Source organism: Crassostrea angulata, chromosome 5, assembly GCF_025612915.1.
Source record: "Crassostrea angulata isolate pt1a10 chromosome 5, ASM2561291v2, whole genome shotgun sequence".
Lineage (NCBI taxonomy): Eukaryota > Metazoa > Mollusca > Bivalvia > Ostreida > Ostreidae > Magallana > Magallana angulata.
In genome coordinates, this window is record NC_069115.1 from 10,080,626 (window position 1) to 10,224,804 (window position 144,179).

Consider the following 144,179-nt stretch of genomic DNA (forward strand, 5'->3'; position numbering starts at 1 on the left):
TAGTTTGAATAACCTTTTAAGTTTTATTTTCGCAATTTACAAATGAGAATTCCTTTTTTTCACTACTAATTACGTAAAATATTTCAGTTTTACTTCCTGGCGCCGATTCTAAAGTAGGACTTCCTTGTGATTATGTCATGTGAATATAACATTTGATTTTTTTTTGTAAATAAGTAAGTATGCGATAATTCGTTGTTTCCATCAAATATATGTACATCATGCATATTTCCTATCAAGATAAATGAGTGAGATTTTTTTATCCCTTTGTCGTTGATGAAATGAGCGTTATGCCTGAAACCTGACGACCCCTGTGCATAAAGTTATATGCGCTGTATCAAATTGTTTTTACATTTAAAAAATGATGAATTAGGTCACTGATGTCCACTTTGTACATATAATTATATTTTTAGTTATATATCCAAAAATAACATTGCAATCCTGTCCATCATAAAATTATTTTTTTACAAAAAAATGAAAGTAGACGCTTATACTAATTTAATACAAACTATATATCTTTCATTTTGTGTATCGATTATATTCATATATAGACCAAAAGTCATGATTATTCACAATTATTACAAATGAACCACAGTATTTCATATTACCTATGATAACTTTTTGAAGTTTCATAGGTTCCAAAGCAATGATCATAACTACAGTGTTTATTTCCTTAAACATTGAGTATACAGGTGCTAGGTACACATGTACCTACGTATCAACTGGGATGCATGAGAAATCAAAGTCGTTAAATGTTCCAGAGAGTTATTGTTGAGCTATCAGACACATCACTAATAGCACATTCAAAATATCTGTAAACTACAAATGAGGCAGGCACATGAACTCAATTATTTAGTCGGACTGGACTGATAGAAACTGAAGAGTACAAAAAACAAAATATACCTATTTTTCATCAGTTTCCAAACCCTGTTTATTGATAAAAATGTGTACATTGTACGTTATTTGTTTGGATTTTTCAAAAACAATCACCATTGTTTTTTTTTATTTACGTGATGAGTTTGAGATGGAAAGGGTGAGAATGTTTAGGATATTGACTTGCTTACAGTATATGTACGTGCATTCTATATGAGAGGATTAATGTGCATTGTTCATATATTTCAGAATCGATATCTATTACCAACACAATATTTCAAAGACTGTTTTATATCAAGCAAAGAAAAATATCAAGCAACAAAAACACAAGCAATATCTGTTGAATCATACATAGAAGCGATTCTAAAAAATGTCTTGAGAGAAGGAATATATCTTTAGTACATTAATTTGTCTATTGATATATCATTCCTTAAATATACAACAGGTTACTAATTATACGTGTAAAAATAAAGATGACATACTCTGAGTATTTTCAATTAATTTGCATGATTTTAGGGTTACTCTCTCTCTCTCTTTCTTTCATTCTTTCTTTCTCTCTCTCTTTCTTTCTCTCTCTCTCAGATATTTATTTTGGCATTGTATTTTCTTCTTCTATTTTGTTTTGCTGCGTTCGTCTGTTATCGATTTATAGCCAACAAAAACTTTGGCAATATTAATATATTCTATAATTATGAATTATCGGTATTGGAATATTTTTTTATTGTCGTCGAAAATGTTTAAAATGCCTTAGGAAATAGTGTGTGTCGAAAACCATTGCTTTCATCACTAATATTCACCAACAAAGGGCATCAATAATAAACTTGTTTAGCGATTAGCTGAGCATATATTGCTAATGTATAAGTAACTTGCATTTTGATAGATGTTGAAGAAGATTTTTTTTTCAAAAGTATTATTATTTATTATAGTTTTGCAATTTTTTGTTGGAGTGGTTCATTTCTTAATACGAGATACGTATATCTTGAACAGTTTAAGTTAAAATGAATATATTGATGCTTGTCTGTAGGTACATGTATAAAGCGTACGTATGTAGTTTGTTTAAGCTTTAACCCTATGTACAAGATATCCGCATAAGTTCCTGAAATGAAATACATAAAACGTAATTGATTTGTTTCCGTGTGAAATTTATTTGATATTTTTAAAAAAAAGCACTCAGAAAAAATAGTATACAATTATATTGAATGATCAAATCTACAAGATTTCAAACTAACAAATTCCTTCACAAGTTTTAATTACTCAGAATTCCAATTCATGATTCGAATCATGCGTATAACAAACAAAATTAAAAAAAAAAACAAACAAACAAACATATACTGGTACTGTACCAGTTATCGGCTAAGACCAGTTATCGGCTAAACTGGGGGTTCGGGTCTATAGCACGCGTATATCCGAGATTTTTTAATTCAGTCATCCGTTTTTAATGAAGGAAAGTAAGTTTGCTGGATAACTTTTTTCAATATGTTATAAACATGAGCTTTAACGATCATTGTTTACCGCTGATTTACATCTTTGCATTTTTAGCTGTGGGGGAAGTGACGTAATAAGTTAAAAATAGAATATGACCTCTTTGTTATACGTAATTATATCCCTTCTTTGATTTGACATATAATATCAATACATATAACATTAAAAAAAAAAAATCACTAAATTCTGAGGGATTCATGGTGCAGTTGAACGCCTGATTGCACAATTATGTATTGAACAGCATACGTTTTTATGTATTACATTATGATGATAAACGCTCAATTTTATGAGTTTTGTTTAAGTATAGTAACCCCTACGACGTATAGGCTGACTCCACAAGGGACATAATTCAATTTAAACCTTGCAGAATATAAAATCAACATGGAGAGGGATTTTACTGTGTTATTATCACGAAGCCGATAACTGGTACAGTAGATCGTAAAAACTCGGCAAATTCGGAGCGTGCGAAATAGCACAAGAACAAAATGTTTGAGTTCTAAATGATGATATAATCTAACAGACTGATAAATAAGGAGTTCACTATTTAAAACATGTCAAGTTTTATTCAAATATATCAAGAAATAAGGAAACACGAAAAGAAAACGTAAAATTATAGCCGATAACTGGTACAGTGCCAGTAAACAAAAATGCCATTATTTAATTAGTATACTTCTTTATAAGTTATCAAATGGTTACTTTGATAAAATCAATGTAATCATTGCATTAACTTTTTTCTATTTCAAAGAGCCGTAGTTTGTAGTACATGCATTCGTGTTTTACCGTCTTTTTTTAAATACCTTTTTATAGTTTTGTTATCACTTATTATTTGCATAATTAGATATGCCACACATCCGCAAGGCAAAAATCAGTGTTTATAAACTTAGTTAATTTTTCTATTCTGTTTTTGTTAAATCCGTCATACTTTGCTATTTTATGTTTTTATTCCTAAATACGTAAGGTTTTTTTAACTGGCGCCGGTTGTAAAGTAGAGTTCTCTTTGGGAGTGTTTCCTGTTTTGTTAAATACTGTTAGTGATAGTTACTTATTACATCAATCATGTTTGTGTGATCGAATATATTTGGTTTATTTATGTTTCATGATGATAAATGAGTGCGATGTCAATATAACTTTTATATTGATACGTAAGCGATGTGAGTGAAAACTAACGAGCGACATTCATATACAAATACCACTTACACGATATGAAATTTCAAAAGGAGTTCATTTTTTTTTTCTATTCAAAAGTTACCCTGACAAAGGAAATGATAATATCATTTAGCATTTGGTTTAATTTTGTTTCCTTCTTTTTACACTGATTCCCACTTACGCACATAGATTACTCAATATTGATATTGATAATGGCGGTAGAGGACATACTCAAAATAAGTGTTCTATCAGATCAGGGTTATATCTAGCATTTCCTTTCACAGTTCAGCATAATCGTCAAAAACTAATTCAATGCTGTAATATTTTTATCTAAAACATACAGTATAACAGGTATAAAATGTAAATAATGTTGTCCTGTAATCGTGATCATCTGAGTCAGTCTTGGAAGAGATGTAGTTATGTTGAGATTGAATACGATTATAACAATTACACTACAATAAAAACCTGCGAATAAAGACCGCGCTGCCTTACTTAATAGATTACCGGTGCACCGCTTCAAACGCTGACGTCGATATTTTTTAGTTAACACTTGAAATTGTCAAAAACTAGCTTTATAATCGTTTAAAAGTTTGTTATAGCCAAACTAATTATTGGGTTAATAACAGAGTAATTAGCAAATTAGAACACACGTTTTATTTGGAACATTTTATCAAAAAAGTAATTTTATTTGCGATTTTCAGTTTTCATGATGATTTCAACTTTTCGTTACTGGCGATGGGCCGCGTGTCGAGTTAACGATTTATTATGCTTTCAATTAAACACTTTGATTTCATACACTATGTGGTATCATAACAGTTGTTAATGCAAACTATTGTCCTATTTGTTGCACAAGTTTTAATTCTTTTGTCGTCGATAAACCGAATTATACCACTTGTGTACGCAATTTTGTAACAAATCTCGTAGTTAGACAAATCTTCAAAAAGTTATAAAACAAACTAGTTTGTTAACGTCTCTGTTTGAATCAATTTTAATTATTAAATGCTTATACTTCTTAAATCTATACAAGTCTCTCAGTTTTGATAAGGGGGGCGCACATTATTCACTTAATTTGATATTACATCACACATCAGATAATATCACTGTTGTTAGGACCTACGATCGTGACTGATCATAAAACCTTCCATTTCGCCAGCGGGGGGTTTTTTCATTGACAAAAATAAACGACAATATTTGTTTAGTTTTGACACTCCTACCCATATCATTGATATTACAAAGATATGATTATCAATGATAACATGACTGACTTTCGTTAATTGCTAAACAGCTGCCTAGTTTGAATATTAGTTGTTAGAACAGGCACGCTAATAAAGGAAATGATGATATTACAAATGATAACTAACATTTTATGTTTGTTTTGTTTCCCTCTCATCACATATTAGATTTCCACTATTAAACACGAAACACTCAATATTGAAACATGCTAAATTATTATATACTGCATATTATAGTGCAATAAAGAAGACTCAAATATATATTCAAAGCGGTGTCTATATATTATTCTCACACAGCGACATACGAATTAATGCTGAATATGAGTATGACTTTGACTTTGTATTCTAATCATATTTAACGGGAACAATTTAACTTCAGCATTTCCTTTAGTGTTAAGTTGTGTCATCGTCTAAAATGAATACCAAATTAGTATCACTTGTTAAACTTACTTTTCTCTCTCTCTGTACACGATATGGTGTTTGAGATAAATATTGATAAAACAATATAGCACCGTCGAAATTAAACGACTATGTTCCTGTTGGCGCTTTTAACTTTTTGGCGTTATAGAGTGAACTTAATCTTTCTTACTAAGCTTACATTTAGATATATCAACATTACTATAATCTGCATTTTGTGTGTCAAGAGCTCACACAACAAATCATAGTAATATACACGAAAAAAATTGATGTAATATGTGTTTGTAATTTCCTTTTTGTGATAATTAAGAATTGAGGTTAGCGTCAAACAAATGGTCAGATATCAATTGTTTATTTTGAAAATCAAAATAAAGTATATAAGGTGGATTACAAATGAAAAAAAGATCCAAGCTATGTATGATCACATGTCATCTATATGTGTGTGAAATAGCGTATATTTATGTTATTTATATTATATAAACACCTGTTGGATTTCAATTTTAAATGTGTTTGACGTGCTTTATAAGACTTCAACCAATAAGTAGTTCTTATTATCGTTCCTGGTCTTTGTAAGATATCAATAAGTATCAAACATTTTAGAATTAATTATATTTTAACAAAAATATAAAGATATCGTATACTTTACACTTACAAAAAAAGGGTTTAGAAAATAAAGCTCGGATGAAAAACCGACTGTTAAACATTGAAGAACTAGTGGCATGCAGTTTTTATTTTTTTTATTCTTTATGACATGATAAGCAAGACAGGTTTTTCTAGCTGATGATTTTTTGGCTTTTTATTAAAGAATTATATGTCATTGCTTACTGCTACATGACTTCATGCCTACTTCTGATTAATAGTGTTTATGATTATGTTTCGAAAGATTGATGTTTAACTTATGAAAAGGAAATTATACCATAATAGTAACAAGAGGCCCATGGGCCACATCGCTCACCTGAACAACAGTTCCTTGTAGCATTCTATTAGGTAGCATATGCTATTTCTATTTTTAACTTTAAACCTATTTTTAGGGGCCCAGTATAGGTTAAGTGTTTATGGTTGGCAATAACAATATAGAATCTACACTATTTGAGAATCCTTGCATAGTAATCTCACAAACTATAGCATTATAGTTCTCGATAAGAAAATTTCAAAACATTTTCCATATCCATTTCTATGTTAAACTTTGAACCCCTTCTGAGACCCCAGTATTGGATTGAGGGCCACGACTTATTATAATTAAGAATCTACACTATTTGAGGATGCTCACGTAGTAATCACATATACTGGCATTGTAGTTCTTGAGAAGACGTTTTTTAAACACATTCCTTATATACTTCGACGTTAAACTTTAGACCCCTTCTCAGGCTCCAGTGTTAATTTAGAATTTTCATTATTTAATGATCCTTGCATAGTAATCTCACTAACTGTAACATTGTTGTTCTCGAGAAGACGATTTTGAAATATGTTTTTATATATTTCTATGTTAAACTTTGAACCTCTCTTGATGTCCCAGTAATAGTTACCGATTTTAACAATTTATAATCTACAATAGCCAAGGATGTATGCATATCAATTTCCCAAACTGTTGCATTTTAGTTCCTAAGAAGAAGATCTTTTCAATATGATAAATTTTGAACCCCGCCTGGGGCCCCAGTTTTGGTCGGGGGGGGGGGGGGGCACGATTTCTTCAATTTAAAATCTTCAATATACATACAAGCTTTGTAAAGATTGCCATTTCGGGTGCAGTAGTTTTTGAAGGAAGATTTTAAAACAGTTTTCCTATTTATTTCTATGTTAAACTTTGAACCCCACCAGGGGCCCCTGTTTTGGTCGGGGGTCACGATTTTTACAATTTAAAATTTTCACTATATATACAAGCTTTTTGAAAATATTGGCACGTCTGGTGCAGTGGTTCTTAAGAAAAAGATTTTTAAACATTTTCCTATATTTATTTCTATGTTAAACTTTTGAACCCCACCTCGGGCCCCAGTTTTGATTTGGGGTTCATGATTTTTTGAATTTAGAATCTTTACTATATATATATAAAAGCTTTTAAATAAATATTGGCATTTCTGTTGCAGTGGTTCTTCATAAGAAGACCAACACTATATACTCACTGTTTTGCAATTATCTCCCTTTATAAAAAGGTTATGCCCTTTCTTTTAACAACTTAGAATTCCATTACCATAATGATGCTGTGTACAAGTTTGGTTAAATTTGGCCCAGTAGTATTAGAGAAGAAATCAAAATGTGAAAAATTTTCAGACGGATGGACGGACGCCGGACAACAGTCGATCAAATTGCTCACTTGAACCTTTGGTTCAGGTGAGCTAAAAACGAGGAATATTGTGATGAATAAAATACTAGCATATATGTTCGTGTTGACTGAATATCTGTAAAATTTGAAGAACTGTTTCTGAATGAGTTGATTATAATATATTTTATTTTATACATTTGCCTTCATAAATTAAACATTACATAATGACCGATAGAGCTATAATTATATTGTTTAAATTCAAAAGATGTTCAAAATGATTAGCGCGGTAATATAACTCACAAAAGAAATTAGCTATAATAATTTTCTTTTGAGCAATATCCATGTATTTTTCGTACATCAGTTTATCTCAGATGACTTGCATAATTTAAATGATTACGTTTATCCACTTTTATGTGGAAGTATTCCAGTAAATCTTTATTAAAATGATGTTTTTGTTCAAATGATCGTTCCTTTTTGCCTTTCAGGTATAAATAAATAATTCTTTAGTGCTATTATTTATGACTCATCATGTAATCAGAAAATGGGAGGAAGTCTGATATTTGGAAAATTAAATTTTCGAAACCTTGAAAATAATCAGTAGGTTATTTTATGTTTTGGTAAGAAAGATGGAGCTTATTTTAAAACCGTCTTATTTAAAATCGCGGCTTATTGTCAAAACAAAAATCCTGTAAGCGACGAGATCATAATCACGGCTTATTCTAAAAACAATAAATTGTAATCGATTTGGAACTTTGTTTTTGTTCTAAAAATGGGATACACAGGTTAACATCTGTAGGAGCTAAACGAAAAGTTGTAAAGTGTTTTTAATTATATATTATTCTCATGTATTTGAAAAGTTATCCACCCTCACTACTGTTCCTCGCTTATAGCATTTTTTTACTATTACGTATTAAGCCACCTGTTGACTCATCGCGTGGTCAATGTTTGTTTATCAATTTCAATTTCCTGTCTCATAAGAATTTACTGTCTGGTCGGCCTTCACAGTTTATTTAAGTGTTTATTTATTTGAGCTTCATAATGTTTATTTTACAATACCTAAATACCGGTAATTGGAATGTTTATCCATTAAATAATTTCCTTTGTTGGTTGTTTTTGGTTTAATTAAATACATGGACGTACGTTATTACTTTTAAGCAATTTTTACATATTCTTAACGCATGCACATTGATGGCATAATTTGTTTTCGGGATGCGTATTATGCATAGAAACAGCCTATTGTTTTTCAAACATTTTCCCCCAACTGTGTGAGTGCGTAATATACACAGGTGCGTACTACATCTGTGATTATATTAATAAGTCCGGCTAATTTTCAAGGTTTAAGGGTATTCGATACTATTTAAACATGAACAAAATAAACAGTGTTCGTTTCAAGGTTGAATGATATACAGAAGTTAGCACAAGTAGAGTTCGACTTAATTGTTATACAATATTACTATTATATTAGATTTGACAACGACTTTAACTTGCTTTACTATCTTCTGTATTATTTGCCAAACATATATAATAAACAGTATTAAAAAAAACGGTTACGAATGAGAGTAAAACATATAAGATGAAAACAAATATTAGAAAATTTATATTTTTTTCAGGAGGATATGAAAATAGTCAGGATTTAAAAAAATGAATGACCCGAATTTAATGAGTACGTGTTTGTATGTATATAAATATGTCTCTTGATAATCAATTTTTCTAAAAACCAAAAGTTTCATGTTGATTAAATTATTGCATATAATGAACAGCGATCGAATTTTCGTAATGTGAAATTTACCATTGTAAGTAGGGCCACTTGGACGTCTGAGGTTAGACCGTGCGATTCTGTGAAGTTCGTCTTCTCAAAGGTAGCAGATGTGTCCATCGATCTAGAAATAACTCACTAAACAATGCTAATCATTTATTATAGCTCATTTTAAATGCGACACTTGTAAACAATGCATATTGCGTGCAAATATATCAAATCACGTTTTTAAATGGTTAGTTTTGTCTCAAACGATCGACTGATATTAATTATGCCTGCATATGCTATTCAATTCTTTAGAGAGTATGAATTACATATAATTTGTGTGGACATAGAGTTAACATTTTAATTTTATTTCTTAACTTCATCATACATTTGCAATTCAAATTGAGTGCAGATCACTTGATATTGAATCAAATTAACAATATTGCATCGGACGTTTAATTCAAGCGTCGAACACTTGAAATTTAGATTAGACTCTCAATGTAAGTGGCATGCATGTCGTTTAACATGAATAACATTCAAGTTTTAGTTCCGCATTCAGCAAAAGCGAATTCCTGTTTTAACTACTAAATACGTAATGATGCCCTACTTCCTGGCGCCACTTATAAAAGCAGGATTCTCTCTGTGAAAGTGTCGTGTGAACATAACATTTAAATTTTTGTAAAATACCAAGTATGCGACAGTTCCTAATTATATCACTCAATGTTCCTTAATCAAATATATGTATGTAGTGCATATTATCTATCAAGATAAATGAGTGCAATGTTATTATCCCTTTCTCATGAACTTTATGACTGAAACCTGACGACTGATATGCCTAAAGAAATAAGCCATATTTCATTTATAAAAATCTTCTGTACATTGATAAATTAGGCCCGTTCTCTCATCTGTATATATAAAAAATGACACTTCGAGTTATATATCCGAAAATCACATTTCAAATCATGTCTTTAATTCATAATTTGTTTGTCTAAAAAATATCTCGTTTATCTCATATTGTGCTGACTTTATTGGTTTTTATTTAATGATCCTATTTTGTATTTATTTGTTTGCAACTTTTGTTTTGAAGAGGCAGCGAACATAGCTGATGTTTGAAAATTTTACTGCTCGCCTGAGCTCTTATGTATATTAAACGACCTGTCTATAAAACGACGCTACATGCTGTTAAATCGGTAATTACAAGATGGGACATTTTGCATATAATTGAATCATTGCGTTGTTTTTTTAAATTTGATATCCGTTTTCTTTAATATTATGGAATAGATATTTCAGCGTGTTTATTTTGAATGAAAACTTCAGTAGAAAACTAAAAAATAAATGAATCAAATCAACAGAAAATAATAAAAATTTGGATTTGGAGTAAATTTTGTAAATTTAAGAAGAAACATTTCTATATTGTATGCACAAGTGATATGATTATATTACTTTCTGCCCTACGCTAAATTCCTAGTGCGCATATATATTTCTTTCGGTAGAAAATTAACTCCCACCGAAGTATATATTTGTATAATTGTCTCTATAAATATTTTAATTTAGATGATATGGGGATAGCTCTTGTCTTTTCTATGACTTTTTTTGTATGTGTGTGTTTTTCCCACAGTTCTATATAGCACCTGAAAGACACTTACAGACTTAAAAACATATTTCTACTATATTTTTTTATCATAAAACTAATTGACAGTCTATAGAATATTCGTGTTTTAGCGCACCTGAGCTGAAACCTCAAGTGAGCTTTTTTAATCGCATTTTGTCTGTCGTCCGTCTGTCTGTAATTTTTTCATATTTTCAGCATCTTCCCCTGAACTACTAGGCCAATTTCAACCAAACTTTGCATAGAGCACCCTCAGGCAAAGTGGGTTCAAAGTTGCGAAAAATAAGGACCACCCCTCTTTTCAAAGAGAGATAATTAGGAATTTTTAAATTATGCGGAAGCATCATAAGGCAGTGTAGATTCAAAATTGTGAAAATCATGACCTCCAGGCGTTGGATGGGGCCACAATGGGGGAGGGGTCAAATTTTTACATAGGAATATATTGAGGAAATCTTTAAAAATCTCTCAGAAACTAATCAACAAGAAAAGCTGAAATCTCTGTGAAAGCATCCTCAGGTGGGACAATTTTGTTCAATTCATGATCTCAGAGGGTAGGATATGGTCATAACGTAAATTTACATAGGAATATATAGAGCAAAATCTTTAAAAATCTTTCAAAAACGTTTTGCCCCGAAAATCTGTAACTTTTAGTCAAATTTGTTCAATTCAAAATTTCGAGGAATAGGGTGAGGCCACATTGGATATCCAATTTTTCAAAGGAAAACATTTAAATAATTCACAAAAACTGCAATATTATAATATATGCAATCATTTTGACATATTGCTGATTCTTTAAGATTGTTAAGACTTTGGCCCCTGAAGAATTCTTAGGACTCACAAGGGGTTCAAAGTTTGGCGTAGGTTTATGTCCCATATATAAACAGTTGTTTAGGATTTCTTGAGAACTGCAATGTTCCACGTGTGATATGACTATAAAATCATCCTGTTAAAATAAGGGACTCGACAATAAACATAGGTATATCCAGATGGAAGAATGGGTTTTTATTTATACATGATCTGCATGTATTATACTACATTGTCCAGAATGTTTGTATCATGACTCCTTTAAGATGATTTTATCATAAATAGTGTGCCTCAGGTGAGCGATGTGGCCTCTTGTTAAAGTTTTATGTAAAAATGGATTCTTTAAGTGATATGTTAAACAACGAATACAAAATGCTGTTTCTAATGACATTACGCGCAGGAAGATCACGTTTGAATATAGTAGTCGTTTATATTAATTAAACACAACATATACTATCTTTTATTATGCGTTTGAATTATACTCAATTAAAGACCTAACATCATTATTATTTACAATTAATACAAATGAACCACGCTATTCGATATCATTTGTGATGCCTTTGTGAAGTTGTATAGGTTCAAAAACAATGATCATTGCTACATTGTTTATTTCCTTTAACCTTGAGTGCACACGTGCCAGGTACTCATGTACCTGGCACGGACAAACGTACCAACTGGGATGCGTGGGAACTCAAAGTCGCCAAATGTACTAGAGAGTTATTGTAAAGCTATCAGACATATCACTAATAACTCTTTCAGAATATTTGTCGACTACAAATAAGGCAGTCACGTAAACTCACGTATTATGGTCAGATTGGACTGATAACAATTCAAGAGTACAAAATACAGATATAACTTTTTTTATTTGTTTATTTATAAAAATGATAAGATTATTAGTTTTGATTAAAAAAAAAACATTCGTTGTTTTTATTTAAGTGATAGGTTTGGGATGGGGAGGGGGAGAAATTTTGTGATATTTACATGCTTACAGTAATGTTCGTGCATTTTATATGAAAGGACTGATGTGCAGTGTTCAAATTAAAAAAACAAAATATTCATTAACAACACAATCTTTTCAAGATTGTATTTTTTCAAACATAAATAAAATAACAGGCAACGAAAACAAAAGCAATGTCTGTTGAATCACACTTTGAAGCAATCATAGCTTTAAAATTGTTCCCTCGAGTAGGAATATATCCTTAGTACAGTGTAATTTTGTCTTTTGATATATTATTCCTATAATATGCAACATGTTACTTATTATACGGGTGAAGAAAAAGATAACATACTCTAAGTATTTTCAATAAATTTGCATTATTTTTAAGGTCACTCTGTCACTCTGTCAGTCTGCCCCTCTGTCTCTCTGTCTCTCTCTCAAATAAAAATTTGACTAATTTGCGTTGAACAAGCCACAACTGTCCAAAGTTTAAACTTCAACCTCAATGTTGTACTGGATCCAGATAGTTTCGGTATCTATCTTTAATGCACCACTCTTAATTAGATTTTGTGCACAATACTTTAAGATTATTATAGCAACATGCATATTAATAAAAGTGAAAATTTATAAGATATAAAATATTCAAACTAAAGTTTTACATATCTCCATTGTTTCTCCTTTCTCCAAATTCTCCAAAACCAAAAGATATTTATTTTGGTATTGTTTTCGTCCTTCTTTTTTTGCTGCAATCGTCTGTTATCGATTAATAGCAAATAACATCAATGTATTCTATGATTATGAACTGTCACAATTGAAATATTTTTTTAATCGTCGTTAAAAATGGTTAAGATGATTTGGGAAATGCTGTATGTCGAAAACCATTGTTTCCATTACCAATATTCACCAATAAGAGGCTTCAATAATAAATTTGCTTTGTTGATCATATATTGTTAAATATGTATAATTCTCTTGTATTTTGATAGATGTTGAAGAAGTTACAATTTTTTTTTCAGAAACATTATTATTTATTATACAGTAAAACACGGTTATAGCGAACACGCTTATAATGAATTGACGCTTACAGCGAAGTGATTTTCATTCCCTGTGACTTTATTTCATGTTGTAAACTTGACGGATATAACGAATTACGCTTATAACGAAGTACAATTGCCCGTCCCTGGGACTTCGTTATAAGCGTGTTTTACTGTATTTTGCAATTTTTGTTGGAGTGGTTCTTTTCTTAATAGTGAGCGTAGCTCGCCGGCACGCAACGCCGGCGAGCGAAGTGAGCTTGAAAAACAAGTGCGCGCGGGGAAAAAAACGAACTTAACCTACAGATTCATCAAAAATATATTTGTCTACGTCCGATAGTGCTCTCGAATGTTTTCTCCCGTGGTGCTATGCCAAAAATGGCTTTCATTTAACTCGTAACTAACGGTGCCTTGATGTTTAAAGACACGTTTAGAGTAGCGCACAGTCTTTTGTGAGACCCAAGAGTTGTGTTACATGCTTCCATTCCTACGTATACTGAGTCGAGATAGGTAAACAAATGAATATAGATTTGAACGTGTGACGTCATGGTGATATCGCGCTAGATTTCCCGCTATGAATTTAGATGTGGATCACACATCTGTAATGTGTCTACTATAGCTAATTCAGTATAAATTTAAGTATCTGCCTTAGATGATTTGTTGGTTTTTTAAGTGTTTTTTTTTATATTGATAAAGAGATTATATAGTGATATTTACAAGTTAAACTTATACTAATTTTGCCTGCATGAACGGTAAGTATAAGTAGGGAGGAAATTTTAAAAAAAAAGTTATTTTTAACGAAATAATTAGGAACAAAGAGAAAATACTAACAGTTTAAAAATATATGCAGATATTGCATATTGTGAAACCATTAAATTGGAAAATGGAAAATTACACACCTACAAATGGAGATCAGGGGCATAGATACAACCTTTGCCAAAATAAACAAATTTCAGTAAAAAGAAACAAACAAACTTATGAACCAGGAAAAAGAGTAAAAGTCAGATAACAACATGGTACAAAAGAGAAATAATACCTTGTACACTTTACACGTTTGACCAAATTCAACACAAAATACATTTTACAGACTGATCAAATTTTTCCAAATGTAAAGTAAAAAAGAAAATTACTGTTTTAGGGGAAGCAAGTCAATGTATTTTGTAAGAATTTTTTAAACTGAGATATATCATATCATTATCTCTCTCTCTCTCTCTCCCTCTCTCTCTCTCTCTCTCTCGGAAAAAAGAAGAAACAAGAAAAAAAATATTTGATGTAAGTTACTAACTATCAAAATATCACTAAGTTGACAATGGTGCAAGGTATGTGAAATTCTTACTGTGCTCTCCACAACGGTAGCACCTTAAAACATATTATATCGTGAAAAGTTCAAGGTAAAATGTACAACTCGCGACTTATCTGTTGGTATAAAGCGTACATATGTAGTTTCACTAAACTTTGGCCCTCTGTTCGTGATATCCGCATAAGTTCCTGTAATGAAATACATAAAACGTAATTGATTTGTTTCCGTGTGAAATATATTTGATATTTGAAAAGGCTCTCAGAAAATATATTATACAATAAGATTGAATGATCAAATGTACAGTGCAGGATGACAAACAAACAATTTCCTTACATTACTCAGAATTCCAATTCATGACAATAATGCGTACATCAAGCAAAATGATAATAAAAAAACAGACAAACAATCAAACAAATAAAAAGTTCATAAGTATTGTAATTTTTTTAGCTATCAAATGATTATTTTAATAAAATTAATGTAACCATTACATTAACTTTCTTTTTTTCAATACTAAAAAGCTTTAGTTTTTTTCGTGTTTTTCAAGTGTTTTTTTTTTTAAATACCTTTTTTGTAGCTATAGTTTTGTTATCACTTATTAATTGCATAATAAGATATGCCATGTATCCACAGTGAAAACTTAATAAACTAAGGTAAGAATTTATATTCTATTTTTTCTTTAAATTCATCATAGTTTGCTTTTTTATGTTTTTATTGCTAAATACGTACTTTTTTTCTGGTGCCGGTTCTAAAGTAGGGTTCTCTTTGGGATTGTGTCCTGTTTTGTTAAATACTGTCAGTGATAGTTACTAAATGCATCAATTATATATTTGTATAATGACTGTTTTTGATTGATTTTTAATTTTTTTCATGATGATAAATGAGTGCGACGTCAGAAGAGCGTTTACATTGATTACATGAGCGATATAGCTTTTACATTGATTACGTGAGCGATAAAGCTTTTACATCGATTACGGGAGCGATATAGCTTTGACATTGATTATGTGAGCGATATAGCTTTTACATTGATTACGTGAGCGATATAGCTTTTACATTGATTACGTGAGCGATATAGCTTTTACATTGATTACGTGAGCGATATAGCTTTTAGGTTGATTACGTGAGCAATATAACTTAATATTGATTACGTGAGCGATATAGCCTTTATATTGATTACGTGAGCGATATAGCTTTTACATTGATTACGTGAGCGATATAGCTTTTACATTGATTACGTAAGCTATACGATTGAAAACTAACGAACGACACTCGTATACATATAAACCACATACACCTTATCAAATCAAACGGAACTTATTTTTATTTTATAATAAATTTTGCCACCTAATTATATAATATATCATTCTCAGTTAATTCTATTGATGACATTTTTCATGAGTTTTAATTGTTTATCATGTTCTTTCTGAACAAATTTATTTAACTTTTTATCTAAAATAGTCTCCGGTTTTGTCGGTTGTTATTGAATAATATTTTGTTACTTTAACATATCTGCAGGGTTGCTTTTTTAAAAGACAGAGAAAACAACTAATGTTTTGAAAAAGAAAATGCGACAAATAATACCATATTTCATAAAACAAGTAGGTCACATAAACTTTTCGTTCTGAATTACAAGGAACGTACAACAAACCTTTATAAAAAAAATATTAACTCTTGTTGGAATCTTAAAACTATCCGTCTGTGCTTTATGTTTTATAAATATCTCCAAATGATTTAGGATACTGTACACTGAGCCATAGCTCTTAGTGTTTACCCAATAGTTTTTTTTTACTATACGTGAAATGACAAACTTCTTAAGTCAAAGCTTTCTGATCCATTTCACTTCTCACAAATCCATGATCAATTATGCAGAATGTGATGGGATTTTAGAAACCCCACTCTATCTTTGGTTTCTTTGAATTTTAAATGACCAAATAAGAAACTTTACTTCAAAAAAGATGTTAATTGCCCATCGATCAATGTTGAGCCATTGAGAAATAATTTGAGACAGACTGGTAAGTAATTGACTGATATTTATATGTACATATACTTCTATGGTTTATAGTCCGAGTGAACCCGTCTTTTCTACTTATCCAATTACATGTACTGTAAAGAACTTGTTTATGACGCGGACAATTTGTTGTAGTTTTTCTGTTTAAGATACACTTTTTTTTTTGGCTGGGCAGAAAATTCCACAATGAGTACCCTAATAGATGGTGCAAATGTAAATCTGCATAATTTTTATGTTCGGTCAATGGTTAATGTAGAGCAGAGAAGATAAGAAACTCTTGACTAGGGAAGACATGGGAAGAATGAAATAAAAGCTTTGATGTAAAGTTTACCACTTTGGAAATGTATTTGTCCTTTGAATGATAAGAATGATCTTACTATATCACCTGTACATTCTTCTCTTTAAGTTGAATTAAAAAACCGGTTTTTTTAAATGACACATAAAAACAAGCGAAAGCATGAAACTCGTATGGATAGATTAGCCTAACAAAAAGTGTCGTTTAGTGACACTGCGCGTATGATGATGACGCCTGAAAATTGAAGACTCTGAAAATTAATTGTATTAAATTATTTAGGTTAAAAAATTATCCAAATCTGAATTATAGCAATATACACTCATTCCTCAAATGAACAATATAATCCTGATAAATATAATCGACCATGTATGTATTTTTATAATTTTCGTACGTTTTAAATATGCATACATTAATGGTCTATTTTTTGTAACTGACACATACAGATATACATCAGTTATCATATAACTATCAGGCACACCAATCATTACATCCTTTTAAAAAAATTGGTGATATTGAATGTATATTAACGACAGATTAGAGTCAGCTCGCTAGACAACATACAATCATAGTAAATGATTATGTATTCTGCGGTTTCAATATAAATTCAACCATCTCCTTATTTAGATGCAATGCATTTTTAATATTGTTTTTACTTAAAGAATAAAAATAAATGCTATTTTTTTTTTACATTTTCCTGCTTTTTTTAAGGATATTTATAAAAAAAAATTGAAAAAATAAGACATTCTCTATTAAGCATTTAATTGGCGTTTTGGTGTATGTGGTGTCATAAAAGAGATAAATGGTTACATTTACGTACTGTTGTATTGAAGAAGTGTTGTATGCAGTATTTTATTTTCAAATTCAAAGCGATATTTCATTACTCCAAAAAGAAACACAATTATCTTTCGCTTAGCTTTATTCCAATAAATAATTAACACAGAAACAGTGAAGAAAACATGTGTTAAACTGCATCATTCTTTTAAAAGTTAAATAATCGTCTCAAGAGTAAAAATTAATTGATGTTTTTGTGTAAAAAGATAATGCTTAAGCATTGAACAGTTGGTACAAAGAAATAGATGATATACTCCTAAAAGCCGAGGTTTTCCAGCAGTCTGTTTCCCTCAGGTAAATTCAGGTGAGTAATGGATCCTACTCGATAAAGGTGTGAAGCCCCGACTCTGTAGTATAATACTGTGGTTCATCAATATTCGTTGATTACCAATTTTTGAGGATTTCGTTGTTAAGTTGATCCATGAAATTAAATGTTCATTGAAACGCAATTTCTATTAACATTTTGTATTGAAATGGTCATTGGCCACGAATTTACGCATCCTTGAAACTGTGATTTTCAATTTTATCCACAAAAATTGATACCCTTGAATATCAATGAAACCACAGTAGATGTTGAAGATGGTACGGATTTTTTTATCTATATTATAATATTAGATTGGATCTAATCTTATGTAGAGTGAATGATCAAAGTGAAATTGTAAAATTCGATTTTTATTTGTAGGCAAATGTAATGCAAATATGTCATAAAGACTTCTTCTTAATTGGTTAATAATATTTCTAGTTTATTTTTACGTGGTTTTATTATTCCGTTGATGATATCTGTATTTTATGTCAGAAAATTATCGTTAAAGTCAACGTATGAAGTATATCAAAAATTAAACATTTGTAGAGTTACTTGAAATAGATAATACAAGTATATTTTGCAATTAGGCTGAACAAGCAAATGTTACATATTAGTTATTTATTTTTATTATGCATGGGAAGTTATACCAATCAAATCTGGTTCTGAAAATCTAAAAGCAGGGACATTCTGTAAGCGGTTTTTTTAGTGTTCGCTTTCAAGTGCTTTAATTTTTTTTCTTAAAGAACTTGATATCTAGGAACATACATGCACTCGTTGTTATCTCTATACATCCCAAAAACACATTGCATGTGTCATTGCTACAGTCACAATATCCCTGACATTTGTCTCCGTATGTAGGATAAGGACATTTTGTAGAACAATTGAGTCCGGTGTACCCCGGCATACATTCTATAAAATAATGTACTTAACTTCACTGTAAGTACAGACCCTGAAACGTACTACTACACCAAAAAAAGCGTGCGACTTTCGTGCGAGAAACGTTTCGTGTAAACCGTTTAGCGTTTCGTGTGAATCGTGAAGCGTTTCGTGTAAACCGTTTAGCGTTTCGGGCAAAGCGTGCAGCGTTTCGGGCAAAGCGTGTTAATCGTTTCGGGCAAAGCGTGAGAGAACCGTGTGAAACGTTCATCAGATTTCAATCGGAACTCTCTGAAAATTTAATTCTTTCAAAATAGCGCTCGTGTTAAACATTACTTTAAACTGATTGGAAAAACTCCTTTGAGATACTCTTGTGAAAAAAAATTATAAGAAATGATATACTTATCTTTTTACAAAATTGAATTAATTTTTAACAAACAAAAGAAAAGTACGCGTATTGAAAGAAGACTAGTCACTGAGACTATTCGGCTGTGTACAAGCAGTACAAATAACCTCGGACATCGGGTAAGACCTGCACCTGGCTGAACCTGTCAATCAAACTCTGTGTATTCGTTTTCATTGGATGGTCACGCGTCTCTTTTTTTGTCAATAGCCAATAGAAATTTAATGACTTCAAGGTAGTCGGATTCAGTATTTGTTGATGCACACAATGTCAATGATCGATTATTTAACATTAATTTGAACAAAATTAAATGTAAACATAGAAAGAAAATATACTGTTCATTTCTATGAAATGCGGGAAGTAAATCCTTTTGAATCCCTATTAAAAATATTTCTACAAGTTATTATTTTAATTATTTAAATACTGATAACGGAAAACAACAAGTAATTAACACACTGAAATTTTCCTAAAATGTACACATGCAATGAATTATTATGGGAATCTACATGCATGGTACTTAATTCAAATATATTATGATAGATATATTGTACGCCGTTATGCGGCGTGCCGGTTATGTATACGAATATTGAGACAAAAATCTAAATCATTTTTTATTTTTTGTTCTTTCCGAAATCCGAAATAGAAATGACAATTTTCTTTCTTGTTTAATCCATTGATTTTTCTCTGTGATATTATATACGGAACATTTATTTACGCGAATGATTCGACATAAAAAAAAATAGTCGGTTGTTTAATAGCATTTTACTATCTTATGTGACTAATTAGATTTTACATAACTTTCAAAATTATCAATGTAAATAATTACAGGTTTATTTACAGTAAGTATTTTTACATCGTATTCTCTGAAACCAATAAAAATATTAATGTGAGAGAAAAAAACAAATCCCGCCCAATACTGAAAAACCGATATCAGTTTGTAATCATACGGATTTTATTTTTGGTATTGAATATTGTGTTACGGTAACTTTTTTCTCTGAAATATTTATTATTTACGACACTAATAAGAATCATGGATATTTCTTTTGAGCAATAAATATATTTATAGAAGTAATATTTTTGGCGAATTCTGTGCATAAATAATTTTTTGCTTTAAATATAAGTACCAAATTAATTTAATCAATCAATTCAAAACTTATGTACATATATGTTTCTAATATCAGTATTTCTATTATTTCGTGTTTTCTGAAAATTAATTCTTACTACTAGAGTCATGGTAAAAATCCGAGAGGACCCGAATCGATCAGGATAAAAGCGTGTCCAAAGCGTGTGAAAAGCGAGCAAATCGTTTCGTGCGAGAATCGTTTCGTGTAAACCGTTCAGCGTTTTGTGTAAACCGTTCAGCGTTTCGTGTAAATCGTTTAGCGTTTCGGGCAAAGCGTGCAGTGTTTCGTGTAAACCGTTCAGCGTTTCGTGTGAACCGTTTAGCGAGCGTGCAGCGAGCATGTGGTGTAGTAGTATGTTTCAGGGTCTGTATATACATTATATCTCAACAACTGTACCAAATATAACGTTTTAGACATTCAATAATTCTAATTTATCTTTTCAATGATTTTAACGAACTCTTGCACGTGTTGGTCATTGAACTCCTAAAATAACCGAAACAACATCCGCCAATGTTCCTGTAAATAGACAAAAAGGGTAAAAACCTTCAGGTATATTAATAATAAAAAAGCAAAATTGATATTGTGCCAACTGCTTCCTTTTTAAATTTCCTATTGATTAATTCCTTACTCTGTACAAGTTCCTCGCGATTCGGCAGTCATGCTTAAGGTGATTAATGCTATTGTTGATATTACCGAGATAGAGATGAATCTTTGTTGCAATTCAATTCCAAACATGGTACATGTATCACGTTTTCTATAATAGACTTATCTGAAATTACTAAAACAGGAAAAAAACCGTTAATAATGCTTCTGTATTGAGATTCCACTGGCTCTTCTTAAAAAGTAAAAATAATTTGAAATTAAACAAAGTCATTTTGGTTAATTTATGCACTAAGATATTTCTAAATTTATCAAACTGTACATAGCTGTTAGATTATTTGATAAATTAATAAAATATCATACACGATTGACATTCCTATTTTTATCTTAGTGTAAATTTGAAATCTAAAAGTTATAATTTTTAAAAATTCAATATGATAGCACTGTAATGTATCATCAGTCATTACTAAGGTTTCCAGTCTTCACAAAAGGTTGACTTATTTAGATTAAACTTAAAATAATTCATCAATATTCACTCAGCTTTCAGTTTGTTCTTTAAAAAAACTGTAAAAAAACTATATACTACTTTAAAAAAGTACATGAATATCAGGAATATTTTTCAAACAATCATTATTTCGGGTATTCTAAAACATGTTATAAAAAGTTTGTCATTCAAAACGAGAGAAAAGCATATTGGAGATTTTTTTTCAACTTAAAGAGCCCATTTAAATCAAGCCCTGTTGTTAAATTAGAAATAACAACAACAACAAAACAAACATACTAAGACAATGAATAGCATTCTTACCAAGAACGATATTCTAAAAACTGAGCTACTGAGATAACTGAAATAACTCTATAAAACGTTCAAAACACTAAATAAAAGTATGTACCACTTGATTTCCCGTGTACTGCTCAGTCTAAACCTAATGCCGATTTTTACAATTGAATATATATAGCTGATGGTTTAGACTTCCTTTTTCCATTTCGACCGTTCAAACGATAGGTACTTGTTTGTTTGTTTGTTTTGTTTTGATTTGTCTTTTTTAAGAAGGGGGGGGGGGAGTATGGGTTTTTTTGGGGGGTTTTCCCCCTTTTTAATGGGGGTTGAGTTTTTTCAAATATAAATGGCAATACATAAATAGAAAAAGTTGTAAAGAGTCCACGACGCATACAGAAAATTATCATTGCATTTACAAAAAAAAAATATTAATGAATAAATGTCATTTTTTACAGACACAATAGGACAAATTTTAAAAAATTAACAAAATATGAAATAGAAAGATCATAAGTACTCTGTTGAAGAACTATGGTGAACGTATGCTCAACCACACATAACCGTTCTGTTCATATGTTTGTTATGTTCAAATCTATAGGTGGGATTATTGCACTAGCAATGACCGAATATGATTTTTCACTAGCACTGACCAGTTAGGATTATTGCACTATCACGGACCAGGTAGGATTATTTCATTAGCACTGATCAGGTAGGATTATTGCATTAGCATTGATCAGGTGGGATTATTGCACTATCACTGACCAGGAAGGATTATTGCATTAGCACTGACCAGGTAGGATTATTGCACTAGCACTGTGCAGGTTGGATTATTGCACTAGCACTGACCAGGAAGGATTATTGCATTAGCATTTATCAGGTCAGATTATTGCACTAGCACTGGCCATGTAGGACTATTTCACTAGCACTGACCAGGTAAAATTATTTCACTAGCTCTGACCAGGTAGGATTATTGCACTAGCACTGACCAGGTAGGATCAATAGAAGATGTAAAAATAAAACTGCGCTTTGTAGATAAATAGATAAGAATTTGAATAAGTATTTTTTTCGATATCTGCGTCGTACATGTATATATGTATCTTTAAAATTCTAATATAATGAAGTCGATCTAGTCACAGAGTTTTGTCGTTATATTTACTAGGATCGGTGATCAATATAGCTCTATAGCACTTTAAATTCAGTGGTAAAAAAAAGTTTAAGGATAATTTTACAAATGTACTTAAATCGCACTCACTTACCATTCAATGTTGAATTCTGTCTTTTTACATGTATGTTCTTTATCTGCACTTTTTACATATATAGATCTCCAAATAAAACTTTAAGAGTTGACCAAAAGGTACAGGATCTATCAATTAAAGCTAATGAATACACGGTTAATAAAAAAAACTGTAACATAACTCGCAAAATAAAATAGAACTAATCAAATATAATTATACTAGCAATGTTTTCCTTCGATCTAAAAAAGAAAAAAACAAACATGTAAGCTAATTAAAGAAATAAATTTAAAAACTGGCAACCTACCTTGCATCGGTCAATAATAAAAAAAAACCAAGATTAAGGTTCCTCTCCAGTTATAACCCAAGGCATTAATTTGTTTGATGTGTTGTTTGCCAACGCAGACAAGGAAAGAAAATCACATAATGATATTTCTTTTTAAAGTGATATCAACATATGATTACGTTTATATGCATTTGCTATATAAACGTGTAATGTCATAAATCATGTACCTGTGTTAATAACTATGGATGTTATGAAACATGAAATCATGTGATTTATCGATTCACAACAACGATTTCTGCCTAACATTTCGGTTAAGTGGAAGCTAAACGTACATCTAAAGATGAACTGAATCTTAATAATTTTGATTTTTCAGTAATTGCTTCAGCAGACATCTACATAACGGTAGGAAAGGTCTAACATTGCTGCTTCACATATATACTGTCGGCATTGTATGCAGTGAAGGTTCTTTCTGGTGTAAAGACCAGTTATGGAATAACACAATTTAAAAATGCGACTTTTTAATTCTACATTCAACGACAATCCGCACATGGTACATACGAATGAAAAGCAGTTATTTTTAATCATATCCCTGTCAATATGTATAAGCATATCTAGATTTCGTATAGGAAACTTATTTTAAAAACATTTTAACTGTAAAAATAAATATAAGCATTGTATAAACATAATCCTACCTGTATGTAAGAAAAGAGTAAGTTGTCTAAAATTGTTTATTGCTGAACATAATGAAAACAAAAGAACAAAACAATTATATAGTAAGCAGTGTGCAGGATTTTCACACTTGAAGTCTCATGTTTTTAAATAGTCAAATATAGACCATAACACGTACAATTTTAATATGTCCCACTTTAGAGTTAAGATACTTAATTTTGCCGTCATAAGCCTTTTTCAGTTTGTTTTTTCTTTGCAACTTCACTCAGGTGAAAAAATGCACTCTTGGTGCAAGCACAAGAACACAAAACACTGTAAGTACACATCTACTTATATCACAGTACTTACATGTACCGACACCAGAAGGTCGCTATACATCCAGTGGATATATTATATAACGACTGGTTACAGTTACATTTCTGCTGACATTCTACTTCGTAATAAGGAAAAGGACATTTACTTGTACAGTTTCTTCCGATGTAACCTGCCATGCATTCTGCAAAACAATAAAAATATACCAATATGGCTGCTTGTTTATAAAACGTACACAACAAGTAGCAATTTAGGGTAGGTCTGATTACTAAATATATTTTCCGTTTTTCTACTGCATATTGCCGTCCTCTCTAAAACTGTCTTATTTCTTTTAATTATTCCATGAATAAAGTACAGCGTGAACGGTTTGCGTAAATTTGAACAGCTCATACAAACATGCAGTCATTCAGTTCACACAATATGTGATTAATAAGCACATACAACCAGTTTTTGTTCCTTAGTGATTTCAGGATCGCTACTTTTTTGGTTTTCAGTAAATGAATTGAGTTAAATCAGACTAGACTTACGTTCGCATATATTGTTTCTATAATTCCACATGTAGCCAGGACAACACTCAAACGGATATCTGCAAAAGTTCAATGTAAATTAAATATGTAAACAAAAAGAACACGATAAAACACTCCGTCTCCTTGTCTCTTATTAAATAGTCGTTGAACAGGGGTAATTGAATGCCTAGTGTACATAAAAAGATGTATACGTTACGAAGATTAAATAAAGAATTTACATGCATCCTATGAGGTTTTTAAAATGCTCTACCATCTTTTGCTAAAGCATCATTATACACTGTTTAAAGTTTTTATTGTTTTCACCAATACTCGTTCAAACATACTTATAGATAATAATCAAAGTACTGAAGTACTGTCGGGAATGGATTTTATTGAGTATTATCAATTTTCAAATCAACGATATGTTATGCAAATTTTTATAATATGAATTCTCAAACTTTTCCGACAAGAATTTCGAGAAAACCTCATATGAGTCATGTTGTGTAATATTTAAAGAAAGAAATAATTCCATCAAACTGTGTGTCAGTAATCGAAATGTTTCTAAAAATTGTACACGTCTGGATCCAAGCAATATTGAACTCTAGTCTCGTTCAACCGACTACCAAGAAAGACTCTCTGCTTGTCGGAGATTTACGGAGACAGCCGAATGTCTGGTTGAACGAGACTATATTGAACTCTAGCGTAGGAATACATGCAACTACAAAAAAAATTTGAATTGTTCGTACTATATAAAATCTGACTATGTTCAAGGTATTTATAGATATTTTTCTTTTGCAAAACAATGGTACAGTATACAGTACTCCGAATTTATCTATTATTTTCAAGATCTACGTCTTGTCAGCGCTGATGATTTGTCCAGACACTGTTCACTTTCGGTTTGCCAGAGTAACTGCATAGGAGTGTTGATTAAAATCAAGTCCCATAAATGCCTGAACTTTGACAAAAGTGCATTTGTTTTTGTTGTTTTCTTTGAAAACGCCATTTCTATTGCTTCAGGCCCAAATTATGATGCAGTATTTGACTAAAGTCAAAGCTTGGTACACAATATATTTTGACGTGATTGAATACATGGAAAAGGGGAAATATAGGTTCTTTCAAAATATGTCTCTATATTTCTTAAGAAGTTACAAAACTTTAAATGTAGCGTAAATCTAAGATTCATAATAAAAATAACAAACTGTCAATTATAATATTAAGTAAAATCAAAATCTTGACTTAAGTAAAAAAAAAATCATTTTATTTTTGTTCGAAAATCAAACGATAAGAAAGATACCCATATAATAATACTAAAAAAATTGTACAAGAAGTCCCGAGAATCCCCGGATATATAACTCGTCAGATTTTTAACTGGTTTAATCTTAACCTTGGTTTAATTGAGAAATTATTTTTCTCTTGTAACTTTTTCTAGTATAAAGGTAAAGTGTGTTAAAGGAAGATATATCTAAATATAAGCTTCATGTGCATGTTGAAATACATAGTCTTTTTAACGAAGTGGCAGGTGTGTTTATGAAAAAAGAAAAAAAAACCCAAATGGTATGGAAACGGTACCCTTGGTGAGATAATAAGTTATAAATGTATTCTAAAGAATCGACATTTTTTTCTATAAATGACGGTAAGAGTTCTAACCTACAATTAGAACTGCTGACTTAGTTACATTTGTAAGATGAAATCTACTCAGGTATCTAGTTGACAGCATATGCAGTCTTTTATACATTCTAAATATGCATTTTATTTATCTATCATATTTACATATCCAATATCAAACATTTATTCTTTTTTAGATTAGTTTGAAAACTAGATAATGAATAGAGAAGCAGTTTAGAATAGTTTGCCTCGAACAATTAAATTTACAGTTTAGGAATAGGCACCATTATCATAATATGCACTTAAAAAAAAACTTAAAAGCACCGTTGCTCATTATATCCATCAGCGGCGTTCCAATGTCTATTACGAATCAAGACGTACAGGAAGCTGTTTAGCTACGTACATGTTTAACAATTTATTTAGCTAAGTTGACAACTTTAAACTGACTGGGGATGATTTAAATGATATTACATTGTTCGTGTCACTGTAGAGGTCTCCTTACAAATGCTACACATAAAAGTAGATCTGGATTGCCTCAAACGTTTTTATTAAATAAAAAGAATATTTGTTTTAATCTTTTTGAGACAAAAACAACATTAATAGCAAATGTCAGGTTAAAGACTTATATGGTTATCAAACAAGAGGCCCGTGGGGCCACATCGCTCACCTGAGCAACAATGGGCGTTCAAAAGATATTGTGCCATATGGTCCCTCGGTAGAAAAACAAAAAATAAATATTGTAAAGTATTCGAATTTTACACTGTTTTTTGTATACATGTAATCTTTGACATTGTACCTTCATGAAATACTATTTTTTTACCAGAATAAGAAAATTCTACGCAAGATATAAAACTAAACATTTGGTAGAGGTATACTGTTAAGTTGTTAACTTCCAAATCCCTATTTTTTCGTTCTGCCCCCCCCCCCCCCACTTTGTAAAGCGATCAAAATATATGAGTGCATATAGGTACATTTTTTTCATCAACTACTCAGTACTTACTAGTTATTGTTTAAAAAAAAATAGTTATTGTTTTTTATTCTAAAAACCCTACATGTATAGATGTGAAGAAGAAAATTGTACCTCAATGTGCTCAATTTCTCAAATTAAAAACATTCAAAATTTGTATTTGTCTTCTCCATTATAATTAAATGACTGTTATTCACTTCGCGTACAAACCAGGATAATTTTCCGCTGTGATATTCTTAGGAATAGCGATAATTACTTTATCCCCGCAACAGAAATGTGTCAGAAATATGGGTTTTAAAGATGTCGTTTTTATTTACTCGTGTCTGAAAAACTATCAAAATTGATGTAGATTTCACATTATTTATTGTATAAAGAGAGGGAGAGTAGATATATACAGAATACTGTGGAATCATTAAATTTCGTGGGGGCCAATTTTCGTGGATGACTTAAATTTTACAGATTCGTGAGGACGTAATTTTGTGTTTTCATATATATCTACAAAAGGGAATATGACTTTATTATCCTAATTCATCAATTCGTGAAGGATGTTATTTCGTGGATGAGAGGTACCCAAGAATTCCACGAAAAATGAGCCACCACGAAATCTAATGATTTCACAGTATCATTCTTTTATTTTGTTGGTACAAGTATTTAACATACTCTAATTCATAGAGATTTTCTAATGTTCAACCAAAATTTCAGCGTCAATTGTAGAATTATAAGCAAGATACAGAGCTCACAGTTCGCCTAGGTTTGATTCATATTTTGTTCACACGAGTTTATTACATTCAGCTTATGATTTTTAACTTGGTATTTCCTATTCAGCATTTAAAATTGAAAAAAAGAATGGCCTAAAATTTTATATTCTTTTATTCACTCAATACCAGTTCACTGGTATTTGAGGTTTAAAATCAGTTTATACAAATGTACACAAACACAGTGAAGGATCACATGTACAGTAGGAATAATAATGACGAAAAAATGTTAAGTTTACAATACAATAAGATGTTAAAGTTGGTTTCTGAACGAACAGACTTTGAAAATTTTCTCAATAAATATTGACAATTTTTTTTACTTTTTTAATCTTTAGTTTTTAAGATCTGTGTACAAACATAGAATTGTGAGCAAATCTCTGTATCTTGCTTATAATTTGAAGCTTAACACTCAAATATGGTTAGTAAATAGAAATTGAAAACAATTAAACACAAGAAACATTCACTATAACAAATAAAGAACACAATTTATTTTTTCGAAATGAATCATATAGATACATGTATATACCTACATATTTCCGTCAGCAATGTCAAACTTTATTTAAATTGAATAAACTCGAGAAAATGCCGAGCATCGCAACAAAACCTATTGCATTAATCTACCATTACGCAAAAGATAATGCCGATCGAATTACCGGTAGAATGAATTGTATTTCATTATTTTTTGATACATCAGATTTTGCTTAATTTGCGCAGGTAAACAGTTAAATGTTTGATTTACCAAAGTCTCTGTTTGATTTGATACGTAAAAATCACGAAATAATACAGACGATTGTTCCCAGGTTACAAGCAGAAATAATGAAAACGAAACGAAAATCGGAACAAGCTAACACCAACGTCATGTGTGAAAACTGTCAACGCATTGAAATATTTAGCCTCAATTTACTTCACAAAATCGGCAACGATATATTTTGCATGTTTCAAAAATTTCCATTCATACGCGAACTGTTGCACAACAAGCAAATTCATCATAGTCAGATCGACCCTTTTTCTTATAATGTCATGGCTGCTTTAAACAAAGATCCTCGTTTTAGATGTATGGAATACGAGTCTAGGTAAAATGGGTATGCAAACCCGGGCCGTGGCAAAATAAAAGCCAAGGCAGATCGACAATCGTCAATTCCAAATACGCATTATTTTGCAGCAATATTTACAGCGAATACAAATATACTAGTCCATCAAATATCCTGATATTTTAATGAGATTGGCAGATTAATATCTGCCAATCTTTGTTTTGCCCAGACCAAGTCTTGCCTACCCATTTTACCGGATGCCGGATTACCGGATGCCGAACCCGAAGCTATTAAACTGATTGAAACACCCATTTCCTTTATTATTATTTTCGTAATAACTCAAATTTGACACAGAATTAGCACTTAATTTTTGCAATTTATATTTTCCTTCCCATAAGGATAATTTATGCTAAACTACGTTGAATTGGAATCAGTAGTTCTTGAGAATAAGATTTTTAAAAATGCACCCCCTTTTTCTACAGTTTCAAGGTTTTCTCCGCTTTGAATACAAATCGGACTTTTATTTTTGCAATTTATATTCGCCCTCACATAAAGATGCTTTGTGCCAAATTTGGTTGAAATTGGATAAGCGGTTTTAGAGAAGAAGTTCAAAATGTAAACAGTTTACAGACGGACAGACAGACGGACGGACGGACAGACGGACGACGGACAAAATGTGATCAGAATAGCTCACTTGAGCTTTCAGCTCAGGTGAGCTAAAAACAAAACAAGGAAATATATAATAAACAGAAATAAACAAAACAAAGACAAAACTGAACAAAATGACACAAGCAACCCTCACCCTACACATCGAGGAATGTCTTCAAATGAGTGCCGTATTCCAAATGCCAGTATCTGTACGACGATGAGTCTGAAGCTTGTATTGTGGATCTTTTCACACATGGCCTCTGACGTTATTTAGACACATTTAACTTTTTTCCCCCCGAATTGTTCATTTTAAAATTTTGTACTACAGAGTATTGAATCAGAGAATAAAACATTTCTCTAAGCCATTTTCTCACAAGTCATATATTTTGAACTTAGTTCGCATGTCTTTTGTTTCCTTCTCATTGTTTTTGCATTTCCTGATATGAAGCGTGCATGTTTTTCAAGCGATGTAATAAAGGATATCATTTTAAGGAAATGCGTTAGAAATAACATAACTTTTGATTTGAGGAAGTACACTGGCAAAAGACATTCACGCGCACGTCATTATGGAAGATGCACTTAAGTTATAAATCCAATTTTCTCAAACATAGGTTTCTGACAGCGCTGCTTTACAATGAAATGTTCATCCATATGCATGAAAAATAGGACAATAATTTTCAAGGAGTTAATACTTTCATACTAAACTCTTGCAAATTCTGCATTTACTAGCTTGCTGTACTTCAAATAATAGAAGTCAACTATAGAGAAAAAAACTATACCACGGTCATTAACGAGGATCTATAGATTTAAAACATTAATAAGATTACTGTCAGTGTGTATTCTGTTGTTAATGATAACCACATTTGAGAATGTGTGTAAATCTTCTAAGAACTCTTCCAATCCTACTCCCAGTCGACATTTTTAATATAGCTTAATTTTATATTTTTTGGAAATAGACACTTTTAAGGTGCTTCAGCCCATATATATCTTGATCGTATAAGGGCCTTCAGTGTTATTGTTTATTTCCCTTTATGTAGTTTTGTTCATTCATTGGAATTATTTTAATACGGACAAGGAAATGAAGAGCAAAAGATAAAATCACAAGTAATCCAGCGTTCGACATCGATCCAGATGTATAATTATTTCCTTATTCTATGCGCGAACTTGTCCGTTATGATAAATGACAGCTATACGATGTACCCCTCTCCGACAGTGTTGTAAGGCAATAGATTACATGATATCAATGTTTTGAGATTGATTACAAACAATCGACTCACAAAGAAGTTCTATCAACCAAAATCATTATGCATAAATTCACTAAATTGTGAATAAACAAGTTTTATTAAATGCGTTTTCGCGTTAATTATACCTGCACTTTGTAAAGAAAGTTCGGGTATATTGTTGTTACCCTGTTCCGTCCGTCCGCCCGTCTGTCCGTCTGTCACGTTTTACTTTCTCAAACTGCTCTTACATCTTATTAACCAGCAAACTGAAATCTTGGAGTTTGATTTGGGGTGTCATGTTGTTTTGTAAAAAGGTTTCAAAAATTCTCTGGTAGTCCTGGGGGTCAAATAATTTGTAAACAAACCTTCTTCCTCGAACTCCTCCTACATTTTCAACAGTAGACAAATCACCTCTTGGAATATGTTTTAGGGTATCCTATAGATGCGCAATAAGGTTTCGGAATATTTAATTTTGTCCTTTAATGGCTGAAAAATGACGTTTTTTTTTTTTGTTTTTTTTTGTTTTTGTTTTTTTTTTTTTTTTTTTTTTTTTTTTTGTTTTTTTTTTTTTACAAAAAACTGGTTTCAAGAACGTCCTTTTATTTTGGCAGAAGCCAAATGATCTTCTAGAATATCAATGGTAGTGTCATATTGAAGTGTACGAAAGCCGAGAAGGATCATTCGAGATTCGAGATTCAAAATACGAGATTCGAAATACTAGATTCGAGATTCGAAATTCGAGATTCAATATCTGAATTAACCAATCAAATCATGGATCTGAAACCTGTATCCTAGCAACATCAAACTGTTCTAAATAAAGATAATTCGTACATGCTCTTTCCTACAAATAAATGTCTTAATAGCTCTTAATAAATGCTATGTTCACTTCTCCCTACCTAACTAAATAATTATGTGTATTTACTTTTACACAGAATATCTAAGTAGACTGGTAATAATGCAGTGTGCTTCGCGGATCTAAGTGATTTTGTTTGCCCTGGTGCATTTCCACCTGATGCGTTTGAACCCTGGGGGTATTTCACCACCAGTAATAGTTTAAAACCCGGGTTTATTCAAACCTTTTGTGTAAAAATGCGGTTATGGTAGAGAACTTTATAAGCGTAGCTAATTTTTTCTGTAGGGGGTCCTAGGCCAATTTTAAATAATTTTACTATGTAAATGTAATAAGCTCTAATTTTCCCGAGGTTCCCCTGACCCCCTCCTTTCTAGATCCCCGCATGAAGATTAGTACATGTATCTTAATAATCTAAATATAAATAATCTGTCCTGTTTCACTAATAAATATAAGCATTACTTATCGTTTTTATGTATGCATACAGTGATACACTAGTTCTATGATTACAAACAAATCATTGAGATATAATCACATCATACGGAATTATTAATAAATACAATTTTTTTCCCTTTTCCTCAGTAAACAACTTATTATGAGTCTTACTTTTGGAATTGTTTTCAATATAGAAGGATACCTACTCTCTACAATTAAAGGTAGGGATGATAGGGTGCCAATTTGTTCACATTGCCGATTTCTTGTGCAGAGAACAGTAAAACTTTTTAAAAATTTTATTGTGCATGAATATTTCAAAATTAATTGTTGTACATGTATTTTGTTATAATTCATTCATTGATATATCAACAAGAAAGAATAAAAGCATATGTTTCACAGCCAAGTTAAGTTTCTCTTTAGTTTCCTTAACCCCCCCCCCCCCCCCGCACCAAAAATTGACAATAATTACAGTCATACAAATGTTTACTTTTTTTTGTAAGTAAATCTCTAAAGATGTAAATAAGCACTGCAAACAAAGATGTGTGTATTTAATATACTACTACATTACACTTAGCCAGATAAAATGTAATCAGGATGAAGCTACAAGGGGTGAGTGGTGCAAATTTAGCAATTTATCTCCATACACACAGAACACCAAATAAAGAAACTGTGAGTGGTGTGTGGAATGCATAAAAGATGGCGGCAAATTATCTCAAATAATCAGTGCAAAAACCAACAAATAGACTGTTATTTGTTACATATCCTGCAAAAACATTGATAAAAAATGTTATCGTCCCATAACATAGCCGATTAAGTTAATGTGTACACATGGTCAACGTACATGTAATTCTAATATACAAGAAGGCTGACGTATCAGGCGGGGATCCAGAAAATTAAATTTCAAAAATGATCGGTTGAATTACATTAAATGCTTTGAAAATTGTTTTAAACTATCGCACGGGTCAAAATGCATGATAGAAGCTATGTACAGTGTAATTGGAAACTTTCATTTTATATCAATATGTAGTATTACCTATTATATAACAAATGAGAGTATAGCACAACTGCCACAAGCAATATATGTCCTTTACCGGCACCACCTCCCTCTCCATAAAAAAATGAAACAGTTGTCGTTTTATTTGCTAAAATGTGTGTGGTTCAAGATTTTTCTAAAGGACATACCCGATTAGAATTGAAAAAGAGTCGTACATGTACGTTTAAAACTAATTTTGTCAATTTTTTTAGATTCATTTGGTTATATTTTGGTCCATTTGGGTAAATAAATGCACCAGCGCAGCTCTTATTTATATATAATCAGGCCATAAATTCAAAATATTTTCAAAAATTAATAGCTTTAAATCCAGTGGATGAAAAAAAGGAAAGCAAGTCGAACTCGATGAGTGCTAATACCTGTGTTGAATGAATGGTACAGTAGGATATGCGCAAAAAATCCCGTCTACTCTTTCCTACCCTATATTTATTGGAATATTAAATCCGATTACTAGTATAAGAGTCAAATTTAAAATCAAGTACGGATATGTACCTGTTTATCAAAAGTAAAACTACTCATCATTTATCTACAGTGCATCGTTATGGAGCTACACAGAAAGTTTTATAATAATTTGCCGAGCCAAATAAAAAAAACCTGGAAAACGAAGAGAAAACAAAGTGGGGACAGAATAACTGGCAAACTAATTAGGACTATATAGCCCCCCCCCCTCTTGAAATGTATATACTGAAAACAGATTATTGGAGTACAACATCCGCACACAATTTAAAGAAAATTTCATGTTTTTTTTTTATCATTTTCGCTAGCTAATGTAAGACATCACAAATACCCTAAACCCCCTCACGGAAAAGGAAATGCTAGGTGATGAGAGAGAGAGAGAGAGAGAGAGAGAGAGAGAGAGAGAGAGAGAGAGAGAGAAAGAGAACGAGTCAATGTAAATCACAGGTGCGCTAACACCGTTAAAATTAAAGCTTGCCAGTTGGTCTGCCCTACCCTAGCTACCTCCTCTCTTTTCTCCTTTTAGAGGCTTAATTATTGTCTATATATGCTTGTAACAAATCAAACCAATTTCAAATTCTAAATCAAAACTGAATTTGACACTACAAAACTCTCTCTGTGTCTGTCTGTCTGTCTGTCTGTCTGTCTGTCTGTCTGTCTGTCTGTCTGTCTGTCTGTCTCTCTCTCTCTCTCTCTCTCTCATATCGACAATGGCATTGCCATACCCTACAATACACTATTTTATCTGGATTTTTGTCTTTGAGGTTGTAAATCATTATATCTTCTATGGTTTAAAACTTTATCATAACCTATATTTTGACATGTCGATTATTTCATTGAGTTTCGTTTCATAGCTAAAACATTTAGATTAAACAGATCTTTCTTCGCGAGCCGATTTTTACACAGTTGGGGCGAATACACTTCGGGTTAAAATTGTTCGGGGGGAAATACATACAGGGCAAACAAAACCACTTAGATTCGCAAAGCCAACAGTGTTATTTCTAATTTAATTGTTTATACTGTGTGGGGTTAATTCATCAATGTTAATTTAACCATTTTATATCCACTGTATAAGAGCTATTAAGACATTTATTTGTAGGGAAGAGCATGTACGAATGATCTTTATTTAGAACAGTTTGATGTTGCTAGGATACAGGTTTCAGATCCATGATTTGATTGGTTAATTTAGATATTGAATTTCGAATCTCGAATCTCGAATCTCGAATCTCGAATGATCCTTCTCGGCTTTCGTAGAAGTGTGATCAGGTTCCAGAATTTATTTTTATTCAAGGATTAGTGGGCAACAAAAAAAAACGTTGTTTTTTAGCAAAAAAAGTATGGTTCCAAGAACCCCTCTTACAACTTTTGGAGTAGCTATGTCATCTTTTGGAATAAAATTGGAAATGTCCTATAGATGAGCAATACGGTTTTAAAAATTTAAATTTCATCCAGGGAGTCAAATAGTAGCAAAAAATTGACGTTTATCACTAAAAAAAACATAGATCCCAGAACTCCTCTTATGATTAAATGGATATACACATCATATCTTGGGATATGATAGGGACTGTTCTATACATGTAGATGTGTAGTAAGGTTTTAAAAATTAAAATTTCATCCAGGGAGTCAAATAGTAGCAAAAAATTGACGTTTATCACTAAAAAAAAACATAGATCCTAGAACTCCTCTTATGTATAAATGGATAAACACATCATATCTTGGGATATGATAGGGACTGTTCTATAGTGCATTGCGGTTTTGAAAAATTTGATATAACCCTAAAGCACATTACCTACATATTGTTTGATGCCCTTTACCTTAAAGGATGAAGAAAATATATGGTTAAGGGGTGGGGATCTCAACCGTTTTCGAGATATTTGTGCACTTCCTGTTCGAGGAGGGTCACGACCATCCCCCGGGGCTCACGACGTACATACCGTTTGATGCTCCTCGACACAAGGAACAAGAATATATATGGTTTAAGGGTGGGGATCTCAACTGTTTGGAAGATATTAAGGGACTTGCTGTTCGAGGGGGATTAGGACCACCCACAGGGCCCATGACCTACATACCATTTGATGCCCCTTGATATAAGGAACAAGAATATATATGGTTTAGGGGTCATGACTATAACCATTTCCAATTCCTGAGGGATGGGGATGACCCGAGGGGTCAGATCTAATAAACCTTATATATTGCCAGTAACAATCAATATATGATTATGAAAACCCTATATTAATTATTTTTGGTCCGTTTTCAATAGAGTCAACGATTCTTCCCATAAGGTTCAATGTTAGACCCCACACCCTTTTGACCCACCTCCTCCACCGAAAAGTGGTTGTCTAACCCCAAAAGAGAAAAATCAAACTAGTGTGCACAACTAGATATGCAGGCCTATTGAATCCTAGGGTTTTGTACAATTCTGTTCAGCCATTTCTGAGAAACAAGTTCAAAGCGGGAAAGAAGAAAAAGATTAATGATACGTGTAATAAGAACCGTACAAAACAATAAGTCTCCAAATTTCATTTGGGAGACTTAATAATAAAGATTAAGTAGAAATAGGATCGTCAAACATCAATAATTTTAAGATAATTAACAATTTTTGATTCTAAGGGGGTCAGGATGACCCCTTAGGGTCATGACTTATATACCATAATGATCTGATGCACCATGACCAGAGGAGGAATAATATCTTTGTTTAAGGTGAGAATGTATGGTTTTTATGATATTTGATAATTTCAGGAAGAGCACTTGGGATCATGACCTACATACCATCTGAAATTGCTAGAACAAAGAAACGATAATATATGTACATGATATATGATACAATTTAAGAACCCAGATATAGATCTATCCTCTATGTTTTGTAATACTTCCTATGTATATATACATGTATTAGTTTGTGTTTTGTTCTTTACTATTCATGTTCATGACTGTAGTATGGCCTACTTATTTTCAATTACATCAAAAAATTGTCAAAGATATGACTTGGAACCCCCACCCCCAAACAAACTCAAATTTAAACTGTCGCCCCCCCCCTACCCCCTGGACATTTGTTTTGGATCCGAGCATGTATTCCTCCTCAAACTATATATAGATTAAATGAAATCTAAAAAAAAACCTTGCATTTATTTATGCTTTAAATGAAAATAACCTTACATTTACACTATATTTTTGAATGATCTATTAAAATCAAAATATAATTTGGGGTCTAAAAAGTTATAAACTGGTAAAAAATGTTATTCTTAAAAAAACAACAGATTACACCTTGCATAATTGACAAATCATCTATTGAGATATGATCAGATGTAATATTTCTACTTTGGGATCAATAACTAATATTCATCAACAGGTTAAAATTAATAACAATAAATGATTCAAATTATAAATATTTATACTCCACATCCACACACACCCCAATCAAACCTGATTCTAAAGATTCAGTCTTCTTACATTCTTACATGTGTACAGTAGTAAATTTTAAATCATTTCTGGATTGCATTTTCTCTTCTAATGCACATAAACGTTTTTGAAATTGCTTCATTTAATTTTTGAGATTTATAAACAAAATGTTATTTGCGTGTGTACCGGTATTCCCCTACTTGGGACAATTGTTAAACAAAGCAGTGTCATCGGCTAGGAATTACACACATGGATCAAACACTAACATATGAATAAGATAAAATACATTATTATTTCTAGTTCTAGAATGTCAGGGTCAGGGCATAACCTATATACAGTTTGATGTGCAATGACACAAAAAGCAAGTTAGAATAAAATTATGTGGTTTAGGGATGGGGATCTCAAACATTATCAAAATATACAGTGCATCATCATTTCCTATTTCATAAGGGGGGGGGGGGGGGTTAAAGACAACACCTGGGGGTCATGTTCTTTACAACATTTGATGCATTATAATGACATAAGAAGATATTTTGTATTTTCCTATTTCATGGAGTTAGAACAACCCAATAGGGTCATGGCGTACATTGAATTTGATGCATTGTAATAAATTAAGAAAAAAAGACCCCTACCTTCCGATTATAACTCATATAAAAATGATAAGTACGTACAATTACTTCTACATGAAATACACAAATTTAATACGAAATTGTTACAGGGTCAATATGGGGTCAACTTAATACTGTAAGTCTGACAAATGAAAAAATAACTTTTGCAATTAAAATGACAAACTTTACAAATGCGATAGGATAGGTGACGATGATAAACGTATCTAAATATTAAAAGATGATGATACAGTATGCTAGCAAAGGGAGATCACTTATTTAGAAAGTGAAAGTAATACTTATGTACATACCGGTGTCTCATAATATTGTGCTACTATAATATATGTACTCACTATACATGTATTATGCTTACCTCTGTTGGTCAACATCATAATGATAATCCAATTAGAGCACAATATGAATCCCTTAATCTGATCACCACAAAAGAAAGTGTTTATGCATGTTAACTAATCCTTTTTTGCATTTGAAAAACACATAAATGTATGTACATCTAATCGAAGAGCTCGGTAAAACTAGTACCAGTAATTGAGACCTGTAGACCTGTGTTGTGTACATATCTTCAGACAACGATCAGTTATTTGTAACATGCATGTATTTTTGTGACCTATTCTTCAAAACCTTTTCTGCATATGAAAAACACATACATGTATGTATACCACCTGAAACCCATATAATCGAAGAGCTGGGTAAAACTAGTATCTGCAATTGAGACCTGAAGACCTTTGTTAAATTATTGTGTACATAACTCCAGACAAAGATCAGTTTTGTCAGTAGATCAGTTATTTGTAACATGTATATATTTTTATAACCTATTCTTCAAAACCCCTTGCACTATTTTATGAGGAAAAAAACAGCTTTAAGGTGGTGCAGGACACCTGCATATTGTGATGTATACTTCCTATTGAAATAAACAATAACGTATAAATATAATATTTCCCCCCAAAATAATGTTACCTTACGGGTTAGAACAGTTACATGTCTGTAAGGGCATTGGAGTCTGGGGTGTAATTTTGGTCATTTTACTATTGATTTGAATGAATTTCCATTGGGGGGGGGGGGGGGTCTGGACCCATCACTCCCACCCCTTTTCTAAATCCGTGCACACGATTATTACATGTAGGCACACAGAAGCAAATCTAAAGCCGGTGTAATGAAGAATAATGACCCCCGTAGAATAATGACCGGGGTCATTTTTCTACGTAGAATAATGACTGGGGGTCATTTTTCTACGTAGAAAAATGACCGGCGGTCATTATTCTACGTAGACAAATGACCCCTTTGCCTGAAGAATAAGTGTCATTTTCATAAAAATGAGCACACTCCACATGAAGAAAAGTGACCCCTGTAGAATAATGACCCCCTTGTAGATTAAAGTTTTTCAGTATATTTTTTTTATTATTTGTGAAATAGTCTTTACACTATCGTAATTTTTACTGCTGCAGTTTACAGAAAGTAACAGAAATTATAATTCATATTCAAATAAACTTAAAGTGAAAGAAGGGGTATATATCTTAGAAAATAAAAATCCTTCCGTTATTGAGGTATTGCATCGGGGTATGGTTGTCATCTTAACAATTACATTTACATATATCTATGGTGTTCCAATAGGGCCACTTCGATCTAAGTTGCAAACGCGATAGTGCGAAGGCGAAGGAGCAAAAGTAGGAAGATGCGACGACAAAGCGAGAAGATGTGATGCCTAAAGTGCGAAGGCGAAGGATACTACTATCGCTCCTTCCCAACTTTGCACTCTGGCCTTCGCATCTTCGCACTTTCGCCTTCGCCTTTTTTGATTGCATTCAGCAAGTCTCGGTCGATTACACAGAATTTAATACAGGCATCGTACTCGCCAAGGTTTTCCGATTAATCCATGCTATTATTGGTACGCAAGCGCTAGACCATCGCGCTTACTATGAATGTTTATAAATATTTTAATGTGTACATGTAATATATATGTTTACCAGTGCTGGCTATGCCTAATCATTATCTACACCACACAAAATGTTATGTCCGCCATAATGTGTACATATGCACTTCTAGATTCATGTCACTTACCAGCCGTCTGTTTACCGTGGACCAAACACAGTAACATTCTAATTTCATTATGCGACACTCCTTGCTCATGCATGGATCTAGAGGGGGAGAGGGGGTCCGCCCCCGGAAAATTCAATATTAATAATTGTACGCAGTAAAACGGAAGAGGGAGTCCGGACCCTATCCCCCTGGATAATTTATTTTATTAATTTTATAAAAAAAAAAAGAAAAAATCCAAAATATGCCTCGGAACCCTTTAAACGATGGAGAGCTCCGCAATTATATAACATAGGTAATCACAGATTACAAAGCTCACCGAGACGAGGCATCACCGTTATGAGGCATCACCTTTATTAGACCACCTTTATCATATTATATGAAAACCATACTTTATGATCTTGGATATTCATGGATTCTGTTTTGACACAATATCGTGTATCATCTGTTAAAAAATCGTATGATAATTATATGTCCATATGTTAATCAATACAATAATATAAAATTAAAATTGCACCACCGATCCTATCATACTTACAATATATATCATATAAAACCATAAAATACCGTAAAAAATTGTGAGATATGAAATTGCAACGTATGATTTGACATTGTATTGTGATATACATTATAATTGTATTTGATCAAATAATAGAATATCATAAAACATAATACAATATAATATTATATGAAACAATATCATATTGCAATAATACATCATAACATTGAAACATATGATATTATATTGTATACATGTAATTAAGCATTGAATCATTATTTTTTTTAAAGATGTGGTCTCATAACTGCAACGATTTGTGCATTCAAATTGTATAACGCGACTTAGCGCGTTATGAAAGTTTGTTTGCACTCATCGTTGCAATTATAAGACCTAATCTTTCAAATAATAATGAATAAATGCTTATATTTGCGTTTTTTCAACATGTATTTCCTTCCCGCAAATATGATTTGTTTTTTAAAAGCTCCGTCTTATTCAAAGAGTTATGCGAAATTAACGGAATGGCCACTGAGCAGCCGAAATAGGTTGACAAAAATAGTGCACAGCGTTTTAAATTCTCATGACACAATTTTATTTTTCTTTCTGTAATTTAATGAATTTGCTCTCGGTAAACTAAGAAATTAATCAATTGAATTCATTTAACAGTCAAAATAAATTTGCATCAATGAAATATTTATCAGCGTAAGTATAATAACAGGTCGTTATCCGATTTAAAGTCGCGAGAAGAGTCAGTTCCTGTTCTTCGAGAAACACTGAAGGAATACTAAATGTATTCATACGCACCAGATTTGATGATTGCGTCTTCTGTGTTGTGTGTGAATATCACTCAAACACACCAATGCGATTTAATAGAGGGAAAGAAAGTGAATGTAAATATTATAGTATTATATTGTATTGTATGATACTTTATATACATAATATGATATTGTATTATATAGTACAATATAATTTGATACAACATTGTATCATATCAAATGATACAATATCATGGGATAAAGTGAAATATTATATAATACAATCATATTACACACATTGTATCATATGATACAATAATATATATAAAAATACCATGAAATACAATTTCATGTGATATAATAATATATCATATAAACCAATATCATATAATACAATATCGTATGATACGATATTTTATAATATTGTATCATAAAAATCAATACTATACATAACAACATCACGATACAATATCATATCATAAAAAAAAAATTGATACAATATTTTATCGTATCATATAACGTTTTACAATATAACATATGGTATTATATTGCATCTTATTAAATAATTGTGTTCAAATCATACAGTACTATGTCATTGGAATCATGTTACATCATTTAACAACAACTACATCTATCTATCAAGCAGGTTTAAGTGAGGTAGGAGATTTCTCTAGCATCCTTGATAATGGAGATCAGGCTCTGCATCTAAAGCAACCTCTACTTTTCATTTATAATATAGTTAAATCAACTATGCAAGCTATCATCTATATAACATGTGTCCTGATAAAAAAAACTAAACCTCATCAAGAATCATAAACCTATGGCTCTGATTCAGCATTCAAGCCTGTCAGGTGCATCATTATCATAATATCACAAGACGCACCATCCATACAAGTTTAATGAAGTTAGGACCAGTAGTAACTAAGATATAATCATTAGAGGGCACCTGCAACAAAAACTTAAACCAGCTCCAAAAACCTTATTCTCCTCCAGCATCCGAAACCTATAGCTCAGATTCAGCACTCAAGCCTAGCTGGTGAATCAGTATCATAAGACGCACCATCCATGCAAGTTTGGTGAAGTACGGACCAGCAGTAACTTAGATACTGCTTTTAAAGGGCACCTGCAACTAAAAACTTTAACCTGCTCCAAAAACCTTAACCTCCTCCAGCATCTGAAAGTTAGGATCCGGATTCAGTAGGTCCAGATGCATCATTCATGTAATTTTTGTGAAGAGAGGACATGTTATAGCTTAGATACAGGAGCTGCAACTAAAACTTTAACCAGCTCAGGACGCCGACGCCGAGGGTATAGCATATGCTCCCATTGACTTCGTCTTGGTGAGCTAAAAAGGCGAAAGCGCAATTTAAGTTTCGAAGGCGAGAGTGCGAAGTTGCAAAGGCGAAGAAGCAATAGTAGTATCACTTCTTCGCCTTCGCAACTTAGCACTTTCGTCTTCGCATCTTCGCGCTTCTCCGTCGCATCTTCTATATTTTTCATATTGTTCATGATTTATACTTGCATTGAGGATTTCGGCAATACAAACTGCTGGGTATACATACAAGTTCATCATCCAGAATTAATGATGAAACCAAAATTATGAAAAGTTTACTCCACTGTTAGGCATTATAACCAAGCTGAAGTTAGTAGGCACTGACACCAGCCATTACGCCAGTAGATGTTAACGGCCAAATAGGAAAATCGTCAAAGTATTGAGAGTACTCGTACAGAAAAAATATTTTACTTTATCCTCGGCATACTTTAGTTTAGTCAATATCAAGATGATTAATGCTTCAATAGTTTATATGAGCATTGGTAACTTTGGATACAATAAAGATCGTGTGATCAAAATCACGCGCGATATAAACCCCTTACATATGGGCCCTAACCTCTTATCAACGCTTTTAGAAACAATCTTTTCTTATTATAATCGATCAGTGTTTATTATCTATTTAGATTTACTATAGTCAGGTACTCTTCACAAATTTGCTTTAAAAGAATAAAGTCTATTCATGATCACAAAACAACAGTTCAACACATGTTTAGAATATCGATGTTCATGTATTACGTAGAAGAAAACACAACTAACGCAGAATGATTTTTTTTTAAATCACTTTCTCCAAGAAATGTGAATAAGAAGCATTCATATTCCTACGTTACCTGCCCTCTTAGTCTTTTTCCATAAAGATATATACATGTATCATTCTTCTATTGACAATTCATTCACCAATGAATATTTCTTATATCATTACAACAATTATTCTTTCATGATTATTGTTCGTTAATTATCACACAATATCCTCATTGTGTATGAATTTTTCTTTATTTGCGTCATTTCCCGCCGTATGTCGACGAGAGAAGTAACGTAACTGTTAACAATCAATTTGTGGCAATGTCAGAGTGTTTGCGTGTGCTTGCTACGGATATGAAAAACTATATACAGCGATTTATTTACAAGTTCGGTGTTTATAACTTCAAAATCAGTTGAACAGAGTGAAAAATTAAGTAATTTCACAGTCATTTCCAACCAATTTCTTTTCATGTTTACGGGTGGGGGGGGGGGGGTATTTTTTATGGGGGTCATTTTTCCTCATGTTTAACATGAAGAAAAATAACTCCTGGGTAAGGGGGGGGGGTCATTATTCTACGTATAAAAATGACTCCCGGTCATTATTCTACGGGGGTCATTATTCTTCATTACACCGGCAATCGCCGCGGAGAGCGGACATAATTTAATTTTGTTTGTAACAATTATATATACCAGTATACCTTCTATAACATGAAAAGTTAAAATTATTGATTTACTTTAAATTCACATGCAAAAAATTCAACCCCAAATTGCACATAACGTGCGGCTCATGTGTTATAATCATATGGGAAGGGATCTCATCCTTTAGTTATGAAAATTAAAATTTTTAGATGTATTACTGGAACTTGCATGTGGCCTTCATTTTTAATTAAACTGGTACAAAACAGTGTAATTTAGGGGCAAACACTTAGTGCGGGTTTTACTGTCTAATGACAGCATCTAGTTATTAAATGTTCACAGCATGTTTGGTTTTTAAAAGTATGAAACAGGAAAACGATATATAAAACGATATATAAACAAAATATCACATTGCTCAGAATTTCATTTGTTGAAAGCTGTAGGTACACAGTCATTTGAGATTAAACATATTTATATATGCTTTGTTACGTTTTCTTTCAAAAATATAGACTCATAATAAAATGGCATAAATGTAGTGCAGTGTCTCTTCAAAGTAGACTAATCAATAGACAAATGTGTCAAGTATTTTGATATTGCACATATTACACTATTATATAACATTGGGGGTATATTTGAAAAATGGATTCTTTCAGAAAAATCTATTCTTGATAACATATTTTTATTTTCATTCAAAAATCTCCAATGTTTTTGACCCCTTTCATATACCAATTTTTGATAAATACATATTTACATGCAGTTTTTATATTAAAGCTGTACCACACAGGAATATTGAAAACATTCTTGGTATTTAATGAGCTTTTGATCATTTTCTTAGTATAGCAGAGCCAAGAATTAATTTCTTTCAACAACCATGCATGAGAGAAAATCATCAACAAAATCAAGAAGTTTTTTTGCAAAGTCATTACCATTTATTGGTATAAAAAAACTCCACCCATGGTTTGTAGCCTTGAGTTAATTTCTGAATCCATGAATATTTAATAGATGCCATAAACTTAGAAATGTTAACCATTTTTAAACACCATTTTAGGTAATCAAGAGTAACAATTTCTCTCTTACGTTATCACAATTTGATTTTCAAATAAATTCGAACAGGCTCTCACTAAGAGATAAAATGACATCTTGTTTTGGATTTGGAAGTGAAATAAACAAGTGGTTAAGTTTTGGACTAATCACATTTTTTACAACTGTGATGCGACCAATTGGAGTTAAAATTATTCTCCTCCATTGTTGAAATAGAGAAAAAAACTGTTGGTAATTGTTTGTTGAAATCTATTGACGTCATTTTATCTAAATCAACAGAAAACTCTATTCCAAGTAAATTAAAAGAAGTGGAGCACCAAGCAAGTTTCCAACGTGGATGGTGAAAAACTTCATTAGAAATTTTTTTAGAACCTATCCATACAATTTTTGTTTAAGAGCTGTTTAGTTTCAAACCTTAAATGTGTGAACAAAATGTCTAAAGTATCAAGAGCAGCGAAACGTGACAATCGTGAACCATCTAAGATGAGTGAAGTGTCATCTTTATACTGAGAAATGTTATGGTCATTGCCACTGACAATTATACCTCTAATATCAAAGTTTTGTTTTATGAGAATAGCTAAAATTTCTGCACATACATGTATCAAGAATAAGTAAGGAGCTCCTGGGTCCCCCTGTCTACATCCTCTTTGGATTTTGAACTGTTTTGACAGGAAGCCACATTATAAAACATAAGCCTTAAAATCTTTGTTGAGAATTGTTATCCAATTTATAATACTATTTCCAAATCCAAAGTATTCTAGAGCGTTGTATATAAAGGACCATGAAACAGAATCGAAGGCTTTTTCAAAGTCAATAAGAACTTAGAGACCTGGTATGTTTTCATTTTCAGTGAACGACATTAAATCAAAAACAATTCTAGTATTTACTCCAATATATCTTCTTTTAAGAAAGCCTGTTTGTGTATTAGATATAATATAATCTAGTGTAGACTTAATTCGATAACTAATACATCCTGATATAAGGTTATAGAGAACATTCAGAAGAGTGATGGGTCTCCAGTTTTTCAAATATTGTCTTGGTTTGTCACCTTTTGGTAAACGTGATATAATTCCAAATCTCTGGGAAATAGGAAGCTCCTTTTTAAAAAAAATCAAGTTGATTGCATTTAAGATGAAAAGATTTAGATCCTTCCAAAAGAATTTTAAGAACTCAACAATAAAACCATCACTACTTGGTGATTTGTTATTCTTTATATTTTTTAGAACCTCAAGAACTTCTTTTTCAGAGATTTCAGCTTCTAACGAGCTAGATATACATGTATCTGCTTCTAACTTAAGAATTTCTACTTTAAGAATTTCTTCAAGGTTAATATTTATCTGATTCAGCACATTTTCATAGATTTTCTGACAAGATTCAATATGTTCGATTGCTTGTGTATAATTTCCCTTTCTTCAAGTTCTACTTTTATGATAGTTTTGTTCAGAGAAGTAGAGACTCTAAATTAAGAAAATATTTTGTTGGTTTTTCTCCCTGCTCGATCCATCTTGCTCGAGATATTATGAATGGCCTTGAAGTTTATGTTTTCTTAAAATTTCAAGACTTTTTTGTTGTTCTATTACTTCAAAATTAATATGTTCTTGAGATTCTAAGTATGTTATTTCCCTTACTAGGGAGATTTTAATCTTACCCTTTCCTTTTCCTTTTCCTTGAGCTGAATATGAAATGGAAAGACTACGAAAGCCGACAAGGATCATTCGAGAATCGAGATTCAAAATACGATGTTCGAAATACGAGATTCAAGATTCGAAATTCAATATTCAATATCTAAATTAGCCAATCAAATCAAGGATCTGAAAATATATATCCTAGCGACCACAAACTGTTCTAAATAAAGATCATTAGTACATGCTCTTATATACAAATTATATAAATGTTATGTTCACTTCTCCATAGCTTACTAAATAATTATTTGTATTTATTTTTCCTCAGAATATTTAAGTAGACTAGTAAAAATGCAGTGTGCTTCGCGGATCTAAGTGATTTTGTTTAACCTGGCGCATTTCTACCTGATGCGTTTGAACCCTGGGGTATTTCACCACCAATAATAGTTTAAACCCCGGGTTTATTCACCCCTTTTGTGTAAAATGCGGTTATGGTAGAGAACTTCATAAGCGGAGCTAATTTTTTCTGTAGGGGGGTCCTAGGTCAATTTTGAATAATTTTCTATGTATATTTAATAAGCTCCAATTTTCCCGAGGAGGGGGTCCAGATCCCCTGACCCCCTCCTTTCTAGATCCGCACATGAAGATTAGTATCTATAGTAAATAATCTAAATATAAATAATCAGTCCGATTTCAACAATAAATATAAGCATTGCTTATCGTTTTTGGCAGTTGATTTTTAATCAACTCTCCTATGCAGTCACTCTGGCAAACCGAAACTGAAACAGTGTTTGAACCTAAGCACAAATCATCACCGCTGACAAGATTTAGTTCTTGAAAATAATCCATAAATTCAATGTGATGTATCTTAAGCATTGTGTTTTAAGAAATTTATTTATGAACACCTTGAAAATAGTCAGAAGTTAAATAGTACGAACAATTTAGATATCTTTTGCAGTCGTATGCATTCATACGCCAGAGTTCAATATAGTCTCCTTCAACCATCGGCTGTCCTCGTAAATCTCCGACAAGCAGAGAGTCATTCTATATTTAGAGGTCGCATCATCAAGCTATCGCGTGACCTAGTGTACACATTCTCATGCTTGTGGGAGAGCTGATCAACTGGATGAACGAGACTAGAGTTTAGTATTGCTTGGATCCAAACAATTTTTGGAATATTTCGATTACTTATACATAGTTTGATGGAATCAATTTTATCTTTAATTATTACACAACACAATTCATACAGGGTTTCTTGAAATCGATCTTGTCGTATAAGTCCAAGAATCCATATCATAAAAATAGGCATAAGTCAAACACAGCTTATAAACATTTTGTCAAGCAAAGTAACATATCGTTGATTTTAAAATGAATAATAATCGATATAATCAACTTCCGTCAGTACTTGAGTAAAAAAAAAGTATAAATACCTAAGAAATAGTCAGATTTTAAATAGTACGAACAACTTAGAAGTTTTTTTGCAGTCGTATGTATTCCTACGCCAGAGTTCAATATAGTCTCGTTCAACCATCGGCTGTCTCCGTACATCTCCGACAAACAGAGAGTCAGTCTATATTTAGAGGTCGCATCATCAAGCTATCACGTGACCTTGTATCTCTTACTTGTCGGAGACTAACGGAGACAGCCGAGCATCTGGTTGAACGAGACTATAGTTCATTATTGGTTGGATCCATACACTTTCTGAAATATTTGGAATACCGATACATAGTTTGATGAAATCAATTTCTTTTTTTAAATATTACACAACATGATTCATAAGAGGTTTTTTCGAAATTCTTGACGGAAAAGTCCGAGGATCCATATTATAAAAATGTGCGTTATTCAAATAGATATTTTAAACTACTTGCCAAGCAAAATAACATATCGTTGATTTTAAGATAAATAATAATCGATAAAATCAACTCCCGTCAGTACTCCAGTACTTTGATTATGTATGTATACAGGCATATACTAGTACTATGATTATAAACTAATCATTGAGATATTATTACATCATACGGAATTATTAAATAATACAATTTGTTTTCCTTTTTTGAGTAAACAACTTATTAATGAGTCATACTTTTGGCATTGTTTTCAATATAGAAGGATACATACTCTCTACAACTAAAGGTAAGGGTGATAGGGTGCCAATTTGTTCACATTGCCGATTTCTTGTATAGAAAACAGTAAAACTTTTTTAAGAAATTTGATTGTACATGAATTTTTCAAAATTAATTGTTGTATTTTGTTATAATTCATTCATTGATATATCAACAAGAAAGAATAAAAGGTATAGACAGGCATATGTATCACAGCCAAGTTAAGTTTCCTTACCCCCCCCCCCCTCCGCACCAAAATTGACAATAATTACATATAAATCATACAAATGTTTACTTTGTATGTAAGTAACTCTCTAAAGATGTAAATAAGCATTGCAAAGATGTGTGTACTTAATATACTACTACATTACACATAGCCAGATAAAATGTAATCAGGGTGGAGCTACAAGGGGCGAGTTGGTGCAAAGAACTAGGTACAGTTTCAATCATAGTTTGCCCTGTTTTAGAGTGATTTTAAAGATATCACAAGAAATTGAAATGTAACGTTTATTTACAAAAGAATACCCATAGATTAAGAATCTATATTTAGTTACCCGATTAGACTTCCTTAACTTTAATTGTGACGTCACAAACAGTGCATTTTCACGTAATTTTCATTAAACTGAGCAGAAGACACCGATTTCTTAGTAGTTTTTTAATAGAAAAAATATGTCCGCAGCTGTCGCCCACAATGAAACTCGCATTATAACTTTATCATGTGATATCACATAAAATATATTGATTTCATTGTAGGCGACGACTACGGACACATTTTCCTCTTCAAAAAACTATGAGAGAATGTGCCATTTTTCATCATTTTTACCAAATCTTAGAGTATGCCAAAATTTTTAAGTCATAACTATTTATTGAAACAAGATAAAAGTGTTTAACTTGGTACTTTATATACACACATGTCCAAAATGGTACACCTGTATTTTTATAAGATTTAAACAACTTTTGAATTTTAGAGCAAATATTGAAAGAAACTGCACCTTCTTCTTTACCAATTTATCGCCATACACACAGAACGCCAAATAAAGTAACTGTGAGTGGTGTGGGGAATGCATAAAAGATGGCGTCAAATTATCTCAAATAATCAGTGCAAAAACCGAAAATAGGCTGTTATTTGTTACGTATCCTGCAAATACATTGATAAAAAATGTTATCGTCACAAAACATAGGCAATTAAGTTAATGTGTACATATGGTCAACGTACATGTTATTCTAATATACAAGGAGGCGGCCGTATCAGGCGGGGATCCAGAAAAATAAATTCCAAAAATGATCGGTTGAATTATATTAAATGCTTTGAAAATTGTTTTAAACTATCGCACGGGTCAAAATGCATGATAGAAGCTATGTACAGTGTAATTGGAAACTTTCATTTTATATCAATATTTAGTATTACCTATTATAACAAATAAGAGTATAGCACAGCTGCCACAAGCAATACATGTCCTTTACAGGCACCAATCCCCTCCCCATGAAAAAATGAAATAATTGTCGTTTTAAAGAGAAAGAGAGAGCCGATGTAAATCACAGGTGCGCTAACACCGTTAAAATTAAAGCTTGCTAGTTGGTCTGCCCTTCCCCAACTACCTCCTCTTTTTTCTTTTTTAAGAGGCTTTATTATTGTCTATATATGCTTGAATCAAATCAAATCAATTTCAAATTCTGAATCAAAATTGAATTTGACACTACAAAACTCTCTCTCTCTCTCTATCTCTCTCTCTCTCTCTCTCATTACCTAGCATTTCCTTTTCCGTGAGGGGGTTTGGGGTATTTGTGATGTCTTACATTAGCTAGCTAAAACCACACTGAGTTTTCATTATTTAGATTAAACAGGTCTTTTTTTGCCAGCCGATGTTTACACAGTTGGGGCGAATACACTACGGGTTAAAATGGATCACAAACAGGACAAACAAAATCACATAGATTCGCAAAGCCCACAGTGTTATCACTAATTTAATTGTTTATACTGTGTGGGGTTAATTTATCCATGTTAATTTAACCGTTTTATAACCACTATATAAGAGCTATTAAGACAGTTATTTGTTGGAAAGAGCATGTACGAATGATCTTTATTTAGAACAGTCTGATGTTGCTAGGATACAGTTTTAAGTTCCATGATTTGATTGGTTAATTTAGATATTGAATCTCAAATTTCGAATCTTGAACCTCGTATGTCGAATCTCGTATTTTGATTCTCAAATCTCGAATGATCCTTCTCCGCTTTCGTAAAAGACCCCTTATTTCCATAAGAAGCACCTCTCGGAATATGCTGTCATCTATATCCTTACTGAAACATGTATGAATATCAGCATTATATGCATACTGGCGCTTTACTCTGTCAATAGTTTCCTTAACCTTATCAATGAAAACATGTCAGTCAGTAAATGAACTTTCTGATTCGGATAGGAGCATAAAAAGGTGAGACAACACACGTATGGCATTTTATTTAATGATTAGTAAATAACCAACACAAGGGGATAATATATATATATATATCAACTTTCATAACGACAAAAATCTTTACACTTCAGGTAATTATCGCCCCTGTTACATGTAATGCTAAAAATGATATGAGATTTTAATGCATTAATACATAAAAATGTTGGCGTCATATAAAACGATAAATATCTGACAGAAATATAAGGTTGCATGCAAGGGATGGGGGGACAAACGCTGGTGTGCAAGCGGGTCTCGAGGTGCGATACGCATGCCTTTAAGTATCATTAATAAAACTTTGTGTTTATGCCAACCGTTTCAGCGATAAGTTTTGCTAGGAAGTCACTTGTCACATTTCCTAGTTTTTGGTGACCCTTGAAATGCTACGGTAGCTGAGTGACAGTGGCGAAAGGCGAGTCCTTAGCCTCTTTAAAAAACTGAAACATGTGGCTAAGGGAAGGAACAACCAAACAGAAAACCACCGGTCCTCCGGTTGCAGGGGGGTTTGACATGGGGTAAGCATATCCACCTCATAAAAACAGCACCCACAACATGTAAAAAGTCAGCACCTACAAAAACAGATGCCGCACTATGTGCAGAAATGCATAAACAGAATGAACAGATGAATAGGGGGAATGGGGGTTGGTAATTCTGACGAGAAAATTCTAATCGTTTACACTTTCTACTAAAGTCCGCTAAAGTGACGCTGAAACTTGTCACGTGTACTGACCCAAAAATGTCATTGTACAAAAAGCATTAGGAGTAACACCTTATGTGGAACCCCTAAAGGCACTTTACATACTAATACATTATATGAAAAGAAATATCATAAAGTTTACATTAATTTTATAATTTAACAATGGTTCTGTAATCAAGAAAGTACGTAATTATCATAATTGGAGATTATCAAAGACAATCGTATAAAGAACATTTTTGAGTAAGAACCCTATCAGTAACGATTTGACAAAGAATTCGGAGGAAAATAAGTTTTGGAATATGCTATATATAAAGCGCTCAGCGTAAACGCTAAAAGCTTAATTTTTATTTACAAAATTCTAATTTGAAAATCATTTTTTTTCATGTAGAATATTCATAGATTCTCAGGTTCAAAGTATTCGGGTTGACATGAAAAGTCTCAATGGTTTGCTGGCGCAATACAATAACAAATTACAAATACGTTTTTTCTGTTTATACTGCTATAGTTACATTTCGCCCTAAAATGTAAAATTCACATCATATATGGGGGGGGGGGGGGGTTAATACTCGTAACGAAATTTAATGGGGGAAACGTTGAATCTTGATTAGTAAAGTGCCCACTTAACAAGAAGTGAACCAATTAGTTTATAAGCAGACTTGATGATTAAACACTTAAAACCAATTATCAGTTTGCTTTTCAATCACCCAATTAACTAATTTGAATTAATACGATTTATATAATATAAACGTTTATGATATTTAAGAGCATTGCAATATGAATAAAATATAGGCACTTTTAAACCTCATGTGTTTGATATTTAAAATCAATTGTCTATATTCTAAACGTCTAATATTGTATTAGTAAAAAGTTTACCCATGTATAGATATATGTTTATGTAATAAGTATGCCCCCTTCTAAGAAACAAAAGCATATTGCTTTACTGCTGTATGTCTGTGGGTCGGTCGGTCAACCAACAGTTTTCCTTCATTTCCTTCGCAGAGGTTCAATAGAGAAATTTAATACACAGATTTTCAGAGCTTCTAGCTGAATTTGGATTTTTGGTATGATTCAGCAATTTTCGACCGACTTATGTCCCGTGGACTTGAAAAAATTCCAATTATTTGCAGTTTTCATATATTTCCATCCAAAGATTGAACTTAATGAAATTTAACTAAAATGTTATGCAGATTTATCATAACAACACATGAAAACCTTATTCTAAAACCTTTTGGCTTAGACATGTCATACTTGATAGGTTGATGTATCTCGGATAGTACCGCCCGATCCGGTCAATGACCATCATTGATTTTAAGTTGAAAAGATCGATTTCATTTTCATGTATACTGTCCTCATTGTATACTGTCCAAAATAAATGTTTATTACCCTTAGGCAATAATTCATTTTCAAGAGAGGGGACATAAGTGTTTTACAATTTTTTTTTTTTTTGTTATTTAAAATTTTAAAGTGGCTAACTACACATTGAAATAGATTCTCAAATCACTATAATTTGACTTCATTGTGTAAGAAAGAACGATGCATATGAAGTAAATCGGTCAAATATTCGAAAGTATGCATGTCTGGATTTTAAAAAAATATATGATTAAATTCAACATATTGAGTATATACAATACATATGTGTAAATGTCTCAGTACTTACACCAACGACAGAGTATATATTGTCTTTGTAGTCAGATATAAAAAAAAAACATGTTAAAGCTTAATAATATAACATGTAATTTTACTTCAGTTTGTGAACAAAATGGCACATCTCGAGTTAAAGGATATATATCCGTAATTTTAAAGAAATACTTATAATAACTAAAGAATTACTCTAACTTAAATGCAAACTATTTCAATTTCAAACATCTTGGGCATGACAAAATTAACGTCGTCTTTCATTTTTGCGTTTTCATAAAAAGAGATTCATAAAAATGCAAACACATAATATAGTTGCTTAACCCGTATAACTTTCCGTTTGTTGTACCAGATATAGTGTTTGCTGCTCTGTTGTGAATTTTTAAATGTCTACGTTCAAAGATACGATATGTACTTGTAAGCACAGAAAAAGAACCCTATTTTAGACAGTTCTGTAAATGTTGGAAGCGGCAATGGGCTGAAGTTGCTAATGAGATATTTAATATTTATGTTTAATTTAAAATGTAACATTCTGTTTCATTTAACAATATTCATAAATATCTGATACACTATGTTGCATGTATGTGCGGTATATTAGCAATATAGTTCAGATAAATAAATTCAATAGTAATCGGGATTTTTTTTTATAAATTAAAAATTACTATGATATCGACAATTTAATAAACTCAGAGTTCCCGAAGTTAAAAGGCTTAATATTCCCAACTGAAAAAAATGTGTGTAAAATTTTCAAATGTTACCAGTAAACAGACAGTCATCTGTTTCTTAAATCACAAATTAAATTCATCCTTTATTGAAATATCATCACCACCACCTGCAGTTAGTTTTGTCTTCCATTTATGAATAACAGTTGGGACAACCTTTCTCTCAATTTTCTATTGTTCGTATATATATATATATATATATATATATATATATATATATATATATATATATATATATATATATATATATATATATATATATATATATATATATATATATATATATTCAAAGCAAAGGAACACGGTCCTCTAAAAGATATAGAGGTTGGATCAGGTGCCTAGGAGGAATCAGCATCCTCTGATGACCGGTCACACCTGCCACACTCTTTGTCGAAATCCGGAAAAAACTTGGAAAAGTCCGTAGTCAAATAGGCGACTAATTTATGTTTAACAATTAGTATGAAAAACTTCAGTCAGCATGCGACCCAGTGGAAGATTGTATTTGCTTACAAGGTCATTGTATCGACCATAGAGCTTACAAAAAGATGATTTCAAACGTGAGTGTTGATAGTCATGTTTTATCAACTTGTTCGTCTCTAGCTTGCCTCGCCCTAGAAACTACATGTATTCATGCCAAGAGCACGCCCTTGTGTATCGAATTATTTGAGAGACAAAAACACCATATGCAGCTAATAAAGGTATATTGCTACGTAAGTAAGGAAGTTGAAAAGTAAGGAAAATTGAAGTCATCAGGTTATCATCAATATCCATTTCCAGTAAAATGTCCAGATATGAAACAGATGACGCAGACTCTGTGATAGCTTTTATTTCAAGTTCATTGAGATATATAAAAAAAAAATAAAAAAAAAGCAAAACAAAAAAAATTTAAAAAATCAAAAAATAGCCTAATTACAGTATATAATGCCGTCTCATTAACGATTATTCTCTCTCTCTAACCTTTATTTTGGGTAGCATTCTGGCCGCGATATCGTATAAGAAAAAACAAACCAGATGAACGCAGTTCACCATACCCGTTTACGCTCTAAGGAAAGCGAAAACTCTATCCGCGATTCGAAAATCGTCGCGAAGAAAGCGGAAATCGGATACACGCGGAAAATATATGATATACGGTATATCCAATAATTCGTATAAAGAGAAGCAACATTTTATTTGTTCTTGGTTGTTTTGTAATTGGTTTATGTGTTCCTAAACATGCCCCTAAAATAAACTTTTATATTATGATTATGATATATAATTTTGTGCTAGTTATTAATAATTATCTTATTTTAAAGTTGGACATATTCCTATCTTTAAAACGTCAAAACATTGTAAACAAAATATTGCAATAAAGATACTTATCTATAATTTTTACGCATCTGTAACAGTCATTCAACTAATAATTCGGAATCACTTACCCGTTGTGACAGCTGTGAGTGTTGTGAGATATATACAGCCTGTAGAAACATCACATGTATCATTGCTGCAATGACACCGTTCCTGACATTTATCTCCGTAGAACGGAAAAGGGCATTTGTCGGAACAATTGAGTCCAATGTATCCAGGCATACATTCTTAAATTTTAAATACAAAGTAATAAATAAATCAAACTTGTTGATAACAACTGCAATTTATATATTCGTTTAAAAATGATTTCTGATATATTTTAAAGTTTAAATAAAATAACTTACTCTCGCATATGTTGTTCTTGGGATTCCTAAAGTAACCTATACAACACCCATTGATAGTGCTAAACTCAAAGAGAAAGAGAAATAGAGAAATAAAAAAGAAGTGTAAAAAAGCACCTCGCCATTATCTATAGAAAAAAATAATAAAAAGCTATTGGCTTACTCATTGCATATTGACTGCGATACAACGACAATGTTGAATTTGGAAAAAATAAATGATAATATCATCCAGCTACATGTGCATCTTGATTGGAAATACAAATCACTGACAAAAAACAACATCGTTTGCGTTTTCCTCGAATGCAATGTATTAATGAATACAGTCAGTTTGGAAAACCAGGAGTGTAATGAATGTGGTACTGAAGGTAAAACTTCCCTCTTCCTTTGTTGCCGATTTGAAAGAAAGAATAGTATTCGTCAAAACGGATGTTTTTTACTTTTCAGTTTTGTATGAATTAGTCAAATCCAATAAAAGGGGTTTGCGTCGGCATCTGGTTAAATAGTAATAGTTTCAAGAAACGGAGATGTGTCTTTATCTTTTGCCAATCAACAAATGTTATGAATCGATAAAAAATCACAAAATAAAGACATATTATGAATTTTATTGTAGCTATGTCTGCTAAAATTAAACAAAAATTACATTACAATTGTTGTTCTCTGCTTATTACATGCATAAACAATAACAGGAAAAATACACTTTATATGACCTCATAATTCTAACTTGAATTTTTCACAGGATGAATAACCATCTTTAAGTCCTCCTTAAAGATAGCTTAAAGGTGTTTAAAGGTAGCTTAAAGACGATCTTTAAGCCACCTTTAAGCTATATGTGTTGCTTAAAGGTGGCTTAAAGAAAGCGTAAAGATGGCTTAAAGGCAGCTTAAAGACTATCTTTAAGCCACCTTTAAGCCACCTTTCAGGACAACTTATAGGTCCTTAATGTCCAAACTTCTTTAAGCCACCTTTAAGCTACCTTTTAGCCACCTTTAAGCCATTAAAAAAAATAATTCAATATTGTGCTTAATTTTCAACAACATGTATTAACTTTATGAAAGAAAAGGTATTAAAACGGTTTTTGTTCTAGAAAGAAAAGTGAAAAAAAAACCAAAAACAAAAAACCGGCCACCGAGAATTGAACCTGGGACCCTTAGTTTACTAGCATCACCACACTTCCTCTGCGCCACGACAACTTACTTATATATGAGCGTTTTTATATCCTATATATCAGTGGATATTGAATCACTGTATTAAATGTGTTTACTTGAAAAGATTTTGACAAACCATTCAGTTTGTATCAATCAATTATATCTAATTTATAAATAACATGCATGCATGTATTTAGAATGAAATACGGAACTTGGTCTTCAGTGAACAAAAATATATTATACCTAAATGGAAACCGTTAGGTTCACTATAGTAGGCTTTCTTAGTTAAACAATTTAAACCGAGTAGATATACGTTCATCTAATTTATAGCTATAAAAATGTAAGAAAGAAAATGAAATCATTTCTTTTATTAAATGCATTGATACTATTAGGGTATTTGTTCAATTTCCCGCAATTTCCCGGTTTTCATGATCGCGGCGCCGTTCCAATATGTTTAAATATTTACATGTAATTGTATGTACATGATTTTTAAACTATCAATTCTATAACAAACAAAATTACCAATTACCGGTGACGTATTTACTGCATGTGGCAATTGCAAATGACTTGTACATACAATTGTATGATGTGCCAGGCCGGGTATATTTGACATAATTACCCTTATACATATATTAAATAATCAACCCCTATTTATGATCACCGGTACATTAATTAATTAGCCTCAAGATTTTACTCTTACATACATGTATCGTTAATTTGTAGACGTAACATTTTTGAAACCCAGAGCTAGGAAATAATACCTTGAAAATGAATTACAAATTTAAATTAACTTTTATTCACTAGACTTATCGTATACTCGTACATACTAAGATTCAACGCCTTTAGAAACCCTGACGTGCACCTGGGCACACGACACACCTGTTGTGTATATCTTGTATATTCTGTGGGTTTTCTTAAGTTGGACAAACAATAGACTTTAATTAGATATACACAAACATGCACCTGGGCACACGACACAACTGTTGTGTATATCTTGTATATTCTGTGTTAGTTCCAGGGGTTTTCTTAAGTTGGACAAACAGTAGACTCTAACTAGAGCAAAGCTCGTTGCAAAGCAACGAGTGGGTCTTCCGTTAATGTCGGAAGTAAAGCTGGAAGTTCCTGTAAGAAGCAGAGCTCTTAAACCAATAACAAGAGGACCTTAAATAAAAATATGAAAAAATCGAATTATTCCTGGTACGACTTAACAAAAACCGAATAATTTTACGTACGACTTTACAAAAACCTTTCCGATTTCAAGAACGACTTAACAAAAAAAATCCGAATGTGTTACAGTACGACTCAACAATTAATTTTTAGGTACAAGTTAATTTAACCAAGAACTTGATACTAATTTCTTAACCAAAAACGCGGAATCAAAATTTCCGGAAAAATCATTTTTTGAACTCGTATATCTCTGTAATGAATCGTCCGATTTTAAAACGGCTTTCAGTGTTAGATTCAGCTTAATAAGCTCTATAAAACACATATTCATTTTTGATTTGATCAGAAAATTTATTTTTTCGAAAAATTTGATTCCCTTCCGGTTTGGACCGGAAGTGACAGATTTTCATTTCCAGCCTTATTACAGAGGTAAATCGATTAAATCATAACCATTGAAAATTTCAAGCCTTTATCTTAAAGCGTTTTTGAGAAACACCGCGGACAAAATGACTTTTTGAAAATTTTAAAAATGACGTAACGTAAAAACGGAAGTGACGTTTTCAAAGAAACTTCACAAACTTACAGGAATTATAGTTGCACACAACCTCTGAAAATTTCATCAAAATCAGTTGTAAACTTTTTGAGTTATAAAGCCGAAAAGGAGTCAGAAAAAAAAATAAAAAGAATAATAATAATAATAGAAAGAAACAAAAGAATAACAAGAGGGTCTTCCGTTGAAAACGGAAGACCCTAATTAGATATACACAAACGAACAAAACTATGTCTAGACAAACAAAGCAGTAATATCCTGCCCGATATAACAAAGGCAGTTGAGAGTCTTTTCATCTTTAACACGTATCTAGCAGATCTAGAGTTAGAAATAATGAAAATTGGAAAAAAAATACAAACCTTAAACCGATTATCAAATTAAATCATGCATTTTTGGTTCATTATCTTTATTTTGTTTAATAACCGGATGAACTGAGCGAGAGAGAGAGAGAGAGAGAGAGAGAGAGAGAGAGAGAGAGAGAGAGAGAGATTTTTTCACCGATTAATTTATAATAGGAAACAAACCTACTTTAATTAGTTTTATGCACATATTAAGATACAGAGACTGCGCCCATCCCTACAATAATTTTTAAACCCCCAAAAAATTATAAAGAATTTTATAACGGCAATTTGTGTCCATCGGAGCGGTGCTGATGATAGCGATCTGTGTTTAATGGAGCGACGATTAAAACCGCCTGGAACAACCCCCGCTTCCTTGGAAATTATATTATCACTCGGATGACCCCCTCCCATCCTTATAAAAGAGCTTTTGCATTTAATATATGTTTTTATTGTTCAGCTTGATCAATATTGACTTAAAGGCCACTTAAAGATGCTTAAAGGTGGCTTAAAGGTGGCTTAAAGGTAGCTTAAAGAAGTTTGGACATTTAGGACCTATAGGCACTTGCTTAAAGGTGACTTAAAGGCGGCTTAAAGGTTGTATAGCCTTTAAGCTCCTTTAAGTCACCTTTAAGCCACCTTTTAGGACTTGCTTAAAGATGGTTTTTCGCCCTGTGTTTAAAGAGGTACATTGTACATTGTAGTTCCGTTTACACTGATGTTTTATTTCCTGGTATGTCTATGCAAACACACATACTATTTTCTTATTGTTATAATTCAAAAAAGAAGCTTTAAAAGACAAAGAGTATTTATGGAACATATTAGGCTTTTTGTTGATCATTGTGAAAAAGATTACTTCTTAATAATCTGTTTTAAAATTGCAGAAAAAATTACCTTTAAACGAAAAATTAGGTTACAATCTATTATCAGAAAGTATGTGTAAACCTGCCGGAATGACATGTAAGACGTCAGTACCGACCAGAACAAACCAATCACTATGGTAAGCCCCGACTAAACCCCAGATTTACATTTTTGGATTAACTTGGAGTTTATTCTGTGTCCGTGTTTTGAAAATTTTCGTCTACTCGGGATTCACTCTGGGTCTGCTTTTTGAAAATTTGCTTCTACTCGGGGTTCACTCAGGTTTTGCTTTTTGAAAATGTGTGTCTACTTGTAGTTTACTCTGGGTCTGTGTTTTGAACATTTGCATGTACTCGGGGTATACTCTGGGTTTATTTGGAGTTTGCTTTTGGGGTCTACTTTAAACACAGAAATTTGAACAAGACCCGCCCTATGTTTTACCATCATATTACCTGTTATTCTTGTCACTTGCATGTTTCGAATGCACACCTAGCGTCTGCTTTCTGGGGTATACTTCTAAATGGTGTTTACTCTCTGTGTCCACTCTGGGTTTACTCTGGGTCCTCTCTAATAAACCCTGAGTAAACCGCAAGTAAACACAAAAGTAAACATAAGGTTTAGTTGGGGTTTACTTTCAGTAAGGTTGGGTCTGATCAATACTGGATGTTTATAGACTATAATTTGTACGTCTAATAGTGCTTTTGTAGTTCGCTATAATTTGTTATGGAATAGAGGTAGCTCATAACTGATATATAAAAGTATAAATCAAAGCACATTGCTTTGACAGGTAGTTATTTTTTTAGTTATTATTAAACAAGATATCATTGTTAACATATGTTTCATGCATAAATTAAAAAAAAAAATTATTTGAATTCAATTACATCGATCAGCTTTGTAAAATTAGTATTATAAGAACATGTACACGTAGTAAAAGACTACAAAAAGTTGATTAAGTTTAACAAGATATAAAAGCAGAACAACTACAACGTAAACAATGATCTTTGGATTCAAAAGGTTGTTCGCGAATTATTTTTGAATAAGAGCGGTGTGACGTTTCTTAATGTTTATTTTGTATTTCATAGGATAACACTCTACAATTCAATCACATGAAAGTATGGAATGGTGACTTAATGGCAGATCTTTGCCATTCAGTCACCTTTTAGTTATCATTTAGTTGAACAAACGAAAGAGTTTTATCATGAGGAGGTTTATACCAGGGTATGCATATCTTGCCGTTTTATTATTGAAAATGCATTGAAATTGTTGTGTATACAATTTTTTTTTTTTCGACATTTGATAAATCAATGAATTTACTTTTAAATCTTGGTCATAATGTCAAAACTATATTAATGGCTACTGTTGGAGAAAACATATATATTGAACTTTAATGTCAAGAATTATGTGCGCTGTATGTTAATTTATACCTTATTCATATTATTTATTTAAATGACTAAACCAATAAAAAGCAATCAAAAATTCTTATCCTTATTCAATTGAAATATTAGGTGTAATGAGGAAATGGCATCGCGCAAAGGTTGAATGTTAATAAAGTTGATGAAGAGTATCCAACTCAGATTTCCGTAATCACTGGGATAGGTTCCTTTAAACATTTATTCAATAGCATCATATATCTCCTTGTTTTGAAAACGAGCGTTTTAAAAAGTTAGACAGACATGTTTTTTCAAAACGTTTATCTTGCATAAATGAAATATTCTCTCTTAGTAATGACTCCAACAGTTTTCTTTGTACAAAGCGCAAGTTTCACTATAAACAAATAAGATAAAACTGTATTTGAAATAATCATAACACTTTACTTATTATATATTTACTTGCAAGAAATTGAAAAATCTAATCAATAAAAAAATCGAGTGTTTATCAATCAAACAGTTATTTTCCATTTCTAATTTATTGCTACAAACACTGTTGTCATCAAGGAATACTATAAAAATAACAAAAAAACGTACATGAATGTAAAAATATGAAAAAAACATACATTTACAATATAGCATTGAATCATAATTTTTTGAAGTATACAGTCTCATAACTGCAGCGGAGTGTGCATACAAATTGAGTAACGCGCGTTAGCGCGTTATGAAAATGTGTATGCAAGCATCGCTGCAGTTATGATACTGTATACTTAAAAAAATCATGATTTAATGCTTATATTTACACTATTTTAACTTCATACCTTGTCAGAAAATATGATTTATACCTTCAGATTCCTATTTTATTCTAAGGGTAAGTTCATATTAATGGAAGAGCCACAGTAACAGCCGCAAGCGTGAACTTTGATTATCGCCTGTGACGATGCAGTTAACAGCGTTAAACGTTTGTGACGTCATAATAAAACTCGTCATTTTAACCTTTAAGTACCCTGTGTGCATTACAGTGTTTGAACTGCTGTAGCTTTCAACACACTTTACAAGCTAAAATATGCGGAATGTAAATATTTTCTTTTGAACTATTGTATTGTGATTTAAACCAAATTTTTGAATAAACTGTTAACTATAATACGTGTGGTGTGTTTAATAATATTCATTTCAGCTATTTGCTAAGGTGGCATAGATCTGCCACCACTTGTAATATAGTTATGTCGACTTTTCAGATCTTGATGTCGACTTGTCAGATAAATATGTTCACTTGTCAGTTCTTTAAGTCGACTTGTCACTTATTCACGTGTTTAAGAATTCAACACTTTAACCTGTCCACGTCCAATTTGTACCATCCATTAGAAATAATATTTTCTGACAAGTCGACATAAGGATCTGACAAGTCAACATAATCGTATTTTAAGTTAATATAACTATTTGACAAGTCGACATAACGTCTGACAAATTAACATCATTATCTGACTAGTCGACTTACAATTAAAATGATAATTTTCTTTTAACTAGTGGCCATATTATATTTCTGTCAGATAATTATGTTAACCTGTCAGATCTTTATGTTGACTTGACAGATAATTATATTAACTTTACAGATCTTTATGTCGACTTGACAAAAAATTATGTTAACTTGTCAGATCTTTATGTCGACTTGTTAGATGATTATTTAGACTTGTCAGATATTTGTGTCGACTTATATGATACTATGATGACAAGTAAATGGCAGTTAGTATCACTAACACTCTTTGACAACAAAATATTGAGTCTCTAGTCGCTAAGGTTATTTTCTGTCAAGTCATCATAAAGATCTGACAAGCTGACATCAATATCTGACAAGTCGATATTATCATATGAGAAGTTAACATAATTATCTGACGAGTGGTGGCAGATCTATGCCACCATACCATTGGCACATCCTTTTTAAAATCAATAACAGTCTCTCAAATGTAATATATTTCTAAAAAATATATTTAACAGTTCAATATTTTTATGTTCATTGGGGTCACATGTTCTGGCAGTCACATCGTACAAGCAGCTGTATTTGTGGTTTTGAAGTCATTTAAAAATTAAATAATGCAAGGGCATAATCATGTCAAAATTCACAACTTGATGTTATATCGTAGATTTTGAAAAATGTTGCAAACTGTTTAAGATAAGATTATTTGTTAGTACAAACAGTAATTTATAAAGCATATGTTGAATAATTTGAAGGTCACAGGGTTAATTTCATTGAAAAAAATAATTAATTTTTAAGATTTTACAAGAATCTTAAAAGTGTTTAAGTTACATAGCATTTTTCAAATTCACATGTAAAAGTTTGTCAGGATCAGGTAAGTGTATGCCCTTGGAATTAAGTGATTTATTTAGGTACTCAGCTTTAAGATATACTATATTTTATACAAAACCGAAGTTGCCTCTTTATACGATGCATGCTTATAACAAAATGAAAAAAAAACGATATAGGTAGCATTCTAGTAATAATAATGTTAAACAAAATATTCATTTATAATATTCCGTTAATCTATGACATTTATTTTTCTTTGCTAACAACTGCATGATAGCCTTCAATGACTTAACATTATGCGTCATTTTGAAGCATATGACGTCATATTTTGTAGTACAGCGAGAACGACATTACGCTTATATTTCATTGTGTACGATCTAACAGACATCAAAATTGTAAGTAATATCAATGTTGTTTTCAATTTAAAGATTAGTATTACTTAATTTTGCTCATTAATAAATCGGTAATCACTTTCAAGGTTTGACAACCTTAACTGTGCTGCATTATCAAATTATATGTACTATAAACAACTTGTTTATGACGCAGATATATTGTTGTAGTTTTTCTGCTAAAGATACATTCTTCTTCTTCTTCTTCTTCTTCTTCTTCTTCTTCTTCTTTAGCTCGGCAGAAAGTTCCACAGTTTGTATTTTTAATTGATGGTGCCATTGTAAATCCGCATATAATTATTCTGTTCGGTCAATGGTTAATGTAGAGCAGAGAATATCAGGAAGTCTTGACTAGGGAAGACTTGGGAAGAATGAAATAAAAGATCTGATGTAAAGTTTACCACAGTGACTATGGAAATGTCTTAGTCTTTTGAATCATAAGAATGATACGAATGGTTTTACTTTATCGTCTATATATTCATCTTTTTAAGCTGAATTAAAAAAACCGTCTTTTAAATGAAACATGAAAACAAGCAAAAGCATGAAACTCGTATGGACAGAATAGCCTATCAAAAACTGTCGTTATGATATTGCGCGTCTGATGATGACGCCTGAACATTGAAGACTCTGACAATTAATATTATCAAGGTAGCTAAACACAGTTTTGTATAAAATCGAGGGGGTTTTTCTCTGGGGAAAAGCATGATGGGTAGGGATTTTCCTGCTATTTTTATGCAGTATACATGAACATTAATTTTTTAAATTCTCAATTGCATAATATAGTGGATTATCTGTCGAATACACGAAAAAAGTATGTAGAAAAATTTTAAAAATTAATTTTGTGAGACTAAAATTAAGGGAGTAACTCCAAAAACATCCGGATTTAACACATGCAGAATTTCATGATTTTTTTAGCGGGTGACATAGCTCTTTAAAAAGCTGGCGAATGTACCCTGAAAATACTATCAAACGATGCCTAAGGACTTGTTCTTGAAAATGCACAGAAATTAAAATTGCTGATTTGGTTGCATTCTGCTTTTAGGGGGAGCCTAAAATGCATGGGTGTACTGCATTTAGAGGCATCCTTTTGTCTATTTTCCGCATGTTTTGAGTGCCAAATAAATTCTAGCATTAAGTTACATGTGTATCATTCTTAAATATTTAAAAAAAATCACAATTTTATCTTTCTATTGATATATAGATATATATGTAACATGTTTTTACAATCTATTTTTATAGGGGTCAGTTTTGCTTTCCCCTCATCTGAAAACGTCCTTAAAACGTTACATATAAAACTGTGTTTTGCACCCCCAAAAGTTTGGGTAAAAAAATGTACAAATCTGAATTCATAGTAATATACACTCATTTCTCAAATATAATCCTGATATATATATAATCTACCATGTATGTATTATTATTAAGTTTCGTACGTTTTAAATATGCGTACATTAATAGTCTATAGTTTGTAACGTACACAAACAGATATAAACCAATTATCATATAATTAACTATCAGGTACACTGATCATTACATCTTTATTAAAAATCGGAGATAATGAATATATACTGACTACAGATTAGAGTCAGCTTGCTAAACAAAACACAATCAGAGTAAATAATTATGTATCCCGCGGGTTAAAACGAATTTAACCATCTCCTTATTTAGATGCAATGCATTTTTAGAGTTGTTTTTACTTTAAGAATAAAAATATGGGCTATTTGTTTTCATTTTCCTATTTTTTAGAAATATATAAAAATAAAACAATAACTATTTAGTGTTTGCATTTACATGTAATTGATGTTTTGGTGTATGTGGTGTCATACAACAGATAAATGGTCACATTTACCTACTGTAGTATGGATGAAGTGTTTTATGCAATATCTTATTTTCAAATTCAAAGTGATATCTCATTACAACACAAAACAACGCAATTTTCTTTCGTTTGGTCTTATTCCAATAAATAAATAACACACAAACAATGAATTCGAAGAAATATATGTGTTGAAATGTATCATTCTTACAAATTTAAAGTTAAATAATCGTCTCAAGAGTACAAATATAGTGACGTTCTTGTGTACATAGATACTGCTCCAGGACTGACTCACTAAGAGTACAAAGAAATAAATAATATACTCCTAAAAGCCGGGGTTTTCCAGCGGTCTGTTTCCCTCAGATAAATCCAGGTGAGTAATAGATCCTACTTGATAAAGGTGTGAAGCCCGGAGTCTGTAGTATGATAGATGTTGGAGATGGTATGGATTTTGTTTCTTATCTGTATTGTAATATTGGATTGGATCTAATCTTATATATAGTAAATGACCCAAGTGAAGTTGTATAACTCGAATTATATTTGTAGGCAAATATAATGCAAATTTGTCATTGAGATCTCTTCTTAATTGGTTAAAAGTATGTCCTTAATATATTTGTACGTGATTTTATTATTCCGTTGATGATATCTGTATTTCATGTAATCAATTTGTTTCCGTATGAAATATATCAAAAATTAAACATTTGTAGAGTTACTTAGATTAGATAATACAAGTATACATGTATTATGCATTTAGGCTGAACAAGCAAATGCTACATTTTTTTTTATGCAGGTGAAGTTTTACCAATCAAATCTGGTTCTCAAAAATCTAAAAGCAGGAACATTCTGTAAGCGTTTTTTTAGTGTTCGCTTTCATATAAGTGCTTTCATCTTTTTTTTTTCTTAAAGAACTTTATATCTAGGAACATACATGCACTCGTTGTTATCTCTATACATCCCAAAAACATATTGCATGTGTAATAAGACTGCTACCCCAAGAGGGGGATAAATCCTGCTCCTGGGACAGTCGGGTACGGGGGTGACTACCAATTATCCCTAATTGCTGATTAGTAGTCAGCAAAAATAAATGAAGTCAACAAAAATCAAAGTTTTAAATTAATAACAAATTTATTTTATAACAGATGAATGTAGATGATAAACTGGTACCTCCAGTTGAACAAATCAATGAAAAATAGGTATGAAAATGACAAAAATTACCATGAAAATACTACAAATTTCACTTCAGAGTTTAAATAAGAAACGTGAAAAAAAATACTCCTACACGTATTTATGATAATTTATATCGGGCTCGAAATTCAAATATTAATTACACTATGGCGCCTAGTCTGAATAAGATAAACTTCTGAGAGAAAGGAATTAGTTTTTATTGAACAGTGCCTTATCAAAATGTATACCGAAGTCGGTATAAAGTGCTTCGAACGGGAAGATGAGCTTACCCGGGAAGTAGGCTGCTATAAGCAGTGGACGCAAGGCGAGCAGTCCGCCGAACTACTCGAAACACGCCTTTATATAGTGTGAGTACACAAAAGAAACGATCAGCCAACCATGAAATGTTACCATACACCTTATTGGATAAAATTACAGGTGATAAACCTATCAGGTAAACCCTAGTGAAATACGTTTTGAAATAAGGACCAATATGGCTGACCTGTATACTTGAACCGTAATGTAAGTGTAAAATAGATTATCACAAGAATTGACGTTACTATTTAAGTATCGTATATTGAATTATCCCTAGCTTAGTTAATTGTTTATGCAATTTATGATTTTTAATAAAATAAACATATGGTATGGGATGAGTTTTATCACATTCCTCCCCCCTTAAGACAAAAATATATTTATTTGTCAAAACAAAACATAATGTAAAACTCATAATAAAAAGTTAATCAATAAGCAATTCATCGTAATAACACTTGTCTAATTGTTCCTATTTCTTCTTCAAGGACAGCCTCATGCGTTGTGCGTTTCCATTTTCGTCGAATACCATCACTTCATCACGGTTAACCGTTGCATTTGTTCTGGTAACCCTTTCTTCATCAAACAGTGGATTTCTCTCGCACTCCTCTAGTAAGCGTTTCCTCTTTTCTTTTTCCTCCTCTCTCTGTCTTAACCTTTCCTCAGTCTGGGTCATTTTCCTCGGAAGGAGTGTGTTTCCGGGTGTAATATACGAACGGTTCTGTACCCTGATATCTACCAATAGACCTTCGACATTATTATCACGATGCGTGGCGCTGATGTGTTTTCTTGCTGACGCCTTGGTTTTAAAGCATTTCTTACACGATTTGCATTTGGATAACTTCCTCTTCTCCTTGTGGATATCAATCCAGTGGTCTACGAGTTGGCCGAATCTCCTGAAGTGAGTCCTGTTTGGACACTCCTCCACTGGACAGGTCATCCCAAGGGGAGGGAATAAAGGACGCTGCTCCTCCTCAAAAGTCTTTAATTCACTTTGGAACTCATTGAAGTCAAATTCAATCTCCATGGCTAAAAATAATATATATAATCAAATATTGATGTATTAGAACAATCAAATTTATATTTGATTCTTATTTTTAATATTGATAAAATCTCTTTATTTACAACATATAAATATCTAGAGTGCATGAGTGCATGCATTGCATATATTAGTATAAACAGAAGAACACTGGTTAATTGTGTTTAACTACAAATCCAAGATGTCTCGTGGTTTCACGATACGTCCAGTTCTGGTTGTAACCTGCGGTTCAACCTCAATTGGTACAGCTGCACCATCTGCATCGCCTGCATTCTGCTCTCTGTTTTCATTCGGTTCTGTCGCACCGAGGTAAGGTTTCAGGTGATCTACATGCGCATTAAAAGACCGCCTCCCTTCTTTAGAAAGTGTGTATGTAACATCATTTATTTTTGCAGTTATTTCAAATGGACCTGTCCAACCTAAGCCTAGCTTTTGTGATGCTGTTGGGGGATACCAACGCCAGACTTTGGACCCTATTTTATATTTTCTAACATTCAACGTTTTGTCATGATAGTCTTTTTGTCTTTGAGCTGCCACACCTAGGTTGTCATATGCGAATTGAAAAGCGTTACCCATAGCATATTTCACCCATTCTACATACTGCACCGGACATTGATGTTCAATGTCGTTTGGGGGGTTTCCAACCATGAGATCAATGGGACATTTAATTTCTCTTCCCAGCATTAGTAGATTAGGAGAACAGTGAGTACTTTTATGCTCTGTGGCTCTGTATGCCATTAATAGGTATGGGAGATGATCATCCCAATTCTTTTGATTATCTTTAGCAAAGATTGAAAGCATTTGAATTAATGTTCTGTTAAAACGTTCAACTAATCCGTCTGATTGTGGACGGTACGGATTTGTTCTAGTTTTCTCAATTCCAAATTTTTCACAAACTAATTTGAAAAGATTTGACTGAAACTCTGGACCCTGGTCAGTATGTATTTGTTCGGGGCAACCCAACTTTGTAAATACCTCTATAACCAACTTGTCTGCAACTGTTTGAGCTGTATGATTAGGGACAGCATATGCCTCCTTCCACTTTGTAAAATAATCACCGATTACGATGATGTATTCATTATTCTTTTCTGTCACAGGCAACGGACCTAGAATGTCGATAGCGACAACTTGCAATGGGGCTGAGGCAGTGAACTGTTGAAGAGGACTTTTACCTATCCCAGGTCCAGGTTTACACCTTGCACAAAGATCACATTGTGCGCACCATCTTTTGATACATTTATCTATACCTGGCCAATAGAATCTTCGTTTAATCAAATCTGTAGTTCGCTCAATGCCAAAATGACCTGAAGATCTTTCTTTATGTAATTGATCAAAAATTTTCTCCTGTAAAATTCGAGGTGCCACAAGTTGTTTTTGTTCACCACTTAATCTAACTGGATTTTTCAGTATCCTGTAAAGTAACCCATTATCAACCACAAGGGAATTCCACTGACACCACAGAATTCGAGAATCTGGATGAAAACCTTGAATTTGGGACTTTGGAGGTTTTAAAGGTGAATTCTTTAACAATTCCATGATTGGTGAGATGACAATGTCACTTTCTTGTAAATCTTGAAGTTCTTCCCTAGACCAAGAATCAAGCCAATTAGGGACAAGAGAGATACTTTCGTCATCAACTTGAACTGGACCAATAACAGCGACATCTTGATCAGCATCAGACTGATTACAGTCTGGCCCCTTATGAAAAATCAGATTCAAGTCAAAATGTTCATCCCCAATTTCAGACTCTGCATCAATACACTCAAGATCTTTTTCGGCACAATCAATACAAGACTCATTCTTACACCTTCGAGGAACAATTCTAGACAACCCATCAGCATTTAAGTGTTTGTTCCCAGGGCGATATTGCATTTCGAAATCATAAGAGTCAATGATACTGAGCCATCTAGCCATCATACCCTCAGGTTCTTTAAATCTTTTTAACCATAACAGTGGAGCATGATCGGACCTCAAGAGGAACTTTCTACCTAACAAATAATGCCTGAAATGTCGAAGAAAAGTGACTACAGCTAAAAGTTCTCTTTTGGTTGTACAATACTGTCTCTGTGCTTTGTTAAATGTGCGACTTGCATAAGCAATGACCTTTTCTTCACCCTCTTGTATCTGGGACAGGACAGCACCCATACCAAAACCACTCGCATCAGTATCTAAGATAAATTTCCCTGTTTGATTTGGATAACACAAAATTGGAGTTGTTAGCAAAGCATTTTTGAGAGTCTCAAAAGATTTCTGGCAACTTTCATCCCAAACAAATGGAACTTTCTTTCTTGTCAAATTTACCAAAGCATGGGCTTTTTCTGAAAAATCCGGAACGAATCGTCTATAATATCCCACAAACCCTAGAAAACTTCTCACTTCTTTTCGAGTACCAGGTACTGGCCAATTCTCTACGTCTATGGTTTTTGATGGATCGGTCTGAACACCTTGAGCAGAAACAATATGTCCTAAATATTGAACTTCTTTCTGAAATAATTTGCATTTTGAAGGTTTTAATTTCAGATTCGCTTCCCTAAACCTAAGAAAAACTTCTCTAAGATTTGACAGAGTTATTTCAAAATCATTTCCAAAAACAATGACATCATCAAGGTAACACAAACATTTTTTCCACTGTAAATTCTTTAGAACAGTTTCCATCAGTCTCTCAAATGTGGCAGGGGCATTAGAAAGACCAAATGGCATTACATTGAAATGAAATAGGCCTTTATGACTGCTAAATGCTGTTTTGACTTTATCTTTTTTAGCTATTGGAATTTGCCAGTAACCACTTGCGAGATCTAAAGTACAGAACCATTGTTGACCAGCCAGGGTATCGATGATGTCATCGATTCTGGGAAGAGGATATGCATCCTTCTCCACAAGAGTATTTAACTTTCTGAAATCTATGCAAAATCTTGGACTTCCATCTTTTTTAACCACCAAAAGTACGGGTGATGACCATGGTCCACTACTAGGTTCTATAATATTTTGTTCTAACATGGTGTCAATTTCATTATCAATTATCTCTTTCTGTGACCATGGGAGTCTACGAGGTGGTATTTTCACGGGCTTTTGATTTCCTGTGTTAATCTCATGTTCTACTAACTGAGTGCGACCCAAGGGACCCTCAGGAGATGAGAAAATGTCTTGAAACTCAACAATCAGATCTTTCAACTTTTGTTTATTTTCAGATGTGAGATCAGTTGGACAACCATCTAACAAACCTTTCAAGTGATCAGGGAATTCATTTCCGGAGGTTTTCTCACCCACATGTTCGGTAGAGTTAGTTGGAGCTATAATTGATGAAACAACATGTACAGAAGCAACAATTGTATCCTGAGTAAGCTTGATGCCTTTTTTACCAAGATTCAGTACTGATAGACAGACTGTTTGTTTTTGTGGTCTTACTACTGACTTAGCCACCAATAAACCTCTATGCTTAATGTAATCTGTTGGTTCTAGAAGACACTCTTCCCCTGTCAATTCTCTGTTAAGTGTCCCTTCAACAAACATTTCTGATTGAGCTGGAATTGTTACAGTTTTACGCAGGATTACCCGAGCTTGATCATATTTATCTCTGGGAGAAAACAAGTCAATTTTCCCTAACTTTGTTTTGAGGATTTTCTTCTTTACCTTCAAGCAAACGTCATACTTTGTCATAAAATTCAGACCTAACAGAGCTTGATACATGTAATCTGAAAAATGAATGTTGGCAACTATAAACTCAGTTCTGAAAACTTTGTCTTCCATTTGCATGTCTAACTCTATTTTCCCAAAAATGTCGAGATTATCTCCCTTAACAGATTTCAAAACAAGAGAGACGGGTTGTAAATCAGCAAAATCCATCCCCAACTCCTGAAAAAATTCTGATGACAGAATTGACACAGATGCTCCGGTATCAAGCATTGCTAAAATTGGTGCATTCCTTAAGTTGACCTTGACACTCAAATAATTCTTGGACGACGACACATTTGCAAGTAAATCTGAACTCTGCTTATCATTGTTTTCAACACAAGACATTGCTTCTAGTTTTTCTGTCACCTGAATACCAATACTACTTTGATTGTTAATTATTTTGTTCTCTTTTTGGTCTATAAACCTAACTTGTATGATTGGTTTTTTCTCAGTATGGACTGAACTTTCGACCTCAAGATCAGCCCATTCTAGTTTTCCGAATGTTGTGCTTTCTTACGACATTTGGTTTCAATGTGACCCACACCTTTACAAAAATTGCAAATAATTTCTCTGGGATTTCTATTACTTTGACCATCTCTGTCCCTGAACTGTGACTCATGTCGTCTCGGTGAGAATGATCTTTGGTTTGAGTTATTTGAACCATTCTGATAAACAGAATTGCGTGCGTTGGGACTAGAACCTCTCTGTCTGTTCTGCACTCTTTCACTGAACTCACTCACACTCAACAGTTGATCTAACTTTCTTTCTAATACTGCCATTCTCTCAGTTAAATGACTGGACTGAGCACCTCCCTGAATTTCACTGGAGTTGGTTACAGATTCCTGAACCACTGTGAAAACCCTATCATCTGTAGGTTTCTTAATTGAATCAATAGGACCTTCTACTGCTTCATACTCTGAGGCAAACGCAATTGCCTGAGCCAAAGATTTAGGATGTCTGAATTGCACATGTTTCTTTAAATCGGAATTTCCTAACCCATGGATGTATCTGTCAACCAAAATGTTTTCCAAATTGCTGTATGGCATTTGCGGATAAGCCCTCTGTGCGACTCTACGAAGAGCATAACCATAATCTGTCACACTCTCTCCCGACTTTCTCTTGTACTCTCTAAACTCACACTTGTATACATCCTCTCTTTCTCTAGGGGAGAATCTTTGATAGAGTTCTTGCTTAATGGTATTGTAATCACTCAGTTGTCCCAGTGTAAGACCCCCTAAAAGTCTTTGAGCTGAGCCCCTCAAATTGATCACTAGTCTCTGAGCTTTTTCTACATCATTCCACTTGTTCAAATTAGCTACCATTTCAAAATGTGTCATGTAATCATCAAGATCCCACTTTTGATCATCATATTTTTCAACCTGGACTTTTTCTTTCTGTCCTACACACATACAAAAAGGAGTATTGGTCTGAGCTTGAACATTTGAGTTTTGTACAGGTTGATATGCAAGATTACTTGCATTGTGAACTGAGCGTTGAGGCGCAATCTGTGACTGAGGATAAGTATTTGATATTTGAGCATTATAATGAGGATTTTGATAAGGGTCATTTGTGTATGATGTTGCATTGACCTGAGTTGTAGAATGGTATGGAGTTTGTTCTACAAAATTTGAAGCATTCTGATATTGTGAGGAAGAAACAGGATATCCTGTTGAATATGCATGACTCCCTTGATTTTGTGTTTGGTAACCAGAGGAATTTTGATCACGTGGTAAATAGTAGTCATAATTTCTGTAGGCACCTGATTGCAGGTAACTTGACGGATAGGTATCCGGAACAGTACGAATGTTTTGCTGATCATACCTGTAACTATCATCATACCTGTAACTATCATCATAATAGTCAATTCTTGAGAATTCTCTGTCGAACATGGGTGGTGTTTGCTGACTAGCATGTTGAGAGGATCCTTGATAGATGGGGTTTTCTTCCCAGTCATACATATCTCTGTTGTACCTGGAGTCTAGATGTCTAGACTTTGGTGTGCTGTGTTTCAAAACAGTCTTTGGTGCAAAGTTAGTATCAGTTGCATGCTCAGAGGTTTTGTTAGGGGACAGGTCTAATAAAGAATCATTAGCTTTCAAATCAGTTTGCTGACAATTTCTCTCAGAAGAGAAGGAAGCGTCTTCCTCTTTTTCCTGCACCTCAAAAGTAACTTTTTCTTTTAAACTCATATTGAATGTTTCTTTGACAAACTTTTGAAAAACAAAATGCTGACTTAAGGAAAAAAAATTTGATCACAAATTTTAATGAATAACAGTGTCACCCCCCACACTGGCCACCAAAAATGTAATAAGACTGCTACCCCAAGAGGGGGATAAATCCTGCTCCTGGGACAGTCGGGTACGGGGGTGACTACCAATTATCCCTAATTGCTGATTAGTAGTCAGCAAAAATAAATGAAGTCAACAAAAATCAAAGTTTTAAATTAATAACAAATTTATTTTATAACAGATGAATGTAGATGATAAACTGGTACCTCCAGTTGAACAAATCAATGAAAAATAGGTATGAAAATGACAAAAATTACCATGAAAATACTACAAATTTCACTTCAGAGTTTAAATAAGAAACGTGAAAAAAAATACTCCTACACGTATTTATGATAATTTATATCGGGCTCGAAATTCAAATATTAATTACACTATGGCGCCTAGTCTGAATAAGATAAACTTCTGAGAGAAAGGAATTAGTTTTTATTGAACAGTGCCTCATCAAAATGTATACCGAAGTCGGTATAAAGTGCTTCGAACGGGAAGATGAGCTTACCCGGGAAGTAGGCTGCTATAAGCAGTGGACGCAAGGCGAGCAGTCCGCCGAACTACTCGAAACACGCCTTTATATAGTGTGAGTACACAAAAGAAACGATCAGCCAACCATGAAATGCTACCATACACCTTATTGGATAAAATTACAGGTGATAAACCTATCAGGTAAACCCTAGTGAAATACGTTTTGAAATAAGGACCAATATGGCTGACCTGTATACTTGAACCGTAATGTAAGTGTAAAATAGATTATCACAAGAATTGACGTTACTATTTAAGTATCTTATATTGAATTATCCCTAGCTTAGTTAATTGTTTATGCAATTTATGATTTTTAATAAAATAAACATATGGTATGGGATGAGTTTTATCACACATGTATCATTGCTACAGCCACATTATCCCTGACATCTGTAGGATAAGGACAGTTTGTAGAACAATTGAGTCCGGTGTACCCAGGCATACATTCTGTGAAAAAATGTACATAACTTCACTATAAGTATATACATTATATCTCCACAACTGTACCAAATATAACGTTTTAGACATTCAATAATTCTAATTTATACTTTAAATGATTTTAACGAGCTCTTGCACGTGTTGGTCGTTGAACTCCTAAAATAACCGAAACAGCATCCGCCATTGTTCCTGTAAATAGACAAAAAGTGTAAAAACCTTCAAGTATATTAACAATAAAAAAGCAAAATTGATATTGTGCCAACTACTTCTTTTTTAAATTTCCTATTGATTAATTACTTACTCTGTACAAGTTCCTCGCGATTCAGCAGTCCTGCTCAAGGTGATTAATGATATTGTTGATATTTCCCAGAGAGAGATGAATCTTTGTTGCAATTCGATTCCAAACATGGTACATGTATTAAGTTGGCTATAATAGACTTATCAGAAATTACTAAAACAGGTTAAAAAAAAACCGTTAAGAATGCTTATGTATTGAGAATCCACTTGCTCTTCTTAAAAAGCAAAAAGAAGTTGCAATTAAACAAAGTCATTTTGGTTAACTTATGCACTGAAATATTTCTAAATTTATCAAACTGTACATAGCTGTTTGATTAAGTAGATAAATTAAAAAAAATATCATACAAGATTGACATTCCTACTTTTATCTTAATGTAAATTTCAAATCTAAAAGTTATAATTTTTAAAAATTCAATATGATAGCACTGTAATATATCTTCCGTCATTACTAAGGTTTCCAGTCTTCACAAAAGGTTGACCTATTTACATTAAATTAAAAACAATGCATCAATATTTACCTAGCTTTCAATTTGTTCTTTTAAACAAATTGTAAAAACACTATATACTACTTTTAAAAAGGACGTGAATATCAGGAATATTTTTCAAACAATCATTATTTCGGATATTTTAAAACATGTAATAAAAAGTTTGCCATTCAAAACGAGGGAAAAGCATATTGGAGATTTTTTTTCAACTTAAAGAACCCATTTAAACCGAGCTCTGCTTTTAAATTAGAAACAACAACAAAACAAACATACAAAAACAATGAATAGCATTCTTACCAAGAGCGATATTCTAAAAACTCAGCTGCTGAGATAACTGAAAGAACTCTATAAAACGTTCAAAGCACTGAAAAAGTATGTATCACTTGATTTCCTGTGTACTGTCCAATCTAAACCTTATGCCGATTTTTACAATTGAATATATAGCTGATTGGTTAGACTTCCTTTTTCCATTTCGACCGTTCAAACGATAGATACTTGTTTGTTTGTTTGTTTTGTTTTGTCTTTTTTTGGAAGGGGTTGGGGGTTGGGGTTAAGGGTTGGGGTTGTGGTTTTTTTTTAACTTTTTTATGGGGGTTGAGTTTTTTTCAAAATAAATGGCAATATATAAATAGAAAAAGTTGTGAAAAGTCAATGACGCATGCAGAAAATTAAGATTGCATTCACAAAAAAATATTAACGAATAAACGTCATTTTTTACAGACACAATTGGACAAATTTTGAAAAATTAACAAAATATGAAATAAAAAGATCAAAAGTACTCTGTTAAAGAAATATGGTGAATGTATACTCGACCAAACATAACCGTTCTGTTCATATGATTGTTATGAATCAAATCTACAGGTAGGATTTTTGCACAAGCACTGACCAGGTAGGATTATTGCACTAGCACTGACCAGGTAGGATTATTGCACTAGCACTGACCAGGTAGGATAATTTCACTAGCACTGATCAGGTAAGATTTTTTCACTAGCACAGACCAGGTAGGATTATTTCACAAGCACAGACCAGGTAGGATTATTTCACTAGCACAGACCAGAAAGGATTATTTCACTAGCACCACTGATCAGGTAGGATTATTGCACTAGCACTGACCAGGTAGGATTATTCCACTAGCACTGACAAGGTAGGATTATTGCACTAACACTGATCAGGTAGGATTATTGCACTAGCACTGACCAGGTAGGATTATTCCACTTGCACTGACAAGGTAGGATTATTGCACTAGCACTGACCAGGTAGGATTATTGCACTTACACTGATCAGGTAGGATTATTGCACTAGCACAGACCAGGTAGGATTATTTTACTAGCACGGACCAGTTAGGATTATTGCACTAGCACTGACCAGGTAGGAATTGTTTCACTAACACTGACCAGGTAGGATTTTTTTACTAGCACTGACCAGGTAGGATTTTTTTACTAGCACAGACCAGGTAGGATTATTTCACTAGCACAGACCAGGAAGGATTATTTCATGAGCACAACTGATCAGGTCGGATAATTGCACTAGCACTGACCAGGTCGGATAATTGCACTAGCACTGACCAGGTAGGATTATTCCACTTGCACTGACAAGGTAGGATTATTGCACTAGCACTGACCAGGTAGGATTATTGCACTAGCACTGATCAGGTAAGATTATTGCACTAGCACTGACCAGGTAGGATTATTCCACTTGCACTGACAAGGTAGGATTATTGCACTAGCACTGATCAGGTAGGATTATTGCACTAGCACTGATCAGGTAGGATTATTGCACTAGCACTGACCAGGTAGGATTATTGAACTAGCACTGATCAGGTAGGATCGATAGAAGATGTAAGAATAATACTGATAAATAATTAGATAAGAATTTGAATAAGTTTTTTCCGATATAACTGATTCGTACATGTATATATGTATCTTTTAAATTCATATATAATGAGGTCAATCTAGTCACAGAGTTTCGTCGTTATGTTTACTAGGATTGGTGACCAAAATAGCTTTTTAGCACTTTAAATTCAGTGGTAAAAAAAGGTTTAAGGATAATTTTACATATGTACTTAAATCGTACTCCAATCCATGTTGAATTCTGTCTTTTTACATGTATGTTCTTTATCTGCACTTTTTACATATATAGATCTCCAAATCAAACTTTTTGGAGTTGACCAAACGGTACACGATCTAATAGTTAAAGCTAATGAATACAGGGTTCATAAAAACTGTAACATAACTCGCAAAATAAAATACAACTAATCAAATATAATTGTACGAGCAATGTTTTCCTTTAATCTAAAAAAAAAAACTATGTAAGCTAATTAATTTTTTTTTAAGTGGCAACCTACCTTGCATCGGTCAACAACAAAAAAACACGATTTAGGTCCTTCTCCAGTTATAACCCTAGCCATTAATTTGTTTGATGTTTTGTTTGCCAACACAGACAAGGAACGAAAATCACATAATGATATTTTTTTAAAAAAATGATATCAAAATATAATTACATTTATATTCATTTGCTATTTAAATGTGTAATGTCATAAATCATGTACCTGTATCAATAACTATCTATGTTATGAAACATGAAATCATGTGATTTATCGTTTTTCAACAACGATATCTGCCTAACATTTCGGTTAAGTGCAAGCTAAACGTACATTTAAAGATGAACTGAATTTTAATATTTTTGATTTTTCAGTAATTGATGCTTCGATAGACATCTACATAACTATAGGAAAGGTCTAACTTGGCTGCTTCACTTATATACTATCTGAATTGTTTGCAGTGAAGGTTCTATATAGTGTTAAGACCAGTTATGGAATTCCACAATTTATAAATGCGACTTCTTAATTCTACATTTAACAACAATCCGCACATGGTGCATACAAATGAAATTCAGTTCTTTTTTTAAAATCAAATCCGTGTCAATATGGAAAAGCATGTCCAGATTTCGTGTAGAAAATTCATTTTAAAAACATTTTAACTGTAAAATGAAATGTTAGCATTGTATAAACATAATCCTAACTGTATGTAAGAAAAGAGTTAGTTGTCTAAAATTGTTTATTGTTGAACATAATGAAAATAAAAAACAAAACATTTATGTAGTAAGCACTGTGCAGGATTTTCACACTTGAAGTATCATGTTTTTAAATAGTCAAATATAGTGCATAACACGTACACTTTTATTTGTCTCACTTTAGAGTTAAGATATTTATTTTTGCCGTCATAATCCTATTATACTTCAGTTTTGTTTTTTTTTTTTTGAAAACTTTACTCAGGTGAAAAAATGCACCCTTGGCGCAAGCACAAGAACACAAAACACTGTAAATACACATCTACTAAGATCACAGTACTTACATGTACCGACACCAGAAGGCATTGCAGCCACTATACATCCAGTGGATATATTACATAACGACTGGTTACAGTTACATGTCTGCTGACATTCTATACCGTAATAAGGAAAGGGACATTTACTTGTACAGTTTCTTCCGATGTAACCTGCCATGCATTCTGCAAAACAATAAAAATATACCAATATTGCTGCTTTTTTATTAAACATACACAGTCAGTAGCAATTTAGGGTAAGTCTGAATATTTTTTTGAAAAGTTTTTCTACTGCATATTCCCGTCCTCCCTAAAACTGTCTTATTTCTTTTATTAATTCCATAAATTAAATACAGCGTGAAAGGTTTGCGTAAATTTGAACAGCTCATACGAACATGCAACCATTCAGGCTACTGGAGTCAGATTACATTAATGTAAAAATGAAACATCAGTAGTTGTATACTTTTGTAAATTTCTGTGTACCGAATGAAAAATAATCTAAAAAAAAGAATGTTGCTATGGAACTGTATATCATGGACGACATCACTGTAGCTGGATTATTATAGTAAAACGGTTCACACAATAGGTGAATAATAAGCACATACATCCAATTTTTGTTGTTTAATGATATCAGGATCGCTACTTATTTGGTTTGCAGTAAATATATTGAGTTAATTCAGACCAGACTTACGTTCGCATATATTGTTTCTATAATTCCACATGTAGCCAGGACAACACTCAAAAGGATATCTGCAAAAGCTCAAAGTAAATTAGATATGTAAACAAAAAGAACACGACAAACACTCCTTCTCCTTGTCTCTTTTTAAATAGTCGTAGAACAGGGGTAATTGAATATCTAGTGTACATAAAAAGAAGTACACGTTACAAATATTAAATAAAGAACTTACATGCATCCTTTAAGTTGTTTTTTTATTCTCTACCATCTTTTGCTAAAGCATCATTATACACTGTTTAAGGTGTTATTGTTTTCACCAATAATCGCTTAAGCATATTTATACAGATTTAGTTAGCCTGAAGTTTTGTCAAAACTGCATTTATTTCTGTTTTTTTTCTTTGAAAACGCCACTTCTATTGCTTCAGGCCCAATTTATGATGCAGTATTTGACTAAAGTTAAAACTTGGTACACAAAGTTATTTGACGTGATTGAATACATGGAAAAAGGGAAATATAGGTTCTTTCAAAATATGTCTATATATCTCTTAAGTAGTTACAAAACTTTAAATGTAGCGTAAATCGAACATTCAAAATAAAAATAATGTTAATTATAATCTTTAGTAAAATCAAAATCTTGACTTAAGTCATAACATTTTCATTTTTTTTCTTAAAAAATCAAACTTTAAGAAAGATACCCATATAATAATACCAAAAAAAAAAATTGTACAACGAATCCCGAGAATCCCCGGATATATAACTCGTCAGATTTTTAGCTGGTTTAATCTTTGTTTACATGTAATTGAGAAATTATTTTTCTCTTGTTAATTTTTTCTATCATAAAGGTAAAGTTTGTTAAAGTAAGATATATCTAAATATGAGCTTCATGTGCATGTTGATTTAAATTGTCTTTTTAATGAAGTGGCAGGTGTGTTTATGTAAAAAGAAAAGAAACCAACAGGTATGGAAACGGTACCCTTGATGAGATAATAAGTTATAAATGAATTCTAAAGAATTTTTTTTTCTATAAATGACGGTATGAGTTCTAACCTACAATTAAAGCTGCTGCCTTAGTTAATATTGAATCTACTCAGATATCTAGTTGACAGTATATGCAGTCTTTTCTAGATTCTTAATACCGTATAACTGGATTTTTCTACGGGGTACTATTCTTTGCGAAATTCTGCGATCAAGTCTTAATCGCAAAAAAAATCAATCGCAAAAAATACGTCATGAAATGTCCCCATAAAAATACCCCTTTCGAGGCCTCTTCATAGAGTCCGAATTCACGCTTCGTTGCGTAATACAGGTATCGATAATTGGTCAATGAATACCCCGTAGTTAGTAGTCACTTCTTCACTCTTTCCCAGCAAAAAATAAAAATTAACTTTTTTGTTTAAATGTCTAGTAATAAAATTCAATAAAAATAGACATTAGTGTCAAAGTGAAATCGCAAAAATGAAAACCACAAAAAATAAATATACCTATTGCTGAATCAAATCGCAAAAATTTGCACCAGCATTAAAAACCAGTTATACGGTGTGCATTTTATTTATCTATCATATTTACATATCCAATATCAGACATTTACTCTTTTTTTTAGATTAGTTTGAAAACTTTATAATAAATAGAGAAGCTTTCTAAATTTAGAATAGTTTGCCTCGGACAATTAACTTTACAGTTTAAGAATGGGCACCCATTATCATAATCTGCACTTTAAAAAAACTTTAAAACACCGTTGCTCATTAAATCAACCAACGGCGACTCAATGTCTAATACAAATCAAGACGTACAGGAAGATGTATGGCTACGTACATGTTTAATAATTTATCCAGGTAAATTGACAACTTTAAACTGTCTGGGGATGATTTAATTGATATCACATTGCTGTTGTCACTGTCGAGCTCCTTACAAATGCTACACATAAAAGTTAGTCTGCATTGTTTCAAAGGTTGTTATCAAATAAAAAGAGTTGTATTTTTTTTTAATCGTTTTGATACAAAAACAACTTTAATAGCATATGTCAGGTGAAAGACTTATATGGTTATCAAACAAAAACGAAACAAGGAAATAAATAATATACAAAAATAAACAAAACAAAGAAAAAACTAAACTAAAGGAAACAAACAACCCTCACCCTAAACATCTAGGAATGTCTTCAAATGAGTGTCGTATTCCAAATATCTGTATCTGTATGACGATGAGTCTGAAGCTTGTATTGTGGATCTTTTCAAACATGTCCTCTGACGTTATTTAGACACGTTCAACTTTTTGTTATTTTTTCCCAGAATTGTTCATTTTAAAATGTTGTACTACAGAGTATTGAATCACAGAATAAAACATTTCTCTAAGCCATTTTCTCACAAGTCATGTATTTTGAACTTGGTTCGCATGTCTTTTGTTTCCTTCTCATTATTTTAGCATTTCCTGATATAAAACGTGCATGTTTTTAATCGATGTAATAAAGGATACCATTTTAAGGAAACGCGTTAGAAATAACACAACTTTTGATTTGAGGAAGTACACTGGCAAAGGACATTCACGCGCACGTCATTATTGAAGATGCATTGAAGTTATAAATCCAATTTCCTCAAACATAGGATTCTGACATCGCTGGTTTACAATTAAATGGTTATCCATATGCATGACAAATAGGACAATAGTTTTCAAGGAGTTAATATTTTCATACTTAATCTGGCAAATACTGCATTTACTAGCTTGCTGTACATCAAATTATAGAAGTCAACTATAGAGAAAAAAACTACACCACGGTCATCAACGATGTTCTATAGATTTAAAACATTAATTACTGTCAGTATGTATTCTGTTGTTTATGATAACCACATTTGAGAATGTCTGTAAATCCTCCAAGAGCTCCTCCAATCCTAATCCCAGTCGACATTTTTAATATAGCTTAATTCTAGATTTTTTGGAAATGGACACTTTTAAGGTGCTTCAGACCAATATATATTTAGATCGAATAAGGACCTTCGTACAAAATTAAGTGTTATTGTTTATTTCCCTTTATGTAGTTTTGTTCATTGATTGGAATTATTTGAATACGGACAAGGAAATGAAGAGCAAAAGATAAAATCACAATTAAACCAGCATTCGACATCGATCCAGACGTATAATTAATTTCTTATTCTATGCGCGAACTTGTCCGTTTTAATAAATGACAGCTATACGATGTACCCCTCTCCGACAGTTTTTTAAGGCAACGGATAAAATGATATCAATGTTTTGGAATTGGTGACAAACAAAGGACTCTCAAGTAGTTCTATCAACCAAAATCATTATGCATAAACTCAATAAATTAATAATTATCATTGTTCCCTTCTTCTTTACATATTGCTCCGAGAGAGCGAAGTAAACGTACATGTGTGTAAACGAGTCGTTGCCGTTTCTTTGCATACATAAGTCTAATTATATTTAGGGCGACCCTCTCTGGTAAAAAGAGCCGACATATTGTGAATTAACAAGTGTTACATGTACTAAATGTGTTTTCACATTAACGAGGCCGGGTCTAATTTGTTCTGCCCTAGATTTTTGAATGCAATTTTTAACATGAATTTCTACTGATATATTTATTATTTTAAGATAAAAAATAAAACATTTTCCACACCGTTTGTTTAGGAGGTCATCTCAAAGTTTGTTAATTTTTAACATAGGACCCTATGGGATTTTCCTTGAAATGTATAAATTTTGCACATTTTTTACATTTTTTTAAAACTTCTGCCCTATAGAATTCTTTTTCTGTTCTACATTTAAAAGATATTGCTAAAAGGTATCAAATGGTCAAATAAAAAAAACCTCTTACCTCCTGGTTTGTTCCAGGTGTTTTATCAAAGTTGGTTTTTGTATGCCCAATTTCCCAGATTTGTCAGATAATGGCTATTTTTTATTTGACAAAGGCGGAAATGGTGATCTTTATAGTATTATTAAACATTCAGACGTATTTAAGAAATAAATAGATATATAACATCACATATTAAAGGTCATTTATATAAATATATAAAATACATGGTTACTGTCTTGAAATATATAAATTGAGCTATAATTAGGCGGGTTAAGAAAACGTGACAGAGGGCTAGGCTTGCTGAACCCTCTTCATGTTTTCGACCCGAGCCCAAATATAGCTTATACTTCAAGACATTTATGTTTATTCCACAATATAACATTAATTTTACGCATCAAACGAGCTATTTTTAACAATTTCTCTGAATACCTGCAGTTGAAACTATCACGCCATGGCGTCAACCAAGCAAAAAGATGACGACACAATACAAATGAAACGCTGCGCGAAAGCGTGCGTACTCGTTCTGTACTCGGCCTCGTTAATTATTAAATGTTCACAGCATGTTTGGTCGTTAAAAGTATGAAACATGAAACAAATATTCTAGAAGACTTATGTAACTTTTGCACTAAACAATGAAACAAAAATTTGAAGAAAATTTTCTTTAATGTAGATGAAGAACACTAGAAAAAAACCCAATGTACAGTCAGTTTAAATTTGTTTACATTACCAGTAATAAATTCTTTTTGTCAAAAAGATTATAAGATTACTGAAAGGGTAAATCGCCATCCATATTTCAATATAATTAATATGTTTTTGATGCTACATGCATTCTTTTATTCAAAATGAATACATAAAAACACTAATTGATATGATATAAAGATTTATTCACCGGCACCTTTGTTGTTTTTGTATTGGTATTAATAGAATGTTATTTCATCCAATGATGGCAAGTCATATTCGTTTTTAGGCGTTGTACCTAAACAGACAAAACAAATAATACAATGATGGCATGCACATCTAATGATATATGAATAATCGATGAAGTTTTAAATAACATTTAAAAGGTGACCTTTAAACATCATTTTGTAGCTATTTTTTACATATTAAAAAACCTTTGCTAAACGGTATACCTTAAATATGTTAAATTCATGTATAAACATGGATATGCATGTATATAATATCAGTTGCGACTATGAACACCATACACACATGTAGACATGTGCATTCTTTAAACTGATTAGACGTTGGGTACAATGTCGATTGATAAAAAATAATTCCATAATTGTATTACAGTTTGATAAATTAAAGAAAACAAAAAAACATTGAATTGAAAGATAAACACACACCTAAAAATGATAGGCCTGTAACAGGTTGTAGCGATGAGTTGCTGTATGATCTCCATCCATCTTCAGCAACTGTCCCATCAGAAGGATCACACGAAATATAAAGCCGACACATCTCTGTCTGGGAGTTGAAACTAAAACAATTGCACTCACTGCACGTAACACAAAAACAAGCACATCTCAGGATAGACTTTGAATGGTGACTGTCTACTAGAGCACGGCACATGTTTTCAACGATAATCTTACAAGCACCGACAGCGGGTTTCGAACTCACGTCGCTAAAATCATTCTAATTTGAATCCCTACGCCTTACCGCTACGCTATAACAGCCGATAATGTAATTGATGGTATTTATTTATATATATAAAACGTAGATATATACGATTGACATCAAGCAATTAAAATTATTAATCTTTCCAAAAAAAACTTCATTATTGACGGTAATCTTAAAGTTTTTGATATACTGTAGAAGCACATATATTCATTGGGTTGAAATTACGTTGTTTTTAAACCAAATAAAATTTCGTTTGGATTTAATTTCGTCATATCTTAATCTATTAAAAGTTGTCAAAATGATTTATCACAATCTTATACGTACATAACGAACGATAACTCTGTATGCAGTTATCGTATAAACCAAGCGCGTGGAATTATAAATTCCGATTTGAGTGTCTCTTACCTACGGCAAAATTCAGTAGTGAGCTGAGTAGTTCTTACGATTTAATTTACTACAATTGAATCGAATTCCCGGTCATTCTATATATAATTCCTGATGTCAAACATGTTTTTGTTGAAGTAGGTAAAAAGTTCTAAAATAACTGAACCTTCATCCCCTGGACTTCCTTCGCCGAGTCAAGCTTCAACTGGAAAGGAAGCGATTGCTATAATTGCAGCCAATAATGCAATAGAAAGTTTGGCTGATTCTCCAAAATCATCGCCGTCAAGACCCTGCAAACGTAAACGGGGGGAATATGGCTCTTATACACCTGAACAACGGGCGAAATATGCAAAATTGGCCGAGGAAGTTGGTGTAACAAAGGCATCAAGGAAGATTTCTCAGGAAATTGGAAAACAAGTTTCAGAAACTACAATTCGTAGTATGAGAAATTATTAACGAAAAAAGTGAAAACTAATTTAGAACAAAGAATTTTGGCTGAAATTAAAACCCTGCCAACAAAAGTGCGTGGCCGTCCGCTTATGTTAGGCGAAAAAATTGACGATGAAGTAAAACAGTTCATTAAAAATTTACGTACGTCCGGAGGTGTAGTCAACACAACAATCGTTGTTGCCGCTGCCCAAGGAATAGTCGGCGCTGAGAACCGGGCGCTTTTGAAAGAAAACGGTGGACACATGGATATAAACCGTTATTACGCCCGTTCGTTAATGAGAAGAATGAAAGAAAAGGTACAAAAAACGCTTGCAAACTGCCCGATGATTTTGAAAAAATAAAAGATAAAAAAATAAAATAATAAAAGGAGATTTTCTAGATGAAATTTCAAAATGTGTGAAAGAAAATAACAATCCAAATGAACTAATCATAAATTTTGATCAAACAGGATTAAAAATGGTCCCAACTAGTAATTTATTAACTTGCTTCACAAAAACAAAATCCGAACGATATTTGCTCCGCCTTCTACTACCGAAGAACTACAACCATGTGATCGGTCCGTGAACGGAAAACTTAAGTCGATACTAAAACAAAAGTTCGTTAGCTGGTACTCTGAACAAGTTTCCTCACAGCTCTCTAACGGTGTACCTGTGGAGAAAATTAGTATTGACCTGCGTGTCAGTGAAATTAAACCCGCCCACGCCACTTGGCTGTTACACGCGTTTGATGTTTTGTCTAAAGACAATGGGTGTATACATAACGGGTTTCAGCTAGCCGGAATATCGGGGGGCACTTGGGTGTTAACGTGTCATAATTACCGTAAGTAGATCTATGTACAGCAAGATACTATACATGTAGAAATAACGGTAAAACTATTATCCTGCATTTTAATACTTGTTTATATTTTAACGAACGTTTACATGTCGATGTTCTGAGATGATCCATGTACATCAATATCAATGGTGATCGTGATCTTATGTACGATGTAAATACGTGTGTGTATCAATAAAAAAGAAACATTACAACTCTGTATTATTGAATACTTGGGTTTAATATTCGTCATGGATTTAATTTCGTTGATTTATATTGCCAACGAAAATAACGAAATTAAATCCTCGACAAATATTTCTGCTTCTACGGTACCTTAGAACTAATTGATTGAACATTTTTCCAAGAAATTCTACATGAGAATCACAAAAACGCTTTTATGAATGACGCTTGATAAAGAATGTAAAAGAAGAAAAAAACGAGATTTCGTCTGCTAAACATTTCCAGTTTTCTCGGTAAGGTCAAATTAACGTCTCTCATTTCTTGAAAAGAACATAAACCTTTGTTGACTTTTTATTGTTCAACAACTTGTTGATTAAATAAACAATCAAATTAGTTGATTAATTTGAATAAAAACAAATGCTTGCTTTCCCGGTGATTTTTTTTAGGGACTAGTCAACACTCAAACGTCACAGCTACTTATAGCAAAGCACGTCAGTATATTTAACAGTCGGCATAATAATAACAATAGTGTTGTGTTGTGCATGTACTCTGCCTAAACTACGCCTCCGGCTCGTGCACTATGTATCGAACTCTGACTACTATATAGGCATAGTACATGCACAACACAACACTATAATATAACTAGATGATAACCCCCGGAAGCGCGGGAATTGTCACTTTACACATTATTATGATATAATGCTTAAAATGTTGAACCATATTTCTTTGTTCAATTTTTTATAGACTTTGCCCGATTTTTCCCTTATCGTATTTTTTAAAAATTAAAATAAAAAACTGCTGTTTTTTATTGTATTTATTTCAAACCAGTGAATTGGTATTTAGTGTATATCCAATCTAATTAAGATTAGACGTTCTGAATCCACTACCGCTTCTCAAACGTTTGAGAAGCGTTAGCTGATTCAGAACGTCTAATTTTAATTAGATTGGTGTATCTCTCTCTAAATGTGGTTCTATTTTCAGTTTAATTTGATTTTTATTACAGCTCCAAATAAAAAAAAACAGATAAAAAAATCTGGAGGGGGAGGGGGTCCCATTAATCTTTCCCATTTTATGCATACATCACTGATCCATATAGACATAGAATATCATAATATGTTCATTAATGTTTACAATTTATTATTTATTTTTTTTATTAATCGAAATCCGACCCAAGGTATCTGCCCGCGATGCATGATGAACTCGTCCTATACTTTTCGTTAACTAGTTAACTGCCCGCGATGCATGATGAACTCGTCCTATACTTTTCGTTAACTAGTCAATCCGCGTTCTTGGTTATCATGTTCTGGAAAGTTCTATCCCATTCTCTCACCAGAGGTCGTGCTTCGCAAGCGAATGAGTATCAAAACTAAAATCGCCCAATAAAGAAACGAATTGACTCATTTTATTTACTCAAAATTTGTCAAATTTTAATTTTTAAGTATTCTCTTAATAGGTTCACAGTAAATATTTTCACTCTTAACGTATTTATTCAATATTATTTCGTTGCAAGTGTATATTATCATATCCCTGACTTGGATTTGCCGAAGCGTGTCTACACCTTACTCTCGATTTTGCTATTTCAGGCTTGTTTATCGAAAATGAAAGTAGTTTTTTTTTATTAATTTCTCAATAATAACGTATTAGTTAATATTCAGTTTTACCTTATGGACATCATCACACATGTGTTGAAATACCAAAGGTACTCTGGTGCAGGTGTTTTGTAGTTTATTTGCAAAATGTCTTAATTTATAAGTATAGATACGTTATATTGTTTGTCTTTTAAAGTAAAATTGTTGATATAAACAATATATTTAATCAGGGGGGGGGGGGGGCAGGGGGGTGGGCCTGGTCCCCCCCCCCCCCCCACTTTTTCTCGCAGCAGCAAATTTTCTAAAATTTACATAGAAAAAAATGAATTATAATGGAGTTCCCCCCCCCACTTTTTTGGAAGTATGTAAAAAAATTATATGAGAATGAGGAATTGAGGAGTCAAATAGGTGCCCCCCCCCCCCCCCCCCCCCCCCCACGGATTAGGAATTTCACGTATTGGAGGGAAAACAATTTTGGTAGGTAAGAAAGAAAGAATTTTTTTTTGGAAGTATAGTTTACCGTAACCCCCCCCCCCCACGGAATAGGATTTTGAAGATTTTTGGAAACTTTTTTGCTTGTCAAGATTTTTTGGATGGGTCTGGCCCCCCCCCCCCCACTTTCAAAAACGATGCTACGTTTCTGTTAATATTTCTATTTATACCATAGCATAAGCAATGATATTGTTTTAAGGTCACGGTGTAACGAACTAAAGAGGAAATCAAATTAAAACTCCAACCAAAGGACAAAAAAGCCGGGCATTTTTAACTGTGATTTGTTGCCCAGCAGTTGTTTTCATAACGCAACTCGTATTTTTTTAATATATAGCGGGGCCTAGAATGATTCTTCTCTTGATATTTATCTTATGCTCTAGTGCAGTCGGCAGCGATATTCCAGAATGCATAGCGTGAGTAAATAACATAATAATATTCTTAATTGTAACGCGGACAATATATCCAATTCTTGCATAATTTGTTTATTAAAAAGATTACTTTTTTAGAGACTTATGTATGTTTTTTAAAGGTTTTCCTAAAATCATTTATATATCAGAATGAATGTCTGCATGTCAGTCAAATTGTTCTGCTTACAAGTTCAGTTTAGAATAATATTTATTTTGATGCATCATGTACTGTAGTACTAAAACTAGAAGAATTATTACTTGCTTAACTTTTTGGAAACCCATATTTTTATTGTGTCATTTAATCTTTGTGCGATTTAGAATTTTATCACTGAGAAATATGTGTAGCATCTTTCATTGTAAAGGCCTTAAATATAAATTTATTTATAACTAGAGGTAATTCGCGTTAAAATTCTAAGCTTCTACCTAAAGATCAAGGATAAAGACGCTCTTTAAAAATGATTACAATTTTCACTTTTGTCTATATTTGATATTTTATTTCTAAATGTATCTAAAACTCGAGGTTAAATCAATCTCTTACACGTGTAATAGGGTCGTAATAGGTCCATTCAAAAGGTAAAAGTTTATATAGAACCAAACAATGCATTGTCATTAATTGACCCTAAGGTGTTTTACCAATATGCTAGCATTCTAGAATATATGCATTCTATTTCAAACAGACAACGTCATACCTTCAAAAATATAAGATACTAAATTGATATATTCCTTTTCTGTAAAATATAATTTGTAAAAACATAAAGTTGTGATGTCATTTAAAGAGGTTCGTTCCTCTTAAGCTTGTTTTGGTAGCCATTTTGGGTTACATGCACAAAATTCTGTGTCATATATGAATTCTACTTGTAAATTCCTTTTTCACATTGCCAAATAAACTATATGTAATGAAATAGTTAAGGAAAAAATACATATTTAAAGAGTTTAGTAACGGACTACATTTTGTGGCGGAAGGTTTTTAAGAAGAAAAAAACTTTTTTTATAACTCAGTTGTTTTAGAGTACCGTAATTTTAGCTTTCTTATTTTCAGTGCAGACCGAATTTTCTGATAGTGTATGCATTTTGATATCTTCGTGTTGTTTCAAAAAACATATTTTAACAATATTTCAATATTTCTATCGACATGTATTGGCATATTTAACTGATATTTCATATAAGTTAAGAAAAATGAACTCCAATTTCCCCCTAAAATTAGCTTATAGCATGCCATAGCTCAAATTTTACATTATAGACCCAAACTTTTAGTGTTATTTTCTGAATTTGTAAGTTTCTTTTGAAAAGTCTGTCAAAATTTGAGAAAAGTTTGAGATTCTAAATATATGTATTGCATTATTGGTCGTTTATGAATAAAAATAGTTGGGGGGGGGGGGGGGGGGGGGGGCTCAGTGCAAAAAGCTCAAAATATCAATTAGGTGAAGAAATTGCAAATTTTTTCTTCGTGATAATTTTAATTTCATTACTTCTTAATAATGTAAATTTGTATTTGATACAATGTACCATGGTTCATTTCGATAAAAAATTATACAGGGATTTATGTGCAGTTTGCACTTTCAGTGCAAAAAGGTCATATTAGATACATCGTAGCACCAAAAGGAGCATATATTCCCCAAAATTTTGTTTTGCATTTTAGTTTAGCTATGTCTGTACATGTTAAAAAAATACTTTAGAAAAAAATTAGACTTTTGATCGCAGGATCCAACGTCCTTAAGTATAAATAGCGGTTGTTCTGACCATATGTTATTGAGTAATTCAGTGGGATTGGAAAAGTTCTTATAACTAACGGGTTCCTATTGCCTCGGTTGGAAGCCAATGTAATCAAACGAAAATAAATTGGATTTAGAATTAAAATAATAGCAATGCGTCAGAGATACTTTTACATATATATATATATATATATATATATATATATATATATATATATATATATATATATATATATATATATATATATATATATATATAATGATAACAGGTTTACTACTATTTTAGGGACTTTAAATCCTGTTGTGAAGGATATATATGGAACTTCAAAACCAATGCATGCGAAGGTATATAGATTATTCCTTATATGGTTATTATACAAAAGAAATAAGAAAAGTAAAGGAACATAAGCTTAACGTTCCAAATTATTTATTGCTATCTTCTTTTTAATTTTTATAATTACAGTGTGTATGACAGGTTATACTGGACTAAACTGTACTAAGAAATGTCCATTTCCTACATATGGAAAAAGATGTCAAAAATTATGCACATGTGATAAAGATCAGTGTGATATGTCTACTGGATGTAGTACTCTTTCTGATGGTATACTTAATTATTTTTTTTTCTTGCCATAGAAAAGGTATATTTAGTTAATCATCAACAATTGTAATACAAAAATTTCAAGAATTATTTTCAGACCCGTTTGAAACATTTTAATTGGGTTTTTTTTTTCAAGGCAACATGACTCCATCAATTGTTACCCATAGATCCTACAAACTAAATGAAAACAGCACAACTTTGATTCCGAAGACTATAATATCATTGTATCGCACAAGTACGAAGTTATGGTCAAAAGGTAAAATTGTTTTGTATTTTTAAAAATAGCAGGTGGTTAAAGGTGAGTCTTTAAATAGTTTTCTGTGTTTATATGACCACCGGTGACGAAAGATAGCCATTGCAACCAATATAGGTTATTTCGCATATTATGTGAAATATATGTTTTTAATTTTTGATTCAAAACAGTCATTACCGTACCTTGAATTGTTTTATGTTTAATCGGTTATGGATAATTGTTGAGAACCAGATAGTGCCATATAAAAAAATCTTTTTAACGACAATCGACATAAAGCGGAGGAAGTGTTCTCTTTTTGTTTAAGGTATACGTTTACTCAGATTAATAAAAAAATCCACTGATGATAAAAAAACCATCTATTAATATGTGTTAAAGACCGGTCATGGTAATGCTATTTTTCACTTTCAGAAAAGTAGGTCAATGACCTACTTTTTGAGATAACGGGCATTGAATATTTCTTGAAAATTTAAGAAAAATCGCTAAAAAAATTCACACTATTATTGAGATTTTCTTAATTGTGAAAATAATACAACATGCTTAATTCTTTTAAAAATAAAATAAAGTTTATGAATGGCAGTGACACTAAACAGACACAAAGCATTAAGTTTTCATTCACAATTTTTATAAATATTCCAGTCCGAATTTCCTCTATCAGTTTTCAAATTCCTACCCTTTTTTTCATTCAATTTAACAAAAAACTGAATGATGATATTACTAAAACATTTATAGCAAGAAACTAGGTATATCAACCTGACGTGCACTTCGATTATCTGAACAAAAAAAGTGAGATAAAACCAACAGGAAATATGCAAAATTGTGTTGACTTACAAATAGAATCTTAACTTTGAATGTTACAGTACTAACAAAAATATTTCAGTGAAAAAAAAAATCTGAAACTTTTAGTCCGATTCCCTCTGTTTTGGTACAAGTTCAACTTTGTTTGAGCCTCATTCGATAATATAGTTAAAATATCGAATGGTATGTCAAACATAACTCAGCTCATAAATACTTTTAGTGTTTAGAACAAATTTTACTCATGACATTGAACTTAATAACAATCGGAATTTGAGAACTCAAACGCGGAGTAAACAACGTCCTTAACATATTTTGTTTCACGAAAGTTAAGTTAATTATCGACACTACATGAAAAGTGAAGTGAAAAACTATTATTACTTGGAAATACTTTCATTTTTATGATATAAAGATATGATTAACATACAAAATTGACAGATCTATAACATGGTATAGTATTACTGAAACAACTGGGTTGAAAGTGATAAATAATACCGTAAATTCCTAATTAAACGCGAGGAATTAATATCAGCGTGAAATCGCCAGAAGCATCCTTCGTGGATCTGAGAGTTGTAAACTAAAAGAATTAAGGAGAAAAGTTCAGCGTTCGCGATTTTATATTCTCGCGATTTGATACAAACCAGCGGGATCGCGGAAGTAAGTACTCGCGTAATATAAGGAATTTACAGTAGTTGAAATGTGTAAATTGTACTGATGTAGTATACTTTCCGTCGCACCAGACTCGATCGTAATTATTTCAACAAATTAAGCAAACTATAAATTATGAAATCTATGATTTGAAAACAACAACATGAAAGAGGTCATAAAATCGGTTTTATCGTTTAAATAGCGTTGTCTCAAGCAACGGTCAATATACGATGTAAGAAAATCGTTGAGAGAAATAAAAACATGTTTATTCCAGAGGGTTTTTTTTCAGAGCATTCACCGTCCGTTCACATAACGCTCACAGTGCGTTCATCTGCGCTCTCCGCTCCGCTCCGTTCGCGCTCAACATTCACAAAAGTCTCATCGTGCGTTCACAAAGCGTTTACCTTACCGTTCGTTCAGATTCATTTATCTTTCAGTCAGATAATATTATATTTATGCTGATAACAACTTATACACGTAGTTTATTTGTTATTTGTTCCTGATTACGGCGAAACACAATGTGAGGATAACTCCCGATAGATCTGAATAAACTGTACATCTTGCATTTACATAGCGTTCACATATCGTTCGCCGTGGGTTCATCGTTCACTGTGCGCTCGCATTTGCGCTTCGTTTGCGCTCTACGTGCGTTCACCGTTAATAAGGGCTTTCAAAATTCCGTTTAGCGTGTGCTCATCGTTCGCTCAGAATGCGCTCATCGTTTCTTCAGTGTGCGCTCTCCGTTCACTCACCGTTTTTGTGGGAAAGTAGAACGTTTCAGGAACCATACGTTACTGCCGTATGAACCGCATGTTGTGCATGTGATTGACAGCAAAATTATACTTTATGAGTTGATGAAAAATTGATCTATAAGCTAGGAACAGTCTCAAAAACTTCGAGTGAAAAAGATCAGGACTCCGAGATATTTCGAGTTATTATAAACCAAATTGTTACCCAATTTTCCCGAAGCAAAGTTTACTGCAAGAAACAGAGCCGTTTAGAGAAAACAAAAACAAATGCACAAGCTTTTACACATATACAAATACCATTAAATAATTACTAAAATAACTCAAGTTATGTTCGGTCTCAAAAACAGCGATTGATAATTTAAAAACCAAATTTTCATGGAATTATCAAATACATATCGCGAACCTAACTTTATATAGCACTTTTTTCTGCACGTTATCACAAGTGCGCTAAAGGAATAAAAATAATATTAATGAAACAGCAATTTACGTTAAAGTGTTATAACGTCACAACCAGCGAAAGTGTTCACGCCTTTACTTCATTTCAGAAACTCTAAGAAAAATATTAAATGTAGCTGTTCGCAACTTCAAATCGCGATCGGCTTCATTAATGTCATTTTCGTGAAGGACAGCAAAATGTTTTGGAATCAGCACCTATTGATATGACAAAATACAAAGCTGGACTACCTTATGATTGCATGTTGTTATTTTTGCCATTGAACAGATTTTAAAGATAATTTTAAAACGTTTGTGACCGCCATTTTTAATCGCTATTTATCACAAGTGATAGAGATTTGGAGGTTTTACCAATGACTTCGGTACACTTAGAGGGTTCTTCAATTTATTCATACCGAAAGGATACAAGGCCAAGCAGTTATTGCCCCTGAAAGTATTTAAATTTTCTTTCAATTACATTCAACTTTTTTACTATTAATCATTGAGACTTCGAACCAATAGGGATAGAAACGTCTACCTTGGCCAAACAAAATGACATAAAGGTCTGAAGTCAAGGTCATTTAAGAATCTGTTTATTTATGATTTTTTAAAAAATAATTATCTGTTTTGTTTACGGTGAAACAGAAATGTTTTTTCATGGATGTAGTAGGACATGTTAAGACATTTCAAAACATAGCCCCTTGGCTCCTGCTTTTAAATAGTTACAAAAATCATTGCCCCTATTGTACGGAGTGCTTGTTATTACTACTCCTCTGAAACTCTAAGAAATAAAAAACTTGGAACTTTTTACCATTGTCTTCAGTAGAATTAGTGGGTTCTTCAATCTATTCATAGCAAAAGGATCTGAGGCCTCCCTCTAGCAATTATTGTTTACAGTTTTCAAAATTTCACAAAATCACTTACTTTTTTATCATCTATCATATGGACTTTTGACCTGTTTGAATAGAAGCAACAACCTTGGTCAAACAAAATGACGTAAAGGTCAAGGGTAAAAGTCCTTTAAAAATCTGTTAATTATCAAATTTCCATATCTATTGAAATACATAATAATTCTTGTAAAGTTTTCAACAGCTCGCTGGATTGCGCATTAAGGTAAACAATTTGGCCAGCCAGATATCACATAGATGTCATGTGGTTACTCAAGTGTAAATTGTTTTTATAATCAACCAAATCAAATTGTACAAAGACAGCTAGCCTCTAGAGCACTCTCTTCTATTGAAAAAAAATATATATTGATAGGCTTCTGTAAAAAATAGTCTCCTGGTGGTCAGTTTGGTTTAACTGGGAAAAAAGAATCAGAAAAGTAATTCGAAAGACATTTACGATAAACAAGAGGGAATTCGAGAAACATTGAATTGGTTTGAAATTTAAAAATAATTATCTAAAAAAATTCATTGATGGCTTCATGGCTTTTTTCATTTTCTAGTAAAACTTGTAATATATCACATGTATGACGATTAATTTGGCTGTAACTGTTTAATTAGTTCAAACTACAGCAACAATGATTGACAAAATATTGTGTAAAGTATAACAACAAAGTGCAAGTGTTTATATTAGTCTGTCCCACTATTGCCTTTTAAATCAGTGATAACTCACGTGAAGCAAGTAATATGACGAGATGATAAAAATCTAGATATTTTTACCGATTATTTTCTATAAATTCGACAATATGAAAAAAAAACCCAAGTTTTTTCCTTTGTTACGCCCACTCCAGCTTGTCAGGTTTCAATACACGGAGTTCACTGTTACTAAAGAGATGAAGGCATCTGGATGATAACGTTGAAAAATTGTACGAGGTCTTCGGAATGACATCCGAATGGAGAACAAATTTAAACATTCGCCATCATCAATCTCCATAGGAAATCTGTTTTCGTTACTGTTAATTTTTACTAGGTAAAAATGATAATGTGTGACTGAAGTTATCTTAGTTTTCCGTTTCATCGATTTCAAATGCGCTTCTTTCATATGTACGTGTATTCTTATTAAAAATGGACCAAGCTTTTCGGCGTTGAAAAAAAAATCAAGAGGATTTCATATAAACGGAAATCTTGTCTTTTCAAATTAGTGATAACTCACGTTTAGCAAGTAATATGACGAGATGATAAAAATATGGACATTGTTAGTCCGTTAAAGTGATCATTCGATTCTTATATTTGTACGGTTGAAAATTAGAGACAGAGATGCACTACGAACTGTGGTACAAAGGAATGCTATTTTCGCTGTTACTATCGAATTTTCGATTGCATGGCGAAGACATTCCATACTGTCAATTGTATGTATTTTTTTATCCTTTCTGTCAATTTTGATTAATGGTATAATTGCGGAATGAAGTTCATTTTCGTATAATGATTTAATTTTCTGTTTTTGTATCACCAAAAACATACCTTAGGATAGATTGTATAATGCATCAAACTTAAACATAGTTACGGTTACAACACATATGTTTTGTTATGTATCTTTGTAATATGCTTTCTTTTTTAAAGAAACTATAAAGGGTGTTGTGAAGGGTATATATGGAATTCCAAAAATAGAGCATGCGAAGGTAATTCATTAAAGTTTGGTCGATATTAAATTCATAGTCCTTAATATTAGTGGAAAAAACAAATAAGAATTAAATATGGCTTCTCAAAACAATTTGATAACTATGATTTTCAGAGGTATGCAAGGCTATCATGGAGTTAATTGCACAATACAATGTCCATTACCTACGTATGGAATAAGATGTCAAAAGTAGTGTACGTGTAGCAGGGACCTGTGTGATGTGTCTACAGGATGTAGATCTCTTGGTTATGGTATTATATTTTTCTCTAATTTTCATCAGAAAAGATAAATATTTCATCCGTAATTGTGTCACTTAACTTTCTAATACTAGTAATACCCCCCCCCCCCCAAAAAAAAAAAATCTATAAAAAGTGCACATTTTAAATTCTTTTCGAAGGGAACACATCTCTTTCAATGGTTACCAATCCAACATGCTGAAAGAAAACAGCACGAGTTTGATTACGAAAAGAATTATATAAAAGTATTGGACAAGTACGAAATTATCGATAAAAATAAAAGTATTCCGGTCTTGATGAAAAGTTACTGTAGATACTATTCTGCAAATATTTTTCCGTGTGTATGGAATTTGCAAGAAGGAAAGACATAATAGTCATTGCAACTTATCTAATTTTTTTCAGAAATTGTATAAATATATATATATATATATATATATATATAGAAAACTTAAATGAATAAAAACACAAAGTCCGAGTAAAACATAAGCGCTTTCATTTTCATCTTCAGATGTTTTACAAAACATTGTAAAACATCTGAAGATGAAAATGAAAGCGCTTATGTTTTACTCGGACTTTGTGTTTTTATTCATTTAAGTTTTCTATATCTTATCCGACCACTGTGAATTTTTTCTGGATTTACCTATATATATATATATATATATATATATATATATATATATATATATATATATATATATATATATATATATATATATATATATATATATATATATTTCAAATTCTTACAGAAATCGTTACTAGTATATTTATAAGTGCTTCATGTTTAATTGCGTCCAGAACCAAATAGTATCAGATACGATATGGTAAAGGAAGGAAGTTTCCTCTTGTCTTTTGTTTGTTAATTAATCGGATAAATCACAAAAGCTTATAATAATTATCGACACGGCATGAAAATTGATTGTTATATCCTTGATAAACACATTAATTTTCATTTTAGAAAATGTTAGAAATAAAATGAACATAGCAGCTGATGTATGGCTGATTTATGAGATATAAATGATAACATTGTTTTGTTGAAACAACATGGGTTATTCAGTGATTAGTCTACAGGTATATTTACAGATGTAGCGTGTATCCCGTCCTATAAAACTACAGGATATACAATTATACTAAAACATATTGATCAAATTAATACGGTTTATTTACATGTACAGCCTATACAAACCTTACCATTTACACTTTAAAGTATGAACATTAACGTAAATAAATATTTTAACATAGAACAAAATGTATTGCTATTTGGAGAGAGAAGAAAGAGTGCAATTAAACCATAAAAAAGCGTCAATCTTAAAAATAACATGCATTAAGCATGTATTAATAGAGACCAGGCCCCGCCGTCAAAGTCGTCATTTAACAGGAAGTTGACGTCCGATAGGTACAAAAATATATCCCACGATATGGCATGCCTTAACAAACACTGTGTAAAAATTTCAAGCAGCTGCGATGAATGGTTGCTGAGATAAATGCGACAGAATTTTTCGTTATGGACGGACAGACAGACACACAACGGTAAAACAGTATACCCCCTCTCCTTCGGAGCGGGGGTATAAATATGTGTTTATGCCTAGCTATGTATAGAGCATCTTTAATGCACACGAAATATAAACGAGAGAATTGTTATTTTTCGTTGTTCAGTGGATGGTATAGGGGTTGTATTCATTTATTTATTGTTTTGTATATTTTACTGAATCAGATATGTCTTTGTTCATTTTCCTTTTTTCTGACAATAGTGCATGTAGAATAAAATAAATTTAGACCGGTCGGACTAAATAAGAATGCTTTAATCGGAATAACACAGCGATTGAAGTATATTATTTATTTAATGATTGATTTAGGTCTAATTAAGTTTGCAATTATAAATCAAATATATTTGACAACAACGAAAGAAATAATTTAATTTTACTATGCAAAAAAAGTTTTCAGCACCATATAGCTTAAAAATGATGCATGTATATGGAACGCCATGGCTGCCTTATGTAAGGTGATTTTATTATATGCTGTTGGTCTATCATTATATGCTGTGTTTCTATAATTATATGCTTTGGATCTATTATTATATGCTGTGGTTCTATAATTATATGCTGTGGGTCTATGATTATATGATGTGGATCTATTAATATGCTGTGATTTCATTATTATATGCTGTGGTTTCATTATTATATGTTGTGGGTTCATGATTATATGCTGTGGGTTCATAATTATATGCCGTGGATTTATTATCATATGCTGTGGGTTCATAATTTTATGCTGTGGGTTCATAATTATATGCTGTGGGTTCATTATTATATGCTTTGGTTTCATTATTATATGCTGTGGGTTCATAATTATATGCTGTGGGTTCATAATTATATGCTGTGGGTTCATAATTATATACTGTGGTCAATTAGTATATGCTGTGGGTTCATTATTATATGCTGGTATAATTATAGAGCCACAGCATATAATAATAGACCCACAGCATATAATAAAATCATCTAACATAAGGCAGCCATGGCGTTCCATACATAGATGTTACTTTTAATATGTGGAGCTGATATATACCGGAAAAATATTGTTGTGTACACCTGCTATACCAAAGGGAGATAATGATGAAATTCATCTGCAAAACAACAACCATGTTTTGGGTTAGTTAAAAGCAATGCATTTGAATACTTACGAATTGAGTCTATCAGTGATTGACTGCTAGGTCTCTTCTTTAATTTCGCCATGTTTTCCCTTAGCCCCTGCCCCTTTCATTTTCGCAAATAACTTATCCTTATACTTTAAAACATCCTCTAGAAGGACTATCTGTTCCTAGTAGGACCTATTGGCCCCCCTTTTCCTCTTCGCTGCAGACATTAAACTTTCTATATCGTTTTTGGCCATGTTTCAATCAAATCAACACACAGACGACAACTTTTTTTGCGTAAAAACACTACGCAAAAAATCCGCGAAATAACGCGATTTTATTTGCGCAACTCAAACAACTGAGTTAAGTGTAAATTTTAAGCCTCAACTGAGGCCTTCCTCAAAGTGATTGGTGACGGTGAATTAAGGAAAATCTCAATTGATGCTGCCTCAGTTATTTGAGTTGAGTATTGAGTTGAGTGATTTTAAAATGTTGGTGACGGCGGGGCCTCTTCAGTGTATCATTCTATAAACAACTATATACGTTAAATTAAAAAATGGCCTGTGCTTGGTTTGTGAATTCTAGAATCATCAGACTACGCTTCTCAATATAAATCGGCAACATTGTGAACACTTTTAATCGGATCAAAGACGTTGTAAAAATGTTTATATAATTATAAGGAAAGAAATGCATCAACTATCCAGTCGCTTTAGATCGCTTTAACACCTTTAACCGATGAAAAAATAAATGGACATCGCCACGTTTTTTGCCTTTTGTAATTACAGCTAAATGTAACCTTCGGCAATACTTTTAAAGAGCACAAAATTAATGTTGATACCAATGTTTTTGATATTGATTGGGTTACATTAAGGTCTTTATTAATGGCCAGCGAAGTAACATATGAATCATATATACTTCTAGTTACTCCTTAATTTGTATTTCTGATGAAGTGGTGTGGAGTTTTGAGTTCCATTTGTTACGAGTTACTCAACATAAGTACAAATCATTAGCTTTTTTCATTATACAACTAAAACTAGAGAACTTAAGATTGGAAATCTATTTAGTAAATAAACTCTTCATCCCAGATCCCAGATTTCAGATCTCGGAGACAAATGCAATTTTTGATAAGATATCTCGCATAATACAGTTAATAAATACGACACGTATCAATCACCGAAATAATGAATGTAGCGAAAGTTTGTGGATTCCCCGCCAAAATTACTTTCAAAACCGTGTAATTTTTTTTACGTTGATTACAATTGTCAATATCTTTTTTAACTGATGAATATTGTTTGTGGTTAAGTCAAATACTCCCTCCCACCGAATGCTATCTTTTGATTGTAGAAAGGTAACATAGCTTATGCAAAGTAATAAGAATGAACGTTTATTTTCTACGATTCATTACGAAAAAGGAGGGGGAAATATCAATGTAAAACAATAGTAGCAATGCACCTTTTCACTCTTACCCTAACTTTTTATTTTCAATAAAGCTTAGAGTGTATGTAAATTTTACCGGAAAAAACTCTTAAAACTTACGATAACAAGACCCTATCAAATTTACCATATACATGTATTTATTTTAAACTTGAATTAACCACTTAAAGATTTCCACGACGAAGGCTATTATCTATAAGTTCGCAGTTACTTGGCGATTATGCAATGCAGTGAATTCTCGCCACGTGTAAGGTAATACATTTTACATCTGATTTGTTCACTTTTTTATGCTTGCAGAAATTTTTTTAATTTTTCGAGACATGTAATATTTAAGTTTAATTAAAGTACCAGTCGAAAATGACAATGAATATATAAATAAAAAATTTAGTCCGTACTAACCGTTGCAACAGTTGATCGTGAATAAGATGTTTAACAACGTAATAAGAATTTAGTGTGAATGCTCTAGGCTTTTATTAATAAACTTACAAGTCGCCATTTAAAGAGGCGATATCTTGCACCAAATCGTCGATAATTTTTTCCAGACAAACCCTGTTAAATTCGACAACCGGGCATTATAGGTTTACTTTTAATCTTTTATTATTTCATTATTAGGGTCTTCCGTTTCCAACGGAAGACCCTCTTGTTATTCTACGGTTTCTTTTTCTTTATTCTTATTAGGGTTTTCCGTTTTCAACGGAAAACCCTTCTGTTATTCTACGGTTTCTTTTTCTTTATTATTATACTTTTTTTTCTTTTTCTGACTTTTTTGGAGCGTTATTTCTCAGAAACTATTCAACCGATTTACACCAAATTTTTAGGAGTTATAAAGCATCAATGTCGCTGCTGATTACTAAAATATCAAATGATTACGTCACTTCCGGTTTCAGATATGAACGATTTTGCAAATTTTTCAGGGTCATTTTGTCCACGCATCTTCTCTGAAACTAATCATGATAAAAGCTTGAAATTTGCAGGGATTGTAGATGAATGTCTGTAGATTTCCCTCCATGCTTCCAATTGCGAAAAATGCGCAAGGCCTAGAAGCTCGCCTGAACCTGAAAATTAGCACCAACTTTTTTCACAAAATTTTCGCACTTTTTCCGTAATATCTTTTGACGTATAAATATTTTGTTAAAACATGTAATGCAAAAGTTGTTTCAATTTGCACGGGCTTTTATTTGATATCAAGAAAAAGGGGCTGGCCCCTCAAATTAGGGGCCAAGAGGGCTCTAAAGTCTATTTGCAATAACCTTTTAGTGAACAATAATTTGTTATCAATTATAGAAGCAAAAATGTTCATTGTACAGCTGTTTATCTATACAGTACCATACTTAAGTCATATATTACGTAATTAGGGGCTTCAAGGGGCCAGAAGTTCAAAACTTTGATCATTAATATCTGAAAAAGGAGAAATATTTTGAAAAGCAATGTAGAACAAAAGTTGTTCAAAATAATGTTTTGTACAATATGCTACCTTAAATGTTTTTGTTTATGACCCCATTTAGGAGCTAAAGGGTCGGCCCCTAAAACACATTTGTACAGATATCTCAAGAACGGTAAACATTTTGTGAACACTTGTTAAACAAAATATCTTTATATTTACAAGACCTTTCATTTGATGTCAAGAAAAAGGGGCTGGCCCCTCAAATTAGGGGTCAAGAGGGCTCAAATGTCTTCTTACAATAACTCTTTACTGAACAATATTTTGATTTTAATTATAGAAGCAAAAATGTTCATTGTACAACTGTCTATCTATGCATTACCATACCTAAGTCATATATTACGTAATTAGGGGCTTTAAGGGGCCAGAAGTTCAAAACTTTGATCATTAATATCTGAAAATGGAGAAATATTTTGAAAAGCAATGTAGATCAAAAGTTCTTCAAAATAATGTTCTTAACAATATGATACCAAAAATTTTGTTGTTAGTGGACCCGGTAAGGGGTTAAAGGGTCGGCTCCTAAAACGCATTTGTACAGATATCTCGAGAACAGTTTACAATTCATGAACACTTGTAAAACAAAATATGTTTATATTAGCGAGACCTTTTATTTGATATCAAGAAAAAGGGGCTGACCCCTCAAATTAGGGGCCAGAAGGGCTACTAAGTCTTTTCATAATAACTCTTTTCTGACCAATGATTTGATATTAATCATAGAGCAGCAAAAAAGCTTTTATTAAGCTTAATTTAAAACCGAAACCCGTTTTAAAATCAGACGATGCATTACAGAGATATCCGGGTTTAAAAATTGATTTTTCCGGAAATTTTGATTCCGCGTCCTTGGTTTAAAAAATAGCGTAATGTTTAAAGTAAAATTAACTCGTACCAAAAATAATTGTTAAGTCGTACTTGAACACATTCGGATTTTTTTTTGTTAAGTCGTTCTTGAAATCGGAAAGGTGTTTGTTAAGTCGTACTTAAAACCATTTGTATTTTGTTAAGTCGTACCAGGAATAATTCCATTTTTTCATCTTTTATATTTTAGTTACTCTTGTTATTGGTTTTAGAGCTCTGCTTCTTACAGGAACTTCCAGCTTTACTTCCGACATTAACGGAAGACCCAATCGTTGCTTTGCAACGAGCTTTGCTCTAGTTATTCTTTTTTTTCTTTTTCTGACTTTTTTTGAGCGTTATTTCTCAAAAACTACCCAACCGATTTGCACGAAATTTTCAGGAGTGATAGAACATCATCGTCGCTACATATTATTAAATTTTTGCATGATGACGTCACTTCCGGTTTAAGATATAGACGATTTTGTAAATTTTTAAGGGTCATTTTGTCCACGCATCTCCTCCGAAACTAATCAAGATAGAAGCTTAAAATTTTCAGGGGTTGTAGATGAATGTCTGTAGATGTACCCCCATGCTTCCAATTATGAAAATTGCTCAAGGCCTCGAAGCTCGCCTGAACCTGAAAATTAGCACCAAATTTTTCCAAGAAATTTTTGCACATTTTCTGTAATACCTTTCGATGTGCACATAGTTTGTTAAAACATGTAATGCAAAAGTTGTTTCAATTTTCACGAGCTTTCCTTTGATATCAAGAAAAAGGGGCTGACCCCTCAAATAAGGGGCCAAGGGGGCTCTAAAGTCTTCTTACAATAACTCTTTACTGAACAATAATTTGTTATTAATTATATAAGCAAAAATGTTTATTGTACAGCTGTTTATCTATACAGTATCATACTTAAGTCATATGTTACGTAATTAGGGGTTTCAAGGGGCCAGAAGTTCAAAACTTTGATCATTAATATCTGAAAAAGGAGAAATATTTTTAAAAGCAATGTAGAACAAAAGTTGCTTAAAATGGTGTTCTTGTCAATATGCTACCTTAAATGTTTTTGTTTATGACCCCATTTAGGAGTTAAAGGGTCAGCCCCTAAAACACATTCGTACAGATATCTCAAGAACGGTTAACATTTCATGAACACTTGTTGAACAAAATATGTTTAAATTTGCAAGACCTTAAATTTGATATCAAGAAAAAGGGGCTGGTCTCTCTAATTAGGGGCCAAAAGGGCTCTAATGTCTTTTTACAATTACTCTTTACTGAACAATATTTTGTTATTAATTATAGAAGCCAAAATGTTCAATGTACAGCTGTTCAACTATACAGTACCATACCTAAGTCATATATTACGTAATTAGGGGTTTCAAGGGGCCAGAACTCAAAACTATGATCATTAATATCTGAAAAAGGAGAAATATTTTAAAAAGCAGTGTAGAACAAAAGTTGTTCAAAATAATGTTCTGAACAATATTAAACCAAAAATTTTGTTGTTAGTGCCCCGGTAAGGGGTTAAAGGGTCGGCCCCTAAAACACATTTGTACATATATCTCGAGAACGGTTTACAATTCATGAAGACTTGTAGAACAAAATATGTTTATATTAGCGAGACCTTTTATTTGATATCAAGAAAAAGGGGCTGGCTCCACAAATTAGGGGGTACAAGGGCTACTAAGTCTTTTTATGATAACTCTTTTCTGACCAATAATTTGATATTTATTATAAAGCAACAAAGCAGCTTTTATTAAGCTTAATTTAAAACTGAAATCCGTTTTAAAATCAGACGATGCATTACAGAGATATCGGGGTTTAAAAATTGATTTTTCCGGAAATTTTAATTCCGCGTCCTTGGTTTAAAAAATAGCGTAATGTTTATAGAAAAATTAACTCGTACCAAAAATAATTGTTAAGTCGTACTCAAACACTATCGGATTTTTCTTGTTAAGTAGTTCTTGAAATCAAAAAGGTTTTTGTTAAATCGTACTTAAAATCATTCGGGTTTGTTAAGTCGTACCAGGAATAATTCGATTTTTTTCATCTTTTTATTTAAGTTACTCTTGTTATTGATTTAAGAGCTCTGCTTCTTACAGGAACTTCTAGCTTTTCTTCCGACATAAACGGAAGACCCACTCGTTGCTTTGCAACGAGCTTTGCTCTAGTTTTACTAGTATAATTATTTAGTTGCGACGATATTTTAGGCAGATACAATCTTCAAAAGTTATTTGGTTCGCACTGATTTTAATCTGCGTAATAATTTGTTGTAGAATTGTATATGAACTTTGTTTAATCCAGTCGTTTTAAATCAATTTAACAAGAACGCAGGAATGATAAGGCAGCTCTCAGCGATCGATTGATTAAAAATTCTGCTGATCGATTTGACGTCACAGTAAGTGGCATGATGTCATATTTAATCAGAAACATATCAATTTTCACTTTATCTCAGGTTTGAATAAGTTAAAATGATGTAGGCCTATATATTCGCGTGTTAGCCATGTTAACGAGTTGGATAGAGTAAATATACAATAACACAATTAAAGATATTCTAATAATCTCATACGATTTGTTTTATATTATAAAGCTTTTGAGACAGTCCCTTATAAGACCCGAATCGATTTTTTTTTCAAAGATAAAAAACGATTATACAACGTTGTGTTACATGTATGCAGTTATTGTGACTTAGCGCAATACATTACAGTACGTCATTTCTGAGATAAATCTAACTGTTTTAAAGTAAAGTTTTACTTAGAATTTGCAGCTCTAAATAATTTTTCTTGGAACTTAATCACCTGATTAAATAGATATACTGATCAGAAGACTAAAATAATGAAGTTTAATGACATACACAAAGTTGCGAGTGATCGTAAGTTTGAATTGACTCGATCGAGGAACAATTGTTGATGTTTTATAAAACAAACAATAGTCTAATGATAATACTGAATAAGGATGCTTACTGGTGATGGAATAAAAGTCTTTAACAAAATTATTTCGGTAAGTTTTTATATATAAACACAACCACATAGTTATGTTGAAAGTACTAACAAATCTTGGAAAATAGGTCACTGAGGCGTTGAAGTGAGGGGCTGAGTCAAAAAAAAGATCGGATCCGAAGTATTTGATAAAGAATCACCCGTTTGATAAAGCAAAGGTTTATCACACGTCGGGTAATATACACCACACGTATGAGATAAAAGTCATTACTTCTTGTTGCAGATCAGCGGTGGTTCAAATGCAACTAATACCTTGACCATGTTTGTTTCTACCGACCGGTATGAAACATTTATTTACTACTGTCTTATACAAGCGATTAGCATGCACTTTGTGGAGGCCATGAAAAGGTTTACACAGGTAATGACCTCATTTAGCATTAGGCCTTATTAAACAAATAACTTTTAGTCAGTATTGATACATCTCTATAAGCTTACACTTTGTTATTTTCTCTATGTAAATATTGCACAATATATGTTACTTCATATTTTGCATGACCATTTTGAATCACAGTACATAAAAGCACATCACAGTGTATGATAACGTTTAAATTTTCACAGGAAGAGATTTGCCATGGAACAAATATTACCATCAATGTAGTACAAAAATGTCCAGAAAATGCCAAGACAGTACAAATAAGAATTATCGAAAGGAAATGCTACCAGTATCCTAAATGTGACGGTGAAGTTCTTGTTTATCATTGCACTCGATTTCTCAACAACCTCATAGAAGTATGTTCTCCGAATGGATTAATAACAGGTTAACATGGCATACATGACACGACATATTCCTTCCAAAAAAGGTGTATCATGTTTAAAAGCTGTATCATAAAGGACTGTGCGTTAGTCTTGTATTGAAATGATCAACGAAAAATGCAAATAATTAAATGTTTTATCGTTGTTTTAATTTATATACATACTTGTACATGGTAAATTATACATGTCTTTTCATATACTTATCTTCTTTAGGTCATTGTTGTACACAATTCGATGAAGGAGTAGGACGAGTAATAGAAGACTATAGCACATCTTGCTCCGAATGTCCTTTTAAGTATCATTCCAACGATTCATCAAAATGTGATTAAACATAATTATACTTTTTTTATCCACAAAATTTCAATTTGCCCAAGGATCATACTATTACTGAATGTTTCTTTACAGAGACATATAACATTAATCACGTATTGAATTTCATAAAATATTTATAATTTCAAAATATATACCTCTCTTTATAAGCAACAACAGTTGCGCCGAAATGCTTTAATCTATGGCTTGTGAATACCGGTAGGGTTCAGGAATTTGTTGCTAACACGTTTCATTTTCTTTCTGGAAATACAAAACACGCTTAATAAGTTACTACGTTGGTAAATATAATACTTATTAACCAACTAATTACAATTGCGTTTAACTATTATTGCTAATGTATTATCTGTCAGAGTTCACTTTCAGTTTCATCATGCATTGAATCAATTCAACGGACATCGACAAAATCACCAATTAAAGAATATGCGAATGCAAAAGACATTATGGACGAAACTAAACAAGTCGAAAACAGACAAACAACCCAGTCTATCCAATATGATATAACAACGGAAGATACAGAATTGAGGCAAAGTATTTCACAAGCTTCAGTTGCCTAAAAATAAAGCGGCATAACTGTTAATACTAATACTTAAAAGAAATCAAAAACGATAAGTTATCTATACAATTTAAACAAACGAGTTGATTTTTCCTGAGTATACCTGTCAAATTTTTTCACATGGCTTAAAATTACGAAAGTATAAAATAGATACATACTTCAAATGCAATTATACCCCTTGCTATTTTTGACTTGAAGAGAATGCCAATGATTATTATATGTTAAATCAATTCACAACTTACCATAAACTATGAATATGTTATTCTCAACGTTATATCAGTTTTCTTTACTTGTTTACAAAGCACAGGTCTTAATATTTTGAATCAAATACTCCCTACCCTTGGGCCAATTTGCTTCTTATTTTCCGGCAAGGTGCCTTTCGTAAATGGATTTACAATGACAAAGAACTACGTTTTTAGGTCGAGTGATAATTTTTTGAGTGACCTATATGTTAAGTCGTTGTCCTTACAATACATTATCATGCTTTAGCCGAATATGTCTAATAATATCCCACATAGTGCTTTTGACTAGAGAATATGCTGTATTTCAAAATACTTTTTCTTGCTCAAGCTTAAGTTTCTAGCAGATTATTGCAGATGTGTAAAATTACTCCACACAAATATTATCCTTTGGTAAAGAATACCAGATTAAGGTAATATCAGACCTTTTTGAGAAATACTCAAATGGATCACTCTGTCAGGACCTTGACCAAAATGTCTAGGTCAGAGATGAAAATTATAGCAAATCTTATTAAAACCTTTCATTACTATAACTGTTCTACATTTGAGCCAGGTCTGCTCAGTATTGACTGAGTAACAAACAAAACGTTAAAGGATGTGCAGTGAGCATAAATAAAGTTTCTCTTTAATAGTTTAAGCTTAAGGAGGCCGTTTTGGGTTTTTTTGCAGAAAAACTACAATAGCATAACTCTTTATTTTTTAACCATATGTAATTTAAACCAACTCTAGTTTATCTGCGAAGGTTCATGAAAATCGACCGTCTGGTTCTTTCTAGGGACCATCTCAAAATAGAGGTACATTTACTATAGAACTATATATAGGAAACTGTCATTTTCCGCACATCAAAGCAGTTTAAAAAAAATACTACAATAGCTTTTTTTCTCAAATTGTTATATATGATTAGTAATATCATTTCCCACCTTTTATGTAAAAAACACAAAATTCTACCGTCTGGTTTTTAGTGGGGGCCATCTCAAAATATTAAAATGCACCAAATTTTGCTATATATTTGGATCATCATGAATGATGATTGGTGTAATGGATTCATTCCAAAAATGCGGAAAATGTCCTCGAGGTTAGCATCATTCTGTATATAAAATTTCAACAGCGTACAATGTTTACTTTTTCTTTTATGTTATTTCTTATAACGTACTCCTACAAAGCTTCATTTTATCATAACGTCATAAAAGCGCAATGGCAATGCTCCCCTACCGCACAACGTAAAAATCGTGTTAAAAATAAAAATTTCCTTTAAAAATCTAAATATTTTTATCTGTATTTTGTTTATTGTGTTCAATTTTATAAATTATATCGAAAAAAATTCAGAAGAAGTATATATCAACTGTATTATATTAGAATGCGCAAAAACATGCGCAATGCAAACTAAAGTCGGCCTCCTTAAATGAAACGTTTCTACATAGTATTTGTGGTCGTTTCATTTGCTGTTTGTCTTATACAACAGTAATAGAGTTGTAGAGTGTTTGTTGTTAAAGAGATGTGCATTAATTTTGAATTGAATCTTTTAGTTGGCTATGGAGAATATGGTCTTAATTACTATCTAGTTTATTTTCAATGCTTTTTTAATTGAATATATAGAAATAAGAAAACAATAGATAACTTACTTTGTCATTTTAAACATATTCGTTTTCAGATTGACCAATGGAAGCATCCTGATAAATTCACCAGATGTTTATGTCATAACTGTAGTTATAATGACGATGTTAGTGTACATTGCAATTTGTATTGTAATTGCTATAAAACTCGAAAAATAAATCTGTATTTCGGAATAAGATACGTTTATATTGTTTTGAGTTTTTATTTGATCATTATAACTTTTTTTTTCATTTCGCTGCAAGGCTAATAATGCATTTATTTCTAGAACAGAACATAATAAAGAATAAAGGAAGCATTTTAAAATAAATTAAGCGATCAGAGCAATGTAAGCAGATATTACATTGACAATACGTTTTATAGATTTATTGATTGTTACAATCAAACACCAGAAATAAACACCGAAATTCGGTTTTCCGTTTTAACATGTAATCCCGTTATTACTTCAATAATGCAAATGTTATATGGGCTTAAAAGATCAAACCTGAAATCCATAATACTATTATTTTTAAAATATAAATGTAATCTAATATTTCCGGCATAAAATCAGTCGTCTATTGAGTGCATTCTTATCTATGCGTGCATCCATAAATTTTCTCTGAAGTTTAATGACACATTCAGTTGTGAAGTGGGAACACATGGCACTTTTGTAAAGACGACTGACATTCAAGAGTTGACGGTTGTCGCTGAAACTGAAATTATACAGCACCCGACGATAACTCAATCAAAAAATCTACATCTCCGACTATGGCACTATACAAAATTGTTATGAACACGTATCTAAAAAACGTGTATGTAAACTTTATTAGATCATTATTTCAGAAAATATTATTTATAAATGATCTTATCAAAGATAATGGGAATTTTCTTTTATTTGAAACTTTCAAAAAAGAATAAGGATATCAGCCAGTCCAAAGCATTGAAAAGAATTGATAAAGATTGTTCCAGGGCAAGAAATATGCGATAGCAAGATTAAAAAAATAAAGAAAATCCCAAAAGGCTTCAAAACCTTATTTCTTCATATTTTAATCGTCTGTCGCTGACAACTATATTACCCATAAGAAGGTACACATTTAAGAGAGGAAAGGATGTCCAAGGAAATTACCAAAAAATTGGAACAATACTTTATGATTAGACACATTGCTTAAAATTTTACATAGAATAGATTGCACAAACTTGAGACTTTTTATATTTTAAATATTAAATACGGAACTGTCTTTATTTTGCAATGAAATTGAGTCAGTTAGTCATTTATTCTGTGATTTTTTTTATGCTTGTCTGTATGCACACAGTCTTTTTTTTTCATTAATATATATAAGAAAAATATTATAGTCTGTTATTATTTTTTATGTGCAAAGATTGTAAATAAAATAAAAAAAACGATGTTCCCAAAGTTTGTCTTCCAAAGGCTGTGTTTCACCGATTTTCAGTATGTTTTCAAAAATGAATTGAATACGTTTAGATTTTTAGACAGGAGTATCTAAATTGAAAATATAATAAGTTAATCAGTGGGAAAAGCTAAAAATTGTTACATAATTATTAAACGACATAAATATATGTTGTTTAACATCTTGAGTACTTTTTTAATCTTTAATTACATGGCATACTAGTATATGTAAACAATGTAAAATGTTTCAATTTTGTACATACTTTAGGTGCTTACATAATCCATAAATTGTTAAAAAGTTACTTCCGACTTGATTCATTATCCGGAATATAGGTCGTTTATCGATCAAACCAAACATTTAAACTTTGATATGCCTCGGTTACAGACAGAAACCAATGTATATTTTCAGAACGAGTATGCTAATTTTTACATGTCCGTTTCAAAGACCGAAAACCATGTTGGGTTATATCTCAAAGAAAATTCAGATATTTATATAATTAAACATTTTTAAAAATCATATTTCACCGACTTGAATTTATAAGTCTTTACAGTTGCTTCAGGCACATACATGTATACGTTTTCATAAATCTAACCTACATTTGACAACCGTTTGCCGGGGGAAATATTTCTGTAGTTGCACTTTCTTAAATATCATTTAAGCCTATCCTTTTTAACCATAAATTTTTAAAATTCAACATTCTGTCATTAGGCTTTCAAAGACGCTGAAGATCTGGATACATGTACTGCATGTTTATTTTGTTCGAATATCAAGGACTTATCAATAATCTTGGGTGGACCAACATTTTCATTAAAAAAACCTTGCAAAACAATCGACTTTTATTTATTAACATATGATTGAGTAATTTTTAAAATCATATTGATAATCCTAGTACTGTTTGAAATGAAACATTAGTAAGATCTGGAAAATCTAAAACATTGTTATGAACAAAATATAAACAGTTAGTGTGCTCTTTTACTTACACACATACATGTAACCTTTAATTTACATCAAGCTCATTTATTTGTGAGTGTGAACGTAGAGGAAAAACGACAAAACGTTATACTACGTTGTACTTATCATTGAAATATGTTGTGTAATATATACCTGTTACACTTTATAAGATACAGGTGATGGCAACTAAGGCATCATGTTATATGCTTAAATACGCTTTTCAACATTATTTAACATGCACATATTTCTTCAGGGGATTTCACAATACTGTAGCGAGATTTATATTATGTCGAATGACATATTATCGTTGTTTTATGTTTTATAATCAAAATCATCATATAAGTATCATATTTCAATTTGGAAAGAAAATCTATCGGAATATATAAATATATATATATATATATATATATATATATATATATATATATATATATATATATATATATATATATATATATATATATATATATATATAAATCCAAGAAAAACCTCAGTGGTCGGTGAAATATATATAAAACTTAAATATATGAAAACACAAAGATCGAGTAAAAAATAAGCGCTTTCATTTTCTTTTCATTTTCTTTCTTTTTTTTAGATTTTATTTCCAAATTGAAATATGATACTTATATGATGATTTTGATTAAAAGGAAAATGAAAGCGCTTATGTTTTACTCGATCTTTGTGTTTTCATTTATTTAAGTTATATATATATATATATATATATATATATATATATATATATATATATATATATATATATATATATATATTCTACCTTACAAGGACGCTTTTCCCCATTGTTCTCAATTGAAAAAAGAAAAAATGCAAATATGTCTTAAAATAGCTCTTACAAAATATATAATAATAATATAATAATATCGTCTTTTATTTTTTTTTTATTAATCTAACCAATATAAAATTGACATAAAAATTACTATCGTAGAAGTGAATTGGGTCCGTAGTCCTTTGAAGGAATAGGTTGAAATAGCATTTTTCATTAGCAACCGAAATTTGATTGTCATTTTTTTTTTATTTATAAGCGAGTTGCAGAGCTTGAAATTCTTCGCTAGGTAAACAAAGCGTTTATTTACATTATGAACGTTGAAGAAAAACTCTCAGTTTTTAACCTAAAACGAATGTGCTTAAAACGTTATTTATGCTTCAAATAAATAAAAGATAGACAAAACAGCCGAAGAAAGAATTGTACTAGTATATTGAACCTATGTAAACAAAAACAGGGCACGAGCCTTGTTTACATAACAAAGAATTGTGAGCCCTGTATCTTGTTTATCTCAACTCTACGAATGACGCTCAAATTTTATTTGATCACTAGAAATGCATTTCTAAACCATTGCATTGTTAATAATAAAAACATAAAAATAAAATTTGACCAAAATCTTGACCATGCCCCTTTCAGGTTTTTAAATACTTCGTGTTAAACACCTAAATGAAACATAATTCCAAATGCGCGTTTATGATTTATTTGATGATAAACATTAACTAATTGTTACACAGTTATATTTTGAGATACTCTTTTTCTACTTTTCATTGTTTGAAATCTCCTATATTTATCAACACTCGTCACTGCAATGTTGGCGATGAAAAGCAAGATCAATATAGCTGCAGTCACAATTATCGGGAAGTACAGTGGTGATTTGTTGTCGAAAGTAGCTCCTTCCTCGTCTTTATGACGAGGAAGGAGCTGCTTTCGACAACAAATCACCACTGTACTTCCCGATAATTGTGACTGCAGCTATATTGATCTTGCTTTTCATCGCCAACATTGCAGTGACGAGTGAATTGTAGATCTTTTCTAGTGAAATATGCTACTGAATTGTTGTTGATGACAGTTCCCTCTTTGTATTTCAAAGCTAAAGGATTTTCTGTAAAGGTTGTAAAACAAACATTAATTGATGTTAATGAAATTAATGTATTTCATAATTTATTCTGATACCTTTGTACATGACAATATACGTTTGTCTATCAGTATGCATTCAAGTATTTTGTGAAATACCGTAGTAGATTTGAAGTTAATCTTACTTTTGCCTACGTTTTTCAAAAACGACAAAATAGAATATTAAATAATTTTTTATGCTAAGCAATCATTTCAAAACCACTACACAAGTATCAGATATAGCAATTAGGTAGTTATAACAATTCAGTAGAAGTAGTTTGTAGTTTATCTCTTTCTCTCTCTCCCTCTCTCTCTCTCTCTCTCTCTCTCTCTCTCAAATACTCAAATTAGTAAGTAATAAAACACATTCCTTGATTGGGATTTCTAAGGTAATAAATAGCCGCACAATTTGCCATTGTATTACATAAGATAAAACATAAAATGTGATACATATGAGAACAGCCTTTTTCTTAAAATTTACAAATTAATTATTTGTATAGTAACGCTTATATAGCTTTACATTACGTAATGAGCAAATAATGGTTTGACGCTAGTGATAGTCGAGGAAATAATTTTGATCAACTGTGCTTTCGGTAAATACTATATCAACCTAACAAAATATGTTCTTGTAAATTCATTCATGTATGCACGAATACTCACTAGGAGCAGCAAATCATTTATCTTGTTCTATAACCAGTTATTTTCATAACTAGTTGCTTAAAAAATTAATACCCTCCTCTCCTTTGGGTCATTACAACACGTTATGGTTAATATCTTATAAATAATAAGATACTAAGTATTTTATCCATGATTTTTATAAATGCAATGCTCTCGAGATATGAAAAATAACGTTTCATTTCCAAATGTGCACTTTCATACAAATCCACAAATAGATTGGCAGATCCTGTCGAAAATAAATGTAGATGTTTGTAATGATTTTTTATCTAATTCAGATGGGTATAATAACAATACTTTTGCATTAGAACATCCATTTACTTCTTTTACATGCTATCTTGCTTCTTTAGAAACTACGATGTTTTATTTTACTTTACACCACATTTTTCGTTATTTAGAATGAACTTTGCTGTTATAATCTATAACATTTAACATATTAACTTAAAACTGCCATTTTTGATATTATTTTTTTTGCACATATTTCAATGTCAACAGAGTTAAATAAGAAATGTGTTTAAGCTTGTTTTGATTTATCATATATTCAAGTATACATAACAATAATCATATTTTCGAAAAAAGAGTAGCAGTGCATGACCGTTTATATTCAGAGAGTTTAATTAGATACCAAGCTATTGTAAAATTACTAATAACAATTGTTAAATACTTGCCCTCTCTGCAGCCCACCATAAAGTCACATGATTCTTTGTTGCAAGAACAATTATATTTGCATTTTTTTCCATATGTAGGAAAAGGGCATTGCCTAGTGCAGTTTAACCAATAGTAACAGTCTTTGCATGCTAGAAAAACAACAACAACAAAAATAATTAAACATTAATTTGCTAAATAATAATATAAAATGATAACACGTAAATGCCTGCACACTCAGAGTAAAACAACGCCTTTAACAAACTATAAAGAGAGTTGATGTGTTTATCAATGAATATTACATTATGTTTCAATTTTGCGAAACATCTGTTCTTTTAATTGGTCACTAGCTGAAACGTCGATTTTACTATTAATCGGTGTGTTTGTTTTCAAGATCATTTTATGCAATATATATTTTGATCATAAACACTTATCTCGTGGTCATATTAACTACTACTATTACGTGTAATTTTAACATACCGATACATGCCTTTTTTCAGTATCCCATTTTGTATGAGGACAACAACCATTAGCAAATCTGAAACAAGATTACATATTTATACGATATTTTACAAAATATTGATATTTCTATTTACATAATCAAATACAGATCTGTGTATCGACTATACAACGTTTAAACAAAAAGCCAAGTTAAACCACATTTATGAAAGATTACCTACTTGGTTTCAAAGAGAAAATTACGAATAAAAACACTAAAAACTAGAGCCGAGCTCGTTGCAAAGCAACGAGTAGGTCTTCCGTCGCAACTTCATGTCGCGAAAGGATTGTCCATCAGTCTGATTAAAATACCTCCTTCTCCTGACACTTGTCAGAGCCTGACAGGCCCTGTATTGATAAAAGGTCATCTTTACATGACAATTTCTTCTTACGAATAAGAGCTTTAGAAAATTGATTGGAACTCTTCAAATGGAGACCCAAAAAGTTTTATTCATACCTGTTTTCTATGTAACCTCTAGATTGAGTATTGCACTACTCATTAAACAGATAAAGGCATATCTTTGCTAAGTAGGTGTTTATTTAATATGTATGCAAATGTGGAGGTCAAGTGGGTATAGTCTGTTATTGATACAGGTCTATCAGAACCTGGCGAGTGTAAGGAGAAGGGAAATGGTTTTTAATTATACTGGATTATCAATATGATAATAGTAAGTTCAAGAAATGGAAAACGAGACTCAATTTCAAAGTATTATTTTCATACCAGGCAAGTTCTTCGTTTAACTTACTTCAAGTTTAGGATAACTTTAAAAAGTACATCATTTATGTACATGTATATAATTAATTTAATTATAATATACGGTAAGTGTGGATGTGGCGGTTGGGGAAATGACCCAAAAATCAATTTTCTAAGCGTTAACTTAAGGGAAATTTTGGTTGAGAGAAAGGGGGCATTGCTCCCACTGGACCATCTAAAAGGTACTGTTAGCAAGCTCACAAATGATATCCCCGCTAAGAAAGAAGTCATTACTCACGTATTTTTCTATTAGAGAATAATGGATGGTTCGTTTTCTTAGTAGTGAGTCAGACAAGGCAGGGTATATTTACAGGTCACAAGTAATCTTTATGACAAACTCTAGCTTTTACTCATTTCCATTAATACAAGATATGACACATGTTTAATATGACTTTGAACTTGCGCAACTGACCGTGGGTCAAGTTCATGACACATCATCGGTCATCAGGAATCTTTACATGAAATAGAAACTCCCAATGTTTCTCCTTAAATGACTTAGGAACAAATCATTACACACTCTCAGGTCATAAGCAATCTTTGTGTGAAGTAAGAAATTCCAAAGTGGACCGGAAACAAATTTTGCACTTTTCCTGCCAGTGACCTTTACTTTGACAAATGACCTTGGGTTTAGGTCATGACGCTTCGTCAGGTAATGAGTATTATTCGTATGAAGTAAGAACACTTCCAATGTTTCTCCATCAGAAAGATATAGACCGGACACGACGTACGGACGGACAAGGTGATTTTTATTTAACCCCCCCCCCCCCTCAATTTATTTTCGTGGGGTTAAAAAAAATCTTTTTCGCCCGTTTTGTGCGGCACAAAAAAGACCTATATTTTTCAATTATTTCTATCATATCTCATATAAATATACATGTAAATGTATGATTTGTATGCGAATTTGAGTTCTTCTCATCATCGTCGGAAAGGATAAGAAACCCTTGGGGTCCAATAATGTTTTATCATGGGCATTTGTCAATTTGCATCACTAAATGATTTCCAAGCGGTAATAAGCTATCAAAGCTATTGAGATGTTACATGTAGATATTGAATTTCTATAGATTTAAATTTAAGGTTAGGAAAAAAAACACTTTTTTATACAGTAAAAAAAAATCTTAAATAGCTTTATGTACGCGTACACATAAATAAGAAGATGTAGCGAAAGCTATAAAGACTTTATTTCTTCTGTTCTAGACTTTTTCAGAGTTAACAAGCTACAACTTAACAATCTCCCATTTTGACAAGCTAGATTAAAAATAAAATATTCAGCTGAGTTTTAATCTGCATTACTATATAAATAGTGCCTGTTTGGGAGGGTAACAGTTGAAATTGACACCCCGAGAAAACCATTGTCAACCGACGCGAAGCGGAGGTTGACAATGGTTTTCGAGGGGTGTCAATTTCAACTGTTATCCTCCCAAACAGGCACTATTTATTTTGTTATACTAAATGTCTTTTTTAAAAATTTTAAGAAAATTTTACTGCTTTTATATAGGAATAACGTGAATTCTACAGCGAACCGTACGCGCATAATTTTCGCGCATGTAACATTTTTTAATGTTACCCGTTGCCAAGTGCGTTGCTAACGCTGAGGGTAATAGTAAATATTATTAACTGCGTCTTAACCAATCAGATTTCAGTATTTAACATGAAAGTATAACAAAACCTCATATTACACAGCTTCAATGATTTTTTTTATCAATGTGCATATAACAATAAGTAAAATCCCCAAGAACAAATATCTATCGCAATTAAATGCATACATTTTTGGGAGGCAGAAAAGTCGCTATATTATAGTCTGCAAGTCAATTGAACTACTACAATTATTTCAAAGAAATAAGAAACTGTCGACACTTGCAGTACTCTGATGATTTAATGACGATCGACCGACTTTATTGCTTAATGTAGTCGTATATCATTACTTCTAATCCTGAGAACAAATTTTATTTAATATTTGACTTAAAACTGTTAACTTATAAAACCAGAGACATAAATAACTTATTAAGTTATTTAAGTCTCTGATAATATATATTTTATTCTGTTCATAACTATAGAAGCTTAGCGTGTTCAACAGGTTAATTTTTTAGCCACATTCTCAGATTACGATATCGCACCTTTAATGTGAGGTTGATTGACATCGAATATTTAAACACTTATTGTTTAACAATTGACCGCTGCATTGAAAGCATCCTTCCAAATGTTACTCAATTATTTATCAATTGCTGATCTGCAGCCCGGGGGCAATATTTTAGGCTATGAGCGCTGACGCGACACGAGATTTTCGGTCGCACGTGGAGCGGATTCATTTGACTTAGCATAGACTGACCGAATAAACACACGGGTGGGAAGGTGACATACATTGAGGAGAAAAATGTACACATGTTAAGTAGTCGCCAAAAATGGGCCTTCGCCACATTTTGAAAAAAAAATCCCTTGCACTGTGATCATGAAACCGATAAAATCTTAACAAATCTTGTTTAAAAACACATGTGAACATTCTAAAAATAATCACTAAATCCCTCAATTATATCGTGTCAGCCTCTACCGCCAATCACAACTTCTCGGGCCTTTCTGGCAAGCTCGGAAAAACACTTCGAATGTATTACCTAGGCGTCCATGACGACCCCCCTTTTTTTAAAACTTGATATAATTACAACACATTTTATGATCTGTTGAGATGTGAGCTATACTTCATTAAAGGTATCAATATACACTAAAATATAACACAGAAACGACATACAAAACTTCTTGCCGATACTTATTTTAATGGGAAGCGACACCATTTTGTATAATATTCTAACATCCGGTGATGTTAATACATTCGAGGTGTTTTTCCAAACTTGCCAGAAAGGCCAGAGAAGTTGCAATTGCCTCTACCGCATGTGTTAATTTGATATTTGATTTTTTTATCCTGCCTTGAACGCTTGGAGACTGTTTCATTTTCTTAATTCGGCTAAATAATGCTTCCAGTTTTGAGCGCGCTCTCTCTCTCTCTCTCTCCCTCTCTCTCATTTTATGTGCAACCTTATGAAGACGTCAACTACTTTCTACGATATCTATAAAACCTCTCAGCAGTATTTAGCGGAAATATTCGTGGGTAAATAAAAAAAATCTTAAATTGAAACACACGTCAATCTTACATGTACCGGTCAAAATCTCGAATAAACAAATAGTTGGAATCGTACAAAATATCAATAAACATGCACGTGTGATAAAGTACATGCAGAAGAACACGAGCTACCGCGGATCACTTGTCCACTCGCGCGGGATCTCCTTGGCTATGTTCTAGGGGTGATCATTTGAAGGTTTAATCTTTGTGGTTTTTGTTGTTTATCTATAACATTATTAGTACATGTATAGTTTTTAGAACATTTTAGAATTACAAATTCACTATTGATTTATGTCTGATGATGTTTCTGATTTGGAACAATATCGCTTTTATCAATTTTTAGAGGGGCTTCTCAATTCACATTCTAATGTTTCATTCAATAAATTGAAGGTGAACAAAAAGAACATAAAATTGAAACAGTTCTTGTATATATATCTTGTTATTAGATAACCGCTGACCTCTAGGTAGTGCAGCCGCGACCGATTTCCTCGGCCGCGGATGAGGGATCGGATAACTTACGTAAAGTTAAAACACACATAAAAAGCTCAGAACCCAGGAAGATTTACAATGTTTGCAGTATGATGAATAAACTCTAATTAATATAAGTTTTTTCCCCCTTCAATCCCACAGTTGATCTATCTGTCTGATACTGCTTCAGTTCGAGTTTATGATTAAACAGAACGATTTCTTATTCTATCGTTTAATTCAATTTAAGAAGAGTAAGCTTTAATGTCATTGTGTACGATTCTTGTGTTTGCTGCTAAGTAAAATCACATATGACAGACGCGATTCTTGTGTATTAGATAACCGCTGACCGCTAGGTAGTCCAGCCGCGACCTTGGCGATCCATTTTTATCGGCCGCGGGCGAGATGGGTTATGTAATGACGCACACAACTAAGAATTTAGGTCGATTTGAAATGCTTGCAGTAAAATGACTCAAATCTATTTCATGAAAGTTATTTTTTTTTTAAATCTAGTTTATGTATCTCACTAGATAAGAAAAAGAACGTTTATATTTTCTCGTTTTTGTTTTTCTTAACGGTTGTCCACTATAGGACCTAAACAGAGGTTACTCCAAAAAAAAAGGCTGTAAGAAAAACATGTACACGTATACTTTTTAGACACTTTTTCAAATGAATCAAAGCATCCCGTATATGCTGGAACACTTTCAGCTGTTAATATATGTACGTTTTTCGCACGAAGACGATTCGCTTACTTGCCAAATGAATACAGGTACATGTTAACAAGACAAGCTTTTTACACTCATAATACGCATTACCGGTACAAAATAGTTTTGTAACGACATTGATAACACAATAATGAACAACTTTTCTATCGACAGCTATAGCGAAATATTAACCATTTTTGAGTTATAAAGCGAAGACTTTTAAGGGCTCTAGACCCCTAATTTAAGGGGCCAGCCCTTTTTCAATGGTGTCAAGTGAAAGCTCTTGACATTTTGCACATATTTTGTTCTATATGTGTTTAGAGAAAATTTTAAACTAAAGAGCTACATAACAAAAACACAACAAAAAATCAGCATTTTTTGAAACACAAATTCAAATTAATTTTTTGAAACTTTAAAGGAGGAAAATTGTAAAAACAAAACTCGGAGGACAACGTTCAAACTCTCTATTTTGAAGATCTGTGACTTTGTAACACAGGATGTGAGCGGTTTCAGAGCCTTTGCGTGCACAAGAATGCCTATATTTTGGGGAAAAAGGGGAATAACTCGGTACCGGAAGTGTCGATATCAACGATTTTCCACAGATATTGAGAAATAGTAACTACCAATAAACTCTGCAAATTTGAACTTTATAGGACAACAAACAAGCAAGATATTAGAGTTTTAAAAAACGTCTAGAAGAAAAAAAAGAATAAAAAGAATTACCAACAGAATCAGTACAAGGTCTTCCGTTGAAAACGGAAGACCTTAATAACTGAAGAGAGACATGTTTTTCTCTAAAAGCAATAACCCGAAAACATGTTATAAGCATCATAAATATCATTCAAGGCAACAACCAATGGTATTATGACTTTTAAGAAATGCACAACACTTTCTAATATTTTCACAGTAACATATTTCCTTGTAATCTTTCTGTATTTTGTTAAACATTATATTGTAAAACACACAAGGTTCTAGTTGATGTGATAAAATCTCACCTTGCACAGATTCCCTCTTTTCCTCTCACTATATTCAAGTCAAGGACTATAAAAAGACAAGAAAAAACGTATGTCATGTTTGGCATTAAACTAACCCGTTAAAATTAGTCGAAATAAATGCATAAAACTAAACTAATTTCATATATAGCCTTTAAGCAGTATTACTTGAATGGTTCCAACTAAAGTTCAAAGTCACTTGAAGTTGATTTTTGGCAATCGACCAATTTCACTGAAAGTTCAGAATTTCGATTTATATATAATTTATAGACAATAATTTAAAACTTTAATTACTTTAACCGCTTTAACAAGTGTATAGTTTGAATTATTAACGATTAATAGTGTTCGTTTTTATACATTTCCAAAAACATATTATTTATATTCACAACTTTTCCATACTGAAAAACCTTAAAACAGCACAATGGCTAATGTTTTTCTGCAGCTTGTGATTGTGTCATTTATTGACCAAATAAATGACAATATCATAACTAAAGCACATTAAATATAGAATTACAATTATCATATTAGCTAATGTAGTAACTGTGATAAGGTCAGAAAGGTCTTCTGTTAAATTAAGGTTTTAAGCCTAAAAATGTGAAGTTGCAAATAAGTGCTTATCCCAGTAGTTATTATATAATGAATGCACAATTCTTTTGCAACAAGAAGGCGGCGTTAATAAAAAGGGCCCAGCCTGTAAAGTTGAAATTTTATTCAATTTATAACACAAGAAACCATAGGAATAACAACATATGCATATAAAACGATACGCATGCATGCATTTACACACATATACACACATACATATACATGCACGCACGCACGCACGCACGCACGCACGCACCCACCCACCCACCCACACACACACATACATACATACGCAAGCACACAAACATACATACAGTAGTAAGTATCAATCTTATTTTCAACATGAATGTAGTATTCAATTGATTTGTCGATGTATTTTCCCCCATAAGTGTATTGACATATCTTATTGTTCAGGTTCTACGAACGTATGCTCGACCAAACATAAACGTTCTGTTCATATGTTTGATTGTTAAAAGTCAAATCTACAGGTGGGGTTATTGCACTAGCACTGACTAATTAGGATAATTTCACTAGCACTGACAAGGTAGGATTATTCACTAGCGCTTACCAGGTAGGATAAATAGAAGATGTAAGAATAAAACTGCGCTTTGTAAATAATTAGATAAGAATTTGAGGGAGTTTTTTTGTCCTATATAACTGCGTCGTATATGTATATATGTATCTTTAAAATTCTAACATCATGAAGTTGATCTGTCACAGAGTTTTGTCGTTTTGTTTACTAGGATTGGTGAACAATATAGCTCTATAGAACTTAAAAGTCAGTCGTAAAAATGGTTTAAGGATAATTTTACAGATGTACTTAAATCACACACACTTACCATTTAAGGTTGGATTCGGTCTATTTACATGAAAATTCTTTATCTGCACATTTTTACAGACATATATTTCTATAGAAAAACTTGGAATCGACCAAAAGGTTCAGGATCTATTATTAAAGCTAATGAATTCCCTGTTTATAAGATACTGTCACATAACTCGCAAAATAAAATGCAATTAATCAAATATAATTATACTAGCAATGTTTTTCTCGATAAAAAAAACATGGAAGCTATTAAAAAAAAGTTCAAAAATGGCAACCTGCCTTACATTGTTCAACAATAAGATGATTGAAACACGATTAAGGTTCCTCTAAAGTAATAACAATATTCATTAATTTGTTTGCTGTGTTGTTTGCCAACACAGATAAGGAACGACAATCTTATTTTCATTTGTTAGTAAAAGGTGTATTGTCAATATTTATGCACATGTATCAATATCTAACTAACTAATGTATGTTATGAAACATGAAATAATGTGATTTATCGATTCACAACAACGATTCCTGCCTAACATTTCGGTTAAGTGCAAGCTAAACGTACATTTAAAGATGAACTGCATTTATTCAATAAATGATGCTTCGCCTGACTGTAGGAAAGAAAAACTAAGATTGCTGATTCCGCATTGTATGTATTGAAGGTTCAATTTAGTGTAAAGACCGATTATGGAATAAGATAATGCAACTTTCAATTTTACATTCAATAACAATACGCACATGGTGCTTAGATATGAAATGCAACTCCATGTTTTTCAATTAAATGCATGCCAATATGTAAAAGAAAGTCTAGATTTCGTGTAGAAAATTCATTTAAAAACATTTTACTGTGAAATCAAATATAAACATTGTATAAACATTCCTAACTGTAATGAAGAGACGAGATAATCGTTTATTGTTTAAAATGGCCACATGATTGAAATAAAGAACAAAAAAATTATATAGTAAACATTGTGCCGGATACATGTACTCTCACTTGAAGTACAAAGTTTATAAATAATCAAATATAGACCATAGCCCATACAATTTTAATTTGTCTCACTTTAGAGTTAAGATATTTAATTTTGCTGCCATTAGTCTATTTCAGTTAGTTTTTATCTTTTTTTTTAACTTTTGTGAAGAAATGCACCCTTGACGCAAGCACAAGAATATAAAACACTGTAAGAATATCACAGTACTTGCATGTACCGGAAGACATTGCAGCCGCTATATACCCAGTTGATATATTACATATGGACTGGTAACAGTCACATTTCTGCTGACATTCTACTCCGTAATAAGGAAAGGGACATTTACTTGTACAGTTTCTACTGATGTAACCTGCCATGCATTCTGCAAAACAATGAAAATATACCAATATGGGTGCTTGTTTATAAAACGTACAAAATCAGTAGCAATTTAGGGTGAGCCTGAAAAATTTTTTAAAAAGTTTTTCTACTGCCTATTGACGTCCTCTCTTATATATAATCTTTAGTAAAATCAAAATCTTTACTTAAGTAAACAAACTTTTTTTTTTTTTCAAAAATCAAACGATAAGAAAGATATCCATATAATAATACCAAAAAAAATTGTACAAGGAGTCCCGAGAATCCCCGGATATATAACGCGTCAGATTTTTAGCTGGTTTGATCTTGGTTTAATTGAGAAATTATTTGTTAACTTTTTTTTAGTTTAAAGGTAAAGCGTGTTAAAGGAAGATATATCTAAATATAAGCTTCATGTGCATGTTGATTTAATTGTTTTTTTCTTAGTTAAGATGAAATCTACTCAGATATCTAGTCGACAATATATGCAGTATTCTATACATTCTTAATATGCATTTCATTTATCTATCATATTTAAATATCAAATATCAGACATTTACTCTTTTTTAGATTAGTTTGAAAACTATATAATGAATAGAGAAGCTTTCTAAGTTAGAATAGTTTGCCTCGGACAATTAACTTTACAGCTTAGGAACAGGCACCCATTATCTTAATCTGCACTTTAAAAAAACAACTTAAAAGCACCGTTGCTCATTATATCCATCAATGGCGTTCCAATGTCTATTACAAATCAAGACGTACAGGAAGCTGTATAGCTACGTACATGTTTAACAATTTATCTAGCTAAGTTGACCACTTTAAACTGACTGGGGGTGATTTAATTGATATCACATTGTTGGTGTCACTGTAAAGCTCTCCTTACAAATGCTACAAATAAAATTTTGTCTGCATTGCCTCATGATTAAATAAAAAAAATTGTTTTTTAATCGTTTTGAGACAAACAAAACTTTAATAGCACATATCAGGTTGAAGACTTATATGGTTATCAAAAAAAAACGAAACAAGGAAATAAATAATAAACAAAAATTAACAAAACAGAAAAAAACTAAACAAATGGAAACAAACAACCCTCACCCTATACATCTAGGAATGTCTTCAAATGAGTGTCGTATTCCAAATGTCAGTATCTGTACGACGATGAGTCTGAAGCTTGTATTGTGGATTTTTCAAACATGTTATTTAGACACATTCAACTTTTTGTTTTTCTTTCCCAGAATTGTTCATTTTAAAATTTTGTTCTACAGAGTATTGAATTTCTCACAAGTCATGTACTTTGAACTTAGTTGGCATGTCTTTTGTTTCCTTCTTATTATTTTTGCATTTCCTGATATGAAACGTGCATGGTTTTTCAATCGATGTTATAAAGGATATCATTTTAGGGAAATGTGTTAGAAATAACTTTTGGTTTGAGGAAGTACACTTGCAAAGGACATTCACGCTAACGTCATTATGAAAGATGCATTGACGCTATAATTCTAATTTCCTCAAACATAGGCTACTGACAGCACTTGCTTAATCTAGATCTGTGGTTTACAATGAAATAGTCATATAGGACAAATAGGACAATATTTTTCAAGGAGTTAATACTTTCAGACTCTGGCAAATACTGCATTTACTAGCTCGCTGTACATCAAATTATAGAAGTCATCTACAGAAAAAAATATATACAACGCAACTGTAAAAATGTTAATAAGATTAATGTTAGTAGGTATTCTTTTGTTAATGATAACCACATATGAGAATGTCTGTGAATACTTTAAGATCTCTGCTAATCCTACTCCCAGTCGACTATTTCAATATTAAAGACTTATTTTATATTTTTTTGAAAAAATACACTTTAAAAGTGTTTCAGACCTTATTTATCTAGACCGGATAAAGGCCTTCAGGCAAAATGAAGTGTTTTTGTTTATTTCCCTTTATGTAGTTTTGTTCATTGATTGGAATTATATATATATACAGACAAGGAAATGAAGAGCAAAAGATAAAATCACAATTAAACCAGCGTCCAACATCTATCCAGATGTTTAAATAATTCCTTACTCTATGCACGAACTTGCCCGTATATAATGTACGATATACTCTTCTCCAACAGTGTTGTAACGCAATGGATTAAATGATATTAATATTTTGAGATTGGTGACAAACAACTACGCATCGATTCACAAATAAGAAAATATTTTCTAATTCTTTACATTTTGCTTCGAGAGAGCGAGGTAAACGTACATGTATGTGTGTAATTGAGTCGTTCTCGTTTTGTTGCAAACATATGTCTAAATATATCTCAGGCAACCCACACACTTCATTCACTTCAATAAAAAGTTATAAACCTTAGCAAAACTGCTGCTTCTATATTTCAATATAATTAGGTTTTTGATGCTACATGCATTTTGTTTTGTTAAAAAACCAAAAAACCATCGAAAGATATAAAGTTTTATTCACCGGCAGCTATTTTTGTCTTGATATTAATAGAATGTTATCTCCTCCAAGGATGGCAAATCATATTCGTTTTGAGGCGTTGTACCTACACAGACAAAACAAAAAATCCAATAATGACATCCATATGTGTGAATAAGTAACGGTCGTTTAATTAACAGTTAAAACTTAAGGTCAAAATCTAGTGAATGAAAGGTGCCTTCAGGTTTATGAAATTCAAGATGTAAACTCTTTTAATGATGCTTCATAACATTATTTTTAGTTCATACTTCATATGGTGAACCGGGCCTTGCTTGTTTGGTAAACACAATGAAAAATCATGTTTTAAACAATCATTTTCTATGAAATATGAAGTACAAAAGTAACAATTATCAGAGTTGTGTCCATTTTTGACTATTGGGATATATCTAGAATGCCTACAGTCTCTCCAAAAACGGCATTACACAAGCTCTTGACCTCCTCTTTAAAATGATGTCAACTATATTATAAGGACCGGGATTACTTTTCCCGTGATTAGATATAGAATGTCAAAATATTGTTTTATTTTCTACATAATTCCTTTAAAGCCGTAAAATACGGGGGAAAATCATCAAATCAATTATGACGTCATAATTGTTCTAGCACCAAAAAGACAGTCTGTAATCATTAACTAGATCTTGACCTTAAAGAATGACCTTTTAACGTCATGTTTGCAGCCCTCCTTACATATAAGAAAACACTTTGTTAAACCGTATAGTTTCAATATGGTAATGCATGCAAATACATTAAAGGACATATCGCATGTTTCTAAAGTATACGACATTTTACATTTTTTGGCTTCCTTGTGTATCTAATAATTACTCCTAACAGTTTGTTAACGGTATAAAAGCGGTAATCAGCCATAATATCAATTTAAATTATAGCCCCGATCGTTTAAAAACTCGCTAATTAGATAGCGTGTCACGTGGTACAGTGATGTCACATGCGACCTTCTTCGAACAGTTGATGGTAAACAAATTGTAGGATTAGCATTATCTTCTTTAAATTTTGACATTCATTCACCATGTAAGTTGGTTTTTTTTACATGCTGACTAAATTAAAAGAATCTTATTGTTCAGTTGTACATGTTTGAGCCACTAGTACGGATAAAAAACGATGATATTGCCGAAAAAGCGACGATGAAGTCGGCAATGACGATCAAATTGATCTACGTGTAGTCATTGTAAACACAACTTAGTAAGGATTGTAGCTCAAATAAATCTGTTAAAGATGTTTATTTATTAAAATCTACAACAGTCTTGGTTGTTGGCGTTCCTAACGACTCAGAGTGTTCATAATTGTAAAACTGTGGTGCACAAGAAGTGTGTTTCTTCGGCAGTAACTGATCACAACTTTCTAAGGTTGTTTACTCTATATTACACTGGATTTTAAAAGCAGGCAAGAACGTTTTCCTTAATAATTGTTTATTTCTGTAAGATCCCATCTCCGTATTTTTTTTTATCCATTTACGTATAAATTTATATCAACATACTTTGTCTATTTCTCGTGTAAACAATCAATATCGACAACTCGATCCATAATACTTCTCCCACAAAAAATAAAACTCAGAGAAATCTCACCTACCATACTAATGTAAGAGGGTGGAATTTGAATAATTATTTTATTTTGATATTTATTGAACATTTATATAAAAAGAAAAGTGTCTGTGGTTTTGGGGGATTGAACCGGGTGCCTTTGGTCTGTGGGCTTGTGACTTATACCACTAGGCTAAGTCAGATTTATAAATATAGCATATCTTTATTATCGAAAGTACATTTAGGTTTTTGGTTAATTATTTTGTGATGTCATAGAAAGAATAGCATTCTGGGTATTTCTTGCCTAGCTCATTTTCATTGTCCAAGAGAAAGGCAAAGAGAGAAGTCAAGAAATTTAACATTCACAGTGTGCCCTTGCTTAGGTATGTGTCTTTGTTAATTTCTTTGCTTATTGCAATGATAGTGTGTGTTTAAACAAGTTTTAATTATCTATTTAATATTGAGATATATAATTTTGTAAAGTTTTTGAATGAGAATAGACAAACCTGTATTTACATGTATTAGACAAAGGAAAGGGTAATACTATAGATAAATGAATAATAAAGAGTATTGGGAGTGTATAATTTCGATAATTACATTGTATATTACAAGAGTGATAAATAGATTTTTTATTTGAATTTTTAGGATCTGTCAACATTTATGTATATCAGGAAATAAAGAACCTCAACACAATATTCAGAGTGTTACACTAAAATTATGATTTCTGCAGAGGTGAGCTACATGTCTGAATGAAGAAATCATGTATACAAAACCCATGCATACATGAACGTATAGTTTAACAATAAGAAAAAGAAAACAGCTAATGAAGCGAGGCGGTATCCAAAATGGCGTCCCTTCTCGTTATTTTTCTCCGATGAACTTGCGTTTTGTACACAGGCCCCTGTGCATAAACTTCTATTTTATTCTTTTTGAGAAATGAATACAATTTATTTATGAAACTATAATTAAAAAATGTACCATATAATTAATAATATATGAATTGAATGTTTATTTATAAATCCTCTCGTCGACAGATAGTCCCCTATTTGTCACAAGATTTCCGCATACTTTCGTAAGGGAAACTTAAAAAAACAACAGTCCAAATCCCCATTTTCGGTGGCTAAATCACCTGCAGGAGGCACAGAACACCATCATGCCCCGTTATCGGCAATTTAATAGGTGATGATTAGTTTAATTGTCGTTTAAATATAATCCAATTACAAAGATGGCTAACAGCACCTTCTTGCTCGAGGTCGCATATGACGTCACATATCATGGCGGGTAGATCGAGAGAGAAAATATGCATATCGCGACATTTGAATTCCATCGCTTTCAAACTCACGAATTAGGCAAAATATTTTATGAAAACGTTGATAAACTTGATTTTTAATGAGTATAGAATGATTTTATTTAAAGAATTCCGAAAATATAAAAACATGCGATGTGTCCTTTAATATACATGTATATAATATAAGTTCACATTACTTCATGTACGTACATGTTACATGTAGACATAAGCATAATTCATACTGATTAGACTTTAGGTTGGATGCTGTTTAATTAAACTGATATCATTATTGTGTTATACAGTCTGATAACTTAAAAACAACAACATTGAAGTAAATGATAAACACACACCTGAAAATGGTAGGCCTGTTACAGGTTGTAGCGAACTGTTGCTGTATGATCTCCATCCTTCTCCATCAACTGTCCCAGCCTAGGGGTCACACGAAATATAAAGCCGACACATCTCTGTCTGGGAGTTGAAACTAAAACAATTGCACCCATTGCACGTAACACAAAACCAAGCACATCTCAGGGTAGACTTTGAATGTTGGCTGTCTACTGGCAGATGTATAGACAATTTGTTGTCCAGATCTATAGTTGCCTGATAATGTTCCGAAACAAAGGCATTTGACAGTGAAAAATATATGTACAGTAAGTAAATACGACCAGCTTTTGACGCCATATTGGAAATTTCTACTGCTTATCTAAGACTAATCGTCTTCATCATGTTGCGAGATACAGCTGAATTAATGAGTATAGAATGATTTTTTTAAAAAAATTCCGAAAATTGAAAAACATGCGATATGTCCTTTAATATACATGTATATAATATAAGTTCACATTACTTCATGTATATACATGTTACATGTAGACATAAGCATACTTCATACTGATTAGACTTTAGGTTGGATGCTGTTTAATTAAACTGATATCATTATTGTGTTATACAGTCTGATAAATTAAAAACAACAACATTGAAGTAAATGATAAACACACACCTGAAAATGGTAGGCCTGTTACAGGTTGTAGCGAACTGTTGCTGTATGATCTCCATCCTTCTCCATCAACTGTCCCAGCCTAGGGGTCACACGAAATATAAAGCCGACACATCTCTGTCTGGGAGTTGAAACTAAAACAATTGCACCCATTGCACGTAACACAAAACCAAGCACATCTCAGGGTAGACTTTGAATGTTGGCTGTCTACTGGCAGATGTATAGACAATTTGTTGTCCAGATCTATAGTTGCCTGATAATGTTCCGAAACAAAGGTATTTGACAGTGAAAAATATATGTACAGTAAGTAAATACGACCAGCTTTTGACGCCATATTGGAAATTTCTACTGCTTATCTAAGACTAATCGTCTTCATCATGTTGCGAGATACAGCTGTAGTGATTTATAGATCTATTACAGCTTTAAACCAACGTAGGTATTGATATAAATATAAATATTGAAGATTATTTGATTGGACAATTATTAATGCAGGTATCGCCATGTTCCTACACCAATCTTCTAAAACTCTTAAACAAAATATTAAAAAATAAATCAAGCGTAAATATCAAGCTCTTACACCTGTCAAATATTACATGATTCTCTATATTAATTACCAAATTATACACAACATAACAATTTTTCTTAGTATTATCCTGACCATATTTTCGGTAAAACCTAAACATGTAAGACCGCAGAACATTAACTGGCAAGATTGGAAATATACAGCGTACGTCAATTTCACTTGTTGCAGTCAAAACATTTGAAATGGGCGGGAACAAATTGACACGGACGTCTGAGAAAACATTGGATTGAAACCGTACATGTAGTTATAGGAAATGTATTTTCAATCCACCTCGGCATATCTAACTTGCTACCGGTATATATATGATGTTAATTAACGGGATAGGAAAACATTATATTTAGTATCAGCAAAGTGATTGAAAAAAAATTATTTTACCAATTATTATGTAATCAGCATATATGAGAAGATCTCAATTCGGGAGAGATAATACGCAAGGCAAGGCATTGTCCGATGACTTCAGAGAATCAGTCGTCACAAGTCTAAAATTATATCCAATAATAGAATATATAAACTGTTTCATATAAGAAGTCATCGGACAATGCTTTGCCCTGCGTATGATATCTCCGAATTGGTATCTTTTCATATTTGCTCATTATATACTTATTGTTGAAATAAAATGTTTTTCAACCGCTAGCTTTTCTGATACTAGTTAAAATGTTTTCCGATCGCTTTACATTAGTATGCAACTTAGAAATGCTGAAGTGGATTGAAAGTACATTTCCTACAGTTACAGTTTCAATCCAATGTTTTCTTAGACGTCCGTGTCAATTTATTCCCGCCCATTTCAATTTTTTGACTGTAACAAGTGGAACTGAAGTAAGATGTATATTTCCAATCTTGCCAGTTAATGTTCCGCGGTCTTAAAATATCATTTTTGAAAGTAGATAAAAGTAAAATAGTACATTCATTCCCCTACGTGCCTTGGAGTCATGTCGAGGACTCAAAAAATATTCTAGATATGCTTCTGGTACTTCATTAATTAATTTCAGGAACAAGACAACAATTCACAACAGTTTTATGTGATTATGAATAGTTAGTTGTAGATTTCAGCTTGGGGACTTTCATGAATAAATCGTATATCCCACAATTCAATCGACAAGAAGGTTAACAAGAGGCAAGAATTACGTAATACGTTGCTTAGTACAGTTTTGGTCGCGTTCCTCAACATTACAACATAACAAGGGTATTTAAATGGTTAAATCTTCGGAATTTGTTCATTGTATCTGTGCATTTCTCTAAACGTTTGTATGTATCAATATTAAATATTTTGGGAAAACGTCATGCAACACTACTGAATTCAAAATCCACTGATATTCCCAAAAATTGACTGACATTGTCTGACATGTACTGTATAACCACTGTACCCTACTGTAAATCCACTGTACATTCACTGTACAGAGCTACTGTACCACACTGTATCCCACTGTACCCCACTGTACAGAGTCACTGTACTCCACTGTACTCCACTGGACAGCACAGTACCTACCTACTGACCAGCACTGTACCTCACTGTACACCACTGTACGGGGCACTGACCAGCACTGTACCCCACTGTACACCACTGTACAGGGTACTGACAAACACTGTACACCACTGTAACCCACTGTACCTATGTTTTTATAAATTATTATGTTTAAACAATGAATTGAGTGTTTACTTTATTTGATGCCAAAATCTGGATTTGTTTTGATTCTTTCCTATTGCTTTCAAGAGAGAAACTGGGTGTCTATTTCTTTAAGTTCATATATAATTACATGCGCGGTAAGAATTTTTCCAGGGAAAGGCAGGGATATTTCTTCTCTGGGGGAGCTTAGACATATTTTGGATATTTGTATTATGTATTTGAATTGAATTATCCTCTGAAACCCCCCCCCCCCAATCCTCCGATTCGCGCAGGTATTAAAAAGTCAGAATCCAATTATCATACAAAATACAGCAACTTATTCAATTAAAAGGGGAAATGTTTTTTATATATTTCGATATCAATGTTTTGTTTTTTTCAGTGAATTTAATTTAATTAATATTGTCAAATAAATGTTAGTATATATGTTACATTAAAGTTTTAAAAATCTATGTATTACAATTTATAGATACTTTTAAATTCTTTGAATTTTAAAACTTTAATGTAACATATTTGTGGGGGAGGAACAATATTTTCAACGATAAAAAGAATCCGCCATGTTGCTCAACATACTGATTTTTTTTCAAAAGAGAGAAGATAACCGGTCTGGACTTTAACATGTCTTTGAAGTTTTACTTCACAGGAAAATCAGCGAGGCAGTATCTGTGTATAGTATACATACTTTCAGTAGATCAAAAGGTGTGAATGTCCCAATAATCAACCCTGTAAATTGTCAGTCTGACACCTTGTTCAAGATATTATGTAATTCTTTTATAAGGGTATTTTTGGTCTTTAGATTATTAAATCCATTTGAAATATATAATTTATATATAAATTATAAAAATATATATATTTTTAAAAACATTACATGTATGAATAAACGGTATACTCTAGATTTTTATATTCATCATTTTAGATGCGTTTTTTTTTATATATAAATATTTATAAATTCCCCCCCCCCCCATCACCACCACCAGTCGCGGATATCAAAATAAGTATGGTGTTAATTTAAAAATGAAACGTGGTGATAACAAACAGTGTTCAAATAATATTTCACTCTGTCTATTACGGTACTTTTAATTATATACTTTTGAATTTGAACACTGTTCGTTATCACCACATGTGAAACATCTACATGTATCTTCTCTTGCACAGCGAATAATGTTGCCATGATATACATGTAGTGACATAGTTTTAATAAGAAAAAAATATATCCCCTCCTTCCCTCTCCCCTCTCTCTCTCTCTCTCTCTCTCTCTCTCTCTCTCTTTCTCTCTCTCTCTCTCTGTTATGTTGTACATGTAACTATTCTCCTCTTAAGTCAGAAAGGCATAAGCCCCCCCCCCCCCCTTGCAATATTTTTGCTGCATCACAATTTTATTTTAGCATCTCTTAAATTATAAGCGAAACCTCAATTAATAGGGGCAAACATGTTTTTTTTCTCTTTCCGTAATAAGTAAATTGTGTACGGGTCGGATAAATGAGAAAAATATTTTCACTATTCAGTAATTGAAAATACGCAATTTATTTTTGAATCATGTTGAATGTGACCTAATAAATTCCACGATGAATGAGCATGCAGCCCAAAACTTGCATACAAAATTTCTGTTTTAAAACAAACTTATGAGCTATTAAATCTGTATTTACTGGTTATAAACTCAATTGGAACTTGTTGCACGAAAACGTCACTCCATGGAAAACGAACTCCATTAGTTGTCATCGTATAATGGCTGCCTTTACATTCAACATTTCTTACACAATTATATTTGTTAAAATTAACATCTTAAACAATGTCAAGTGCTAAACAAAATGTACTGAGTTAAATTTGTAAAGCTGAATTAGTTTATTGAATTTTTTAAATTGTGCTTTACACACGTGCTCTTGATCTTAGAGAAAATTCAGACGACATTTCCGTATAAAACCACTTCGTATGGTCATTAGAACAATTAGATATTCAAACTAAGACCAACGCTGACTAATTTTTTAAGTGATTAGTAGCGTTCACGACCGCAGATAGACCTACAGGCCCGGAGGCTTTCACACCTCAAAAAATTAATCCCCGTCCTCGCCTGAGATTTTCCACCCGTTAAAAATGTTCGGCCTTTAAAACAGTCTTTTGTTTTTTCTTCTGTTTTTTTTCCCCTTCATTTACTGAAACCAGCATATTATATGATAGCAGACAAGATAATTTCAAATATACCATAAAATCTCCCTCTCTCTCTCTCTCTCTCTCTCTCTCTCTCTCTCTCTCTCTCTCTCTCTCTCTCTCTTGCTCTCATGATAACGTAAGAATATTTCAGTATTTGAATAAAGTACTACCGGTAATATGTAGTAATGCTGACAGCTTCTAAATCTGCATTTTGGCATTAAAAAAGTTAAATTATGTTGTTTATTTTTAGTTACGGAATAATGTCCATGGTTTCAAATGATTTAAAGTTCGTTATTTAATGATTGTCTTAAAAATTCTTAATGAATGAAAGTCAACGCTAACAAGAATTTTTTTTTATATCGGCGGTGTACTGTCTCCGTCTTTGTGTATGTGTACATAATCTACAAAATCTTTTGTCTGTCTGGGAACAAAGAAAAACTCGGAACTAACAGAAAGGCTCAGACTATACACACGCCCGGTTGACTGCGACAAGGTGTGAAAACTGACCACCTGTGTATATGTGTTGGGGCATAGGAATAAACAAATGTAAACGTCGGGGAAATACACTGTTAAAACAAAAAGTCTGTATTTTCACTTTTGATTAAAAAACTCATTGCCGGGTGCATTTAATAATTTAAAATCTGTCTGAAAAGATTATTATTTACTTTTTACTTACATGTAGGACTACTTGCATATAATGTTTGTACAAAAATGGGATTTATTATATCTATTTAATAGTGATTACACATCGAGGTTAAAATTAAAAAGGCGCATGAATTTCATTAACCGATTGCTTAACATGAATCGTTTCGACATAGCACAGTACTGCAAATATTATCAAGTGGATTTGGGGGAAAAAAGGGGGGGGGGGTTACTGGGTTATTATCCATGTTACATTTTATTTTTTGACTTAAAGTTTGCAGATATTTTTCTAAAACCCGGGAGTTAGTTGGCAAAGATAACAAACAAATTCTTAACCCAATCGATTTCGGATTAATCTCTCTCTCTCTCTCTCTCTCTCTCTCTCTCTCTCATGAATTTTCTAGTGCGAAAACTTGGGGCCCCGAATCAGAATTGTATAAGCACGTTAAAATCCCCTTACGGCATCACAACCGCCAGTTTCAACATAGATTTTATAGTGAACTTTTCTACAACTACAAATGACACCAGTACAATATAGTCAGGAAGAGATTTACCTGTAATCTCTCTCTCTCTCTCTCTCTCTCTCTCTCTCTCTCTCTCTCTCTCATTATACAAAAAATAGTGTGTAGAGTAGGGCATTTTATATCTTATTTCTAAAACATTTAAAAGTAAATCATATTTTAAGAAAACAGTACAGCTACGCATATTACAACATGTTACAACCTTAAATATGTCACTGATTATGTTCAAAATTTATAATGTATTTTGCAGTTGGTGTTATTTTGTAAAATTAAAACCCGACATTTGCAATGTATTTTTAAATGTTTTAATCAAAAGAAATCAATTAACAAATGAGCTCGAACCTCGCACGCTATCTTCAAAATGTACCTGTGTAGTCAAGCGGACAGTCATGATAAATGGACATGTGTACACAAAAAACAAGCATAGATATATTTTATGAATTCTGTTCATGTGTTTAATTGACTGTGTTTAGTGACTGAAACACAGCTCATAAGACACAGAGAATAAATAATCCGATCATTTGTCATATATCATTAATTTGTAACCTTGCTGGTTTGGGGGGGGGGGGGGTAATTTTCCAATGACTGGCAGAATAAACATAATCATTATGGCATCGATTTTTTAAATAATCAGATTCAACATTTAAATTCAAAACTTTCATCTTATAGCAAACATTTATCATAATTTTGTGATCGTAACATTCAATAACACGTTAAGACATTAATAAAAAAAACGTATTAAATAAATTTAACGACTTGTTGCATTCTTCTGTCAAGTTATCTGTATACATAATATTAATGCTATATACGGCATAATAAAATAAAATATCAAAGAAAAAATATACAGAGTGTATTGAAGATTTAAAAATCTGATTTTTTTCTCAAATTAATAGTACAGTGGCGTACAGTAGGGTACAGTAATGGTCAGTGCCCGGTACAGTGGCGCACAGTGGGGTACAGTGCTGGTCAGTGCCCTGTACAGTGGCGTACAGTGGGGTACAGTGGAAGTCAGTAGGACTGTACAGTGGCGTACAGTGGGATACAGTGATGTTCAGTAGAAATGTACAGTGGGATACAGTGGGGTACAGTGGAAGTCAGTGAAATGTACAGTGAGGTACAGTCAATGTACAGTGGATGTCAGACAATGTCAGTCAATTTTTGGGAATATCAGTGGATTTTGAATTCAGTAGTGCAAAAAAAAATTGTTTGATACAAATAGCACACAAATTCCTTGCATCAGTTTATCCGTTTCGTTTATTACAAATATGATCATCGTAAAACATCAAAAGTTGCTTAATTATATCAGATGTATTGAAGTTAGAATCTGAACCTGCAGAAAGTTTATTTATACTTCTTTTTTTTCAAAATAAAAACACTGTTGATTGCTTCTGGAAAAAGTTATCTTTCAGCGCTCCTACAAACGTAGCTTGACTTGTTTTTTTTTTATCTTTATCTTTATTTTAGCTCACCTAGGCTGAAGGCTGAAGTTCTTTTTTGTCCAGTTCGTCCGTAAACTGTTTTTACATTTTTGACTAATAGTAGTATAAGCAGGACTTTTAGAGATTTTACAGACATTCTTGTTAATGACCATGATATTTTTTGTCTGTAATTTTATGTAGAATGCACTAGTACTTGTAAAAGTTTATCATAAACGTATCAAAGCCGTAGAAAAATGTGTCCAAGATGATCAGATCATTGTTAACTACATATTATTCCAGTTTTGTCAGTAACTTATATAACCTTGAATAGTCCAAAGTCCAATGTTTCAAATGCTTGAAAAAGATGGAGAAAAACTATGAAAATCGTTGAATTATTCTGGAAGAAATATCTTTGAGTGTACCCCAGCATTTGGATGTCCGAGATTGTTAGTAGCAGCCATATTTCACAGGAGTAGAAGACAGAGAGTAATACAACGCGTTTTTCTATTTTTTATGACAGAGCTAAATTGACACTTTATGTTTGATTGTAGAAAGCAACCAACATATAAGGTATATGTACTGTCAGATTGAGGAATGTCACTTCCAAAAAGTAGTACACTATGAGAAACAGAACATTTCTTGGTTTTGGTAAATACAATGAAAACTCGGATTGTAATGAAGTCTCTAAGTAAATACATATTTTTCTAGGTGATTAAATAAACATTTTAAAGACTCTGGTTGCTCGTTATAACAGTAACATCTGCCAGTAATATGCTAGATAAATGCAAATATCGCAAAACAAGACCATAAATACCTTCATGACAAAGCTCAGATAACAAATCGTTAATATAAACAAGAAACATAAAATCACTCTAAACTCTTCCTAGGCCAATGCCTTGAAAAATTCAAACCAATTGGAATTAACCGCACAAAAGATACTAAAAAATTGTTGTCATCATACCAGTTTTTTTTTATAAATGTAATTGCCAAAGTCGAGTATCAACATTAAGATTATACAAAAAAGAAAACACTTGCCAGGTCGATTTCACATAGTAGTGGGTGGGAAGTGGTCAGAAACATCATATGGTAATCTATTATCGATTTAAATTGCTTATCTTTTGTTTGAAATGTGTAATTGTTGTCCGCAAATATACTGCAGTAATTTTTTGATGTGGATTTTCCTTATAAAGTTTTGATTTCTGGAAGTTGTATTTATTTTTTATACCTGTATTAAAGTCACCACAAACTATCACAGGACCCACTTCAATAAGTTCGTCAAATGCATCAAACACATCTGGTAAGGTACGTTTATACTCATCGAAAGGAAGATTTGTTGAGGGTAGGAGGCATCTGATAATGAACATTTTATTTGTGTAATGGTTAATTTCAACTCCCAAGATTCGTTCATTTTTAAATTTTATTTCTGTGACAGAAATATTACGGTTAAATATTGCGGTTAGATTTTTGAAAAAGAAACGCTATCCCACCGCGTGTTTTATTATTTTTGGTTATTCCAGGTCTTGCTATGTAAGAAACACTTGGATTATCTGAAAGTGTGTTTAAAAGAGGAAAGCAGTTCCTTGGCAGTCAATGTTCAGATATGAATAAGGTGTCAGAAAACGAAAGAACATCAGAAAGCTCCAACAAACAACTGGGTGCTTTATGAACATTCCAACTGGACAAGATCATAAAAGATTTTAAAGTGTCGAAATTAGTGCCATTTCGCTTCGTCGGATTGGTCTGTTTCATTGTATCTATCATTGCAAAAAATCCACTCTTTTACTGATATGGTTTCTTGCTAGAAGGCAGCGTTTTGTGTGTTTTCATAATCGTCAAAATCAATGTTTGCTCGTGTAACAAATGTGGAAAATTTTCTCTCTGAGGGATGAGGAAGGGGGGATATACCTGATATACTGACATTTCTATTTTCGCACCACTTCGTGATATCTGTTATGACCTCATCAAATGTTGTTCCTCTTGCCTTGGTGTTGGCTAGAACTATTCGTTTTGTTCGCTGTTTAACACAAACAAACGTATAACTTGTGCTGTAGTGTTTGTTTGAGATCCACACACTATGCTCTGTATTTTTTTTACTATATTCGTCACTAGGCCTTTTTTCGGAGGATATTAGGATGCTTGCTCACTGCTTGCTGATTTTATATTTCTGGCCTTGTCAGTATTGCGTATTGGATGGTCATCAGGATAAGGGGGCGGTCAATTGTTTGTTGTGTCGCACACTTAGAGCTAGTCATCTGTGTAACACCTACTTCTCTCTGAAAATTGGAAAAAAGTTAGAATATCTGCTTGTGTTGTACTGATTGGATTGCTCTGGTCTTTTATAACTTGTAATATGTTTTACGGTGCGACCGTTGGGGCGAGCGCACCATTTGATCAAATAATTAACTATGATAAATCAATAAAAATAAAAGTATCAACGTAACGTAAATGAATTTGAATGCAAAAAAAATATAAACATGCCTATTTTTTCTAGTAAATTTTCATAATTCATAATTTATAAGATTGTTTAATATTTATTTAAACAGAATTTATCTCAGTTTTTACAATGTTGTTGAATAATAAAGATTTTAACATAATGTTTATTGCAGTATATTTACATTTTCAAGTGTCTTTGCCTGTGATAACACTACATATCAATTTTGTACTATATAACCCATAATACAAATGACGCCAAATCGAGGCGCCAGCGGAGTTTGCTTATCAATATTTAAATATATAATCGTACGATGGCTTAAAATTATATAAATATAAGTAATAAGGAATCATTCTTTGAATATTATGAGATGATAATTTCGGTCGTGGTGTGATCAAATCTATCGGGCTTTATTGGATTTGATCACACCCCGACCGAAATTATCACCTCATAATACTCAAAGAAAAATTCCTTATTCCTTATTTATTTCCTCTTTTCTTGCAGCAGACATTTTTCTTAAACTTACATATAAAAAATTTACTTATCATAGAGTCCCCCCTCCCCCCGTTTAAAAAATAATATAACTTACGTATAAAAAAAAATTGGTGATCATTTAAGAAAAACGGTTTTGGATCCCCCCCCCCCGGGAGGATGTAATAAATGTGAAAATAAAGATACCATTGAGCAGTTAAAGAGCTAAATGCATACTACGCACTCACCATTCCTCACCCGGATTAGAATTTCCATGATTTTGAGAATTTATTTTTCATTTTACTTGTAAATATTTTTTGAATGATGCTGCCGCGCCCCCTTTTAAAAAACGTTCCTGGAAATTTATTACTGTAAATATATAGTGAATAAAATAAATGTGAGCATTCATCCAAATGAGAGCAAGTTACAACTGTTTTCTATTGAAAAAAAAAGATTTCCCCATTCTTTAGCTTTGCAAGATTTTGAGAAGATTTTGGTATTTATATTCCAGCAGATTTACAATAACTAGGCCTACTTAGAGTAATTTCCCCTTATTGTGACGTCAAAGTTCACGTCGGTCAAGTGTCGTCTGTCTCTTTGAAAAAAAACTAAGTGAATTAATACTGTTTTGTTTACTTAAAAAGCATGATATTCATGAAATTACACAATTTATCTCTTTCTCAAAAGTTTTACTTTGATTCTCGCGAGAAGGAATCAAGTCTAGTGAGATCGTCCGACATTGATAAATTGCATTGTGGGTCGAAATTTACTGACATCGAAAAATTCTGTGGGATCAATGTGCAAGAATCTATTGTGACGTCACTCGAAGGAACGACAACTCTGTTAGTCTTATGTAATGGAATTGCCTTTTATCTTGTTCTCGTGAGAGTGTGAAATGGGAAACCATATTTACAGGGAATTACTGAGACGATTAAAACAAGGCATTACTGGTCCGAATTACTGACGCCAAAAAAATCCGTTGAATGAATGTGCAACTAGTCCGAATTTTCTATTCACACACGCCTTGCCGGTAGCGCTCGCTTCGCGCCGGAGCTGCGCGCCGGCGAGCTGCGCTCGCTACTATGTTTTTCGGCCTGTGTTTATTTGGTCATCTTTGCGCATTTTGTTGTGTAATATTTAATTTAACGTCTGATTTTAACTGGAATTTTTTTAATCGTAAGATTAAGGTCAGACGACACGTTCCTCGAGAATCTTTTTTGTATCTCCTCGTAATAAAGAGTTCCAGTAAAAAATATTAATTTTATAATTATTTTAAAAATGATAAAAATTTAATTTGATGTGGTTATGTGTCTAGATGGCCGAGTGGTTATAATCGTGGCCGCTCACTGCCAGAAGCGTATATGTTCTAGAGGTCGTGCGCTCAAAGCCCCACACCGTCCGAGATAGAGTTCCAATATAGTGAAATTTACTGTGCGGTATATGTAAAAAAAATTATATCAGCAATTCAAGTGTATTTTCAAGAAGATTATATAGGAAATTGCATACTCTAGTATTTTGCAAATATGCCTGGTAAGGTACCCTAATATTTTGCAAGAAAGCTTGTCAAAATAATAGTAAATAGGAACAAGTTAAATAAAATTGAGGAACGTGTCGTCTGACCTTAAACCAGATAAAAATAACTTAGTATAATTCTTTGAAATAGATTTCAATACAATAAAGTCGAGTAGTATCCTTAAAATAAAATGAGATAGAACAACACTATCCTGCGGTTTCCACATACCAATAAACATCAAGTTTATTTTTGTAGTTACATCGGATGCTAACTTCTTCTTAAATGACGACTTTGCTTATTTTGCATATATTCATAACAGAGCGTGGGTATCACTAGTGAGCATTGGCTCACAGATATCTTGTTCACCCAGCCAGCTCTGAAAACTCCTTCCCATTTTTTTTATTCAGTTTGCACTCATCAAAAGCATGTAAAATGATAAGATGAACACAGACTGAACAATATAAGTCAATTTAATACATGGCGCTTGTTATCTTTGTACAATTGAAAATAAACTTTAACAGTATTTCTTTCATAAAAAAGCATTATCTTCCATAGTTTAAATTATATGTATGTTTTTTTTTCTAGCAGTAAACGATGAAAACAGGTCGCTTATCTGATCTTCAAGTTTAATTCAGAACAGACAAAAGCAAGCAAGTTGTTATAAAGCTATTATAATAAAAACACACAATGATTGTAATTGTTCGAAAAAAATGTATACATGTATACGTTGAATAGTTACAATGTGCCATGACGTTAAACCAAAATTTCATACCGTCTTTTGTGAGATAAGACAAATCAAAAGCCAAATTGCGTTCCTAAAAAGAAACCTTAAACATTTTTATGATTTTAATTGTACCCAACTGCTATAGAATTAATGATCAAGCTTTTATTTACACTTGGCGAAAACTTGGTATACAAAATTTTAGAATAATGCCACGAGTAAAGGTTTCAAACATGCCGACCACAGACACTAGAGGACTAAAAACACATTTTTCTGACCTTCAGTCCATCGCTTCCCGATGCATTATGGGTTTGTTCAAACCTCTTC

At 32.2% G+C, this 144,179-nt stretch overlaps 3 protein-coding genes and 1 pseudogene across 3 annotated transcripts; 1 reads left to right on the forward strand and 3 right to left on the reverse strand.

Annotated features, from left to right (window-relative positions):
- Positions 1 to 18,847: 18,847 nt before the first annotated feature.
- Positions 18,848 to 56,316, reverse strand: LOC128183787 (multiple epidermal growth factor-like domains protein 10). The gene is made up of 5 exons (XM_052852941.1): positions 56,198 to 56,316; positions 56,038 to 56,096; positions 55,765 to 55,920; positions 19,030 to 19,173; positions 18,848 to 18,852 (listed from the first exon to the last, which is right to left on the reverse strand). The coding sequence occupies exons 1-5, from the start codon at positions 56,314 to 56,316 to the stop codon at positions 18,848 to 18,850; spliced, it is 483 nt and encodes a 160-aa protein (XP_052708901.1).
- LOC128185568 (multiple epidermal growth factor-like domains protein 10) lies at positions 24,495 to 30,308 on the reverse strand (annotated as a pseudogene).
- A 23,122-nt stretch (positions 56,317 to 79,438) lies between the features above and the next one.
- Positions 79,439 to 82,617, reverse strand: LOC128185567 (multiple epidermal growth factor-like domains protein 6). Its single transcript, XM_052855150.1, has 3 exons — positions 82,302 to 82,617; positions 80,183 to 80,241; positions 79,439 to 79,677 (listed from the first exon to the last, which is right to left on the reverse strand). The coding sequence occupies exons 1-3, from the start codon at positions 82,400 to 82,402 to the stop codon at positions 79,439 to 79,441; spliced, it is 399 nt and encodes a 132-aa protein (XP_052711110.1). The 5' UTR covers positions 82,403 to 82,617.
- A 19,483-nt stretch (positions 82,618 to 102,100) lies between these two features.
- Positions 102,101 to 110,892, forward strand: LOC128182891 (uncharacterized). Its single transcript, XM_052851662.1, has 6 exons — positions 102,101 to 102,189; positions 107,436 to 107,570; positions 107,771 to 107,969; positions 108,179 to 108,286; positions 108,659 to 108,818; positions 110,739 to 110,892. Exons 2-6 carry the CDS (start codon positions 107,472 to 107,474, stop codon positions 110,857 to 110,859), a joined length of 687 nt encoding a protein of 228 aa, XP_052707622.1. The 5' UTR covers positions 102,101 to 102,189; positions 107,436 to 107,471; the 3' UTR covers positions 110,860 to 110,892.
- The last annotated feature ends 33,287 nt before the right edge of the window (positions 110,893 to 144,179 follow it).

Bases quoted from the DNA above. Each gene is read 5' to 3' on its own strand.
- LOC128185567 (XM_052855150.1), bottom strand. From the start codon at position 82,402: ATGTTTGAAAAGATCCACAATACAAGCTTCAGACTCATCGTCATACAG. The intron at 80,242-82,301 runs GTGAGGGTTGTT...GAGCTTTTGCAG, and splicing joins GACATTCCTAGATGTTTAGG to ATATCCTTTTGAGTGTTGTC. The intron at 79,678-80,182 runs GTAAGTCTGGTC...ATTGTTTTGCAG, and splicing joins TAGAAACAATATATGCGAAC to AATGCATGGCAGGTTACATC.
- LOC128183787 (XM_052852941.1), bottom strand. From the start codon at position 56,316: ATGTTGTTTTTTGTCAGTGATTTGTATTTCCAATCAAGATGCACATGT. The intron at 56,097-56,197 runs GTAAGCCAATAG...CTTTGAGTTTAG, and splicing joins TCGCAGTCAATATGCAATGA to CACTATCAATGGGTGTTGTA. The intron at 55,921-56,037 runs GTAAGTTATTTT...TTAAAATTTAAG, and splicing joins CAAGAACAACATATGCGAGA to AATGTATGCCTGGATACATT.
- LOC128182891 (XM_052851662.1), top strand. From the start codon at position 107,472: ATGTTTGTTTCTACCGACCGGTATGAAACATTTATTTACTACTGTCTT. The intron at 107,571-107,770 runs GTAATGACCTCA...AAATTTTCACAG, and splicing joins CCATGAAAAGGTTTACACAG to GAAGAGATTTGCCATGGAAC. The intron at 108,287-108,658 runs GTGATTAAACAT...GTTCACTTTCAG, and splicing joins TTCCAACGATTCATCAAAAT to TTTCATCATGCATTGAATCA.